Genomic DNA, 144,179 nt, shown 5'->3' with positions numbered 1-144,179 from the left:
CAGCCTGCTCCCAGTGACTTTGTTCAGTTCTAAGTGCACGAGGGTGGGGGCTGAATAATATGATAAAGGCTAATGAATACGAGCCTTCACTGTTGTTCACATTGTTTTCATTACTCTGAGAAGAAACAACCATGACTTCATTTCACATGTATTAAAGACACACAGCAAGTTTGAATATTTTCTTCAAGCTACTAAACAGAGGGGTCTCTGGAGAGTTTTCACTCTGACAAAAATGCATGCTGGGAAGTCTGATAATATGCTAATGGGGTTTCTTCGTTTTTGTCACAACTTGATGGAATGAGTTGAGTGCACTCTCTGCAGCACATTCATTCAACTCATCATTTCCAGTCAAAAGACTTCAGAGGAACTCGCTTATAAGTTTTGAAGTGTTCCGAGAATAAAAAGTCGAAATTTTAAGTTGAATTAACTTGAAATAAATAAAAACGTATTTTATATTATTTTTATGTTAATGAGAGATGATTAGTTAATTCCACTAAATTCCTGTATGATCCTTTACACTGTAAACCGATGTTTCTAGCATGGCTTAAATGTCATTATTAACTCAGCTGCATGGAGTGTAGATATACAGTCCACATTTTGGACAGCTACATACTTTTTGTTCTTCAGGCTCTGAGCTTCAGCACATTTAATCTGAAAAAAAAAATGTAATTGGAAACTTGGCTACTAAATTTTTTTTGTGAGCAGCTGTGTGTTGTTTCAACATTAGTTAATGCACGAAAGAGCTCACACATGGTTCAGAGGATTCACCACAAGATGCAGACCCCTGGTAAACCTCATAAACAGAAAAGCCAGGCTGCAGTTCACAAAAACACACAAAAAGAGACCGGTGGAGTTCTGGAACAAAGTATTATGGACTGATGAAACAAAAATCAACCTCTGTCCAAATGATGGAAAGAGGAAAACGTATAGAAAAAAAAGGAACGGTTCATGACCAAAAGCCAGAAGCTCATCTATTTAACATGGTGCTGGTTTTGTCATGGCTGGTGCATGTATGGCAGCCAATGGAACTGGTACACTGGCATTTATTGGTGATTTCACTGCTGACGGAAACAACAGGATGAATGTAAAAGAGCTCCATGTGGTGACAATACAGGAGCATTCTGTGCTCAGATTCAGTCAAATGCATCAAAACTGTTTATAGGACATTTCATCACTCAGAAGGACAGCGATCCTAAACATACGGCCAAGGCAACCAAAGAGTTTTTCAGGGCAGCATTCTAGCTGCTTCAAAACCAAACTAAATTCAGAGAGACCCCACAACAAGCAAGAGCTGACGGGGGCTGCAGTGAAGCTCCTGGGGAGCATCACCAGGGAAGATACAAAATGTCTGCTGATGTCTGTGGGTCAAAGACTTCAGGCAGTCATTGACTGAAAAGGGTTTACCTCAAAATTTAAATATGATGATTTTGTTTGACTTTTATTGTATCTGTCTAGTTACTTTTGAACCCCTAAAATGTGGTCACTATATCTCCCACAGACCTATTTCTATCCTGATGTAACCCTACTCAAATTGGCTTGGCACTTTAATATGGTATCAGTTATTTTATTTCCAATTGAGTGTGCTAAAGCTCAGAGCCTGAAGAACAAAAATATGCAACTGTGCATATGATGAAACTTAACCTTTTCTCCAGCAATATAAACAAATATATGGATTGTATATGATTATTATAATTTTTGCACATATACTATTATTTTGTTGAATCTCTTATCAATCTGCAAAAGATGAAGGGGTAGTCTCGGATCCCCAAAATTGCTGCTTTAATGTTCCATAGAGCTGAGGTGAACTGCAGTCAGGTGATTTTCACTTGGTTTTTCACTTCGGATGATCCCCTTTACATTACACACAGTCATATGAGCCATTGTTAATATTTCAAATTTTGGTTACCTATGAATAAAAGCCTTGAGGCAAAAAATCATTTGAGTTGACTTGTCTGCTGTATGATTGGCAGGATTTCATAATCTACAACACCAAGAGCCATGTCATTATTGAAGTAAAAATCAGAAACCCCATCAGTCTCTTTATGCTATTTTTATGTTATTGTTCATTTGTCCTCAGGGTAATTACACCCTATGAGCTTCAAGCTGGGGCATGATACAAACCATGTACAGCCATTCTTCTGACTCTAACTGGGCCTGAGCCCAACCATAACATACTGTACGAGGAGGTTTCAACAGAATATGCATTTAGGGCTTATGTAAATAGACAGCCTGATTGTTCTTCAAATCCACATTTTCTGGATAAGATCGATCATGTGCCAGTTGTCTCTCATAGCCTCACCATCTGTCTCCCCAAACATATGCCCTCTCTTGCTATAGCTCTTCCTCTATTTCTTTATTCCTCCCACTCCGGAGCCAACTTGTTTAAGGTTTCTCTGCTCTATACGTTCCAGGGCTGGTTCGTGAAGTCACTGAGTTCATAAATCCAATGGTTCTGTTGATCGCTTGAGTGTGTTTTTCACGATGACTTTGGGTTTTGCACCTTAAGTCCTCAGGGCAGTTTGACGTGGCTACAGCACAACATTGCATACGTATAAGTGCGGGCGCTGTGGGAAACATATACACAGGTTTTGTTCTAGCTTGTCCCTAAACTCTGCTCTGCAGTCAACTGAGTATAGTGGAAACAGCCTGGAAGGTGGGGTTGGTTACACACCTGGAAAATTACAGTAACAGAGAATTTTGTGTCTCCTGTCACTGTGTTTGTAAGTGGCTCGATTTCAACTGTGTGTACGTTTAAGTGTACGAAAATTCACATTAAAGATGACTGCACTGATCAGAGGAAACAGATTCAGTTGCCCATTTTGTCCTTTAGCAGAACCCTGAGTCCTTTCCAGCTCTACAGAGGCTGTTTTCTTGATGATTCCAACTTTACTGACCTCCCTGGAGAGACAGTGATTTCCCAGGAGGATCAATAACACATCGTAATTGTCAGATAGGTAAGTACTCCCTCTTACTCTTTCTTTGCCCCTCTGTTGAGGTCTAAGTGTCAAAATCTAACGCTAAATCAAACTGTGACAGCTCTGTCACCACCTAACAACAATGTTTTTGTTGTAAAGATGAATGTATCAGCTGACAAGGACAACAAGCCACTGCCCTGCTAACAGACACAGAGACAACACATCATCACAGCGTTTTTACAGTAAACTGTTTGGGTTCGAGCTCAGCCGTCCAATATAGGTGTCCATGCAGGTCTGAGCTGAAAATACTGCATTCTCACGTGTGTGTTGCCTGCATGTGTTCCTTTAAGTGTTTACATGTGACTTTGTCTATGCATACAGATCTGTATATAATCTGAGCATAACCATAAACTACAGTCTGCGATAACGAAAGGTATAAAGGTGTAAAAAGCTTGAAAAAAAAAAACCCAGACAAAGAGACGTGCCAAGAAAGAAATATAACTTTCACTGAGTTATAAGTAGGAGTCTAGCCAACGAAATACCCTCCTCTCTACTTCAGAGGAGCCAACACATGAATCTATTCTAAGGTAACACAGGGTAAGGGATGCTTGACTCCCCAGCTCACCTCCATTTCCTGGCACAGAGGGAGAGGAGCAAGGAAAGGGCAACTCTGTAATAAAGTATTTTGCTGCTGCCATGTAAAGACAATAGAAGCGCAGCTTTGGGAGGACTGGGAGTATTATGTTGAAGAAATGCTTGAAATGCATGGTCCTCAGTGCCTACAGTTCATAAAAAGACCCGTGCAACCCTTTCAAAAATGCAAAAATACACCATTATTAACTTAAACAAATGTTTCTTACCTAAGTGATGGAAATACCTTAACAGACAGCAGGAATGCAGTGGGCAATCTGAATGAAAGAAATCTGAGTGTGATCTGACCTGAGTTATAGTTTCCCGAGAGCTATTATACATATAGTATGGTTAAGATAGTAGAGCTTTAGGGGTATATTGCTAGTTTTTAATCTATTGGTAACTGATTTATGGACGAATCAGCGAGAGTGGACATGCACTGCAAGAGACTTGCATGGCACAAACAAGAGCTGCTGTTACCTCTGACTGAATGTGATGACTCACACAAGGCTGTGGTGAAAATATATGTGCTGAATTAGGTAGACAGTCAGTGGATTAACTAGTGAAACAGTCCCCATCTCAATTGATGTATGGCGTCAGTGAAACATTGTCTAATAAAAGCCACTGCAATAACCCCAACTGTTTTTGGTATTATATCGTTCTGTCTGTTCTATCTGTGAAGCAAAATTTGAGCTGCAATCAGCAAGATTTTTATCTAAGATATATGTATCCATGAGTACGCCAAAATAACAAAGTAATGCTTCATTACAAATAACGCTGCATCCCAGTCTGACTGACTGGAATACTGTGGATTCAGCAGTGCAGCACTGGTGTCGGATATGATCACTTCTGACTTTGACCGATGTCACGTTACAGGACTCTGAAGAAGACACATTAGTCTCGAAATGTTTAGTCCGTTTAGCTCTGGTCTTTTCTCTCTAAAGTTGACTGTCCCTAATCTGAAAAGCAACTGATTTAGCTGCATATTGCTGGAAGATGTGTGGAGAGCACCTTTCTACTTTGTCATGGAGCAGGATTTCTGTGTACAAACGTATGTAAATGATCAAACTGTGATTTGTTTTTTGTTTTTTTCCCTTATCAGTACTGGGCAACCTTCAAGTGTTTGAAGTTGCCCAGTAAAGGAAACTGTCAAGATCCAATAAGCCCAATTAAATTTGCTTATTTGCTGTCTTGCTGAGAATTAGATAAGAAGATTGATACCACTCACTTGTCTGTCCAGTAACAATGGAGCCCAGAGCCTGGAGTCAACTAGTTTAGCTTAGCATAAAGATTGGGAACAGGGAAACAGGCAGCCTGACTCCATCCAGATTTCAGAAATCTGCCTATCAGCACCTCTTAATCTCACTAATAAACACATTATATCTCATTTGTTTAATCAGTACAAATACATAGAAGTAAGAACAGCAAATTGCGGTTTTACATGGAGTAAAGCGCTGAAACTATTCCTTGGCAACAAGCACCAGAGCGCAGTGACTTTCTGAAGGCTGGGCAACCACACGGTGAAGGGAAGGCACGAGAGTGGTATTGATCTTCTCACCAAATAAATGTCGAACTATTCCTTTAAGTTCATCAGGCATATAACACGGGCAACCAAAGGGACAAGTGTAGGCTATAAATGCATTTCACACATAATTTAAATGTTAAAAAAATGTGTTTGCCTCAATCCAGCCTAAAAAAGCATAAGTGCTTAATGAGACATTTTCACTTTTTTTCCCAGAACAACTTGATATTACATAATATGCTTGGAAATACTTGGATATACGCCCTGACATAGTGTTTATTATGAAAAAGGCGTCAGATCTGGAGGATTCTGAATGGCTGCAGGTGCAGTGCAGCCTCCTCACAGAGTGTGGTGTTTGCAGGGAGAACCCTGATCCCTCAACTACCTGACTACTACCACCTGAACTAAACCTAATTCTAACATTACCCTTAAACTCAATCCTTACCATAATTAAACCTTAACCACAATGCTTGCCCTAACTAAACCCCACCTATGTCCATGTGTGGAAAGAAACACACATGTACACTCACGCAAGACACTATATGCACCCTTGGGCAATAACTATATCTGGAGAGATGGAATCCATTGACCAACAGGTCAAAAGAAGGCATTTGTACTTTGGATAGAAGAGTTTAAATGACGTTTTTCTTATTTAGATGAACGCAAAGATTAAAGGACAGAAAAACGTAATTACGATAATTTTTAAAAAAAATGTCTTTATGTATCATGGAATAAAAATCAATTCTGGGTGCTATGAGAGCTTCTCTGAAGTGAAAACTTTCAACTTGCTTCTGCATTAATCCAGTTTATCTCTACTGCATGAACGTGTGTATGTGAAGTGGTTGCAGACAGTGAGCAAACAAGTAGAATAACTAACAGGGGACAAAGTCTGACTGCAACTTCAAAAGGCACTCTATCTAATCTGGAACTTTACCATGGTACAAAAACACACAGATAGTGGGACACAGTGCCAACATGGAGGACAGAACAAATTGTAACCATCTTGAATAGACTTGAACGTAACTTCCCTGATGATGGGCCATTCCCTCCCATCCAACAACTATCTAAACCTAGCCTTCTGAAACCTTTTGTTGTACATTTAACACGAATTTCTGCCCCTATAAAACCTTTCTACTGTTCTACTGTAAACCAATATCTTGGCTCTTTTAAACAAAGTGGTCACATCAAAGACTCTGTGAATGAGGTTCAAGACTTTGAACAATTTGCCGTTTCTGTGAAAAGGATGAAAACCTTGCAGCATGTTTCAGCTTCCAGAATGGATTAAAACGAGACAACTGAACAGTTTCATGCTATTGCACATGATAGATTAGTATCTTTACTGGAGTGCCACAGACCGTCCTTATCTAATAAACCCACGATAAAAAGCATGGTTCTTTACACGACAAACTCATGTGCAGTACTCTGTATTTCTCTTCAAAGCATACGCACATCAGGGAAAGTCAGTTATCAACAGCTGTCTTCAAGTGTCTGTATATGTGTCCATGGCAGAAATTGATAACCCTGGTTACTCTCTGTAATCTAAGTAGTGCTGATACGCATATAGAACAGTTCACACTGCAGGTGCAGTAAATAAACTGTAACTGCACTGCACTATAACTGCATCAATCTATCCTTTCAACTCCATCCACTCATCCGTACTTTGATCAGAACTACTTTGCAATGTGTGCAAGTATGGAGGGTGCAAGAATGGTCTGCTAAACAAACAGTGGGGTCCTTTCCCATCTCAGTGTTGCAGCTCTAAGTTTTCTACATCTCTCCAGATAATGACTGATTTCTCCTTGGACTCATTACTTATTTCCATCATTTGATCTAATATAAAGACACTTGGTTCTGCTCACCTCCATCCACAGCCGGGCCATGTGCAGGCGAAGGGCTTCTCCCCTGTGTGCCTCCTCAGATGGGCTTTAAGGTGGCTGCTCTTGGTGTACATCTTATTACAGCCAGGAAAAGAGCACTTGTGCATTTTTATAAGGTCTGCTACTGCACTTTTCTGATACTTCTGACCTCCAGCGAGGATCCCTGTAGCCGAACCTCCACCCAGCCCGCCTTCCCCAAGCCCGGTGGGTTTAGCGGCAATGGGCACTGGTGCAATCCGGACAAATTTAGAAGAAGCAGCGCTTCCTGTTTTACTTGAGCTACTAATGTTTGCTGGGGAAAGCAGCTGAGGCACCAAGGCAAAGGTCTGCCCCTGGATGCTGACCAGAAGCTGGGCAATTTTGATATCCGATGGGGCCTGGGTTTGCTGGGACTGGGTTTTCTGGGGTTGGGTTTGCTGGGAGACAGCATCTGTTATGGCACTGGGGTTTGGTTCTTGTTTGATCTGTATGGGCTGGATTTGTAGGATGACAGGCACACTGGAGGCAGCACTGGTACCTTCTGATGAGGCTGGTGATGATCCACAGTCCTCCTGTTTGATCCCATCAACTTGACTACTAGAAGAACTAGAACTAGTTATACAACTAGCATCTACTGTTGATAGTGAGCTGTCCATGTCAGATGCACATGGAGAATGTTTGGTCTCTGTGTAGGAGGAGAGTGGAGACTGAGCCACAGGAACAGTCTGATCTGAGTTCTGTGACACTGATACAAGTTCTCCTGCTAATATCCTTGAACCTTCCACTTCGGCGTCCTCTGATGTTGGTGACATTGCCTCATCACTCCCCTCCTCTTCCTTCTCCATTGCCACCACCATGTTCTCCTCGAGGAACTCCTCAATCTCTTCCAGGGTCGGCTGAAAGAGGAGCCCCGCAGGATCCTGAAGCTCATCAAGGAAGACGGGGAACTCGTAACAGTCCTCTTTGGCTTGCTGCTGGAGGAGACTCAGCCGTTGCTCCCTCTTGGACTCCCAGGCCAGGCCCATGGGTAAAAGGGGGGCAGTGAGAGACGAGGAGGAAGAGAAGGGTGGGGAGGAGAGGCATAGAGAGGAAGGAAGAGGAGAAGAGAGAGAGCTGCTGCTGGCATGAGAGCTTAATGAGGTGGTAAGTGAGGCCTGTGACAGCAGGAGGTCCAGCAGGCTGTCTTGACTCTCTCCCCCTGATGAGCTGCTCCTGCTGCTCCTGCTTTCGTAGCAGGAGCCAAAAATGGGCCGCGAGGTTGGCGATGAGGACTCAGGGCTGGAGCAGAGGGAGGAACGAGGGCTGGAGGAGTCACTGAGGTCATCTTCAGAGAGGCGAGGTGAGGAAGAGACTGTCACCCCTTGGTATGGGTGGTGGTAGATGCATGCGTCCGTTACCATGATGCCTGGTGGCACGCTACCATTGGCGTGGCGACAGAGGCAGTTGTAGTCAGACCCCGGGGAGCCGATATAATACAGGAAGGTCTCCTCACCAAGCGGCAAGTGATCCACCATTCCTGTGCGGATGGATGGCTGACTCTGGTCTGCTCTGAAGATCAAGCTGTTCTACTGGAGATTGGCTGAATGTTAATGAAAACTTTTATTTCTTCTTCCTGCAAAAGAAAATTGATTGTGTTTATCATTTATTAGAGTAAAACAAATGTATCTTTAAGCTGGACTGCATGTCAGCCAAAACCACACCATTTTTTTAAGAGATAGCAGCCGTCTGGTGGCATCTACTTTGACTGTGCTTAATTTTAATTAAAATGTTAATTAAATGTAACCTTAGAAATAACATGTTTGTGTACTGGGGTGATCTTCAGTTCCACCAATCCTGCATGACAACACGCTAACACTGTCATTCTGACGTAAACTGAGGTTAATGTTTCACAAGACAGTCCCTCAAGTTTCTATGAAAATAAGTCAACCAGCAGACTGACTGAACATTTTTTATGATCTGGTCTCTTTGCACTACCTGCTGCTTTTCCAAAAGATCTGCAGCCGATGGCACTTCAAAAGGAAAGTCAACCACGTGTGAAGGAAGTGGAATTTGAAGGCTGTGTGTGTGTGAGTGTGTGTGCATTGATGCTACAGCTGCTGGTTCAGTCTTCAAGCTGACCATGTGGACTCAGGGGTTCCCATGTCTCACCACTTCTAACATTAAAGCCACATGGTTCTGTTGTCATTTTATGTCGTCTTTCTATTTATTTTCCTCTTGTGGTCCTTATAGCAGCTTAGTCTGAATGATAAAATAATTGCACGGTACATGACTTGTTGATACATTCATGGTCATACACCCTCAGAGATTAAAATAAAGATTCAAGATAAAAACTTCATGCAAAGTACCAAGAGGAACAGAGGAACACAAAGGGTACAGTCAGTCAGTATAAGATTAGCAGATTTCAGTGGGATGATGAGTGAAGGATTTAGTGTCTATTTTTATCCATCCAACCGCCCACAAACAATACACCACGTCTACATTGACATGGATTAAAAATGTTAGACATAATCAAATGGCCTTAAATGCAGTGAGTGGCTTATGGTGATTAAACATGACAATACAATTCCTTTTAAAACCTTAAAAGGCTATATGTGCATTGCATGAACAAAAGAAAGAAAGAAAAAAAAGAAAAAAGAGAGTGAAAACAAAATGATTGTGCGCCCTCTTCTGTAAAGCTGAGCAGCAGCCCTTTTCTAGATGAAGTTCGGGGACCTTCGGAGGTCCTGACAGAGGTTCCATGTGGTCTCGAGAAAGTGAATTGTTTATTTTTAATGTTTTTGATGACGTTTAATTTGGTTGTTAATTTACGGACTTTGAGTCCGGCAATCACAATCAAGACCGTTACAGACGACCGTTCATGAGGTGGCGGACTGCTGTTGTTTTCCCACCTCCAGTGCAGTTATGTAATTACCAATCTAACGCCAAGATTCGACTCAGATATGGTTTCTTATGTGATAACATCACATGACATCGAGGGTCTGGGGTCTGGCGCTGCTGAATGTAGGCGACACCTCGTGGAAAAAAAAAAAAAAAAAAAAAAAAAGTTGGGGAAGAGAGTTTGGGAACACCTCGCCTTGGCCTTGCCAAAGTCTTAAGTCACTTGCCCTAAAGTAACCCTGCCGTCGTGAAACATCAAGAAGACTTTGACAGTATGATGCGCTCCTGGTCCCTACCACGCTGCATGAACAACTAGTTACGGAGCTTAACTCTGGATTTGTGACATGTTTAACACTGCGGGCGGCAACAGCTGGTCAAATCACAGGTACAAAAAATAAATAAATAAATTTAAAAAAAAAAGACAAGTCCCTGTATTAGATTTACATGATCTGGATATGAACTCTACACTACTGCAGAAATGATATGCGCCCCAATGGGGATTTTATACGGATTTCTTAACTGAGAGGGAGGCAGCATCATGCACAAAGCAAAATCATGTCGCTACGGGCTCTCATATGATGTCGATATCAGATGTCTCTCCATTCACTCCACCAAGCCATGCTTCCCAAATTGCTCCACAATGACGGGCAGAAAACACAGTCCGGCTACTATTAAATCACACCAGCGCCCCTACTTCTTCTGCACTTACCTGTGGCTTATATGTGAGGAATCCAGAATCCCGCTCCTCTGCGCTGAGAGTTCCTCTCTTGAAAGTAGCTGTCAGTGCGTAAAAGTGCGTAATGGCAATATAACCCCACGACACGGTCTTTGCATAACTGTAGCCTGTGCCTCCGATCTCTCTCTCTCTCTCTCTCTCTCTCTCTCTCTCACACACACGAACACACACTATCACTCTCTCTCCAGAGGGCTGGTAGTTCGCTTAACCGTCACATGATCGGAGCTGGGTATGTTAAAGCAGTCAAATTAGGGGGACGGCTCATGAAGGCTCGCCCGCTCTACACGCCGCAATTGGCTCTCGGTGAACGGAGGCCGGCCTCGGTGTCTGGCGTCAATGGAAAGAGGGAGTGTGCGTGTGCGTGCACGTCCGCGCGCGTGTGTGTCAGTGCGTGTGTGAGTGAGGGAAGGGGGGTTGGATATGTACTACTGAGACCAGATCATAAATCACTTTCACATAACAACTATAGAGGATTTAGATAGGTCACGCAGTTTTTTTTTTACATTGTGTTGATACTCAATAACATTTTGCAACTTGCATAATATTCCCGTTAGGGCTTCCAGTGAGTGTGTTGTTGTGTTCATTGTAATGCTCTGTGGCATAATGTTTCTATTATATTCTCAATCATGTAATATTGCTCCATAGAAACAAGTAGTTTTTTTTATATATTGCCACGGAAATCTACTGTATTTGAGACTTAAAATGAGTATGTATGTGATTTATGTGGACTCTTCATACATTATGGTATTTAAGCTGTCAAAATGTAACAGGATGATATTCCTGGAGAAAAAAAACAAGATCACAAACGTCAACATTTCGGTTCATAAGAGTCCCCTCTGATACCTAGAAAGCACACTGAGCTTTTTGCCGGTTACAGATCACCATGGCTGAATAAGTGGCTGAGTGACTGAGGGAGCCATTGAGTAGGTAAGTGAGTGTGTTTACATGCTGCCTAATAACATCAGTAATAGAAGTTTTGCTTTCATTCCAGCTGAGCAGACCTCATATAAACACCTCCGCTGGGCTGAAGTAACTTCACTGGCTCCAGCCTAATTTGATTTGCTTGCGTTGGTTAGATTACCTTCCAGTGGGTTTGGATAAATGATCCACTTTCAGCCTGCTTGTAAACATCAGGTGTGTTTCAGTGTGTTACTTGTATACAGCACAGAGTCAGTGGCTATTATGCTGTGGATACACAATGTCACACTGTGGAGGTGGGTTTTGCACGACTCCCGAGGAATAGCCTACTTCTACTGCTACTGTTACTACTGCTACTGATATTATTACAGCCAGTGCTACTGTTGCTACTGCTACTACTTGACTCCTATGGCTATACTTAGGCCTATACTATGTGCCTACTGTACTACTACATACTGCTGCTATATGCTACTTCTACTGCTATCACTACTGCTGCAAATACTTCTACTGCTGTTTCAATACAGTACTTCTACTACACAATCGCTTGTGCTACTAGTGCAGTACGACTGGTCTGCAACAAGTACCACAAATATTAGGGTACTACTGGTATTGGTACTACTACAATTTCAAGTATGACTGATAATTACTGCAATTGCCACTTCTATTACTGCTAATACTGCTAGTACTGTGACAACTACCACAGCTATTAGGCTACTACTGTCCTACTACTATTATTAATACTACCATTACTCCTTAGGCTTTACTGCTATTATTGTTACTGCTAACACTACTAGGCCCACTATACTCGTGATGCTACTATTACAGTCACTTAAACTGCTCTTGCTACTGCCTATGCTGCTACTGCTATCACTGCTACTACTACTACTACTACTACTGCCGTTGTTGCTACCACGACTATTAGGGTACTACCATTACTGCAAATAACGGTAGTACTACAATTCCCGCTAGAGTTGGTGCTACTAGTATTACTGCTGCTAGTGCTATTGCTACTGCTGCTGCTACAGCTCCCACTGCTACTGTTACTGCCGTTGCCACTGCGATTACCACAACTACTACTGGTATGACAACTGTTGCTAATACTACTACTGTTGTTACAAAAACTGCTGATACTTTTGACATGCAAACTTACTAATGCAAACACACTGTTACATGTGATATTGCTAATTTTATTACTGCTACTAACACTGACTACAATTTACAATATTGCTACAGTAAATTGTATGTATGTAGGCCCATTACTCCTTCTCTGAACAGGGATTTTTTTCACTAAAGGAAAAGCACAGGTGTAAATAATAAAATGAATGCTGGCTGAATTCCATTTAGCTGCTTCAGTTTCAGGGTCCTGGTAACGCTGGCTGATGGCTTACTAGGGCACTAGACTAGATTGGAGCCAGTGATTATTGTTTTAGTAGCACCCGTGCTTTTTCTGCTATGACAAGTCAAAGTGTCTGCTGTGGAAAGATCCTATACTTGTTTACTACAGGACATAAATACCTAACATGATTTTGTCAGAGATAACTTTTTGAGCTTAAATGACTGTTTTCTTAATGTTTTTGCTTTCCTCGCAAATGAAATGGACCACTGCTGATTTCTCAGTTGATACTCTCCTGAAACCAGACAGTGGCCGAGTAAGTTTGCTCGTAAGAAAGTTCTTAAAGAGAAGCAGGACAGCTGCTGTTCAATGTACCCAATCAACACTTCTCTGTTTTCATACACAGATTACATCTTTGTTCATATCAATAGTCAGCCTGTCAAAAATATTAGGAAGTCCTGGTGTCTTGTTAGGCTAGGCTTTGCTCGAGTTATCTCTGTGACCACTGATAAGTCCCATGATATATTTTTTTAAGTGTAATTTGATGTTGTATTTGAGGAAATACAGGGCTCCCAGTGATTACTCACCAGCACAGTCTCATGAAGTCCACAGAGGTCTTTTTCTCTGCCCCGCAAACTAATTGGTTTCGGCTGCTCTAGTCAAACTCACAAACACCTACACATATGCATATTACATAAGCCCCAGATGGACTTAATGGATCAAATTGATTTATTTCCTCTGGTAATGCTTGCAACCTGCCAAAAGTGAAATGGGGAAAATATGTGCTTCTTGGGTGTATTATTCAAGGTTGTAACGATCACAGACAATACTAACAAAGCTGATGTTCTCACCAAAGAAGCAGAGGAAGGGAGACATGGGTAAATACTTTCTAAGCAGTATACGTTTCGTATCCATTTCGGGTAAGCTGGTCATCAAGGTTGTCATTTCAACACAAATAAAACAAAAGATATACATATAATTGTAAAATGTGTGTGATTTTGGTGATAGTGGCAGATGGATCTTATTAAAGTGATTTTACTGTTTTTTTTTTTTTTCTACCCCCTCTAAACTGTTTAGTATCTTGGGCAGACTGATTGAGCTGTAACCAGCTTTAGCCTCACCAGCTGACACAGCCCCCTGCAGCTTTAAAACCTGTCTTGTAAACAGGAAGTTGCAGCAGTTCACTGGGTGATTGGGGCAAGTCTGGTTTAATTTACACTGCTATGTAAGAGCTGATTATTTCCCCTCTCCTGACATGCTACTCACCTGACACGATGCGGTATTGTTCATGTTGTGATGACTGGGATTTTGTCGCATCTGTGCCACAAAAGTGGAAAATCCAGACTGCGGACTGTGATGTTTCGGTTTTCTCATCTGAGATGTTAAAGATCCTTTTCCAAGAAAAGTGTTTTTGTGGGGGAATAAATCAACAATTCACCCTTCGCCTAAAGTTCCTGTTTTTTTCAAGTATACACACACACACACACATACACACACGCATTTATTTTCAGACACTCTCCTGAGACGTTCACAGTACCAACAGCAACGGGAGATATTTGTAAAAACCCAGCTTGTTGTTGGGAACAAAGATTCCCTCTGAGAATTACGCAATGAGCTTTCAATAAAGCTGCATAGAACCCCAACCCTATCACCCCCCAACCAATCACTACCACTACCACTGCCACCAACACAAACGCTTGTAAAAACACACTTTCTAATGCGCTTCTTAGACAGCTTAGCTGGCTTTTAGTTACACTGGCAAGTCTCATCCTATTTGACGGATTTAGCGTCTTTGCCTTTTGCCTACATAAAGTTACTGACTCACATTCTAGGGTATAGAATCATTCATTCAGAGCTATAGTGTACAGTGCAGCAAACAACCTTTGTAGAGTCTCTCTTTGTACACTTGTACACGATAATCTTTTTCTTTGTGTTTAAACTTAAATCTGAGCCTGATTCCCAGGCCAATTTTAGTTTATTACAGATATAACTACATTGATATTGAGTATACGTTGGCTGACAAGTGTCCGGACATTACAGTGCAGAAATGCCATGGATATCCATCCATCTATTTCCCCCTTTCTATCCTCGTCTGAGTTGCAGTGGCAGCAGGCTAAGAAAGGTATCCCAGACCTTCACAGCCTCATCCTCCAGCTCCTCCGGGGGGATCTCAAGGTTTTTTCAGGCCACACAGGATTTAAAATCCCAGCAGAGTTTTCTGCCCTCGCGTCTCCACCAAATAAGATGTGCCTATACCTGCAGAGGGATGTATCCAGGGGGCAATTAAATTAGATGCCTGAACTACCTAAACTGACCCTGTCAAGCTTTCCATTCTCACACAGCACATATGAAGCTTAAAATGATAGCAGTGGCAGATTTCCCACCCCAAAAAGTAATTTTTGAAACAGTGGGTCCTTGATTTGAGACAGACGTACAAGAGCAGGCTTCTTATTTCTGGACAGCGACCACCGATCAGTTTCCAGGACGGAGAGACAGATTCAGTTTCAGATCAGCAGGCTAAAATGACAGCTGTCGCCAGCATAGTTTATCAGCTCCAGCTAACTAGCAAATTAATGAGTTGCTTGTCTCTGGCTGTGTCATTTTTTAGTGAGAGTCTAAAAAAATCCTCCATACAAAACAATGTAATTTGCTCAGGATATGCTCCTTGGAATTGGATGTAATGCTAGGTTAATGCTGTGGGTTGTATGCTTGTTAGCCAGGCATGCTAACATATGAAGTTCTCTTCGGTTTTGCTCATGTGGTTTCTGTTTTGGAAAGGTAATTTTAAAACAATGACCCTCCAAACTCATACTTACATTTATTGGTCACAATATATGGATTAAAAACCACATTTAAAATATCCTTGTCAAAAATATTTGATCATGTTTTGTGTTAATGTTAAAAAATGAACCTCTGCCAATAAAACATTATCTGATTTATTAGCCTTAAAAACCCAGTGTCAGTCACACTCTGCTTTTTAATCAGGTTTTTATCTAGTGAAAGTGGCAAATATGTGCTTTATTATGAGTGAATGTTACAGTAAATTGGCAGTGGATGTAGAGTGAAGCAACACATGACACTTTGGACAGGAGTGAGTTTCCAGTTATGTTTCAAGGTTAGAGAGTGAGAGAGAAAGCAAGACAGACAGGTTAATGAACCATGACTTCAGACACAATGACGCACATGATATATAACAGAGTTCACTTTTCCACACCACGTTCATTGAGAAGACTATTTGATATTTTTAACAGTTTTTGTCATTGAAGCTGAATCTGCTCTGTTACCCTATTATTTACAAGAGAAGAAAAGACAGACAGAGAAAGAGAGGAAAGAAGAGAGACTGACCTGAATTAACCACAGTGGATATATCCTGCAATTGTTTGTTCTTCTCCTTTCATTTGTTTAACCTATAAATGACCAGGTCAGAGTTCATCACCTGCCTTTCAAGGTCTTGAGCTAATTTTGTTGTCAACAAACCTGCCTACCTACGTCTACACATACTTGTTTGTGGGAGGGAATTTCCTGACATATTCGATATTTTCATTTTTTTTATACCTTGTCAATTATCATTCATGGTCTAATGCAGAACTCTCTCCCACCGAGGATTTTTTGGGTGAATAATTGACAACATAGAGCCAACAGTGTCTTGGGTAAATTGGTTAGTCACTATTCAACCTGATATCTGAAATCAGATATTCCATTTAAAATGAACTCATGGAGCAGCAGCATCTCTCTCTCTGTCAGTGGGTGTTAGATAAATACCTGATGCTGATGTGAAGTAAAGGCAGTTTACTTAGATCCAAACACATCCAGAATCCAAAATATGCTAAATCCACATAATGCCTGCATTGGGATTAATGCCCCTGCTGTGTATTCTCTACTAATGCATTCTGCTGGCTGGTGGCCAAGTGGATCAGGTGCATAAACGATGTCCTTGTTTTCATTTAATTTGACTACATTTCTCAGTCCAAGGTTTATTACCTGAAGTGGGGTAAAGTGCAAAAGGTAGCAAACAAGTAGTTTAGGCAGCTTGTTAGTTTCGGATAAACAAGTCAAATGTTGCATTCAATAAAATAATATGATTTATAATTTTCTCTTAAAGCTGCTGTAATCAATATTTTTTATATTAACAATGGATCAAAACACTCAGTTCATATTTAGGGGATCACTTACAGTAACAAATGGCAGATAATTATCACCTGACTCTATAGTTTGCTTCAACTCTACAGACCTGTATTGCATTTGTAAAGCAATAGTTTGTAATTTTGGGAATACACTTATTCACTTGCTTGCTGCGAGTTAGATGAGAAAATAGCTTAAAGACTGGAAACGGGGACACAGCTACCCTAGGACTGTCCAAAGGTAAAAATAAAAATAAAAATTCCGCTGAGTCTTCACTGGTTGCCTGCCAACCACAATGAGACAATAAGACTTGAGGAAGACCACTGGGGACAGTAAACAAGCCGAGAGCAGCTAACACAAGTGAAACACAAGACGGGCAACTGGTGTATCTATTTACAGCGTAACCAATCAAACTGTGAGCTCGGGATTCATCACGCAAGTTGTTATAATACCAAAGGTATGACTAGACCTGTATAATGATGACATCTTGATCGAGTCTAAATGCTCAGGACTTCTTATGTATCTCTTCAACTTTTCTCATTGTCTATAGTTGCACTATATCAAATAAATAAATTTTTAAAAAATCTCCTTTACCCCTTTTTCAATTAGTATATCCTGACGGGACTGAATTGTCAAAAATGGGGTTGGATATGATGAAAAATCTTAAGGATTAGCCTATACCTTGACATGCTCCTCCTACTGTCATCTACTATATTGTAAAATTTAATAATGAATCCAGTTAATATCACCATTATTTTCCAAAACTCCTCACGTACCAGTTACTGGTACTCTACTACTTTTTCAAAGGACAGAAGCTGCAGTGTTGAGCACTGCTGTCATGCCTATTGCCATGCTCCACAGAGAATATTATGCCTTCAAGTCCTGGATCTGTTGTCCTAATCCAAACCATTTACAGACACAAAGAACAAAGCTTTGCCTTTATTCAAACTCCGAAATGGGTATTAAATACTCCTTTCCTCCTTTGTCTGTTCTGATCTAAAAAAGGGTTTGCATCAGTATGTACACCAGAGACGCCAACTCATGATTTAATGTCTTTAAGTTATGTCTCTGCCTATTCATAGATTCCAGTGACGGCAACAGCCAGTGATGAGAGAGAGAGGTAAAACAGTTTTGGACTGCACTGCATGCTCACAATGAGACAATCAGTTTTGAGTGGATTTAAATGAACTGACTGAAATGAGGAAAATATAATATGGATGATGCAATGACATCCAAGTATGCTGTTAACATAATTGCTGTTGCACTGGTGGCGGAACATACTGTCCATTTAGTGGATGATACAAAATACCAGCTCACATTACTGTAAGTGAATGTATTTTTAGCAAGAAGGTGCAGTGGGAGCTGAATCTGTCCTCTAGTGTGATACCCCAAACCGTTTTTCGGTCTCAAATAATTCATAAAGTTTGTCTTTAAAATGTAGATGATTAAAATGATCATATTCAGAAAAAAATGCTTTCTTGCTGAAAGTTAGATAAGAAGACTGACACCACTCACAAGCAGTCGATGAGCTCAGTTTAGCGTAAAGACTGGAAGTAGGGGGTAACAGCTAGCCTGGCTCAGCGTGGAGGTAACAAAATCCACCTACCAGCACCTCTAAAGCTCGCTGATTAACATGTCATATCTCGTTTGTTTAGAACGTAGAAAAAACAGATGATGTGTTTAATTTAGAGGTGCTGGTTGGTGGGTCTTTGTTCTTTGGACAGAGCCGGGTGAGCTGTTCCCTCCGTCCTCCAGTCTTTGTGCTAAGCTAAGCTAACCGGCTGCTGACAATAGCTTCATATTCAGGGTACTGGCTTCACAGTGGTATCAATCTTCTCGTCTAATTCTTGGTCAGAAAGTGAATGACTGTTATTTCCCAAAATATCGAACTATTCCTTTAAAAGGCTTCGACAGCCTCTCACATGATGGTGCCAACATGTTTCTCTTTGCTTCATAACTCTGTCCACAGCACCTCTCAGCTGGGACAGCATAACAACAACAAAAAGCAGTTTTATAAAGCAACTTGGTGGTGAGGTAAGTGGAAAAAGAGAAAGGCTGCATTGTTGTTATTGGTAATACTTCTGGCACTTTTATTGAGTCTTTCAAAATTTGACACAATTATGTTTCCTTGATTCCTTGACTCTGCGTTAATTTGCAGTGTGTACAGCAGAATCTGTCACTTTGTATTAAGCACAGTCATTCTGTCCTCTCGTAACTGATCATATAAGCCTTGCTGAGCTACACTTCAGTTAATGTTTGAGGAAACCACTTTGGAACATGCACAAAACCCTCAGTGGTCTTTATTTGAGACCAGTAGTTAAAGCAATTTTCTTGAAAAGTGTTACGCACAGCCTTATAGTAGTCTGTCCAACTCTAGTAGCCCTCAAGCAGCTTGCTGCAAACTTCAAGTGTGCCTCCTTTTTCTTCCTCTTTTTCAAGCTTGAAGGCTTCGTTTATATTTGCCCAAAGTTTCCCTGAGCTAAGCCTCTCTGACCTATTACCCAAAGTCCCACAAAACCGGGTTTGTTCAAGTCCCTTTAAAAAAACACACATTTTTGCCAGATGTTGTTCCTTGTTTCTTTCCACATACTCATAAAAAAATGATGTTTCAAACAAGAGAAAAAAAAGCATGTTGTAATGACATCAGCATCAGCTTGTTGTTGTCCAGAGCTGCAGCAGAGGGAGTTGCTAGTATCTAAATGAAAATGAAATTATCTTTAAGTGAAATGCACAAAAGGCTGTCAGTGTTTGACAGATAACCTGCTGTCACGATCCGCTGTGTTCAAAGTTTCTACAGTGCAGTCCTTCACTTCCTGAGCAGCTTCTCCAGCTCTCTGAATTCACCCTCCCTGTGTCACTCCTTGGCTCCTGGCTACTTTAAAACACCTCCTTTAGCAGCATGTTTACATCCAGGCAGGGCTCCTCCTCTGGCTCTTTAAGTCATTATGTTTAATAGGTCGTCACAGTGTGTCCAGCACCAACTGTCCCTCTGTGCAATTGCAGTGATCTGTTTTGTCACTTTTTCTCCAGTTTGCTAGTGTCTACATAAAGGCATACTTGTACGATGATAAACAACCTGTTCAGTGAATCTCCATGCAGGGACTTGGACTGGGAGAACTGTGTCTGTGCATTTATTCAAGGATCAAGGGGTTGTTGTACACGTTTTCGTCCATCAGCTATATACATTTCTACTTATTACTAACCATTTCAGTTATTAGTTTTTTTTTGTCTCCTCCACTATTGGAGGTGTTGTCATGAAAATTGATGCCTACATCCATGGTCTCCATGGTTGAAATGTAATAACTCCCTTCTTTTAATTGAATGCCATCATCAGGTCGTCATTTTATCTTATGAGTTATACCTGCAAAACTGATTTCTGTCAACCTCAGCTGTACTTTGTGTTTAGCGCTGATTAGCTAATTTTAGCACGATAACATCCTGTTGGCGTTGTCATTGTGAGCACTGTACACAGCCGAAGTTAGCATTCAGCTCAAAGCACCACAGTGCCTAATTACAGTCACACAGAGCTGCCCTCAAGGCTGCCATACGTTTTGTGATATCATTTAGAGTGGCTTGAGAATAAGCTTGCAGAATTGTCAAATTTGGTTGGTAATCCACCACTGCTAAGATTTTGTCATTTGTTATTTACTTACTAGTCAGTATTGTAATTATCATGTCAATATCACAGTAATGTGAGGAGTAGCTGTTTTGAAAACTGACTTGAATTGGGGTGGTGGAGATGTCTCAGATATCTGAAAACGTGGACAAACAAAAACAAAACCATCTTCATCTTTAGGTACCACTGTTTCTAGGTAGGTGTAAGTTTTGTTATATGGTTGAATTGATTGTACTTGCATGGTATTTCCTTTTGTATGTTTGTGTAGTAAGTCCTCTTTTTCCTGGTCTTCATGCTGGAGAGGAGGTTGTGTGGCTCTTATCTTATCTGCACCTTGAAGCTTCTTATTGTCCTCCCAGATCATATCCTTCATTAATGCTACAATCTATCATGTTGTCATCCTGACTGTGTAAAAATCTACTTTGTTGCTCTTTTCTGAACACACTACATCTGTTGCATGTCTCTCCATCCTAGAAGAGGGATATCTCCTCTGTTGCACGTCCTGGGGTTTCTTCTGTTTTTATCCCGTCAAAGGGATTTTTTAGGGGAGTTTTTCTCCGTCCGATTCGAGGGTGTGGTAATGCTGTAGAGATTGTATGTCCCTTGAGGCAAATTTATGATTTGTGATATTGGGCTATATTAATAAAATTTTATTTGACTTGAATTGACTCTTCAAAACCAGTATAATCCATATGCTAGCTAGTGAACATAGTGGATCATTCAGCAGCTAACTAGCCAGATATTTTATTTGGATTCCACTGCCCCAAAATGGCCAAAATATCAGTTAATGCAGGTAAGTACAGAATCTGAATACTTGGTTTTAGCATAACAAATGCTATAGCAACAAGGCATGAACTTTACTCGCGCAGAGTGGGTCTAATATTTCCTGCTAAAGGAAAGAAGTAGATTTTAGCATTACGGCAAGTTAGTCTACCCAGCTGTGATGATCCTGGTCCTCTGTTTATGTGTAAGTACATGGACTCCTGCCCAAATCCTAGTGCTAAAGCATGCAATATTTATTACTATTAATAAAGCTTTTCACAGTAGACATTTTGACTTGTAATAGCAGGAGAAACAAATTTTGTGGCTCAGTTTCATGAAGTGTCTCAGTGAGCCAGCATGAATAATACCAGGACCCTGGAAGTAGCTCATTTAAAAGGAATGCAGTGTTTTAATTTTTGCCACTTTGTGGCAACAGTTTGGGGAAGGCCCTTTCTGGTTTCGACATGACAGTGCCCCAGTGCAATATAAAGACATGTTTTTTTTTCTCAGTTTGGTGTGTTCTTTTGCCTAAGTATGTAATGGGGAATAAATGTATTTCAGGCACTGAGTGTTTTGCGTATCATTCAGGCCACAACAGCGCACGGCATACTACGATATGTTTCTATGGTGAGGAAGTTAAACAATATGCTTCATTATCCTCCCAAAATATGAAGCTGCCAACTACATAAAGCTGATAAATTATGAAATCAAGTGTTTTTGCTAAACTTACTGTGATAATTGTGTTGTGCATTTTTACAGTAAAATTTGTATATATGTTGTCTCATGACAGTAGCAGAAATATAATAGAGAAAAAAAAAATTGAAAAGAAAATAAAACTATTTAATCAAAATGCAAAACAATGATTAACACCAACTGGCACTAAAAGTTGCGTCACTTAACCAAACTGCAGCAGCGAGTCTCCCTTAAGTCAGGAGTAATATCCACAGGGTAACAAGTAATGAGTCTACTGTCTGACTGTGGTAATTGAACGAATCTGGCAAGTCCTCAAACCCCCACGTGGTCTTTTCGGTATCCTTTGGCTGCAGTTCGGCATGTATGGGATGTGTGGAAGGCAGCGAGCATTATTTTTTTTCCCACGAGTTGGGCAAAGACCCGCCCCTATCCTGCCCCTGATTGGCTGTGACCCTGGTATTTTCTGCTAACCCTAACCATGTCACTACTCATCTCACCACTCCTCATGCCTAAACCTAACCAACCAAGTCAATCAGAGGCATAGTAGGGCAGGTCTTTGCCCACCTCGGGTGGGAAAAAAAATAGAGCTACTAGTTGCGAGAGCTGCAGCAGCAGCTGAGATGAGTGTACGAGTTTGTAGTCCTGAACAGCAGTGAATGTACAAAGCTACGCTAAGCCCCAGGAGGAAGACGTGTCAGTCAGTCACCACTTGCACTGCTTAAAACTAAACTTTGTCACACAGTGGTCACTTGAATTTATAACACTATCAAAAGGCTGTAACTCTCTCATTTCATTTATGTGGCTGGCAGTTAGTTTGGAAACACATAAAAGGCGAGTAGGCAGGTGAAAGCTTTTGTCAGTGTTGGATTTTAGAGTGTGGGCAAACTCAGTTCATAGTGAATTTGCTTGTGTACGCCTGGAAACGATTTATTCGTTTATTTTTGGCCAGCACTAGCCCTGACCTCAACCACTTTAGGATGAACTGGAATGTCAACTCCTAGCCAGACCTTACCACCTCCACCTTCCCAGAGCAGTGGCTGTTCACCAGCAGATTAATGCCAATGGTTTTGGAATTAAATTTTCAGCAGTCACATATGGATATAATGTTTGGGTGTCCATATATTGCATTATTGTGTTTTTTTTTTTTTACTCATCTTTAACTCTCTTCTTACGTGACTGACCTCTTACTCATTCAACCATGGAATAATGTCAGTACAGTAAGCAGAATTTGAGCTGGATGACCACTAAGGAGAACATAAGAACATCCACAAACTTGGGATATAGGTAGTGGTGCAGAGTATTGCAAGGATTACATAAATATTTTTATGCTGTAAATTCACAGTAAACATAAGAGGAAGTGGTATGAAGGTGTTGGATGTTACCACTACTTAACTGATCAAATCTTGACTTTCTCAAGAAAACAAATGATATGGAAGCTACACATGTTTTGCAGACTTGGTGTTAACATTTGTATTTGTGTCACACCTCTCTGTCAGGTACTTTAACACAAGATGGAAACAGATACTCGGGATAGCGAAGCATCCACTAGTGCTGCTTCAGGCATGAAGCAAAAATGTCAGAATTATATTTAGCTCTTGGTATTAAAATGCTTTAGACTGTTTACTGAGTTCTAAGCCATTTTGATGGGGGGAAGATCAGCGCTGTGTTGTGCTGTAGAATGAATCATCACCAGAAATACTGTCATAGCATCAGCTTGCCGCCTTAAGTCATCTTTCTGCGAACAAACAACAACATACAATGATGAGATTGTGTCACTTTATGTTTGGTAATATTGTAATGTAGTTCATCAACTTCAGGAGATATGAGTAAACACAAACGTAGTCAAACCTCATATCAAAACACAATAAGATATTTGTCAAAACAGTTAAGGACTAGTTGCTAGTTCAAACTTCTACATTCTTCTTATTTGGACATTCATAAAAATGTCAACATACAACATAGATTTATTATTAGAGACACAAATTTAAAAGGCTCTTATAGCTCTACTGTAAGCAAACGAGTGGGAACTTATTTCATTATGTACTGTGCTATTTATAGAATGTAACCCTATTCATCTTCATTTTTTTAAACACTATGATCAGTATGCTGGATATAGACATGTTCATACAGCCATAAGACAAAGATAAGAGAGACAAAATGGACTGGTACAAAAATCACACGATAGGCTGGTGTGCCCTCGGAATACTTACTGATACGTAGGTGTCTTGCAGAGACCTTACATGTCTGGATTTTATGACCTTGAGAATAGGCCACATCATTGCAAAATATCAAAAATACATTTCTCTCAATGGGGAAATTCACAAGCTTCAGTTACTGAATATACCAGGTTTCTGCAAGACACTGCACACACAAGTTAGCTCTGAAATCAACACATGAAAATGTACAGTGACACAAGAAAAATGCATATTACTTTGAGATATATTTCTATCTCGCTTCTTGTTGTTGTTGTTTTTTTTTTTTGGACAATCAGTTGCAATGACAACACCAACTTGAACACTGTAACACACTTATTCCCCAACATGCAAAATCTTGACGATTAAACTAATTATTGTACAAGTTTATTTAAAAAAAATGAATATACTTACACATCACATTAAACAGCGTAAACAGCCCTCTAAGCCACCACCATCACACTAACGTTAACAAAACGTCTTCAAAGAGTGACACAATTCACACAGACGTTTGTAGTTCCTTACGATCAACATGGTCCTCTCTGTTATTTGAACCATTGGGATGCCTGAATTTACTGTGTTGTATTATGATAGTAATGACAGTTGCACCGGTCATGCGTCCGTACTCTGTGACTTAGTATAGGAATGTACAGTAGTCATGCATAAATAAGATACCCTGCTCTACAAAGCATGAACACTAGGTGGCAGACTTTGCCCAGTTTGTACACAGTTTCAGTCTGCCTGGGAATAAAATGTCAAGTCATGGCAGGGGAGGGGGAGGCACATGCATAGGGCAAACATTACAGTGGAAGTCAGGTATATTGCTTTTTGGAGAATGTGCATTTGAAAAATAATGCACACAAACACTAATCAAACTAAACTTAAGACAGCGCTAGGCTATTGCCTTCCTCTCTGTTCCTGTCTAACACTCTGCCTCTCATCTGCCACCGTCTGTTCCTCTCATTTTTCCTTCCCCTCCTGGCATCAAAAAAATTTCTGAATGCTTTCCTCTTCCCTGCAACCTTCTCCATCTGTGTCTCTTTCCTCTACACTCTTTTAGCCTTGTCTTTAATTTGTTTTCTCCCTCACTCTTTTATACCTTCATCTCTCTTCCATTTACTCCCACCTCTGCCTTCTTCCCTCCTCCATGTCTCTTTTTCCCTTCCTTCCTTCCTTCCTCCTCCTCCTCCACCTCTCTGCAGGGCAGCCAGAGAGACTGGCATTTCTCTAACAGCAGGGGAGGTATCTGCACCCAGCCTCGGCCCACGCTGGGCAAAGAGAGGGTGGATGTAGTATGGCAGACAGAGGTGTATGTGTGTGCGTGTGTGTGACTGGTAATAATGAACATGTGACCGGAACCCCCACACTACACCTGCCAACACTTGTCAGCTACCCTCTGTATGACGTCCACATGAGAAACCCAAAGAGTCTCCCTGAATCCTGGTCTCTATTTCATCTGTTTGGATTAAACAAATTGCTTGGCATCCTCTATTTCAGTTTTGAGAGATTTGTCACAGCCCAATTATAATAACGACAGTAAAGTATCGTAATAATGGTAACCAATTACTCCAATGAAATACAGTCAAACTGTAGCCAAAAATATACCCAAAGCACCTAATCCAAGCTGTTGTATATTGCTCATCAAGAGCTCTGCTTTCATTTAGGGGCCAGCTTCAATTAAATTTTGTGTCTTGCACTTCCTGGGACTCCTGCCAAATGAGAGAAGTGTCAACACTGCTGAGGACAAGGACATATGTAAAAACTTTTTGTGCCCAAAAGTGTCTGGTGAAGGGAATTAAGAGGCAGTTTCAAAAAGTCAAGCTCTGAATGTTATTCAGTTGGGAGGAAAGGTACGATCATGGTTCAGTCTCAATGGTCTTTCAAACTGTAAATGGGAAGTGATGCTACAGTATATAAAAGGGTGAGCGAGAGAGGAAAAGATGAGGAACAACAACAGGTGAGTCAGAGATGAACGCCCGCTGCGTCGGTCTGATGTGCCTGTTTAGCTTCATCAGTGATAAGAGCGGAAGAGGGCAAGTCTCAGGTCGATCCTTCTGCTCCTTTAAAGTGACACATAATCGTATGGCAAATCAGCGTAGATAAGCAGGGTTGGGGCGGGGGGTGTCAGGGTGGTGAGTCAGAGATGAGTGGCCGTGGCTGTTTCGGGGTCAAATATGCCGGTGTAGCCCCGGTAACGGTGAGGAGGAAAGGGCCGGTCGCGGTTCAATTCCTCTGGTTTTCATAAATGACAGCAGCTGGTCGGGGATCTCGGCGAGGACATCTTTAGCCAGACGGGCCATGCTGAGGACTTGGTTGCCAGATCTGTCAATGTAGTCTCTGAACGGAACAAACTGGAAGCAGAAGGAAATAGTTTAGATGCGATCTTGGTTATGATCTTTTATTAGATAATGTCCCACAGAGCACGAGACAGTAAACTGGGACTAAGTTGTGTGTTTAATTCCTATTTTCCCATATGCTGTATGTATATAAATAGTTATGCTGGATATTCACAGTTCCATCCATGCTGTTGGAAATGTAGGGATAGCTACTGCCACGATTATTATCGTCATATGAGGTTATAAAATATATATTTTTTGGATCTTTTGACCCACATCATGATAGGGGGAAAATTTTGTTGTCAATTCAATTCATTTCAATTAATATCCCAGGGCACTTTTCATATGGAACAGGTCTAGACCGTACTCTTTTGTCATACTGATTTGACATGAGAAGAATCTCCTCAACAACTTAACACTGTGGGATCTTGATCATTTTTTCCTATTGTTGCTGCCTTGAATCTCTCACTATAAAAAAGTTATACTATGTAAAAGTATAAAAATTCAGTACTGTAAAGTACAAGCAAATTGTACAGTATATCATTTTTGGCTGGACAGCAACAGCAGGGCCAGCACTATAAACCCGAATATTCATGCCTTACTGAATGAGTGCGTGACAAAGTTACACCATTGGTTAGCCGAGTGCCGTGTGACTGATTGCAGTTTCTACTGCATCATCAGGGGGTGATTACAGGCAGTGGTGCAGACTTAGCGCCTATGTCACTAGATTTAACAACTTTTTGGACAAACCTTAGCTACTTTCCATAGAAGAGAGTCATCAGTATTTAACCGAGAACACGAGCTCAGACTTTCGATTCGCAGGCACACCTCTCTATGCGTCTCATTCAATTGACCGCACAGCAGCTGACACAGATGTGAATGAGATTTTAATTTTCTCTCTGAGTGAACATTTTACAGGGTAACACAGCACAGGCAATGTCGTTAACTTATGTATATGGCGATTTTGTCAGACGACACTGCAGTTTTAAATTCAGGATTTTAGCAGAGCAGAGCAGCAGCTTGGAAATGGCCTGACTGCTGGTTAACATGTAGTATTAATTGGCTGCGTTTCAGTCACTATTTAATACTTGTTCCGTTGTCTAACGACAGAAACAGAAAAACATGTAAATGAGAACAGCTTTATTGGGAATTCAGCTGTATTAAATTACTGTATATGTGAGCACAGACAGTAGGAGATAAGCAAACCGATATTAGGAAGTGTTTCAAGGCTTACTTTTTTAATTTTGTTTGAGAATAACAGATGATAAGTAATAAATTCTGGGGTTGCAACTAACATTTATTTTCTTGATTAATAAATGAATCATTTTGGTCCATAACTTTTTCAGATATATACCATTCCAATACTCTGGGCCCTAGTTGACATATTCAAATTGCTTGTTCTGTATTTAGATATTCAGATATAATACTCAATTTAGCCTTTTAGAAAACTAAGAAAAACCAGGATATAGAGAGAGAGACCACAACCAGTACATTCTTCGCATATTTGCTTAAAAAAATGACTTGAAGAGCACTCCATCGATTTAACGTTGCACTCCTATACCTTTGTTGGATTCACGATGGACAGTTAAAAAATTATGGAAATCGATGTGGCAGAACAAGACATATTGTCTTTTTTATTCCATGCATTCGTCTTCCCTCTCAAAACCTGGCCTGTACTGTACATTACCAACCAAGCAGCTCAACCATCGTTGGTTCATTTGGAGATTCAGTTGTGTTAAGCTAGTGTAGCCTGGAGCTGCTAGCCTAAAGCAGAGGTGAGGAGTGGCTATAGAGTCTGGTGAGCTCACTTCTTTCTAACTCCACACCCCCAGATTTTTTTACTTTTCAAACTTCTAAGTCTTCAGCCCCAACTGATGCTGACTCAGGTGACATCATTTGAGGACATGTGTCCAACTTTGCACAGCTCCCCCTGGAGACACAAAAGGCTCTGTGGAACTTTTTTGCAGTAGTCCTCCCCAACACCTGGAAACAGATTCTCTGTTAATTCTAATTTTAAAATTGGCTCTTTCACTTTGTTTCAAGGTTTATTATGTTTTTTTTTTTCTTCTATGATTAATTGAGGGATAAATTTACTACAGTGCAGTCAAGGAGTCGGAACAAGAAGTGCATTTAATCTCTCTCTATGTGCATTTAACCTTGTGCTACTTTACATTTACTCATTTTGGCAGATGCTTTTATCCAAAGTGACTTACAAGTGAGGCAGTTTAGGGCTCAATGTTTTGCCCAGGGACACTTCAGCACACAGACGGAAGGGGCCGGGTTTCGAACCGCCAACCATGCGATCAATGGACAACCCACTCTAACACCTCAGACACAGTCACCCACAACTAAAGCTAAAGATCTGTTTAATATGTTATCCCCTTACAGAGGACATGTCAGATATTAAACTGATAAAAACAGATACTACACTTGATCTTAGCCAAAAGGCCAAGAAGCCTTTACTTTAATCTGATGACAGTTTTAGATTTGCTGTGTTGGAAGTGTTGTGATAATCTTACTATGTCTGACCTTGTAAGACTGCTGTCATGACTCTTACATAAAATTGACCACGGCACTTTTTTAGACATGAAACCGAAATGCACTTGCCATCACATTTTTGCAATGAGGTACATGTTTGAAATACACTGTATATAAAAATATCCAACAATATGACTTTAATCGACTCAGTAAGAAAATGATCAATGTTGCTGCAGTAAGAGGAGTCATCATATTGAATCAATAACAACAAGAAAGCATGAAAATGCAAAGTAATTGAAATTTTTTTTCTCTGATAAAAATGTAAACATCCTGATTAAATTATTGTCACAATAAGGGAAAAGTCAATCAAAGGATTACCGTGTGCATGCAAATGTGATTACTGCTGTTAGTGAACCAAACTGGAGGCAGGACTGTGTAAACATGATAGCAATATCAATACGGCTTTAGAATGGAAGCATAAATTATCCAGCTATTAACCTGGTGTGGGGTCAGCTACATACCTACTATTTAATGCCTTATTATAAAACATTTCATTTCTGTGTGTTGACTGATAGTAGCGAGACAAAACAATTAGGACAAACTTTTTAGGTATGTAGGGATTGATTGATCATTACCTTTACTTTAAGCCATATAATATATCAATGTTGAAATTAGAAAGACATACTTCATTTTCTAAAAAGCCACTCTCACATGGTTAGAATTCAATTTTTTCAATCCTCTATACTCACATGTCCCCCTTCAACGTCTAGACACTATACATTTATCACTGTAAGCACTCATTTATCATTGTTCCTCATGCTCTGCCAGCTGACTGGTAAGTCTTCTCCATGACAACAGAAAAATTGAATAGTGCATTATTATCAGAGGCCATTGTATTTATTTCCTACAGGTGTTCTCATATCTCTAAAAGGTTCTCTAAAATGACTATTTACTGTTGCCAGATCTGATTTTATCAGTCCCTGATGTGGTTACTGCTCACTTTTTATAAAACTCATTGCTAACAGCTTAAAGAAGAAGTTCTCTCTATGGTTGAATTTAAAAATGGTAATGGAAAAAAATGTCTTGTGGGGAGCAAGAAATGTTTTTTTTTTCTTTATTCAACCACTTTTCAAATAATGGCTAATAAAATTTTTTGAATTTACATGATATACATTTAATTTATAAGAGTTTACTAGCACTTTTTTTTCTAGTGGAAATAATCCCATGACCACAGTTGTTAATGCCCTGGGGTCACCTTGAAGTGAGGATGGAATCAACAAAGATCCACAATGGAATTATTACTTGATATGAAAACAGTTTCTAGTATATACAGTCCTTACATTTACTAGAGCTCAAGGTGACATCTTCTAACATCAGTCTGTCTAACAGTCCAAAACCCAAACATGATCAGTTGACTACCAGAAAACTGAAAGAAGACATTAACATTCAGAAGCTGAACCCAGGGAATACTGGCATTTTTTTTCCTTAAAAATGAATGATAGTTTATCAAAAGATTTGCAGATTAATTTTTTTCGATTAATTTTTACAGCCCTTGTCCTCTTACTCTTTATCTTTGGTTTGACAATTTGGTTTTATGGATCATTCTTCTGAAATGGCAGGGTGGTGTTCTTGTTGGATTTCCCATTTGTGGAGTCAGAGGCTGCTCTCACCAGAAAAACTACCACATAGAGAGTTTGCTAAAATGCTTAAAGTGACCTAATTTTTACTTTTTCTCAACACGGGCCCTCTTGCATGATAATCATAATTTGCATGCCAGAGGATGCTTGCTCTCAGAAACTCTCAAATGTAGCATGATGCCACAAAACCTCTTGGGAAGGAGGTTGGCAAATTTCCCACTTTTAATCCCAATGAGCCTTACTTGGTTTCCCACTTCAACAGTTACCCAAAAAATTAACTAAGGCTTGGAAGGAAACAAACTTATTTTGTTCCTACGTTGGAGGACTTGTTGAAAAGTTAATATTACACAAACGTTGGCACAATGCACATAAACACTACTGAATGTAAAAACCTCTATACAAACTTCACTTTATAAAACACAATGTGGTAATGTGTTGAAAATTTCGGATTACATTGGTTGAAATCAACCCCTTTGACTTGGGTTATTTTGTATTGGACAGAATTATAGAACAGTACTGTACCCTTGACAAAGACACTGCCTGTTCAGTGGCCCCTCATAGATGGGTATTGTACTGTATATTGTATTAGGCAGTTCCCAGTGTGTGTTTGAGTGTGTGTTATGAAAGTAAGCCTCCCTCCTCCGGGGATAACTCCCTCATGTTGTTGCTGTTGACAGAAACGTGCTCACGTCTAACCCGCGAAGTTAAACAGAATTATAATGAGTACCTGAACAATGTCTCTCTCAGCAAGACGTCCTCTGGAGGATACCCTCACCTCATCTCCATCCAGCTCCTCCATAGCTAAAAGGACAGAAAGTGACAGAGAGAGTATAACACAATACTGGAACCACCAAGGGAGATTTTAAAGAGCAGGTACAGGATGTTCTTTCGTATTTTCATAACGTAATTGCTGAAGTGCAACACAGCATGAAAGTAAGAACAGGTATTGAGTGGAGAATGGTTATAATGCTTTCCGCACCAAAAATGTCATTCTTCAAGAAAAAATGATGCACAATTATATTACAGGTCAGAAAGTGAAAATAATTCTGGCAACTCATAGGGAACGCTGAATAGCACAAGAGTGCAGCTACAGGAGCGCTTTCAGACAACCATTTCCACTCTGGCAAAATATAGAAGGAGGTGCTTGCTCCCAAATTGCGCTCTGATGGAAATTTTATTCTGAGAGGTCTTCAAAAATAGCACCTACACAACAGGGTACATCCTGCATCTGCAGTGACTCTGGCAAACACATAAAAACAGCCTGGATGTGTGGCACTGCCATGGAAAGGTGGCTGAGCACAACGTGAGGTCAAAGCAGCAAACAGCCTCGGACAGAAGCACAAAATATTAGAACAAACACTAGGACTGACAGCATAATACTGAAAGTGATATGTTAGTAGCTTTAAAAGATTCAGAGACATGTTCAGAAATGAAGTACACAGCCTCAAGATAGAGCAAATAAAAAATAGGTAATTACGTCTGGCAATATGGTGTAGACATACACGCACACACACACCCAAAGCCTTGACCTTATGACCTCCAAACATGCCTGAGTGCTTTCACTACCAATCCCACAGTTCGATTGCTTAACAAGTAAAAAATGATCGACCATCAAACACATAAATTAGGTGTTACGTCGGCACACCCTGCTGAGCAGTAACAGACTGCGCACACACTCAAACACACAAACAGCCCTAACTGAAAAGTTATTCATTGATCTGTGGGCTGTAACACGCCTGCACACTTGACTCCATTGACTTTCTCCAGCAACTCTCCCGGGAAGGGGAACAGCATACTGGTGTTTATGAAGAACCAATTATGATACAGCTGCTAAAGTGGTTTCCTGTTTGCTCTCTAGCCATTGCTAGTGACTCCCATCAGTCAGCCAGAAGTCAAGGTCAAAGTCGAATACTGCCTTTCATACAAAACATCAAATATTTGTCTTTGCAATGTCAAGTTGTTGAATTTACATTTTAACAGAGTACATTTCAAATTTATTCATTGCACACTTCTTTTCAGCAATCAAATTCTAGTCTGCTACTGCACATGCCTTAGTGAAAGATACACTGTGGAGAATTTGACCACAAGCGGCGCTTTAGAGCAAATATCTTACTGAGTAGGTCCCTATATTGTTACGGGGTAGGATGGCAGTTCAGCAAGTTTGTAAGAATACTTGCAATGTGTTTTGGAATAAGGACAACACATACTGAGGTGTTTAAAGCTTATCAATATGTTCTGATCAAAGGATGTGTAATGTGAAAGGAGCTGCTCATAGTGTTGAACCTTTGGATTTCTCCTCATGTTGAAGTGGTGTGCATGGGGGCAGTAGGTATGCAGTGATACTCAGCATTTAAAGAGCTTGGAGGGCATTGTGTCTTTTTTTAGCCTTTCCAAAACTAAAAAACCCACAGTGCAAAAGTGGAAGGAATTAAACAGTGTGTTTATCTGTTCTAACAGAAGCTGCAATCATTTGCATGTCCAGCTAACTAGCCTGCTACCTACAGTAGTAAACAAACGTTACCTCAACGTCACCATTAACTTTATTTTATGCGTTTGTGGGGGTACATGTGCCAAGCACCATGTAGTATTTTCCCCACTGTGTGGAAGCCAATTCTCGACTTCAGGGTTAACATTAGCAGCTCCGGCCTACCTTTTATTGGATTTGGGGAAGTACCATGCAACACTAGCCGGCCTTATCCAGGTATCTGAGAATCTTACAATGTTAGTTTTATCAAGTTATTGTTTTGAATTGGTCATAATTCTTTTTATAGTTTTACAAAGCTCTTGGGTTTTTTTATGGTGCCAGTTAGGTTGTTTTTAGGATGAATCTTTTACATGGTTGTATTAGACATGTTATTCATGATTTTCTAATTGCACCTCTGTTTAATTCTGATATTGTGGCATATTTTGTGCTATCTGTCTTATGTTGTTTCCATGTAACTCAGTGCTATTGCTTCCTGTCCAGGGCACTTTTGATTTTTAATCCCAGTGAGGCTTACTTAGTTAAATAAATTAAAAACTAACTCCTTACGCCAATGTTAGTTTAATTAGTTACCTGGCTACAGCTGATTAAATCTGCCGCAGACATTTGTTAATTTAGACAGACAGACAGCAGAATCAATGGTCGACAGTTAAAAATTGAAAGCCTGCTTTTGTCTACCTCTGTCTGGAATAAAGGACCCAGTGTTTCAAAAATTACAAAGAATTTTGTTCATAAATCTGCCACAGTGATCATTAGGGCTGCATTTGTGCCATGTGTGAATGGAAAGCATGCCAGCAGTAGCAACAGTACCCAGTGAACAACCGTCTGAAACACTATGTACTGTGTGTCTTCCTGGAGGGACTGTCTGAAAATGTGCACGGTTATTAAAGGGAGTGTTCCATGTATGAATGCAAACTAACGTTTGATATGTAAAGAAATCTGATGTTTTAGTAAGTCTACTGGAAAGAGTGAGAGTTTCCATCTTCTTCCTGGTGCCAATGCGGGATGCTCCTCGGTTGTTTATGCAGCTGATTGCCTGTGCGTTTGTTACTTAAGAGGCACCTACAGCGCATGATTCTGATGATGATGACTGATGAAGGCTGGACAACTGAAAAGTTTATTTCTTCTCTAATTAAAGTGATCTTGTCACTGAGTGCGACCCTCCTCTCCTCTGTCATGTTAACTCACTTTGAAATGAAAAAATTATAGACCTATTACTGAAATGGAACACTCACCATCAAACTCAGCAGGCCCAACGCCGACAATGATTATAGACATAGGGAGTGATGCTGCCTGTACAGGAGATAACAGGAAAGACAATGTATTCATTAGATCCTTAGGATGCATTAAGATTGGGATGAACAACAGAGGTTTTAAGAGAGTAAAATTATTTTGTAGTGACCATTGTCTTGTAAATATAAATCAAGTGTTGACTCAAACTTGTTATAGATTTTTATCTTATTTTAATCTGACAGGTGAGGCTATTATCCTGACACAATATCCAATGCTTACAGCCGACGGTTGATGGGATATCAACATTACCTTTACTTTCCAAACCCTAACTCTCCTTGAGACAAAAACAAAAGTTGTTCACCTGGAGAAAACTCAGCGAAGAAGATTAGTATTATTTAGAGGATTTAAAGCAAATATCTGAGACTTCATCTGAGCTCATTTTACACCGTGCAAGTAAGGTAATTACGGGGGTGCATTATTCTGCACTGTCTGCCATAAGAGAAATCGCTCAGAACCGATCTAACTGGATCAGACCTCTCAAACATTCATTTGAAAGGTTTCTGAAACAGCTATTGACCTCTCCAAAAAGTGATATCAGTCCCTATGGAAGCAAAGATGTCTTTTCCTCCCCTTGATTTGAGTCTTTAGAAGAAAATTTGAGTGTTATTGTGTTATATTTTCTTTTTTCTGAAGTAATATGGATCACAGAATGCTGATTGCCAGGACGAACTAAGCTGTATTTTTTCCAAAAACCAGAGAAAGTGTTATTCTTGAGAAATATAACTCACAAAAGAAAAGAGGATGCAGAGATGCACATCATTAGCAGGAGTAACTGGGAGAAAAGCACTGCTATCCATCAATCCCTGCGTGCATTTGTTTGCATATGCGTGCTTGTGTGCGTGTGTGTGTGTGTGTGTGTGTTTACTCACATTGACCACAGCCTCTTTGGTCTGGACCATGTCAGATATCACTCCATCTGTGATCATCAACAGCACAAAGTACTGAGAGCCATCTGTGATCTCTGCTGCACAGCTGGGGAACGTGCACACACACGCACATGCACATACGTTGGTTAGCACTATGCCTGTACACCTGAGTGGAAGACTACTAAGGAGAAACATTAAGCGCACCTGGCTGTTGGTCTGAAATAATATTCTATTGTCTCCTGTGGCTCAGGACCTAGATACAAGGCTGAAACAAGCTTTGAAAGTACAACATAGTTTCAACCTGAAGTTACATTTGCCTTTAGTTATTCATGCCCTTTTCTGATCTCGTTTCAGCTCTCTAGATGTTAAAATGTAAATGACTCTGGAAAAATATGGTATTACTTACTACTTACTCCTTTATGTAAAATTTGGTAAGGGGATATATATATATATATATATATATATATATATATTAAATATGGCTTCCAGGTGCATTTCCAGTGTTTCCTTTTAATTTCTCTCTGCATTATTGCTCCTCCCCTGAGCAGGGGACCACATGCTGAAGCATTGTGCAAGAGGCCCAAGAAAGAGCAATAATTGGTAAAGCTAAGGAGCACATCAGCAATAACTACATTATTTAGTGGGATTGCAGGTCACATTAATAAAAGCCCCATTACACAGTGCAACATCCACCAAGCCCAAACAGCTATATTGCGGCACCTAACCATAAGCTACAGGCACTAAAGTACTAGCATTACAGGATATTGGGGGTTAACATTGGCCGCTCTGTCCTGCTCTTTATTGTATTTGGGAAGTTTAAGTCGTGCGCCCCAACCAAACAGTGTCACCTGAGATAGTTTCAATTTCCAAAAATGACTCAACTATAATACAGGATTGTTCCTTAAATATTCCTTACAGAATATTGCTGTCCCGCAATACTAGGTTAGCTAGGTACCCCACAATTCACATGTAAAAAAAATCATATGATTTCAGTACACATTGACTACTGCACATGTTGGTTTTATGTAAATCTTGTGGTTCCCCATATGAAAACGATATTTTTTGCTCTGGTGAACCAGGGAATATTTTGGTAGTGGTTTCTTCGATTTAACATAAATGTTCTAAATGTCAATGATGCAATCTATTTACATGTGACATGTTTTTTATTTGTTTTAGTGCCTTTTTAATGAAAGTTTATGTATGCCATTGTAAATCACTGTAAAAAAAGATATATATATATATATATATATATATATATACATATATATAAAATTCAAAATGTCCCTTTTTCTAATTGTAACTCTCTGTAGTCGTGGCTCAGCTAAAAAGCCATCCCTCGTCTCGAGCTGGTTCAGAAGTTGGCTGCCAGACTTTTAATGAATTCTGACACAAGACCATATCACTCCAATACTTGCAGCACCATACTGGCCACCTGTTGGATATAGAATTGATCTACTAAAATGTACTAATTACTTTTAAAGCCCTACATGGGCTTGCTCCTACTTCCGTCACAGATTTGCTTGTACCCTATGAGCCTAGCCGCTCCTTGCGTTCCTCAGGTCGGACCCTCCTTACTGTCCCCACAGCCCGCCTTGTTAGGAAAGGAAACTGTGTGTTGTTTCTACCTTGCTCAATGTTTTTATTTAAGTTATTGTTGTTTAATGTTACAGTGTATTTTATCTTGTTCTGTAAAGGACTTTTTAACTATGTTTTGCAAAGTACTATACAACTAAAGTTATTGTTATTATTATAATTATAAGTGAGAAAGTATGTGAAAGCCCGAAATCAGCACTTTCAACTGGTTTTCTCAGCTTGTAAATATATAAAAAAATGTACGAATGCAAGAAAGTTAAGTACATTTTAAAAATTCAGAAATTTCAATTCAAAACCAAGTGGTTTAAGAGTATCTAGACCACAGAAGAGAAATGTCACCAGCAAGCAGTTGTGGATTTCAGATGTAGTCTGACAGACAATCCTCTGCAACATATACATAGCTTCTAGATTCTAAATTTGAAATTAAATATACAAATAAAACCAATACACATTCAGCCTCTTTTCAATAAAATAATTTATGTTCCTGCTCAAATGTTATTTTCTTGTTGTCACACTTTGAGGCAGAATCAACCTGATTCTTAGCTGATGGCATGCTTAATCCTACACATGCTAATTTTGCCTGAAAACAAAGTCTCCATGTGGTGAAAAAAAAGCTTCTCATGAGTCATGTTACTTATAAGCTTACACTAAAAAAAATGTAAAAGGAGTGTAATTTTACCCTTGATCGAAAGGTAGGTATAATTGTATCCTAACTCCAACATAACCTAACCAATAAACTGGCAAAGACACTTACTTTGCCACTTTGTTGATAACAGGTGCAAAGTTGGTGGGTCCATACAGCTGCACTGTCCTCAGGCTCTGGAAATAGGCTTCCAGAACCCCCTCTATTCCCACACAGTTTGGATTATCATTGTCACCACTCTGCAACAGTCAGCATGCAGTGCACTCATGAAATACACAGGACTCATTCACACATCTAGTGCACAAGCAGTACAATAAACAGGTTAATTATGACCTTAAGTTCTTTAAGTTCTTTACTGAAGATTTAATTTCTCTATTAAATTCTTTTTTTTTTTTTCTTCTATAAATTGGACCAGGAACAGCAACCCATCCAGGGCACATATTTTAAATAGTTCTTCCAATAACAGATAATTAAACATATCTTAAATATGCTACTGTTAGCTGCGATAATAGTCTATTCTCAGGAAACGTAAGGCCTTACTCCCAAAATAATGACCCTCTTTTCTGTCTTACAATGGGAACAATATCTTATGAATTTTTTCTGGGTACATTTTAAATTCACTTCACTTGGTGTCTTCAGAGGGTAATAAATAAATAGCTGTCTCATACTATTGGCAAGTTCAGGCAAACACAGTACATTAGGACATTCATGGGAGTTCAGTAAAGGTTAGGTAGAAGCAGCACTTTAAGGGATTTAAGACTCAAGTAATCTGTTACATAAATAAAGCACAACGTTGATGTACTGACGACATCATCAGGGTCAAAAAAAAAGAAGACAATCCATTGGTTTCAATAACACTGAAAAAAGGGTTTTGCAAATCTTTAATAAAGTAGGAAATGGCCTTCATGTTTGTAATGTTGAAAACTCCACAGGGCATTTTTAACGTCACATTATCACTACTTGCTCCCTATATTTTTCTATCACCACCATTATTTCAGTAATTCCTTAAAATGAGCGTTATTTTAAAAGGTGATCACATTTAACACCTATACAGAATTATCACTATTTTAATAACGGAAGTACAGACTCGGCTTCCACTTAGCCTCAAGTGGTTTCTGACTGGTTGCCCTCATCCCTCAGGGGGATCCAAGGAGCATGTGTAGGGGATGCTGGGAGAGTCCTGCTGGCAGACAGATGAGCCAACTTCTCAACTTACGCAACCAGCTGTTGTCGCAGCGACAACTACTGGTCCAAACCACACCCTGCTATGAGTGAACTGTGCGTTTGTGTCTTGTATGTGTGAATTCATGCGTTATTTCTGTGTGTGTGTCTTACCAGTGGGAATGCATGGGATATTTTGCCATCAGGGGGCAGCTTAGCTCCGAAGCCATAGGCAGGAAAGAGCTTGTCGCTGTCATAGTCCTGGATAATCTCACCCACTGCTTTCAGGGCCATGGCATATGCATTCATCTGGTAGGGACTCATATAGTGGAGCGAGGTGGGCTGGGACGGGTTACCTTAGAAGACACACACACACACACACACACACACACAACACAGTGAAGTAAATGATAATACTGTATGCCTCCCTCCTTCTCTCTGTCTGGTTTTCCCCTGTCAAATACAAAGAACACTATATCACCAGTGGAAAAAGAAAATGACTGATGCCAAGAAAATACCGTATGCTTTATCCCCTTTTTTCTTACAGGTTTCCCAACAGTAGCAGAGCAGTTTACATATTAATTGCAGTAGAGACAGGCTATGGATGTGATGAACTATGTGAAGAATTGTGGCTGTAAAATTTGATAGTCGCAGGAAAGGAAACCAGATACTTTTTTAGAAAAATCAAATAATAATGCAAACAGGATTATTATGGGGAATTTTCAGTTTATGCAATCATGTAAATGCCTTAGACAACTGCTTAGGTATTGTCAGCAGTAGAAATATTGCACACATGAAAACAAAGTTGAGTGTTACTGTCCTCTCCCCCCTGGGATAAGCTCGTCTGGACTCTCTATTCCATTATGAAACGAGTGCCTTGCTTATGGGGATGAAAGGGAGGAGGATGATTCAATTAGCCATGACAGATTCCTGTCCCCAACACACCTACTGGTAATATATTCCCCCAATCCCATCTAGCTTTTTACTGTGCCACAGGTGTACCGCGCCTCTGGCCACAAAAATACCAAACACATTCACCATGCCCTGTGCAACTTGCAAGGTTGACTGCACTTTCCACCTTGTGGAAATAAGAGCTTCAATGTAGCAATCCACTCAAGACAGCAGTGTGCCCACCATTACAAGTGACAAGTGTAGCTGCCATGAAAAATTAAGAAAGGTCATGTTACTTTACTGAGGGGAAGAGGACCAAGTGCCTTTCACACTGAACTGTTATACTCTTTTATGTCTGTAATAACTGAAATCACAGAACTCAAGCTGTTTCATTTTAATAGTTTTAGAGAGAGACTAATTCAGTTATAAGATTACACCAAGGTCCTCCATCTTTTTCAGCAGCAATTATTAGTTGGGTTTCTTAATGTATGACTCAAACCTTGAAAAATATTGAGTAAAATTGTTAACCTCTGTGCTATTGCATAATCTGGCAACTAATGATATCCCCTGCATGAGCCAGACGTATTACGTTGTCAGCCAAGTATTTTGTTGATTTGCTGATTTGCACATTAACCAACAGCTCAAGAGTAGCATTTTTAACAAAATCATCTTTGTCAGATCATAGTGTTTTGTAATAGTACTTCCCGATTTTAGAACTAATTTTCATGACACATTCAGATCACTTAGGAATAAATGATGTACTATTATCTGCATACAGTAACTGCTAGATTGTCTGAGGTACTGGGTCTTTGGAAAACATGAGTAGGCCCAATTAGTTGCCTTGTGGGAACCCACACTGTAGTGATCTCAAAGTGGGACAACTAACACGCTAAAAAATGTTTCTATTAAACAAATAGCTACTGAACCAGGTTAGGACAACAAGTCTGCTACGCTTGGTGATACAAATGAACTAACATCTAACGCAGGTTTTCAGGTATGTTTAAACTTACAAGATAAAAAAGAGCAATTTATTTGGTAAAAAAAAAAAAAAAGTTTGACATTTTGAGAAAAAATATACTTGTCAAAAGTTAAACGAGATGACTAAAACCCCTCTAATGTCTTAACACTAAACAGCTAGTTAGCAGGGAATTCGCGTATCTAAGCATGAAGACTGGAGGCAGGGGAAAACCGCTAATCTGACTGTGTCAAAAGCTCAAAAATACTTCTCAAATTTACTATGAAATCCACTGTATCTTGTTTGTTTAATTTGTAACCAAAACAGAAATGTAACAAGAATAAAAGTCTACAGCCCTGCAGCAAGTGAGATGGTGTGCTGAGCTAAATGCTTATATCAGCATCCTAACATATTGCTCAAAACCACAAAACTAAAATGCTGATGTTAAGTGGATATAATGTTTATACCATATTCACCAACTTAGTTTAGCATGTTAGTGTGTTCCTAATTTGCTAATTAGCACTAAACACAGATGAGAATATCATCAGTTTTATAGGTATTTTGTCATAAACCAAAGTATTAGACACATTGGAATTTTGACTGAATGATGGCACTAGATAAAATGTCAGAGAATCATCAAGTTATTACAATTCATCTTGAGGGGGGCTTGAATGTGTGTAACAAATTTTATGGCAATCCATCCAACAGTTGTTGAGACATGTCAACCAAAACCACAAATGTGAACCTCATGGTGGCGCTAGAAGAATAGGATCAACAAAGTCATTAGGATTCATCATCTGGGGACCATTACAGTCTCTGCCAACCTGTCCAGTAACTATTGAAATATTTTATTAAATAAGTGAAAACTTCTACTCTCTGATGGCACTAGCAGAGAAATCAGGAGATCGCCAGTCAGTAGGATTCATCCTATACGGCTCATGAATGCTTTACAAAATTTCATGGCAATCCATCAAATAGTTGTTGAGACATTTCAGTCTTGGGCAAAGTGGTGGACTGACTGACAGAGAGACCACAATTGCCATCCCAGGCAAATTAAAATTGTATGGTTCTACCGCGGGGTTACCCGCTTAAGGACATACAGGCATGCCTACTTTGAGTAACATATAAACGTCTTTCTCAAACTGTCAACTATTCCTTTACTGTTGTTTATATAAGACAACTGATTCATCACTGACAGTTATAAAGGGTGTTCTGCAAGTTGTGAGGTTTTTGTGAATTTTGGGGGAATCACATCTGGTCTATGGGTGCTTTGATACAATGTCTGGAAGGCAGGGAAGAGTTACAGCCTGATACACACGCACACCACAATAAATGAAAATACTTGCAAGTGAATATGATGTCTCCAAACACGTACCAGTCAGTGACTTACCATTGGATGCTGTGAAGTCTATAGCCACTGTGAAGTTCAGCTGGGTTCTATTGCAAAAAACATGGGAATCAAAGAGGAAAATAACAAAGACCATTAAACACTTCAGTATACTTCATAGCCAATGTATCTCTAACACCAGCCCAATGAACTGCAATACAATCATTTTACTGGTTCCCTGGCTAATTAGTATGGCGGGACAATTTTCCCTTCACCATCTTGAAGGTCGTAATTAGGTAAAACAAATGGAACCAGTAATTAAAAGTGAACAAGTGAGCACAAGTGAGATTTACCAATCCAAATGTCAACCAAAACATTGCCCTTTCAGAGCTAATATGAATTTAGTGTGAAGCTTAGAAAAGAGCTTTTGGGAAATTCAATCTAGTATCTTCAGCTTCCCACACAGACCCACACAGACACACACACACACACGCACACGCACACACACACACACAAAGTCAAACAACCAAAATGGTGGCTATTGACACTCACTGTGAGAGGAGGCTAATTATTATTCCACTCACCCTCCTCATCACAAAAGGTAACTAAAGACTACACGGACTTTTTGAAGACAGCAGGGTTAACACACACACACACACACACACACACACACACACACACACACACACACACACACACACACACACACACACAGACACACATGTACACACACACACACACACACACATGTACACACACACACACACACACACACACACACACACACACACACACACACACACACACACACACACACACACACACACACACACAGTGATAAACAATGAGGGAGGGAAGAAGAGGGACCAGTGCCAGGTAGACAGGAAGGTACACAGGAAGTCATAGATAGATAGATAGATAGATAGATAGATAGATATAGATATATAAATTTAAATACAAATAAAGAGGAAATGACAGGCAGATATGGGATAGGTTTGTGTACTCACAGTTCCAGAATTAATATATTTCTTCTTTTTGCCTTTCTTCTTGGGATTTAAAACCTGCCAGAAACGGAAAAAGTAAGTTAATGATCGAGAGGGTACTTGTAAAACCACTTCACACCCTAGAATGATGTTTAATAATGAACATGAATAATTCAGCAGATTCCTGATAAAAGGTGACAGCCCATGAACTGAATCTGATATTATGTTTAATTGTGTGTATATTGAGAGCAGAAGATAAAAATCAGTTTTGAGAGGTGAAGAGATTTATTCATCATCCATCCATCCATTCATCCATCCATTGTCAATACTAATATGATTAGTAAACTTTCTCCTCTCTTTTAGAAAAGATGATTAAAAGCGACTTGGATGATTTATTTATTTTACTGCATTGTACACAAATATAAAAGCAAAACAATTATCTGTAGTATGGATGTTCAAAAGCAATGTGACTTTTTTGTGGGTGTGATGGTGATATTGTCTTAATGCATGAAGTTTATTGCTGTTACTATATTATGTACTGTATGTAGCCAAAGTCTAAGATTTTTTTTTTTTTATTGGTAACAATAAAGAGAGAATACAGCAGCGTAAAGGCCCCTTTCAAAGACAACCTCTACCCAAAGCATCACAACTGTACTTGGTCCGTACACACACACACACACACACACACACACACACACACACACACATGCACACACACTTATATATCTATATGTGTGTGTGTGTGTTTGTGTGTGTGTGTGTAAGGGTAAGGACCTAGTAAAGGGGGCATGAATTTTTGGTTTAGTCTGACAGTGTCTGTACTGTGATTTGATTTGTGCAATATTTGTGTTGGTGGGAAATAAAAGCACTTAAATAGAGTTGTGAAGTGGGAGGAGCTATTTTGGGTGCCTCTGGTTCTGGAAATAAAAGTCAGATTCATCTTTCAAATGGAAAAAAGTTACATTGCTCATATTTGGATAATTTCTCCAGCTGATGGTTAAATCATCAGAATGAAAGATAAACAACGTTAACTACAACTGCTGAGGTGGAAGTCAAAGACCATGGTTAAACCGAATCATTTTAAAATTCTGAATGAGTTGTGGGTGAATTCAGCAACTATGGTGCAGTGTTTTGTTCTCAAAAATAACATCAAAGGGTTTTGATTTCACTACTGCTCTGATTCATACCTCTGACTGGACTCTTGTCCCTGGCAATGGCGACCAAGGCTCATGGGTAAAGTTGAGATAATTGAAACTGGTGGCCATATCATAAACTTATACGATTAGAAGAAGTGTCCCGTGTTTTTACACAAACACAGAATGGGAAAGACCACTTCCAGAACCAGCAGCCTCTCCCACTTCACAACTCTGTTCCAACACCCACACAGGCAATTAAACAGCTGGGATTGACAATGTTCTTAGCTGTCACTTAGCCCTATCTGTGATTAGAGAACCCCTACTGGACATGATTCAAATGATGGCCTAAGGTACGGGGTACTGAGCTTACAGGATCACCTGTTGCCTTAGCTGTTAGTTTTAACAGTCTGGTTTTGCCGTATCTGGATCACTGAACATTACACAGCTAATGCTAGCTTAAAACCCTTGTCTCTGTAATGCAGGATGAACACAAGTGCTGATTACGCATAGGAAAATTAACATCTAGTGGGAATTAGTGCTAGCGTTGACCAAGTAGTATATCTAGCTTCTGCTGGAAAGTGGAAGCTAGTTAGCCAAGCTTGGTAGCTTTCTTTTTCAGAGTGGAATACAGCCTTAACAACACAATGCATCCTCCAAATGTTAAAATTATTAATGGTTGATAACGTTGTTTTCTGTTTTGTTTGTGAAACAATCCATTCAGCTGAAGGTTGCAAAATTTTGTTGTCAAAGGAAAGAATTAAATCTACAAAATGTCTTCAGCTTTCTTACTTTGAGAGCACCTATAATTATCAGTTATTGTTTGACCTATATTTCAATCCTTAAGGTTAGAAAAGGTTGTATAAGCTTTTGTATAAGTTTTCCCAGCCTTTGGAGAGCCAACCGGCTGAAGTTAAAATGTCAAAATTACCTAAACTGGGGTTATAAGGCCTTCATATGATGAAAGTGGTGAGAAACAACAAACCACCCCCATGTATGTCTCACCTCATAGACATTGAATTGGTTCTGCCCCCGAGACAGCTCTCTGTAGCTGGTGGTGAACTCGCCAATGAAGTCATGGCTGCAGACAAACAACACCCACACACACAGGCGAGCATGAACACAGATTTTATAATCTGAGACAAATTGTCATGTCTTTGAATCTATCCACATCTCTTTCTCCATCTTTGTGCTTGTCAATCTCCCGGTCGACCTGCCTGACCATTCTCCTTACTGCATAAAGAGTTTTGTAGCACACTTCGCCAAAACTCTTCAAACCCACAGAATGTACAGAAGGAATTTAATTTCCTTCTCCGGGGGGAGACATCATTGTGAATCATGAGGTTGAAGTGAGTGGTTATCCACAAATTTACCTTCCATCTCGATCCCAGTCATAGACATCTACCTTCACAGTCCTGAAATAGATAGAAAATATCGTAATTCTGAAGATCTGCTCTTTACCAGATCATCTGCTGCCAATAAAATGACAACTTGAAGTACTATTTAATTAAAAAAAAAAACTCTTTTCACTCCATCACATTAGGAACAGAGTAATTACACATTCACTGATTCATTGGTGTCACACTGAAGAAGACTATTCGTGCAGTAGGTACAGGCCATTGAACTCTGAATTACAGCGCCTATCTATGCTAAAATTAGTTTCCGGCCAGTAAACATCAATTTCACATCTACGAGACAAAGAGGAATAAAAGCTTTTCCTTTTGCATGCAGTACCATAAATGTATAACACCAGCCATATGTGAAGAGCCAGGTATACTATATGTTGGGCTGTTTCATATGAATGAAACTTCATTTGGTTAAAATGTCACAGGTCATTGAAAGTCATTAGAATACTGTATAGTAGGGAAGTTGCAATCATGCTTTTACACAAAACTTGTACTATGAGGACCCAGAAAGCTTGCCCCAGCTTAATGTCTGTGGGACACAGGTGAATTGCTTTGTGAGGCACTGTGGGATTGAAAAAAAAAAAAATAAAAGAAAGAATTACTTAATGTAAATGAGGGCAAAATTGATTTGCCAAAAAACTGAAAGTTTAACCTTTACCTGCTGTGGATACATGCCTGTGGAGAGGCAGATTATTATTTCAATTCCAGTTTCTGGAATTCCTTTTCTGTATGTCCCTTATCTCCAAGATAACAAGCAAATATGAATTCCTGCTTGGCTCAAAGTCACATAAATTGTTGGAGAAAGCTGTAGGCTGTTAATTTACACAGTGTTTGCTAATGAGAAACCTACTCACTAGAGTGCAAGCGACCAGTGAGAAGTGGCAGAGGCAATGACGTATGATTTCACCCCCAGTGGGTCTTCACTGTGAAGGTGGGTTTGGACAGAACATGAAACAACATGAATTTGACAGCTGGACAGTTTGTACACTTGGTGTTTATTTGCCACCATCAGCTGACTGTCCACACATTAGCTGTAAACTAGTTAGCAATGTATTCGCTGACCATGAGTTTGTATGTGTTCAGCTCAGACTGTGACAGATCTAAGAAATCACAAGAACCCCAGTTCTTTCTCTTATTTTCATCCAGTCTCCCATTTTTCCTTTGGTCCTTTATCGGGATAGGTGCAGATTTTTCACTCAAGTTGAAACATTTTCAACTCACACAGTCACGTCCTTGCCTCAGTTCACGCTGTACTGGACGAGTTTCTTAGTAATGATACTTACACTCATGCTAGTACTACTACTCACTATAAACAATATTGCCATTATTTCTTTCCTTGTTGTTTCCTATGACAATGTTTTCTCTCAAGCAAAGGTAAGTTAAAGTACCACTACCTTTAAGAACTGCTGACAATATTTAACATTTTTCTTATTGTTGAAAAAATCCCATGACAAGACCAAAAGCAGCAATGAATGAATACAAACAAGTATTGTGTCTGTATCCAAAGCCTGATAAGCAGTTTCTTAGTCCTCTGTGCCATAGAGTTCCATTGCTGTTCAAAAGCTGTTAAAAACATTGAGCCACATGTTGAACGTACACCAAATATTCACAAGTGTACCAAATGAGCATCTGCAGCTAGAAACTGGTCCCAAACTAATGCACTATTTACTCCTGTTTGAGTAACATTTGTTAAATATTACAGTGCCAAGCTGTTGTAGGAAATTATTTAAAATTGAAATGTGGGATTCATTTTCAAAGATCTACTGTGTGTCTTCAGTGGAAACCTGTGAACTTGGGGCAAGGAGCCGCATACAGGGTAGAAAAGTTGAAAAGTACTGAGATCCAGATGACTGCACTGTTTTGGTCTTTTCATGGGATTTGTTGAAAATAAGTACTTATTTAATTAATGAATAATGAACTCCTCTTTAATGGGAATTGAGGTTGTTCATGTTCCCCAGAGGAGGGTTGATCGAGAAAAGAAGTTACTACAAAGATTTTTTTTTGGGTTCATTATCTGGAACCCAAAAAAAAATGCCATCTGGCTTGAATGCAGACTTAACATTGTCCTGCTTTTTGTAATATCATTTTTGTAGTATGAATTATGTTTAGTGTGGTTTGTTTTTTGTTGCAAGCTACTTCCGGGTATGAGTGCTTTTTGGGATACAAGTTCTCCTATTGCCTACATTTTTGTGCTTGATCATGTTATACAGCTCACCTGTGCTTTGTCGTAAAATGGTTGCCAGTTTGCGCACCGCGGAGGGGCCAACACCCGCAACGTAAAGAAATGTAAGTGGATCTACACCAGAACTACTATAGAATAATACCAGCCTTATCCTTTAAAGGAACAGAACGACATCTTATGAGAAATGCTAATTTGCTTTCTCATGGAGAGTTGCATAAGGAGATTGATAGCGCTTTCATGTCTGTTTGTTAAATATGGAGCTCCAGCCAGGAGATGGTTAGCTTAGCTTAGCATAAAGACTGGGAGCAGTGGTAAACAGCTAGTCTGGCTCTTTCCAAAAGTCAAAAAATCTGCCTACATGCACCTCCAAAGCTCACTAATAAGTTATATCTTGTTTAATCTGTAAAAAAACTGAAGTGTAAAATAGACAAGCTGGTTTATGGAGTTTCATGTGCTGGAGTATTTCTTTGCCGGGCTATGCTTCTTTGCTAGGCTAACCGTCTCCTGGCTGTAGCTTCACATTTAACATAAGAGCAGTATTGATCTTCTCATGTAACTTTCGACGAGAAGGTAAATTACCCTATTGTCTAAAATATCTAAATTAAAAACTATTCCTTTAAGATATGCAACTCTTCTAAAGGTTTAACATTCAGATAAACTAAGTGCAAAGTGACGATAATTCACAAAAACCTATAAAAGAATAAAGTAGGGGGTAATAGTTCCTATTACCGCAAGAGTGGCACTGTATGCAGCGTATTACCTGGCAGCAAGGGGCTATCACAGTCGCTCAGCATAGTCCAGCCTGACTTCGAACATATAAGACAGCTGTGTTAAAACTGAGTCAGTCTCAATAACGCCAGTGCTGGTCCCTGGGACATCATGACCGACTGCTGGCATTATTCTGACTGCCCCAGCAACAGGTGATGTCATTCACATAAAGAGTCTGCCTGTGCCTTATTGGTTCTTAAGATCTCCACAGTGGAATTTACACTGATAAACCACAACATTAGAAGCAGTTACTGGTTTTAATGTTGCGGCTTAATGGTGTGTGTGTGTGTGTGTGTGTGTGTGTGTGTGTGTGTGTGTGTGTGTGTGTGTGTGTGTGTGTGTGTGTGTGTGTGTGTGTGTGTGTGTGTGTGTGTATATCTACATATATATATGTATATAGAAAGATAGATAGATAGATAGATAGATAGATAGATAGATAGATAGATTTCCTCTGTAGGTGTATGTTGTTTATGTGAACAGCACTGAAAATCAGGTGACCTGTCATCATCCATACTGACGTTTCACTTAAAGGTTTCCTCAGTATCTAAATAGAAATGAAATACCTCAGAATGAAATTTTATTCACTCCCCAATTGAATACATAATAGAGTTGTGCAAAATGTTTGCTGACCTGTCATAGTCTCCATTGCAGAGAGCTCTAACAGGGATGGTGAAGGGCTGCCACACCGGATTCAGTGTGTTCTTGATCACCTCTGTCTTATGGCAGATGGTGAACCTGCCAGCAAAATAACAGATGTAAGGCCACAAAAGGGAGAGCACATTCATATTGCTCAGATCGTACCTATGAAGATAATCCCACATCAAATATCTCCAGCTTCCTATGCAACTCTTCAAAAGGCTTTGCAGGTTGTTGTGTCTTTTTATATCTGCTTGATTATATCTAGGGGACATGACAGGATTGCAGTTGGAGTTTTATAGCTACAAACATCTCCCCGAGCAGAGCAGTGGAAGAATTCAATAATCTTAAGAGATTGCGATAAGCCTAAAATGCTGCTTGATCTAAAAAAAAAAAAAAAAAAAGATTTGGATAGGAAACAAGAGAGATGAGGAGATTGTGATAATTGATATTATTTTGGTGGATATATGTAGTTTTATGTAGTAACCTTTCTTTTTCGAATAAAATGTGTACACACTGTTCTTGATTTTCAGCAGTGCCCCATTTTACACTCATAGGAACTGCCAAGTAGGACCAGATCAGCTGTAGCTGTTTTCTATTGCACAGCACTAGTCGATCTACCGAGGGTTCAGTGCTCTGATCAACAACACCTTACAGTAATGGTAGCATTCTGTTGTCAATTAAATTATTTAAGAAGATGAAGCACTACTTGTTTTCAGGAATTTCAAGAAAACTACTTCTGGGGATAAAAAGACATCACACTGTGGCATTGTACTGAGTTTCTATTTTTGTCAGGCTCTTCTTTTTGAAAATGACCACAATGACCTAAAAGACAAGCTTGTAATCTATCGATACATATATTACATGGTCATAATGATAACTTCTCATAGTTAGGGTGCAATGCTAAGATGTTGTGTATTTCTGTCTTTGTATCTGTATTAGGTTTTAATACCAGAAGTTGGTCTATCTAAAGCCTAACTATTATTTGAACCCACCTTTAAAGAACATAAAAGAAAGTTTAAACTGAGTCTGAATAAAAGATGTGTAACTGTTTACGAATATGGAAATAGAACAGGTGGTTTTAACAGTAAGAAATTACAAGTCAGAGTTGCATTTTGCCATATTTCTCTTTTTTTTTTTTTTTTTAAACTGGAGGTTGTGTCAAGATGACAACGTTGGTTCAAAGTTTCTATGAAAAAAGAGAAAAACTATTGTCAAAAATGTGAAAAGATCATTTGGCCATTTTGCATGCACTTTTGAGATGGTCCCTTGCATCAGGCTTCAATATCAGACAAAGAGGTAAAAATAACACCCATGGAACATCAGATCTGTTCGTACCTATTCAAAGCATATTATCTGTTCATATACAAATAATGTACTTATTTACATTCCTGCTAACAGTCCACTGAACGTTCTACATATTGCTATCGTCTCATGGGTTAACATTAAAAACACACTTGAATATCTGATCCCATCGTGAGTGCTCAAACTCACGTTCCATCCTCGTTACTGCGGTAGAAAACCAGGAATGGGTCAGACTTGCCAAAAAAGTCTTTCTTATCCAACTTGTTGGCACATAACTGCATAGTAGCAATATCCTGAGAGAAAGAGCAGAGTTTTGGTTGAACATCAATATACGTATTCTGATGCAATGTTTTTTCTAAGTCAGCAACCTGTTTTCTTCAGGAATTCATTTCTTGGTGACAGAAGCAGCGCGGTTTGGGGGGACTCGGGTGGAAGAATTCTGAAACAAGAGTCCCTCTGAATACAAAGCAACTGGCAGTGTAAAAAACCCATGCATTATGGTGAAGCAAATCTGGATAAGGATCCCAAACACCAGCAGTCAGAACGGCTTAATAACTAATGCCTACATAGATTACAGTGATTGCATTCCCGTATTTCATTTAAATTATACACTTTATTAGTGGGAGAAACTGATTTTATTATGAGATGTCTGTAATGTAGTCAGAGCGACAGAGTGAATAGCTTCATACATATGTATGGATGGTTACAGCAGTTAATGAGGAGCTGTCTTATTCCTGCTTCTGTGTTGAGGTCCTTAAGACAAGAGAGTATGGAGGGGAGATAGATAGATAGATAGATAGATAGATAGATAGATAGATGGCTAGATAATGGGGCCTTTCAGTCACTGCCACCAGTGGGAAGGCATCATGGGAAACCAAAGCTTAAAACTGACAGATAAGGGTTGTCAGCCTGCGTGAACACACACTCACGCATACACAAAACACTAATCAAAATTTCTGAAGAGCATTTGGATCTTGTCAGGAGCAAAACCTCCCAGAGTAACGATGGTAAACATAACCAAGATAAGCCTGTTAACATAATGGTCTCTGGAGCACACACACACACACACACACACACACACACACACACACACACACACACACACACACACACACACACACACACACACACACACACACACACAAAAAATTATGTTAGTATCTGACTGCCTAGTTGAAATTAATACATCATTGTGGCAGGGGAATGGAAAATTGGAAGAGAAAAATCACTTAGTTCATAGCAGGAAACCCTCTTGATTAATTCTAAATATTTGTGAGAACTGTGGAGATGTCTGGGTAACACAACATCAGTGTTAATCAGTGCTGAACACAGAAAAAAATGAAACTTGAGGGTGGGGGTAAAGATGAAGTGATTTACAGGTTAAACTCGTGCATATTTGTTACATTTCATGATCTACTTTTGATAGACGGGCTCATCACTAAATGTTTTCTGTGTATCTGTGTACATGCCTGTGCGTAGGTGTGTTTATGTCGGGGGGAGAGGATTACAAGCTATCACAACAACAGCATCAGGGCAAATAATAAAAGGCAGACAATATGATAATATTCCAGCAACAGTTAGGTTGTTTGCATGTTTGATTGTGTGTGTGTGTGTGTGTGTGTGTGTGTGTGTGTGTGTGTGTGTGTGTGTGTGTGTGTGTGTGTGTGTGTGTGTGTGTGTGTGTGTGTGTGTGTGTGTGTATGTGTTTGTTTGTGTACTGACCCTGCAGTTACTGAGCTCCTCTGCAGTTAAGATAATGACTCCACACTTCTTCCCTGGAATCCCCCTGAGAGTGTAAGGAAAGAGAGCGAGAGACAGAGACAAAGATTGAGAAAGAGGGTAATTGTAAGATGATATAAATTACACAACTGCCAAGCAGATGTCATCATAGCTAAAATCTGTTTGTTATCGGTGACAGCACTTCTTCCCTGGAATCGGTGACAGCACTTCTTCCCTGGAGTCATATCTACAAGAAAAATCTCACACGAAGTCCTGCACTTACTTTCTAGCGTGCAAATTATAACTGAAAATGAAAGCTTTTTGCTGCTAGAATCCTTTTTTTTTTCATCTTTTTAAATATTCAATCAAAAACAAAATCACATCAGTCTGAATCAGGCACTTAAATCACGGGGCTTCTAAGCCCATTTAGGACACCCTATGGCTCATGCAGAGTTTTGAAAGTGGTTTCAGTGTATACTTTTTAAACTGCTACAATATTTAAAAAAAAATTAACATCTTCTTTTCGACAACAACAGCGTGTAAAGCCTTTCTACCAGGATAAATGTTGGCGGCTACCCATTACAATAATCTTATTTGGCCACTGAGGAGTTCAGTGGAGCAAGTGGAAGTTAAGTGACTTGCTCAAGGCCACCTCAGGGTTGGTAACAACAGAGGGACAAGGTCTTTCACCTGCTTGTCCTGATTGATCTTTAAGATCAATCTGGACGGGCTGTCTGTAGAGGACACTCAGACAAAGGGAAAGGAGGAACTGATTGGGAGTGAGAGAAGAAAAATGAGGGGTGACTTAGGCCCCGTTCAGACCTGGTATTAACATGCTTGTGTGTGTCCTTCCTGCCACACACGCTTAGTGCTTTTTCTTCATCATAAGACCTTTACAAAAGACATTTTAACTATTTTCAATCTGTATCGTTAACATCCATATTTGCCAACCACTATATATATAAGCTTTCTTCTTCCTCGCATATCCCTATGTTTCTGGGCGCGTTACAACCACCTACTGTTAATCTGTTGAACAGGCCTTTTTCACAGGAGACATTTTGACTTGTCACAGTGGAAAAAAATAAAATAAAATAAAAAGGCTACTTTCCATCGCTTCAGTTTCAGTTTCCTGGTATTGTGCATGCTGGCTCAGTAACCAAGCTCCCATCCAAATTTACTGCAAATATTAAATAAATTGTCCGAATATCTTCAAAAAGATAATTTGAATTATACAGATTTCCATCCATTACTGGTATGTGAATGTTAGGAGCTTGGCACATCAAGATACACAGCTGGTGGTGCTAATTCTTCAGCTGAGTGCCTTTAAACCACTGCAGAAAAAGAGGACACAGCAAGACACTTTTCTACCACAGCAAAGTGTGGACCAATGAATTTCCAAAATAAACATTTCAGGGTTTTTTTTTTTCATGCGCAAATTGAAAATGCACATGAAAAGAGGTGGATTTGAACGCGCTTACTGTCACACTGTCATGGATCACTGGGATGCTTGATGGAATGGAGTCACCCCTTAATGTTATCAGTAACATGCGCTTTTCCTGCTGTGATGAGTCAAAATGTCTGCTGTGAAAAGAACTTTTGCATTAACCCTGTAGCAGGAATGTGTTTGTGTTGCCTGCATGCTCGCATGCGTGCTTGTCTGCTCTCATGCACAAGATACAAAGATACAAGATACAAGATACACAGTTCTACTGGGGGTGCACCAGTTTTATTTCCCTTGGAGGACAAATGAAAAGGCTTGTTATAATTTAAAAAACAAATGGCTTTGTTGAGCAAAATATATGCACAGGCAATAACATTGGCGATCTAATAAAGAAATGTGTTAGGGTTGGGGCGCATTTAAAAGAACAGTTGCTTTTAATATTAATATTGATATAAACAGTGATGAGTTTTTTTTTGAATAAAATGACATGTTCCAATTCAGAGGAATGACTCACACAAGCACAAAAGTGTCTGCATTCCCTCCAACACATCCTCTGTCTTCTCTTTTCTACTGTTTTCAAGGTTAAAGCTTGTAGAGGTTGTTTTTTTTCCTTTTTATTTGTTTCTCTCCCATTTAAACTCACATTAAATTGGACGTCTTGAAGAAAGAACTGACTGGTGAAAGAATTCTGGTTTGTCACAAAAGAGAGAAGGAGAAATTGAACAAGAAAAAACAGAATGGATGTCTACATAAGAAACTCAGAGAAAGGGAGAGGAGGAACTTATTGGGGGTGAGAGAAGAAAATGAGGGGTGACTTTGTGACTGTCGGGGACAAAAGGGCCAAGCCTGACCGCTGCTTCATTATACTTTCCTGAATCACAAGATGTGGTTAAAAGGGATGAAGGAGGGGGAGAGAGAGAAAGAGGAAATGACAAACGAGGATGAAAAAAGGGTGTTGAAAGAAAGATGAGAGAAGGGAAAGGGAGGAAAGACAGCCATAGACATAAGTAATGTTGGCATCTAGCCAACAGTAAAATTACATTTTAATTAAACTTTTGAAATGTCACAATAATTTAGTAGTGCTGTAGTCAACCAAAGAAAAACAGACTAGAATAAAAAAAGAAACTTCGAACATCACTCCATCAGAAAACAGATATGTAACCACTATGGAGAACCTACATGTCTTGGCCCAAGCTGACTATGCCATGCTCAGAGTTGCATCCGGTCTTGGAAATTGACTGTGATTACTGCCACAGTTGGACAAAAAGAAAAGAATAAAAAAAAAACAAGCAACAAAAGTCCGCTCTGTGCGTGTGACACTTGTTGTGATGTGGTGCTTGGAAATATAACAGGTTCTCTGACATCTGAGATCTAATCACTGTAGGACGAGATGCATCTAAGACTAATGATTGTGACTGACAATTAAGATCAAAGGGCGAGTCACAGCCACCTCCATCAGTTTATCTCAATATAACCAATAATGAAATTCACTTTTAACAGTCCTCTTATATTTCACACACAGTTGTACAATTTGTATGCAGGGCCGGACTTGGGAATAAACATTGTCTCAGGGCTCTGACTCAGACTGGTTTACAAAATCTACCCAGAGACACACCAGCACCCACACAGACCATGCCATGACAAGAATTAAGTAGTAAACAGAGATTCGATTTTGTAAAGTAACTATTTTGTTTGTAGAACGATACATAAAACAGAAACCTCTCTATAATGATAATAATTACGATTAAAATAATATATTCATTCAGTTGTGAATATTACAATTGTTATTTACACTGAGTCAGATCAGATTCTATGGTGATTTTATAGTTTCAATTCAGACAGTACAGCAATAAATATAGCACCAATAACTGTACATAATTGACTAAAGAAATATTACAGTTTTTTCTTCCTTCACTGAGGCCCTCTGCAAGATACGAGCTAATAACACAAACAAAATACATTTTGTACTTAGGTTAGTCAATTTATTAGAATTACTGATAAAAGAATGGCAGAAAATGAAGCTAAAAATGTTATTGTTTGCATTTTGATGCTTTTTTTTGCTATTTTAATTTCTTTTAACTTTTCGTTCATGTAAAAATGTAAAAATGAGTCCACTACAGTCCACTGTTTGCTGGGTTGATGCCAAAACAATGTTAAAAGATGGCAGCTTTGCCTATGTACAGCTGTATGCAAAAGTCTGGGCACCACTTGGCAAATGACATATGCAACCAACAGACATTAAAAAAGAGCTTTTCTTCATCAAGTTAAAAAAGAGAAAAAAAAAAAATTAAACAGTAATTTTGGCATGTGCCGAATGTTGGGCAACCTCAGGACTTCATTAACTCTTTAGGCCTTCATTGACTCATTAGGACTTATAAGGCAGGTCAAGACCTGTCCTTAGGAACTGTGAGCTCATGATAAATTCTCTGACTCTTCGAACCTTGTGGTTAACACTCAACAACCAAGGGCTCCCCTAAGCAACTGACTGAGGATCTAAAATGAAGCTAACTCATGCTACAAAGCAGGGGAGGCTATCAGAAGATATCAAAGTGCTTTAAACTTGAAATTTCCACTGTCCGAAAAATGTCAGTAAGGAATGACACTTAAGTTGAACTTTGGAAGTCAAGAAACGCTCTGGAAGGTCATGAAAACTGCCCCTCTATGACTGCAAAGGAGCCGCGGGAACGTGTAGCTGACACAGTAGTGGTGGTGCACCGCTCCACTGTGATGCACAAAATGGGTCTACGTGGTGGAGTCATCAGAAGGTAACTTCACCTGCAACCTAATGTCAAAAGTCAACGTCTGAAGGGTGGGGGGGTCACTAAGTACTGACTTACTTTAGTAGAGTGTCCACACCTTTGCAAATGCGACAATTACTGTTTCATTTTTTAAATCATTTTTAAGTTCCTTGAAATAAAAAGTAAAAATGAATTCCTCATTTTTCTTGTTCATTACCCAGTAGTAATATTATGGCACTTATTAAATAGATTCTCAGCAATTTTAAAAGACACAGTGTAATTTATTTCTAAGTCTTCTTTAAACACACTTTTTACAACCTAGCCTCTTGTCTTCTTCCCCTGTAATTAAATCTTTCTGGTCACTTAGCCTTTTATTGATATTGAAGTATGTAGTAAATTCACTGTATCCAGAATGTTACCTAATTCCCTAATGACCTCCCTCAATAGTTGAGTAATAAACCAGGTCTGTAGTTTAGTGAGGGCTGTAGCTAGGATACAGTTGTGGACACTTTTATTTCCTTTCAGTAAAGTACTTGCATCCCATACGCTTTGCATCAGCGTTGGTTTCACTGAGCGGGTACGATGTCTGAAGTCAAATTTAAGTCTGAAGCCCAAAGAACCTTGAAAAACTAGAAACCATTTGTGCTTTTGAAAAGTACACTGAGAGACATCCATTGTTTCCACAGCTGACAGCTCCAGTGACAGCTCCGTCACATTGTATGGCAGGGCCGCATTGTATTCGAACCTTGATATCAAGAGTCCTTTTTTAAATCCTCTTACTTCTTAAACACACATACACACACGTGCATACAGCCAGTACACATTTCTGTGGAACATAAATATTTGCTATGAATTTACATCTGCAGCGCTTTTATAGCTGCCCTTTATGTGCTTTTCTTGGGAGCGATTTGGTTGCATTTTCATCAGCCGCCTTGTGCCGAAGTGGGGCCCAAATTCAACTGTTAGGAAACAGGGGGCCTGAGGCGAAGCTGCTGTCCACTGACCCAGGATATTTCAGCTGTGTCCCAGTTCAGTGACATGATGAAGTAGAATGTAGAATAACGGTCCCATCAAAGGACCACTGACACAGATTTATTTAGCTTTGTTAGAAAAAAAGAAGAAGCAGAAGACGGAGCGAGACAACTGACAGAAGATGAGAGAAGATTGAAAACAAAGTGGCCATGTGAGGAAAATTGATTTAAGTAGCAGAGAGGGAAGAAAGAATGATGAAAATATAGCACAATCCAATGAGAGTACCACTCTCACCTCGTCTAATGCATCCACAGCCCTCCATGACGTAGTTTCAAAGTCGATGGATTCTCTCACTCATGCTGCCTGCCAGCTGTAGCAGGCAGCAACAGGGAGAGAATTATTTATGAATTTATCTACACAGTGTGTCCAACTGCACACCCGCTAGCTAGCCCACTGGATAAGAGAACTGCCTGGACTCTGGAGTATCTGCCCGAGCCTTGACGCTCACCGACTGCAGAATATTAATGACATGCTGTTCCTCTGCTGGATATTACAAGTTTTTAGCCTGTTCTATTTCTCATCATAAGATGCATTTGGGACCACAGAGAGCTCTGTTAGAGGTTGGCTTATAAACAAGACATCAGTGTCTTGTTTATAATGATGTGAGCTTGAATTGTATGATCGCAAAGGAAAAGAGTCAATTTTTTATCTACCCAACGAGTTCTGTTGGTTCAGGCCAGCCTCTCTGACTCAGGGATTGTCAAACACGGAAGGCTCAGTGTGCACATTTTTCATTCTGACCAAAAACTACAGGATGTGAGTTCACCTTAGTCAGGGATTAATTTCTCATCTTGTTTGATGCAGCATTAAAAATCTCCTGACCAGTCTCCAAAACATCCTCCTCTATTCAGTGCGTGAGCTGAAAAACACCGGATAGCCTTGTACTGTCCACCTCAACACAACTGTACTTTACAGCAGATAAGTAGCCTTCCTCATTATTCCATTATTGCTGATGTGTATTGTTTGTTTAAATCAGATAAATCAGATGTGCTTATATTATTTTTGTGTTTGTGGTAGTTATATGGTGCGTAATCCCAGTTTTAGTCGTATTATATGTAAATAGTGGATAGGTCACATTTGTCACTGTAATAATAATACATTCTGTTTGAATGGTACTTTTTTCAAAAAAAACAACAACAAAGACTAACAAAGAGTATATCCACACTAAGTCAGTTGAATTTTTAAATTCATCTTTTTCTCTCCTTTTCAGCCCTCTGTCCACACTCAAATGGCATTTTTCTCCCCAAAAACGGAGCCTTTCAGAAATGGTCTCCAGAGTGTGTAAAACTGAAAATGCCAGCTTGGTGTTTCAGTGTCTACTGGGAAAACTGAGCTTTTGTAAAACAATGATGTAGGCTGCACAAAGAAGGGCTGTTTGGCAGTGAAGTTAAGAAGGACTTTTCTTTGCCTCTTTCTTTGCGATCTCTCATGTTAAATGTCACTATAGTGGATCACTGTGAAGCTGTTGCCATAAACCTACACTGATCAGCCAAAACACTAAAGCCAGTTATTGGTTTTAATGTTGTGGCTGATTGGTGTATGTTTATGTTGATCTTAGCAGACTGTAAAATAATGATTTATCAGCTGGGGAATGACTGCTGGTTAACAGGTAGTATTTATGAGCCGCGATTTAATTACACTTTCGTTCCACAACCTGACAACAGAGACACAAAAATATATAAGTGAGAACAACTACTGTACATAGTGAATTCAGCTGCATTAAAACACAGTAGATGGGATCACAGAGAGCAGCAGGATACTGAACGGAAGTGTTTCACAAAATACGAGAGGAGGAAGAAGAAGGGATTTAGCCATTTAGCCATAAGGAAAGAAAAAAAGTAAAGTAAAAAAGCACAGACAAATGTAAATAAAAAAATTGTAAAAACTATCCCAACCATCAAACCCAAAATTTGATTAAAATCTGAAGCCAAGAGGAAAAGAGAAAATAAAATTGCGGGGATGGAAGGGTAACACCCCTAGAAACATTCTAAGTATACTTCAAGCTTATATATTCTTACAGAAGTATATTTTAAGAAAGGACCTGAAATAAGTTAAACATGTAGCCGATCTGCTCTCAACAGGCAGTGTTCCAAAGTCTGTGGACTTTAAAGGCCCAGTCACCAGCAGAGCCCCACCCACGCTCGGTTAGTGATGCACAGTCACATAAGGAGGCAGTAAATCAATGATTCTGTGTATTTTGGAGCATGGCCGTTTAATGCTATAAAATTAATTGGGTGAATCAATTGTGTAAATTGGTTAGCAGAGGGGTAATGTGTTCATATCTCTTGGTGTTTTGGGCAGCAGCACCATTTGGAGCGAAAGCAGGGTCCACTGACTGATAACAGGATGAAGTATATTTAGCCTTTCAACCATCACTACTATCACCATTACTACAAAGAATAATAACACCTTTAAAGCAAACCAATATACTGTATGTCCAACACATGTGAAGTAAATGTAGTCGGGTGTGTCCATAGAGCCTGCCAGTCTGTATCTAAGCAAACCTCACACCAGTCACCACACATACTGTAGATTCAGTTCCTCTGTGTTATGTGCCTGGGCATGACCAAACATATGAGCTGGAACAAGCTGTGACAGAAAAGCCGGGGGGGGGGCAGCACCCTTTGTGACATCCCTGTGTTACCTTCTGCGTGTCACACCAGATATATGGTGAGACCCATGTCATAACTTTATCTGCAGAGTTCATGTCTGAGATTGAATGATTTCCATCCGGACAGAGGTATATTAAAGGGGACTTACTTTGAACATACGAAAGGTCCTGGTCCAGCGACTGGACAGGACTGAGGGGACACTTTGGACTATGAAACCTGTACTAGTTGACATGAGACAAGAGACCATGTGATGGACTGTGTGGTCTCCCTGGCCCACACTCTCCTTTTCAGCATGTGCAGTTGGCATGGATACACACACATACAAACACACAGCTGTGTACGGCACTTTGGGCACAGCTCTCTGAACACATGAAACCCCAAATGCAGGCTAAAAGAGGGATAAAACATGTATATCAGCCTTAACATGGAGTATATGTGACATGCTATTACTGCATTAGACTGAATATATGACAACATTTTTTTCTGGATATTACATTTTAAAAAGCAGGGGTCATATTATATTTGAGGACTAGACATTTAGATTTCCACAACAACAGATATTCTTTTCAATGGAGAGGGAACTGGTGTCATGAGGGAGAAATATCTCTGCAGACCGGAGCCAGCTCCAAATGGGCTGCACTATAAGCTCCAAATAGGCATCGCTTGAATAAAGTAAGGGGATAGAGAAATAATGGTGTCCATGGTAGTTCTAGTCTCAAATCACAGTCGAGCATCCATGTGGACTATTTAGACAACGTTAAGCATTGCTAGCCAAGTGGTAAAAATGCACTCAAGCAGAAAGACTAATGACACAATTGTGTGTATCATGTAAGTTAAGATGTTAACAGTTACCGTCCTGCTCATACAGTGAAATTAAAAATACATTCTACAAGTTCTAATTCTGGATCCCTGTGCTAACTGTTCTTTTATCGCATTAGATGCTAAATATGTGTCCTAAAATTGTTTTTGAGTGTTTAAATCAAAATTCTTAAATTCTACTCACAAATAAACAAACAAACATAACCAACAATCAGACACGGGTGAAGACATAAGCTCCTTGGTGGAGGTAATCCGCACTTGACCATCAGCTAGTGGGTAGCTAGGAGAGCAGTACGAGGTGCTTGTTTGGTTTTCACCTGGTTAAGATCTAATTGTAACCAAGATTCTTCCTCCTCCTCCTGGTCTAACAACGCAGGTGAGGTAGGTGTGTGGAGGCTAACAGCTCCCCACTCCCATATTCCTCTTCAGCTCTGTATCACGTCGCCGTATTCACCAAGTCCAGCCCAATTTTGTAACATCCAGTCACATCCGAAGGATTCTATTTAAATCCCCATAGTAACTAAACTACCATCCTCGTATTCCATTTGACTTGTAAATACATCACATTACTGAAGATAAAGACCTATAACTTGAGCTGTTTCACTGTAACTTTAATGGTCATCCTAGGATGAACTTACATTTGGGGGTACCGCCTACTTCCTGCTACTAACCCGTCCCATTTGGAGCTGCCACATCCACCCACTCAGGGCTGGCTCCGCTCTACAGAAATACATGCTTGGGTGATCCCCCAGCTCCTAAAGAGAGTGTTTCATCATGGGTTTTTGCTAGATTAACAAGTTTTTAAAAGTCGCTTCGAAGTATGTGTCTGTTAGAGTTAGTCAGCATGAAAAGTGGTTAATTATCTGAGTGTAACTTGATGGCTCATGTGTAATAATTTGGAGGAAAAAAATTCCTGATGGGGAACTGAGTCATCTGGGAAGCTAGCAAGAATTACCAGTGTCACAGATGATGAGGACATCAGAAAGATCTGAAAAATGCTCACTGCCCGAGAAAATTATCCTTAACAGAAAATGATTCTTGACAGGAGCATGTGACTATGAGACTAACAGAAAGGTAGTGGTAGTGGTGGGGTAATATGATATATAAGTTATTCTAAAGTACATATTAATCAGTGTCTCCCTGTCTTAGCGCATCAGTGTTGCCAGTCACAGTAATGACAGAGCGGGAGGATTCTAGAGGCCAATGGAATTTCGACTGTAAAGAAAAAAATATTTTAAAAGTAGTTCTTTAGTTCACAATCACTGATGTGATTTTAGCCTACTATTACTGTTTCTACCATTATTTTTGATGTTTATTTTCGATTTTTATTTGACTTTTATTTTTGTTTTATTTGTTTTTTTAAGTGTAGAAAGAGAAAAACAGGACAATATAAAGATACCATTTTGGTATTAGCAAAATGACTGTCACCACAATCATACCTGAACAAAGAATAACATTAAAAAGGAACTGATAGAATAACACATAGTACAAGAGTAGTTCATCATATCTATCACTTGAAAACATAAAATATCCTAATTGAAAAACGATTACATATAATTCTGAATGAAACAGCCAAATCTATGAGATCATAAGCATGTTTTTGTAGCTCTCTCTGTAAAAGCTGTATCATCACTCAGTGATGATCCTATACAAAAACTCTATCTTCCTAGTGCAAATCCTTTGTTGTTTCAACAAATGGTGGTGCTCACAGATTAGAGGTGCTGTCTGTATCCATGACTATAACAGAACAACATTGTCACATTATTTGCCAAAGCGATCAAAGCTGGCAAGCATGAAACTAGCTCAAAGCTAATTTCTGCTTGCTCAAACAGAGCCATTTGCAAACATACTGTATCTTTGTTTTACAAGATAAAGTAACAACTAATTCTTGCCAGTTGGAAGATCTTTGGTTATAAATCTGTGTTGATTCATCTGCTCTGACGCAGATTTTTTCATTGGGAAATTTGGAACTGATAGAAACAAAGAATTTCCTTTTGTTTACATTTTCTTTACATATTTACACACACAGTAAGAATCACTGGTTCAGGGTGGTATCCATTAAGACTGAACTCAAAAAGTTGCAGTGGAAATTTAGTAATTTGACAAAGGCAAGTATAACTATATTTTTTAAATCACATTTGCAACAGACACAAGATTAAATGCTACATATTTGATGAACATGAACCACCACGCCAGATGGCGATGGCAGGTGATGGTTCTGTAGGACGCCACAGGGGAAAGACAATAACGACACTAATGCGTGTGTGTGTGTGTGTGTGTTGTGTGTGTGTGAGGGAAAGATACAGATACAAAGTGAGAGGGAGAAAATACTTATTGAGCATGAGTATTATTGCTCAGATGGGAATTTTAACCTGAAAATCTGTAACACTACTCTGGCATCAAAGAATAGTCATTGGTCAGTCAAATCTCATTGGGTGCAGTCAAAGCTTTTGTGTCTTTCACTTTGTACCTGGAAAACCTAATAGTAACTGACAAACGAACTATCTCCATGTTAATTAGTGATCAGCTCGCCCCGCTCTAGCTTGAACACAGCCCTCCATCCCAAATTCAAAAAATGCATTCGAACCCTAACACACACACTCATACATTTTAAAGCCTAGATATGACATCTGAAGGTCATCCAGAATAAGCTGTAGTTACATATATAAACAGCCAAATGTATCAGTCCAGGCTTTGCATCCACAGTCCTGTCTTGTGTTTAGGTTTAAGTTACAAAAGCACTTTGGTTAAGGTTAGGGAGAGATGGTGGTTTTGGTTAAATGTACATAACCATGTTGTGTCTGAAGTAACTGTGAACCTTTTATTAAACCAGACCACAGTCTTTCCCCAACCTTAACCAAGTGCTGTGAGAGCCGAAACACAACAATAGAAAAGTTTAATAATGCTGTTCTCAGTACAAGCGGATATTGTCCTGCGAGAGCTGATATTTTGGAGGGAACAAGTATTTCATCTGTGAACATTTTCCTGATACTATGCATTCATGATCATCGTATTTGAAACTTGCCAAATATGTAAATAAACAACATATCCTCATTATGTTAATAAAAAACATAATTGGCAGACTATTACGTTTCCTACCAAATAAAATTTAGTTGTATCTATACATAATTTCTAGGTGGGTTGCCAAGATTTCGGTTTTTTGAACTATTCAATCTGCTAGCTTAATGTTAGCTTAGTAGGCCTCAGCACAGGTGGCAGGGGCAGTGGCGAGTGACAATCAATCAATCAATCAAATTTTATTGCCGACTCAGGGTCCAGATAAAAGACAATACATTGCATAGAATAAATTACACACAAAAGCACGACAAAAAAACATGGTTTAAAAAATATAAATTGATATCCTACAAAGGGGACAATTGTACCAGTGTCTCCACAGCTGGGATTGGTAGTATATAGTACTGAAACTTTTGTTTGATAAGGCCAGGATGATTTTATTTTCACATCCATTAGGCCGGTAAATAAATAAATAAATATTTCTTAGAACGGTTAGTAAAGTATTGACTCCTGCAGCCACAAACATTTCATTTGCATTACACCAGTTAGGTATCTGAGGTAATATCCTCATGGCATCAGTATAAGGCACTTGAAGCCTCTGTAAGCTTGCTTTTCTGTAGTTTGACCAAAAGTGTGCAGTGTAAAGTTGTGTACAATATGCTCTGAACAGAGACATCTTCCCTCCATCTGTACACACACTCAACTTGCGTAAGAGAATGTTCGTTTGTGCATACATGATGCGGCATTGCCTATAAATATCTTCATCATCTGTCATTTGTCCGTAATAAAATGTCAAGATACTTTACAGACACTAAGATTATTATCAGACAATTTAAAGCTAGGAAATTTTAGACATATGTCTGCTTAGATTCTACAGATCATGACAAAACCCTTACTGGCACAGTATTTGATATCATGTTCCAAACCATACACAGAACATATAGTAAGGAGCTGCTGGAGACCAGCTCAACATGGAATAAGGACCACAAGATCATCTGCATACATAATATGGTTCACTAGAGTATTACCAATCATGTACACATTATTAAAGGCTTTCAATTGCTTGGGAAGGTCATCAATATAAAGACTAAAAAGAAGTGGGGACAAAATTCCCCTTTGTGTAACAGCACTGTTAACCCCAATCGGGGATGAGACACTATTGCCCACTATTTTAATTGCATAGTCTGGTGGGCATACCAGTAAATCAGAATTCTCACAATGTATTTGAGCACCCCTCTATGTTTCAATTTAACAAACAACCTTCCATGATTACATGATCAAAGGCTTCAGAAGTATCAGTGAAACACATAAGAACTGAGTTTTTACCCCTATATTTGTTTACAATTTCCTTTAAGGTATATATACACATGTGAGTGCCATGTTTAGCTTTAAAACCAAACTGGTTATCTGTAGAGTTAATCCAGCAGAAGTCTTTCTAGGACTGACAGTAGGTTAAAGCTATGGGGCTGTAATTATCTAGGCTGCTTACTTTACAAGATTCATCCGTAATGACTGGCAATAACAGAACAGACAGCATTGAGCCCGGTAACAAGCCAGTAAAAAGAATAGAGATATTTAGCAGTTAAGAACTCTCACTTCTTTCCAAAAATCAATACCTTTGTTACTTAGCAGCTTCTTAGCCATGGAATCAGTCCTCACGGCTTGCTCATTTTGATTAATACGAAGTGAATAGCATACTCATATCTTGCATTAGCGAGTTTGCTGTACTCAAGCGCAGGCCCTTGTCTGGGTCTACCTGCCATAGTCCATAATTTAGTGGCTCCAAAGGCTTCAGCATGAAACTCAGCAACATACTTATTCCAGCCAGGCCTGATGTTATGTTTCTTGTTTTTATGTTTGTAGTAGGGTCTACTGCCTACATACAAAGCACTTACTGTGAAGTATCATTATACATGGAGTATATATATCTCCAATGCTTCACATTCTTAAAATTAGCACCACTACAAGATTGCATCTCTAGGTAGAGGAATATTACACAAGGATTTTTCTGTATGAGCATAGTAGTCTAAGATGTCTTCATTTGTGAGGGTTGACCAGTCCAGTTTTTCAGTGCTGACACTATTTCCATTTCTGGATAGCACAGATATATTTTCAACATTTATTGCCATAGCAACAGGTATATGATCAGTCGTTTCTGCCCCATACAGAATGCTCATACACCCCGATGTTTATGCACATCAGCTGTACTAATACAATCGTCCACGAATGTAAGTTAACTATCTGTAGGCAAAAGCACTTTCCTTGAAGTTATAAAATTATTATATTGACAAAACTGAGCAATATGATTGGCAAATATTGAGTTCCTGTCTGAGATAACATATACACTAGAAGAAGTATTGTTTAAATAAAGGAATTGATGACGGCAAGCCTAATTAGATATTCATCCTCATTCTGATGGCATTCATAGGATGTATACACATTTAGGATAATAAATTCCATGTCAATTTGAGTAAACTGTATTACAATACACCAGTCAGCACCAAGCCTAACCACATTTATTAATGAGTCAAGCTTCTTATTCCACAGAACAGCCACATCCCCTGATATCCTACATCTGACTATTCCCATGCCAAGGTCAGTTGTTGGCCACCACCTAGCCCCATGAAAGTTATCATTGAGAGAGTTTAGATTTTCCTTGCATACATAATATGTCACAGTCCACCAGATGGTTCTCAAATAATAGTGTTGGACTAATAGCTGCCGATTGTACTTTTCACCATTGTATTCAACAGATACTTTAAATGAGCCATATCTCCTGTGTACATTGTCAATCTTTTGAGAAGTAACTGCACAGCCATGTTTTTCTCAAAGATACACAGACAAAGTCTCATGTCTGGTGAAACCTAGGAAGCAAAAACACTCACCGGCTCAGTCTTGACCATTTTGATGTTACCCACACCTCAGCCCGGCAGCCAAGCCTGAGGCTCCCCGAGCGCCATGTCCTCCAAGCCAGTGGCTCCAACCATCACCTCCAGTCAGCTCTGTGGAACGCTCCAATTCACACACTCGGCGAATGATCTCTACAGTGCTAGCATGAAAACCTGGACTTACATCAGCGTGTAGCTGCATTTGTGTGCTTCATCAGAATTAAAATCAGAGAAATTTTAATGATCCCCGAAAGGAAATTGCTTTGTTACAATTGCACAACAGACAGTTAGGAAAGGGGAATTAATAAGTAAAAGAGTAAAAAAAATTACTGTAAATAGTAATAATAATAAATACCAAATAAGTGAATACAAAAATGTAAAAATGCAAATGTGCCAAAATTAATGTGGGACATAGAATCTACGGGGCCTCTTAACACCAGCATACGGCAGTTCCAGGGTCCTATCATATCTAGTAGTGCAATCCACAAACTGAGTGACAGTGGAGAATATCTTGTCCAGTTGAAGTTCCCAGAGATCATGAAGAAAGCACTGGGGTGCAGATTCTGGAGTATGGCAGTAGGAGTGGATGACGTCACAATCGTCATAAGGTAAACTAAGGGGTGGATATAAACAACAACCAAGATAGTGTGAGAACTCCCTGGAAATGTAGTATGGATGTAGCCCCACAGATAGCAGTTCAATGTCTGGGCTCCCCTTCCGTCCAAACCGCCTGAAAGCCATTGATGGTACCGATGGGATCCAGAGTATCTTCTTGTAGTCGTGTCTCTGTGAAGCACATAACACTGTACTCATGGAAGTCCCTCAGATTCCTCACTAGGGCCACTAGATCGTCAGTCTTATTGTCCAGCAATGTCATGTTGCCCATGATGATAGAGGGAAATATGGCTTATATGTCCTCTTCTCCTTCAGTCTCTGTTGTATGGACCCATCTCCCTTCCTTAATCACTTTGTTCCTCCTCTGTATCCCCTGCTTGTCCTCCTCCCGATTTCTGCGGGGATGTCCGTTGTTCCTTTTCACCATACTGGCCAGCGTCAGCGCAGTCCGCTTGTATTATATATACACAAAGTGGGGTCCAAAAGTCTGAGACCACTTTTCCATTCCCTTGCATGGGGGTCTTCTACGGCCCCATCTAAACAGTGGCTTCAGATGCAAGCCACCTTTTGCTCTAATCAGCTCTCATTGCCTCTTCTAGCTCTGCCTGACCTAGTTCGACAGTCTGGAATAGCCCTAGAACCCATTAAGACTCCTCTAACCCTAAACGCCTTAGATGAGAGATTTTTGGCAGAGTTTCTCACCGCACCTCATCCTAGTCCCTGGTTTTGTCTGGTAATCACAGAGTCCATCTAATTCAATGTTATTTCTGCTCCTCAGACACCTCTAGTTCTGGGGCATCCCTTGTTAGAGAAACACAACCCTCACATTGACTGGGCTTCTGGAAAAATTGCCAGTTGGAGTCCCTTCTGTCTCTCTACCTGTTTGTAATCCGTTTTGTTTCCTGCAGAAGAAGCTGCTGTTCCATCAGTGTCCGAGCCTCTGGATTTATCCAAGATCCTGGAGGAATATTACAATTTGGGAGAACTCTTCAGTAAGGAGTTGGACACGTCCCTGCCTCCCTATCATCTCTACAATTGCGCTATTGACCTGCTTCCTGGAGGTCTTCTGCTCACGAGTCGCCTCTACAACCTGTTTCGTCCTGAGTGAGAAGCCATGGAGAAGTATCTTAAGGATTCCCGGGCTGCAATTATCATTACACCCTCTTCTTCTCGTCTTGGTGCTAGGTTTTTCTTTGTCTCCAAGAAGGAACACACTTTGCATAGACTTCCATGACCTTAATCAAATCACTGGTAAAAGTAAGTACCCTGTGCCACTGATCTCATCTCCCTTTAAGCCACTTCAGGAAGCCACGGTCTTCAATAAGCTTGATCTCAGGAGCACATGCCACCTGATTAGGATTAGAGAGGGCAATGATTGGACCTCCAACATTCCACTTGGGCACATTGAGTAACTGGTGAAGCCTTTTGGTTTGACCAATGCCCCTGTGGTGTTCCAAGCTCTTATAAATGATGTGCTGAGAGATATTCTCCCCGTGTGTTTGCATACCTTGATCTCATTCTAATATTCTCCAAAAAAAATGTCTGATCATGTTGTCCATGTTCACAAGTTTCTTCAGAGGCTGTTGGAGAGTACGCTTTAAGTCAAGAAATGTGAGTTCCATACCAGCACAGTCAGTTTCCTAAGATAAATCATCGAGATCAGGCAGGTGAAGACGACCCCTGAAAGGACGAAGGGAGTGGCAGAATGGCCCTAACCTACCTCCAGGAAACTGTTGCAGTGTTCGCGGCTTTTCAATGGGTAACTGACAACAACCCATCCTCCTGGAGCACTCACCTGCTTTGGATTGAGTACACCCACAACTCGCTAACCAGTGCACCCAAAGGTGCATTGAGGCATTTCTGAGTTACCAACTACCTCTATTTTCTTCCCAGGAAAGTGAAATTGGAGCTTCGTCTGTCCAGCATCACCTCTGATACTATCAAAAACTTTGCAAGAAAGCCCTTCTTTGATCAGCTGAAAGCTACAGACATCTGGCTGACCATCATCAGACCCAGGCTCCTAGTTATCAACTAGGTCAGATAGTTTGGTTATCGTGTCTCCTTGCTACATCAGGCCTTTTGTTGTCGAGAATATCATTAACCCCTCTGCTGTTAAATTAAAAGTGTGGAGCTCTACGAAAATACATCCTACTTTACATGTGTCTCAGTTGAAACCAGTCTCTTCTAGTCTTCTTTGCCCTCCCACCGATCATCCCCTATCTATAACCATCCTGCTTTCTCTGCCCGTTGTCTCCTGGATGTGCATCGCCGTGGCAGGGGTCTCCAGTAGCTGGTGGACTGAAAAGGATATAAACCACAGGAGAGATCTAGGGTCCCACAGTCCTTCATTCTCAATCCCATCAGAGCACATCAGAGAGTTTCATCAGGCTCTTTCAGACAAGCCCCGGTGGGTCGCCTGGAGGCTCCCATTGTTTTCTGCTGTGTTTCCCTCACTTGTATTTCTTGTCTTTCCTCAGTTTGTCTCTGTCCTTGTCTTTGTGTGTGTGTGTGTGTGTGTGTGTGTGTGTGTGCGCGTGTGTGCGTCTGCTGGGCATGGCACCTGGTTTCCTCCTGCCACCAATTCACCTGCACACCTGAGACCAGGCCACTAATCACAAGTATAAAGACCCTGGGTCATCTCTCCATTTTTCACCAGATGGTTCAGGTTGCCTAGTGATATTAATGCATGGCCACCTCTAGAGTCCAACTTTGTATTTCTCCTCGTGTTTGATCGGCTCATGCTTAACTATTTGCTTACCTGTGCTCCAGGTCCATCCTCCACTGCTGCTCCTGTCTGTTTGCCTTGGCCAGCTTCTCGTTTGTTTGCCAGTTCCTTCCTGCTCCACCTGCCCTGCGCCATCGTCTGCCCTGGCTCCATTCCTCAAATCCTCACACATCAGTCCTGCCTGCTCTGCTGCACCATTGGTTCTGGCTCCATCCACACAACCCTCACCAACTCCCATTCACAACAAACAAGTCCAGATTTGCACTAAACGTAACATATACAGCAACAAAACTAAGATTCTACAGCCATGCTGACAGCTCAGGAGCATGAACGAAATGGTAACACATCTTAAAATTTGCTAATTAGCAGTATACATGAACTAATCATATGCCGGAATGCGCATACAGCAAACCCCAAACGATAGGCAGACAGAGAGGGCTAGTAAAGAGAGCGACAGGGCTGATAAAAACTTAATGGATTTTTTGATGCTCCACTGGCCCAAATTATTATGTATGAAACTGTCAATCAGATTTATTTAGTTATTATTTGAAGGTACTGAATCGGCGTTCCGGATCGTTCCAGCCCACTGTAACTCCTGCCTAGAGACATGCTGCTAGCATCGCTAAAAATATAATACTATCATTGATTTACAATATTGCCCTCAATAGCCTCATCCACCAAGTGATATTAATCGAATATGGCAAAATTTCCTACAGTTGAAATAGTATATGTCATCATACTGCCCAATCCTAGATAACCTTCCCAAACAATCAGTGTTACTAAGTCATTTGGGCTACAATAAGATAATCTGGGACCTTGGTCATGGCTAAATACAGCAGAAGTCACTTTGACAATGTGTTCTTGCTTGTCTGTCTGTATTATAGTGTGTTGCAGCAGGATAAGACAACATCTGCATGTATCCTCCACCGTCAGCAACTCAGTAACAGTAACATAATACTGCCTGCAATCTGCCACTGTTTGCTACTTCTCACAGAGCAGAAAATATGTTATTTCGCTTGGATGACAATTTTTTTTTTTTTTTTTTTGCCAAAAGTTTGTGGTATTTTATGTATTGATGTTTGTCTGTATGACATCAGCCAAAAAGCAGAAGGTATCCCACTAACTGCCCCCAATTATAGGTCCTGCCCTCTGAGACACTGCATCAACAGACTGACCAATGTCTCGCAGACAGGAGTAATTACAGGCTGGGCTTGCCGTCATAAACCCATGAACATAACCATCCCTGCAGATAGCTTATTTAGTCCACTAGCCACCTCATCAATCTACATGTGGGTGACTAGAAGCGTGGGGGACTGTTAAAAGAAAGGCCTCATTTTTTTCAAATTACATTTACAAATGGGTGATTTGTCTGTTTTGTGCTTGATGTAAAGTTTTGGTTCATTCTCATTACAAATGTGTTCTTATATAAATTAATTCATTATATTTACACTGAATCAGCCACAACATTAAACCCAGTTTTATATATACATTATATATATATATATATATATATATATATATTACAGTGGCAATAAAATATTCTATTACTATGAATAGTGGAAGATGAACTGATCACTGATCTCCAAAAGGTAAAGGTGAAACATTCGTTTCAGGATTTTAAGTAAGATTAGTGTATTATTTTTGTTTTGTAAAAGTGTAGAGTGAAAAAAGAAAAGGATCACCATCCAAAAGCTTCGGCATCCCAAGAGACTTGCGCTCGCAGATAACTGTTACCAATGTCTCAGACCTTAATTAGCTTGTTAGGGGCTACGACTTGTTCACAGTCATCATTAGGAAAGGCCAGGTTATGCAAATTTTAAAGCTTTATAAATCAGTCAAGTTGAGGTCTGGAAGACCAAAGAAATATTTTCGAAAGAACTACATATAGGATTGCTAGTAAGGCAAATCAAAACCCCCGTTTGACTGCAAAAGACCTGCAGGAAAATTTTGCAGACTCTGGTGTGGTGGTGCACTGTTCTGCTGTACAGCGGCTCCTGCACAGATATGACCTTCATGGAAGAGACATCAGAAGAAAACCTTTCCTGCATCATCACCACAAAATTCAGCATCAGAGGTTTGCAAAGAAACATCTAGACAAGCCTGATGCATTTTGGAAACGAGCCCTGTAAACTGATGAAGTTAAAATGGAACATTTTGGCCACAATAAGCAAAAGTATGTTTGATAAAAAAGGGTGCATAACATGAAAAGAACACTTCTCCAACCGTTAAGCACGGGGGTGGATCGATCATGCTTTGGGCTTGTGTTGCAGCCAGTGGCACTGGCTACATTTCATTGGTAGAGGGAGGAATGGATTCAATTAAATACCAGCAAATCTTCTGGGAGGAAACATCACACCATCTGTAAAAAAGCTGAAGATGAAAAGAGGAGGCTTCTACAGCAGGATAATAATCCTAAACACACCTCAAAACCCACAATGGACTACCTCAAGAGGTGCAAGCTGAAGGTTTTGCCGTGGCCCTCACAGTTCCCTGACCTAAACTTCACTTGAAAATCTGTGGTTGGACCTCTGAAGAGCAGGGCAAGACGACCCGAGAATCTCGGTTGTTCTGGTCACCAATGCCGGATGGGTTCAGCGTGATCAGCTGGTATATAAATATATATACACACAGTGAGGTCCAAAACTTTGTAGGCACTTTGCCATTCACTATATATGAATATATAAATATTTATATATATATTTATATATATAAATATATATGAATACTTGAATATATCGGTGTATATTTGATAATGATTATTATTATTATGATCATTATCAAAATCTTTATGATTTTGATAATGATAACATTTTGACTGATTGGTGTGTGATTATGTGTGTGTACATGCATCACAGATTATGTTTCTCTAGACAAACATCAGTTCCAGTTTAAAATACCTCTGTAATGTGGTCGTACTGTATGGGTGTCCATACATCCTCATTTATTTTTAACTCCCATTTATTTTTTCAAAAGGGTGTATTTTGGATCATTGTTATACTTTTACCGCCTTTGCTACTAGCCCCCCTCGGTTACCATAGCAACACACAGGTAAGTGGAAAGGAGTGCTTAGTTCGCCACGCAGCATGGAGCCCGTTTCTAAAACTGTTGACCTATAAAAATGTACACCCACCAACATGACGAGGCTACCAGAACCATATAGGTTCTGGACTCTGTGTGTGAGTGAGTGTTTGTGTTTGTTTGATGACAGCAAATGCAGAAGAAAAATCAATAAACCATGTACACTTAGAAGTTTTTATATACAGGGTCTATGTTGTCCATGATATCTTGAGTGTGTGTGTGTGTGTGTGTGTGTGTGTGTGTGTGTGTGTGTGTGTGTGTGTGTGTGTGTGTGTGTGTGTGTGTGCGTGTGTGCACTGCATAGTCTCTCACAATTTGCTCCACATGTGCAGAGTCTTCTAAATGACAGCACATATATATAGAACTTTGCAGGTTGGAAAGTAAAACACAAATCTGTCTCTCTCTTTCTCGTGTGAAACTTTCCTTCCTTGCATCTGTCTTTCTTTTTCTATCGCACCAAATCCTTTAACCCAGCCCCATCATCTTCTCTTCTCTTCTGTTCTCTTATCTTGTCTTCTCTTCTCTCCTTTGCACCTTTGCACCTTCCTCTCCCTCCTCCCTCACTTACTGGTCTGCTGAATTGTCTGTCAACCTTCACATTTCTCCTTTCATCCTTCCTTGTTTCTCCCCCTGGGTTTTGCTCCAGACAGCTGTCTATTCCCTGCAGGCAGCCATCAGAGACACTGACCATATGGGCGGAATAGTGATTGTGTTCTTCTGGTCTCTTATTGTTTTGTTCTCACCCTTTTTTCCAAAACATTTCCTTTTCGTTCCTTTCATTTTACTTCTTGCTAAATCTTTGCAGCCATCAATAGCCAAATTGCTCAGCTTGTGGTGGAGTGGGGAGGGCGGTGGAGTGGAAGTAGGTATTTTTGTGACAAAGCCACGGACACGAGGGGTATCGAGAGATCATTAGGGAATAATGTGTATCAAAACATTTGTGTTTAAATGGGAATCACCTCGTATTTTTGTAACCGGTATTTTAGGATTTTTTTTTTTTTAAATGCATGGTAGTGAACAACTGAGATAAAAAGTTATTGTTTGGATTATGGGAAATCTTCAAAGCTTCAATTTGATATTTGTCATTGTACATTTCAGCACAATACAACAATGTGCCTTGGTGCATTAAGATTTCTTTCTTTCTCTGCAGGTATACTTTCAAAGCTGCAGAAATACTATTTTTATATTAACAAAGAATCAAGTGACTGTTTTTAATGTGAAAGGCGTCGAGCTGATGAATTCATACATCACCCCTCACATTTCCCTCAGCTCTACAGAGTTTTTTTAACATCTTTCATCTCATTGCTTTCTGGACTTACCTGTTTTGGTTCAGTCTTAGAGCTCTCATCAACTTTGTTTTGAGCAGGAGCGTATTGGAGTACCTAGCAGCTCAGGAGTTGGTGGAGACCAAAACAGAGCTACAATGAGAGCATCACTGGAATTTCACTTGTCAGGTGGGCAGAAGTGGTAAATAGACTGCACTTATATAGCGCTTTTCCTGTCTTATCAACCACTCAAAGCAATTTACACTACATGCCACATTCACCCCTTCACATACACATTCATACATCACATTCACATACACACACACACACACACACACACACACACACACACACACACACACACACACACCCAAACTCATACATACTGATGGCACAGCGATCAGGGGCAATTTGGGGTTCAGTATCTTGCCCAAGGACACTTTGACATGCAGACTGCAGGAGCCGGGGATAGATCCACAGAACTTCCCCCTGGTTAGTTGATGACCCACTCTACTGCCTGAGCCACAACTACGTCACAAAACAGAACTAAAAATTAATGCATGAATGCAATGAAATTCAATATCTGATGGCAAATACTTGCCTTTAATAAAAATACTTTGTCAATAAATGTAAAGAATACTGTAACTTCATAAAGTTGAGTTTTAGCTTATTGGCTCTTTAATTGGTCATAAAATAACTGTAGCAAAGCAACACCAGTTTTTTCTTTCCATGTGGTGTCTATACACCACAGATCTGCAAATCATTTCTGCAACAACCACTAATTATGACTCAAACATGAGAGCAGCAGACTACTTTAGTGGCGTCCAAGACTGAGAGGGTAAAACAGCTGATTTTAGAACCACCTACTTATTGACTGAAAAGAATTTAAAAGCAAATATGAATTCAAACGTTTGAGCATTCATGTTACATATTTTCCAATGTTGACTTGCACATTAACTTGTTTAATTTTACTGAATTTAAATTCCAACATGCTGCAAGTGGTTTTCTATGGTCATACCTCCATTTGATGGATAGATGGGCTATTATCTGTAAAGTGTTAGAGAACCCCCCTTGTCAGTGTCTTTAAGATCCATTGTCTTCCATTAATCACAAAATTGATCATTATAAAAATCCTTCCGACAGGGGTCTTATTGTATGTAACCTTTCACTTATGTCACTTTTCTCATTTCTCTCCTCAAGGTGAATTGCATTGTTGGATACAGTGAAAGAAGATTAATCACATGGAACTTATGGCAGGTTTGTGATGAGTGTGAGTAATCATCCCTGTCTTTTAAAATTCATTTAATTAAAAAAAAGGGGACATGAATCTATTAATCTCATTCATGATGCCAACATTTGTCAGTTATGTTTTCTTTCTAAGCATTTATATCTTCTTTTATCCTTGCAAACTCGGAGATGTGCAGAAATTATGGCTTGGATGTCTCCATCATATTGATACACCTTTAATGGCTATTTTTGTATTAGTGTGTTTTCAGGCATTGGAATCACATTCACACGTTCATAAGGCTGCAACATAACAAAATGTGAACAAAGTGAAGGGGTCTGATTACTTTCTGAATGCACTGTATCTGTCACTATCCAAAGTTATACTGACTTCTTTCACAGCAAAATACTGGTGCAGCCTGCAGTCCCTTTTGTCTAACATAATAAAAATTCAACACTACTTTAGCAACAAGAGTTCAATATGCAGTGGTGCAACAGCCTGATCTGGCCTCTCACACTCTGATCAAACAACATAATTCAGTAGATGAGGATATTTAAACTGGGTGAGTCTATACACACTGCATTAGTGAGATGGCACTTATAGTGTTGTTTCCCACACCAGCCATCAATAAATATGGAACAAGAGACAGAGGATTACTCATTCCATTCTGCCAAGTTAAAGAAATTATTTATGTGCATAATCCCTATTATGAATGTGATTCCAAACCTGAAGAAAAAACTGCAGTAATTTCTCACTGATACAATAGACAGGATGTTAGGATGTTGGCAGACTTACGAGAGGGTCCTCTCCAGCCGTCCTCCTGTGGAGCCGATGATTTCTCCAAGGGTACAGAAGGTCTGGCCTAGAAAGTCCTTAGGGGGAAAAAGATAGAAAAGAGAGAATTAATTGCATGACAGGTCCAAGAGGGAGTCCTGTTCTCAAAACAGGATCTAACAAATGGAAAAGAACTATAAATACAACCCTGCAGATTCAATAATAATGCCCTGCTTGATGCAGGCATGGTGCCATCTTAATTTTACACATCTCCAAGACACCACGGTGTGCTGAGTGCTAACAGTTTCCCATTTATTTGAGGAGCCCTTGAACTTTTTCCACAAGAGTCTATATATTAGCACTGGGAAACCCGTCCATTAAAATATACTGGATGAACATTCAACTAATTACTCTACACATTTCAGGACCTCCTGTGCTTTAATAAACCTGGTTAACACTTAAGATGTTAGGCTCAATAGCAATAATGAGGACTATAAAATCAATAGGGATAGTAGTAGAGAAATTAAAGTTATTTTAATTTCATTTTACTGAAGTGTCATTTTAAATTAATCATTAAATTTAGGGTTTAATTTCACCTTTTATGTTGGCATGCATTAACCCAACTAGGTCACGTCCAGAAAGCCCTAGTGGGCCTCATTACTCAGATGCTTGTTGACCGATTGTTATGCTTAAAAGGGCCAAGTTACGCATAAAGCAAATGTCCTCATAGTAAAAAAAAATGTTTTTTTCCTTCAATCAGCCTTTTCATTGAACAACAGTTTTTGGACCTTACAACCAGCCCACACACTACAGAGAAAAACATATGGTAACATAAAAAAGGAGAGAGATGACACCACACGATAAAACTCCTGCATAGCAACAAGGGCAGAGCACTACGTGCTGATGCTTGTTGTGTGTGGGCGTGTGTAGCAGGTGTAGGTGGGAGTCCCGCAGTATGTGTGTTGCTCCTGTAAATGTCCTGACATGCATAATCTGCTGTAGTGTACTGTCTCAAACAAAAACAGCTGCTTTTGCTTAGAAGTCAAGTGCTGAAAGTTGCTTTACCTGATGAATGATAAAATGCAGAAAGACAAAATGAGGAACAACACTATGGTGGAAGCTTTCGTGGAGGGAGCTGTTGGTGTTTTTCCTTGATAAAATGAGATGAAAATTTTGGAGAAAAAATACAATAAAATTAAACTGAAGGAAAGACAAAGAACCAACAAGTCTCTTCTCGGTACATCGAAATACATCGGAAACTAAAGAGTGAAATGAATGAAGTATAATACCAGGACTCATGAGGAAAACACAATCTGCATATAAACCACTCACCTTCTGCTCTCCAATGTGATTTATTTTGTTAGGAAAGATGAAAAAAGGCATTGTCACAAGACAAATTTACAGAATACTAAATACTTATTCGTGCTGAATTATAATCAGCTGCTGCACTCATTCACTGAAAATTCGCTCTAACAGTATGAGTAATGCTGAATACAATGTGATAGATTTGAGGTCTGATGGAAGTTGTCAGCTCTGAATCAAAACTGTCATTTGAGTTCAACATACTGTACTTACGTGTTTGGAAATGTTACAGCTCCTGGAGTCCACATTGTACCTGTATGAAAAAAACAGGTGATAAGATGGAACAACTTGCAAGACTATATTCTTTTGTTTTGAGAAGATGGAGCAGTTTACTTCTTCTTTTTTTTATACTATTAATCATAAGTATTTGGCAGTAACACTTTACTGAGCAACATATTACAGTATAATGTTTTTCTAGTGAGATGTAGGTTAAGGGATTTGAAATGTACCAGTCCCAGTAATGCTGTTACTTCAACTTTTTGGGCGATTGCATACTTCTTGGCTTGGTTGATAGAAATTTTGTCTTTGTGTGAACATGTTAGCTTGACTCGAGGACTGGAGGAAGGAGGAAGTAACGAATTCTCCTTTTTTTTATTAATATGCTGTTATTTATGTGGCTAGCCACAGGCAAGGCTACACTGTTCAGACGTGGAGGGGCGTGTTCACAAATTCACTGAATTCTCGACTTCTGGAGTGCTATGTGGCACTGTGCAATTACCAGGGCTAAACTAGCTGGTCAGTAAATACCTCCAACCCAAAGGTGAGCTGCTTGTTAAGCCAAAGCATTTTTCTATTCCTATTCCTTTCTTCCATCTTTCTATTTTATTCCTTTCCTACACATACACATACAAGGCAAGTTTGACAACAGAAAGTACTAAGTAACTCAACTAGTGTAATTAGCCTACTCTTGCCATTGAGTGATCAGTAGAATAATTTAAGGAAAACAATGACATGTTGGGGAATATGCTCATTCATTTGTTTATTTCTGGTGCGGAGAGAAATAACTCCAGCAAGCATAGAGAAAACATTTTAATTACTATCTTTAGAGGTGCTGGGTAGACATATTTCTAAATTTTGGCGAGAGCCAGGCTAGCTAGTTTGTCCTCTGTTGACTCTTAATGCTAAGCTAAAATAATCACCCCCTGGTTCAATGCAAGTGATTAAATTTTCCAAGTAACCAATGCTGTCAGTCAATGCCATACTTTTCCCATTTTACTTCATTTTATAGAAACAAACTGACTGAAAACATTGAACATTTAAAGGTGCAGTTTTCTTGATGTTAGTTTAGCATTCTGATAAATGCAGCCTCTCACTACTTTAGTATATGGGTGGCTTCACAAAAACCTCCTTATTTGGGGATTGGACATAGAAAATGACCTTGCAAAGCAGGAGGGATGCTTTGAGGTTGGAAATATGCACAATGGCAACATAATAGCATCATCACCATGTTCCTGTTCCATTTCCATCTTCAAACTAAATGCCCCTGAAACTGCATACAAGCTATTGCCTTACAGACCTCACTCAGCAAGAAAAGCACATTTCTGTGCCTTGATTAAGCCCACAGAGTCATGCAAGTGATCTTTCCTTGCTTTGATTAAGTATAACTGGTAGGTGAACAATACAAAATAGACAAGTGGGTATACAGACGCTAATTTAAACCACTGGGCCTAACAAGTGGCTTTGGTAAGAGACCTTTTTAAAGAAAAATATCCTTCCATGATTGGACATCTAATTTTAGCAAAGACTGGCTTGTTCATTTATTCTAATGGGGAAAAATTAGCTTTTAATCAAAGTAAAGACCTGCACTCAGTGAAATTATTCAAATGTTTTCAAAGGCTACCTTAGGTTTGTTACTCTGAATACATCCTGCTATGTAAGTTTTTACATAGCAGGATGTATCCAAGTTTAGAATTCAATGAATTCAGATTTATTCAGAAAAACTAAATGTGTGAGGCTACTTACACATCAAACCTTAGATTTTGTTTCTCTTCAAAGAAGAAATCCAGGACAAACTTCCTGACGAAATCTGGATTCCGAGTGTTATCGATTACCTCTGTCCTGCCAAACTACAAAAATACGTAAATAAGAAAGTGATAATTGGTGGTAAGAGCAGCATTGATTCAAGAGTCAATATATGTTATTAAGCTCACATTAAGAAAATACACCACAGAAAGAAGTGAATAAAATTAAGCAGCAACCCCTGTTACCATTGAAACATTTCACACAGGAGTGGAATCCATAAATACAGAACTCCTTTGTAAAAACATCACCACACTGTATCACACTGAGCTTCATTGGGCAAGTTGCTAAATCCCATATCCCTAGAGAAATCAGACTCCTACATTAGAGCAACATTAGAGCCACCACTCCACCCTGCAAGCCTTCAAGGTCCCAGTCCCAGCCTCCCTCCCGCACCAGGCTGTCTCTACATCTCCCTGACAATCACACCAGTAATCCCCGCGGTGGACTGCCAGCCTCGCCTCCATGGTCTGGCCCGACAGCATTGTGTAATGAGCTATTGATCTTGGCACTGCCTCACTACAGCCCCAATACCTCGACTCATGTCTTTAGTGCCCAGTGCACATAATCCACGCTATCAGGTGCGTCCCCAGCCTATCCATTACCATGGCCTCGCAGGGGAGTGTATTGGACCTCAGAACCTACCTTCTGTATCGACCCAAAGGGAAATTTCCAAGATATTTTCTTGTAGTGTTTTATATTTTGGGAGATGGAGGCCTTTGGTTTATAGTCTCACTCAGGCATGATTGGTTAATAGGTGCTGGGGCATTGTGGGTCAAGGTTAAGGAATTTCTTTGTAGCTGGGGGAGATGTTATTGGTTGTCCTAGGATAAGACGAGCATTTGGAATGACAATGATTGGTTTTAACATAGGCTATAGGACTATAAAATGTGTCTTTTACAGGTACTGTGTATTTCTTTCAACTATCTCTCAACCTACCCCTATTGTTTATTGTTCTTCAGTAAACCTTTGAGAGGGAACATTTATTCAGGATCAGAAATATACTGGTTCACAGAGGAACTCACTCAAGGCCAAAATAACAATTAAACAATATCAACAGTGGTGCACAAAAGAAGGATTTGTGTTTGAAGTTGTTTCCCATGTAAGTATGTGCACAGTTGTGTGTGTTTTTGTAAGAGATTCCCATTCATTGTGTTTGGGTAAATGACATGGAGTTTATACAGACTACAGCATAAAGGTTGCATCAGTACAAAGTCTTTGGAAGGAAATCTGCAGATTTCATGCTGGCAACTGGGTATATCTTATAGCTTATTTAATAGGTATTTAAGTACAGTAGAGCCCCACCACAATGTTTACTGTCTATGGTAAGAATAGTACTTGTATCATTTGTAATTGGAAAGCATTTCTCTGCAACCTTTTGGTTGTGTCAATTTCAAAACATCTGGCTGGGTCAGCTGTATTTATCCTGAACTGCAGGATAGAGTGATCTGAACACTGTTTTTGTTCTAAAGCATGACCTTGGTAGAGTTTATGCAGACTCAACACCTGGAGAGAACCCAGATTAAGATATATATATCCTCAGGATGATTCAAAAGGCTAATGAGTGATAGAGAGTAATTTTGCTATCCCTTCTATGACACTAAAGCCTATGAAAACAATTTTTCTATTACATTAAATAGTCATGACTAAATAAGCCACAGTCACATTTAAAGGTAGGAAAAATTACGATACTAACACCAGTCAATTACAATAGCTCCTTGAGCGTCTTTCTTTTTTCTCTGTATGGTGCTGTATCCTCACTCTGGCATTTGGGGATTGTAGATGTTTTCATTCAATAAAGAGTTTTATTGAAAAGGGAAAAATCCACAGAGGTCTGATCTGATTATTTCCAAGTCATTTTGTGGGGTAAAATAAAATTTTATGGTCAACGTCACAAATTTGTGTGTCGAAGTCCACCAAAGCTGAACTTTGCGCAGATTAACTTCACCTCCATCAGTGAATGTACTCCATTAATGCCAATTTTATTAAAATAAAAACATTTCACCACAAAAGTTCACAGTTTTAAATGCCGGTGTGACCAGGTGTTTATGCCGGTTTCAGAGAATGTAACCACACAGACAAAGTATCCATCTCTAGTCTTCCATTGGCCACCACAGGTGATTTTTGCTTGTAAGTGGAGGATCATATCCAATGGCTGGGAAAAATGGAACCAAATGTGATCAGAAAACAATTTAATGCACAGGCTGATGGAACAGTAAATGGTCAGAAAAGAAGCACAAGTTGAGAATAACCTTACACAAACCACTAAAAAAAGAGAAAAACTCATCATACCGGACCTTCAGGATGTAATGATATAATAAGAATAAAATGCTGCTTACATAGACTAATTTTTTTTTTGCTAAAAGGGATTCCAATGAACTATTTCTATGAAAGTTTTATTTGACTTTAATAGTTGGAACCCACAGAAGACAATCCACAAATGCGTACCATGATCCACAAATATTTCACTATCCACATGCATTTTTTATTTGATTATTTGATTTTTTTTATTTGCATTTTTGTCCAATTTGTAGCGCATCTGATTGCGTAAAAAATCCACAAATATGAGGTGCAGTTACTAGCTACATCAGCAGCAAGCTGAGCATCTTTATTTAACCAAACGGTTGTGATCCAGGATCTGGTTTCATCATCGTCATCTCCAAGTGAGTGTGCTGTGTGTTAGCTGCACTTTTCTCTGATTTCATCTCGGGCTAAACTTTTCTGTAAAAGTATACAGTTTACTTTTGAAAAGTTTATCAAAATGTACTTGTTTTACATTTATAATTAAATAAGTATGAGCCTACTTTTGAGAATCTTGTTTGTGGTATACATTCTTATATGAACAAAGTATAATTCAAATGATCATTACTTACTACCTGAATTGTACAGAATACATTTATTTAAGTTTAATATATGTTACACCTTCCTGTCAGAGTTGTAAAAGAAAGCTTTTCTAAAAGTACACGAAAAGCATAGGAGTTCTGTATATTACTTAAATTAGAACATGCTTTGATGTGAAATGATTAAAGTGTTCTTAAAACTAATGCACTTTTTGTTCACTCTGTGGTATTAACATACAATACACTTGTAATGAATACATTACATTGCAACTCAAATACCAGCCTACTGCATATTGAATTATTTGAATTACTGTGTCAATATGCGTACGTCTGGCAGCAAGATGTTTACTCTGCTGATTGCAGCACATTTCATGCCGTGTTTTTGATTAAGCCCTGTCAAATGGCATAAAAATGTGTGAGGTGTCTTGAATCGAGGGGATCAGCAGTGGCAAAGCCCTCACTGACACATCAGTGTTGACTTTGAATTTGCAAATGGGTAATTACACCAGCTGAAGACAGGATGTCACAAGCAGGAAGATACAGCAAGATGACGTGTGTGCCGGAGAGACATACTGATAAAAAGAAAAAGGGAAGAAATACAAAGAGACAGTAGTGAATGGAAGGCCACATGACCCTGCCTTAAAAAGGAGTGACAGGGGTGAGGGTGAGACAGGAAGAAGGTTGGGGGAACAGATGGTGCATATTTAACAAAAGCGAAAAGGAATCTCCTTTCTCTTTCTGATAGCCCTGAGTCATGATGTGAATTCCTTTTGTCTAACATCAGAAACCTGATATATTAAGATTCTTTTTATTTTTTCATTCTTTAACCTCTATTGTTAATTCATCAGCTGGGGTCAATGATACGGTTATATTTTTTCTCCTACTTGAGTCAATTTCAGACGTTGGTTACACTTGTGTGGGCAAGTGTAGTTTAAAAAAAAAAAAAGACATACACTGACAGGTAGACAGAAATATTGGATATTGGAGAACAAAAAGTTTCTTAACTCACCTCCCTCCACTCTTTGGTTCCCACAGCCTGCAAATACAGGACGACCACTGGAAGGGAAAGAGATGGGGAAGAAGCCAAAGAGGAAGCAAGAAGAAAAGAAGAAAAAAAGAAGAAGCTATTCAATTTTAGTGATTAGCCTGTTAGTTTTTACATGTTGGCACCTGCAGCACCTTGGTGTAGCTAGAAGCAAAGTCAGTAATTCCTTAATTATAACAATTGCAACACCACTTTTAGAAAGACAATTAGGGTATTTTAGGTATATTTAATAATAATTAACACAATGTCATGCCTGATGGAAGGCAGGGTGGACCCAAACGCAAACGGACAAGATGGGCTGCTGCAGTTAAGTACTTTGACAAAAGAAAAAAAACTGGCTTAAAGGTAGATGGGTGGATAAGCTGGATTGAGTTCAGGATGGCAGGCAAGAAGGAAATTAAACACAGGTATTCCAAACACAGGTGATCCAAACACAGGTAGCAAAAAACACAGGGAAATACTCAGGAAGAGGTAAATAAACAGACAAACTCACAATGAGCTGGGTGTAATAGCAAGTATAAATAGTAGCTAGGGTGATAAGAGAACTGGGTTCAGGTGTCTGAGTAGGCTGGGAAACTCAGGTGATACAAATAGCGCCTCCGGACAGCCAGGTGGAGCCGCTCAGCTGAATGGCCCAGAGGCCAGACAGAAAGGCAGAGCCACTTAGGAGTACGGCCCGGAGGCCAGAAAGACAGACAAAACTGGTTCACTGGGCATCTGTGAAGGCAGGACCACTCTGGTGGGTGGTGGCGAAGGCAGGACCAATCTGGAGGCCGAGCTGGAGGCCAACAACAAAAGCGGGAACCCTCTGCAGTTGGTGCAGGAGGCTGCAGGTGAGCAGAGCAGGAGGCAGTCAGCTGGAGGTCTAGATATGTGCCAGCAGAGACAGCCGACTGCAGCTATGGTTGTGGGTCAGCAGGGGCTGCTGACTGGAGATCTGTCGGGGCGCTGGCAAGGACAGCCAACTGAGGTTCAGGCAGGGCATCAGCAGGGACAGCCAACTGGTGATCAGGAGCAGGTGTCGGCTGGGCTACTGACTGGAGCGGGAGTCAGTCGGGCTGGAGTCAGTCGGGCTGCCTACTGGAGAATAGGAGCACGTGTCACCCTGGTCGCTGACTGGGAACCAGGGGCAGGCTTGACATCGGCCGACTCAGGGACAGGCTTGACATCAGCCGGCTCAGAAATAGACTCTGGAACAGACAAGGATCCTTGGACAAGGTGGAATCCAGGACCCTTGGCGCAGGAACAGACAAGATGTTGGCCAGGACCCCTGATGCAGGAACAGGCAAGACGTCGGCCGAGACCCCTGACTCAGGATCCGACTCGAGTTCCGGCTGGAAGTCAATTGAGGCAGGCAGGCAAGCAGACTGCCTCCGACACTGAACAACTGGAACTTCCCGGGCAGGCTGAGTCTCTGTGGTGTAGCAGCTGCAGGGGGGTGGGGAGTCGTCGCCAATCACGCTTCCTTCTCTAGGGCTCAACCCCTCCAACCCATAGATATTAAAAAAAAAGCCCAAAAAAAAAGAAAGGGACTGCTGAGGTGAGGGAGGGTGAGACAGGAGACAGGAAACTGGGTGGCTCGGGGAATACAAGCAAACAAACAGAAAGGCTCAGGACAGGAAGGATGCAGGTCACAAACCCAAGCCGAATCCGCTGGAGAGTGGACTGAGTGGCAAGCTAGCATGTTGGAAGCTAGCAGGCTGTAAGCTAGCCAACTTGGACGCTGGCTGGAGGCTAGCAGGCTTAGGCTAGCCGAATGGGAGACTGGCTGGTTACTAACAGATTGGGAGAGTATCTGTTGGCTAGCAGGCTGGGAGACTGGCTGGGGGTCAGCAGACTGGAGACTAGCAGGTCGGAGGCAACTGTTGAGTTACTTGCCATGAATTGTCATTAAATGTGGTACAGACGGCCATATTTGTGAGCCCCTAACTTTTCATCTAGTGCCATCAGCAGGTCAAACTTTTCATGTATCCAGTGAAATTTTGGTACAGATATTCACGCTCCCGAGAATATGAATCCAAATAACTTTGGTGATCCTACACACACTAATAAAACCAAGGACTAAACATGGGTATATCTTTATTATTCAAGAGTAGAATTACATTACCTGCACAATCAAAGCATTTGCATTCATTTGCACATTATTAGTGTCTGAACTTTTTTTATTTTTCTGAAACCATCCTCAAATTATTTCATTATCATGCCTGCTTAAGATCAACTTTTATCTATCTAACAGTTTGGTTTTCTTTTCAGTGAGCATTACAACCTCTACAAAGCTGTTAGCATGTCGACAGCGTCAGTATTCTTAAAATTAAAGTAGCCTCAGTGAGTAAGCCTAAGTTACACTATGGGTGCCCTAACTAGTCATAATTCATGGTTTGCTGTTTACAAAGTACTATTGTGTTTTGTTCACCAAACATTACATTTCTCTTCTGAGAAGAAATTTTGCTTTGAGTACGACTGCATAAATATGCAATAGAGCAGAGGCAGCCCAATTATAACCCTCAAAGTTATCATGTTGTCACGTTAGAATCAAACACACATACATTATTTGAATGCATAACCAAACAAAACTCACTAAAAGCTCTTATGGGATGTATTAATAAATGGCCAAGTGTTGCTGTTTGTTTCTAGATGGGTACCATCAGCCCCTGTGTGCCTCTGTGTAGTTTGGACATAAGAGCTAATGAACTTCAGCCTGTCTGGACTGGCAGATGATTAAAACCACATTTTCCCTCCTGATGAGCAATTAACAGAGGAGAGATAACAGAGAAATTGCAGCAGGCAGAGAACCTTTTGGGCATTGCGTCTTTAGAAGAAAACTATCTTTGTTACTTTGTTAGATTGTTAATCATACAGAAAGCATACAATGCTGCTTACACGGGTTTTGTAAATCTGAGTATTACAAGGTAATCACTTTGTGAATAAACATGTTAGCCTCCAATTAGATTACAGAAAAGAAAATGTGGCTAATGCACAACAGGGATTTAATTTATTTATATCAAAGTCATACCCCAGTGGTCCCTCTCTCCCAACAACTGAAATAATGATGTCAAGAAACAGGGTATGTCTCTTTATCTGAGATCAAAGTCATAGGACCTTGTTGTTTCCCCAAGGTTGCAGAGTAACATCGCATCAACCCAACAGTGGCCTCAGACTAATCCGCGTCGAGGTTACATCAGTGTCGGCCATGTCTGATCAACCTGACTGATTGCCTGCTTTATGGAAAGTGACTGGGAAAGGAAAGAGCCCATCTGGTCAGCCATGGAGCCACCGAATCACAAGACAATTCGTTGTTACTCCAAACCCTACTCCCAACCACATCTCCTGACAATAGTCTGGCTGCAGGATGGGTACCCAGGTGACTGTGAACACGAATGAGTCGGAATGGAGCACAAATCACATTAAGGTCTCACGTGGATCAACAACTTAGCAATGTACAGTAAAGACAGTGCTGCATCGGCAGAGATAAAAGACATATTCCCAGGAAACAGGGATTCGTAAAGGCATTTTTAATGTGTAATTAAAAAGAAGGGACCCCTACACCCTTGTATTTGTTCACATGCATCCTCTCGATGTTTGCACACAAAATGTTTCCTCAAACACACAAATACACATATACAAATTCTGTGCAAAAGAATGGAACACTGATTTGATTATATACATATTATACCCACAGAATAACAATGTAAAGTTAAAAATGCACCTTTTGTCCATAAATGCATAACTACTTCCAATTTTAACAAAAGATATTTGAAGTATATAATAACTGGATGTTTGATATTTCAGTAATGATTCACCTCTTGATCTGGCTGCTGCCTTGAATCCTGGTTTCTACTTCTCTTTGCTACCTCCCTCAACTCTTTCTTTTTCTGTCTCTGTCACCTCTTTAAAAGAGGCATTGTCACTGTTATGTGCAACGCTATATAATTTGCAAAACCATCAACTCCACTTACCTATGGGTTAATATCAAATAACATAACTAACCTACACCAGAAAAGTCACAAAGTTCCACATTAGAAGGAAAACAGTATATATATATATATTATTGTTGTTTGATTGTTAGTAGTTGTGATATAAGGCAATAATGTATAAATTCAAACAATGCAACTTTATACATAATGATAGTATTCTAATTTCTCATTTATCACCATCGGGGTTTTCATTATTGATGATGCCACAAGGTGTGGGGAATTATGTGTTGCATTAGTATACCTGGGTCAGGACCTCTAAATATATCAAACTTTTTGAATATTTTGACTTTATAAAAGCCTTTCTAAAAGTCTTTGTGACAAGTGTGTAGGATCAAAAACTCTTGACAACCAAAGGTAATAATCCCACACACTCACCTTATTAATGGACTTTTGCCTTTTTTGCAGGGAACACTAACATGATATGTGGGAACAGAATTTAAGTAAAGCAATTAATGCTTCATTATCCTGTCAGCACTTGGGTGTAGGGTACATATAGCTGATCACTTGTAAGGTAAAGTAAGCCCTGGGGACAAAACATGACTCAGTCAGTCACCACCCACACAGCTTAATGCTACTCATTATTGGCCTTCAGAGTGTGAGCATATGGCACATGCATACTGTATATGCCACATACATATGAAGGATTTATTTCCTGGAGGCAGTGCGTATCAGTGTAGACATGGTAGAAATCAAATTCAAAAAAAAGAAAAAAATCATTCTGTCATTTTTGGCCACTAAAGCAGACCACCACCAGCAACTTTTTGGTTGCCCAGGGTTATTGAAAAGGTTGTGAAGTGTACGGATTTATTTTGTCTGTCAGACACATAAGGAGATACCGCCTCCGTTAATGGTGCAAGTTTCTCTTACTTTGGCTTCAGGAAATCATGGGAGTTTACTGGCAGAGACACAACAGAAAGGAGCTTGTTGATGAACTGCAGCAGAAATTCAGAAAACATACAAAAATGGCAGGTATAGTCACAACATTCTCTATAAAATTTTAGCAACTACATGTCAGCTTGACGAAACTTTTCCACTTCACACACACACAGCAGAGTGCATTCACCAGCAGCCAGAGACAGCAGCACGTAGCAACACAGCTAGGATGCCATATCAACTGATGTTATTTTCTTTACAAAGGTATTTCAGTTGGAGTAATAGCGCTGATTTGGTGTAATAATCATTAGAATATGGGAAGCAGCAGAGGCAACAATTGTATAATAATACACATTATATTCATGAATTTGGTCCAGTTGGGCACTCCAGCAGAAGAGAGCAAAGGGGCAGTGGCTCAAACCAATATGTGTGCATCTCCCTGCCATAAAATATTTCACTGCCATGCATTTCTTCACATCTAATTTATCTTTTTAACAGATTACTACGGGAAAAGAACATGAAAAGCTCCAACATGTATGTACATGCAAGCACCAAAGACATTTAAATCCCTTCAATATTTAAATTTCTGTCCCATCACTGTTGACTGTAATTGAAAATGGCAGAGTGTACTTTTGGACTCATCCAGTTAATGCCAAGTGAGCTGAGAGTCACCTGTGTGAAGGTTTTTTTTATCGACTGGGGATTTCTTGCTACCTGCCTCCTGGATTTGCACTGCAGGAAAATATAATCAGAGAGTAGGCAGACATAGACAGGATGCCACAGGCTTACTTACAGGCTGAGGGCACGAGCTCCTCGCTGTGAGGTGAAACAGAGAGATGGTAAGATGGCGGGAGCATGGGGCATTGGGTGGGTTGAGCTTGAAAGGGAGGACTGAGGGAGGACAAGACAGAACATTAAGGAGGAAGGGGAAGAATAATAGGGACTAGGGAAACAGATGAAGAAAGCGGGGCATAGAAGAAGAGGAGATGAAGGAGATGAGATGGATACACGATCATTTGGAAAATAGGTGCAGAGAGGAAATCTAAGTCTAACACAGTCAGGCAGTGGCAGTTTTCAGCTGGAGAAGAAGGGGTAGGTTTTACTGGCTTGGCTTTCAGAAATCCCCCACAGATACACTTCTCACACAGCAATTTAGTTGAGGCAGGGTGAGCACACATCCCCTCTAATCTACTGATCTGCTGCCAAGAGAGGGATAAGGCAAGAGAGCCCAGAACCTTTGGAGACCAATTCTTGAACCTCAGTGGAGCAGGTACGACAAAGCTGCCCAGCTAGGAGCCAATATAGGGAGATACTCGCTACCAGGCAGGGGTTTTCTGTGATCCAGCCTTCTTATGAGCCTAATTCACAAAGTTTCACTGCAGTAGCAAAAAGCACCCCATCACACTTAACTGAGATGGCATAGATCCCCCCTGATTCTCAAAATCAAGTTCTGGTGTTGGGTGTTTTATTGCTTACAAGAATAATAAACTAAATCTTAAACCTGCATTCATTATTTTTTTTGGTCACGTGGGAGCTGTAAACCAAACACTAACATATTACAATTTTATAAAGTTGATACGGTGCCAATACAGTAGTTGATTCCATAAGTCTCGATTTAATAGTATTTTGGAAGTGTCTGTTGTCTGGCAAACAAAATCACTTCATGTCTAGTAAAAGTAAATCACTGTAGCAGAGCTCTATCTGATTAAAGCAACAAAGAACCCAGGTACCAGAGGAGACTGCCTCTTCCAACAACTTCTGACTGCTTGCAAAAGCAAACAGCCATCAGCTCTTCTCAATCCATGCTGGAGTGAGATCACTAGATCAGCTAAGCAATCCCGCTGACCAACCCTCGTGCCTTGGCAACCGCTGCATCTCGGGGAGCGTCAACTCACCAGGAAAGCTGCCAGTAAGCCGGCACAAACTCAACCACTTTGGGACCAACTGAAACAGGGCTCAGCTCCAAGACAACGCTGCAAAAGTAGGCAAAACTTTACTTCTGCTCTCTATGATAAGAGCTGATGTTGGATAGTGCTCTGAATTATTAATTTTAAGTACTAGAGAAATGATTAATTCCCTTAGTGCGCCGCCATTCTCTGGTAATTCTGAATCCCACGCTTCTTTTCACTATCGCCAAACTAAAGTGAAAAAAAAAACAACTTTTTTTAGGATGATTTATTTATTAAAAGCTGTTGGATGTAGGATGGATGACCAAGAACATCTGAATCAACAGGGGCTACTCACTCTTTCCTCAGATCGCATTAGGAGACCTCGGGGGTAATTAGAGACCAGTGACCTTTATTTAGATTGTATGACTCAGGCCTTGCTTTTATTCATCTCCACAAATGAGCCTATGTTTAATAATATTTGACATGCCTATAGAAGTGGAACTTAAATTCTGCTTTACACCTTCCAACTGTTAAATCAATTTTTACAAAACCTATACTCATTTAGTTACAGCTGCAGCCGCCCACAGAGAAGAAAATTGCCACAGTTCTAGAAAAGTATTTAAAAAAACAAAAATAACTTTATTCTGAATCACACAAAAAAAAGTCTTAATCACGCAGTTTGTATATCAGAGTGAAATCTTCCAGATGAGTCATTTTAAAACCACAGCAGACACGAAAAAAGATCTTTATAACAGGACAAGGAACAACCTTTCAAAACCACACCTACTGTGCCATAACAACTCCCACCTGCTCATGAGTCAGCATCCTCAAGTTGATACGAGAAAATGAATGTACAGGAAGTAACACATAGTGTGTTTGATAAACATGACTCACTAACAATTAGAGACTGCAAAGAACAATCATAATTGAATCAATACACATAATTGTATTTACCTTTAAATACGCCTGGACTGGTGGGAGAGGGGAGGCCGTCTCTCCCACAGATTTTAAACAGAAAGAGTGAAACACCCGTGCATGTGGATGAAAACTGTCAGTACTCCACCGGCAAATGATGTTACATAAGAGAAGTGGGATGTTTCATATGGGAGCCTGATAGCGGTTTAGATGGTGGTGGATAGAAATAAAAGAGCCTGATAAATCTTGCGTTTGGCTTCAGGAGCTGCACAATGAGGCATGAAGCAGCTGAGAGATTACCTCAATTTTTACAGTCTCTTCTCCTAAACTTTCAGTTTTTTAATGATCTAATGTCATCAGTGATTTTCTTAGCCCTTTAGAACTAAAATCATATCAATGTAATTGCAAGTTTGAATAGCAATTGGAGCTGGAAATTACACTTTTTGAAGTGCAAAAGGGTCACTTCAGTGACAGAAAAGCCGTGCCAAAAAACAGAAAGTAGTACGCTCATAGCTATTGGGAATGAGTGGAAAAATATCTCATGAATTCCATTATTTTTATCTTAAGCCAAAAGAATGTATCATACAGATGCATTTGTCTCTCCGACCAAATGACAGAACTTTTTTTTTTTCTTTCTCCCAGACCATAATTTCTTCAGGGATTTCAATTCTTCTTAGTGGCTGCAGTTGAAATAGAGAGGAAATTTTAATCACTGGGGAAACGCATGAGAACCGTTTGCATCTCTCCAAGGGCAACATCACTGTGGCTGAGGTCTTACATGCCTGGAATATGTTAAAGCCCAGTCAAGACTGGACTAAATGAGACTGTGCAAAGGGTCAGCATGAGTATCCTGCTGACTAGTGGCAATGCAGAGAGCTAATGTTTGACAGGATCTTTGTTTCAAAATAAAACGTCCATCATTTAAAAAGTGACACCTACTACAAAACGCTGACTGACAGCATAAATTGGTACACAGCATGCATGAATACTTTCCAAAAGGGCTTACATAACATCAGTCCTTGTGGAACAAAACATCTGCGTAAAATCAACTGATTGATTGATTGATTTGATTATTGTACAACATGTTGATGACACAGCTATTGTTAGTCTAGTGGAGACAAGTTCAAGTCTGAGCGGTCTTAAGATCAAGTCAACACTGAGCAGAAATGGGCTTTGGATCAAGTCAAGTGATTGAATATTGTTAACTGAATATTCTTCTTAATGTTGTCTTACTTTTGTGTATGGATGGAATCAACTGTCATATAACTTCAATCACTCAGTGCAATTGTTTGGATTTAGAAAAGTTTGAAATGTGACAGGAACAGGAAAAAACTGCTTACATGTTGCATTATTTGCTAAAATTGGGATTGCAACTGTAAAATATAACTACAGTGATGTGATATCTTTCCACAAATGTGTGCATAAACCTATGTCTGAAATGAGGATGCTTGGTTGGTACATTGTAAAGACAAACTGGGATTCCTGGCACCTAAAATAGTAAATTGAAAACTACAGGGGATGTGTCCCCCTACCCTCAGTGGAAATGACACCACTCCATCCTGCGACACGAAATGAGGCTGATGAGAAGAGTGAGAGGGAACCACAGCATCAAAGCCATAAAACTAAAAACAATGAACTGAAAGATGCTAAAACTCTCCATAGAGCTGAGGGAAGCTGCAGAGTCAGTGATAAATGTCTGTGGCTTTGTAAATATGAGAAACCCCGTTTCACATTACACACAGTAATTTCAGCTATTGTTGATATAAAAATACTGGTTATTGAAGCTCTGAAAGCATTTATATTCCTATGAAAAACTGACAACAACTAAATCTTCACCACACACTGACTGCGAAGATATACAGGACATCCTCCATGTGTGGGCTGATACAGAGAGGCATCAGGTAATTTGATGGTGAAGTAAGAGAAACTCAAATTGAATTTACACAGTGACAGGGCAACATGACACAACAACCCTAAGGACAAACTCTGAGTCATCAATAAATTAGATAAGGAGAAGTGCATCAGAGTCTTGCTTTGGTATCTTGGCACATTCTTGTACAAAACTTCAACAAACACATGACACACACAGACTTTTTGCTCAGAACTTCAGGCAAAGGTTAATGACTAGAACTCTCAAGAAGGGAACACGGGAGGAAAAAACAAAAGAATTTACCTCATTTTCCCCCATTTTATTCTTGAGGAAAATCAAATAAGGGCCGAGGCTCTGACTACCTCAGGTATAAGAAACAAAACAGTGATTCAATACCGCACTGAAACGAGCGTCAATATCACTAATTGGATATCCAAGTATCATAAAATATCATCTGAGATTAAGTACAGAAGCTTTTGCGTTTTCGCTCTAATTTGCACTTTCTCTCTATTTTTATATGTGTCCCAAATGTGAAGTCATGTGCCTCTATGTTCCGTGGCTGTGCTGTTATCTCTCTTGAGGTCCCTGCACTGTAGATGTGTCATTGATCGCTGGCTTTGATCCCTCACATAGTAATATGTGCTCTCATCATCACAGCCTCAGAGTCTCTCACAGGCTTTTTGACTTGGTCTTTCTTCACTGGCAGTATATATCTCAGCAGCTCGGTTTCTCTCTCAGCCTCCAACTGGCAGATATAGTAATTTTATGGCTTATTTTTTGACCAATTTAAAGATTTGTTTGTTATTGTATTGGTATACTGGCTACTCTTTGCTGGAGAAGTGGGAAAATTTTAAAAAGACATATAAGGAAAAAGCCTTGGATTCATTATAATTCATTCATTGTAGATAGTGAAAGCGTAGATGAATGATCGCAGTTGAAGTTCGATTTGAATATTTTGCTATATACAGTATTCTAAATGATATTGTACAGTACAACTGTTTTAATCTAAATTACAATGTGTGCAGGAGCTCAGGAGGCCACCAGCAGCCACTGGCACTGAATCAGGGGAGCCCGCTGTTGGGACACGGAAGTGGTTCTTGTGGGGTGCCATCTATTCAGCCTCATTTGCTTCATGAGTCTGCCCCAGCCTGCCCTGATTCAGTGCTATCAGAGCTAGAGAGTCAAACTCAAGAGGCAGGGAATGAGTCAGGGCCATAAAGACAACAACAACGTGATGCCATATTAGAGCAGCTGGGTAGGGCGGAGGAGAGGGCCAGGCAAGAGGAAATAATAATTAATAAAACAGTTTTATTAAAACTTATGAAAACTGCTGACAGATGTCAACTAACATCTTTAAAACAAATCTCAATCTAACATATCAGCAGAAACAATCATATAACAACTTTCTAATGGGTTTTACAGATCAAAGAATGAATTGTTAATGATAATACTGATATTAATAGCAATGGCAATTGAAACTTCTTACATTAATGATAAAATACAGCTGTATGAAACTTGAAAATAAGAAGTTGTTTTAATGAGTTTTGACTTTAATGTGTCTCCTTAATAATATTCATGGTCATGAAGAGCTGGAGGAGTGTTGTTTGGTGCTGAAAGAGAAGCAGCGATGCGCCCACACAGCTGCTCCCCACACTGAAAGTCTAGCTGATGCTCACCACCTCCATCATCTGGCCCAAGTGCCTCTTCCATAGGCTCAAGTGTATCTACATCTCTTAGGCAGAAGTTGTGCGAATGGCACAACAAGCAATAACCTTCACTGCAAAACTGGGTGTACTTCTGATGCCCTAAAAAGTATGGACTGCCACCAAAGGCCCTTTCTATCACACAGCGGACGTTGTGGTTCCTGTTGAACCTGGCTGCAACTGCACTTAACACTGGCTCACTGCATGGCTGTGACGGGCATACAGGGATATCCCCAATACTACAGGTCAGTGAACATGCAGAGGGTTACTTTTAAGAACCTTTGGACTGAACCGAAATACCCGACAAATATGTCCAGAAACTGACACTGGTATTCACACAATGCTTGTACTTTAATAGAATAGAACAATTCCCTGTCGAAGTAACACTGAGTATCTGCACTCGGGGGCTATATTTTTATATGACAGCCACCAGTGCTGCCCACAACCCAGGAGAATGCTGCAGATCCAGCTAGATAGTCAAAGACGCTCCTGAGACAGCATGGTAAGAAGTTCCACTTACCAGCCAAAACAAGAACACAGGCGCCTCTGGAACACGACCCCAACCATGGTTGAAGGGGATGTTGGAGAGAAGGGCTACTGTTGGTCTGGGGAGGCGGAAGTCTGGTCACACATCACTTTGTCCAGGTACTTCAGGGTTTAGTACACAATACTGAAATGGGTGTTCACGCCGGAAATAAAGATGAAAAAAATGATAATATGGCGTAATGTAATGACTAGTTATGTGACTATACAATCCCCAGCAGGGAATGTAGTCTGACATCGTATATGAATAAGTAGTTCACCCTGGGAATTCTGAAATGATTGCTGCTAGTGTAGCAGAAGCAGCATGTCTTAGTTGCCTCTGTCTAACAAATATTACATTTCTTTTCCTCCTGATCAAAAATATTTGAACGAAGGTGAGAAGGAACACAGAAAAACCGAGATTGAGAGGCATTTTCACTGAGCTCTACAAGGTGTTTTTATAAAGATACAGGTATTTTGATGAAGAAATTCTTTGTTTTCAAATCCATATGGCATGAAAATAAAGTATTCAATATTAGCAGTGTTAATGCATCACAGCACAAACTGATAAAAGTACTTCTTATTTATTACAGATGTACAGATTCAGTATTATATTTATAACCATATAACACAAAGCTGTAAAAACATGCATGCTGGTGTTTACCATAGATGGTATTGATATTTTCTGCCAATGCTGATCTGTGATGTTTTAATTATGCAACAACAATGACATAATTAACGGCAGCACTCAAAATTACAAGCAGTGTCACACTACGGTATATACACTCACCAAGCACTTTATTAGGAACACCATACTAATACTGGGCAGGGTCTCCCTTTGCTCCCCAAACAGTCTCAGTGCTGCATGGCCTGGATTCCACAAGATGTTAGAAAACATTCCTTTGAGACTCTGGTCCACGTTGACATGACTGCATCACATTATTTTCTGCAGATTTGTCAGCTGCGCATTCATGCTGCCAATCTCCTGTTCTACCACATCCCAAAGGTGTTCTACTGGATTCAGAGGCCACTGAAGTTCACTGAACTCATTGTCATGTTCATGAAACCAGTTTGAGATGACTTTTGCTTTGTGTCATTTTGCATCATCATACTGGAAGTATGCATTCAAACAATGATTGATTGGTATTAAGGGGCCCAAAGTGTTCCAAGAGAACATTCCCCACACCATTACACCACCAGCAGCCTGGACTGTTGACACAAGGCAGGTTGGGTCCATGGATTCTTTCTGTTGACACCAGATTCTGACCCTACCATCTGCGTTCCTCAGCAGAAATCCAGATTCATAAGACCAGTCTTCAGCTGTCCAGTTTTGGTGGCCCTGTGCTCACTGCAGCCTCAGATTTCTGTTGGCTAACAGGTGTGGAACCTGACGTGGTCGTCTGCTGTTGTAGCTGATTCTTCTCAAGGTTTGATATCTTTTTATACGGTGTCGTCGTGGCCTGTTTCTCAGCTCCAAAGAGTCTGGCCATTCTCCTCTGACCTCTCTCATCAACAAGGTGTTTCTGTTCCACCCTGTGTAAACTCACGAGACTGCTGTGTGCGAAAATCCCAGGAGCTCAGCACTTTCAGAAATACTCAAACAAGCCCGATTCAGCCTCAGTCAAAGTCACGGAGATCACATTTTTCCCCATTCTGATGTTGGATGTGAAGATTAACTGAAGCTGCTGACCTGTGACTGCAGGATTTTATGCATTGCACTGCTGCCACATGATTCGCTGATTGGAAATCAGCCAATCAGGAATATCAGGAATAAGCAGGTGAACAGGTGTTCCTAATAAAGCACACAGTGACTGTAGTTCTCTACATATTATAATTCCCTAGATAGTGAGTAGGGGGTAGTGAACAGTGAATGATTTCGGACACAGTGATGGTGATCAAATAATGAAGATCCATCATCCACAATTGCTCAACTAGTAATTTGGGCACTTCAGTTGCTTTGGTTATGTATGTCGATGTGTGCCCTGCTAGAATCAGATTTTTTCAGTTTCTCGTTTCTGTCATAATCCCACCCCCCACTGCAAACTGCTTGTAAAAAACACAATATATTCCTGATGAACCGAGTCACCTCGTTACTCCTCAGCTGCCTCTGTGATATAGCTGACCCACTTACTGATTGCCTCTTATTAGTTCTGAATGGTATTAGAGTGATGAACTAGCCTTCAACTCTCAAGCTAACAAACTTGTTTTGACCTGATTGTACATTGTGTATTTTTGCATTCTGTGTTCTGGAAAGACTTACTATATTTAGTATTTACACAATGAGCATTCCTGCCATACATCTATCTTTGAATAAGTATGTATAATTTGATTAAATCCTTACAGGAGAAGTGGAAAAAGAATGTTTAACTAATTGAGTGGGTCAGTGTCCTCTGTCCTGTATGTCACCCACACTGTTAATTACTCGCTTCCAGTCATAAACCGCAGTCACATTGCTGCCATGGCATTTGGTCCCATGTAAATTTGCTGTCAAATATCCAACAGCTGAGACTCGGCAGTCGTAAAGGCTGTACGCACCCAGCGGGGAGCAGCTGTGAGAGTAAACGTATCAGTTAACTGAAGATTTAAGGGGTTGCGGTGAAACTTATGAAAACACGTGTGGACGAGTATGTTCAGATAACCAAATAACACTCTGATAAGTGGATACAGTATCAGCCCTCAACATTTTTTTATATTGTTATGAACTGAAAGTGATACACTATGATGATGCTGTGTTCAGAAATGTCGGTTCAGGTGTTACGGATAAACGGTCTGTTTCAGCTCACTTACTGTCATTTCCTGGACAGTGGTGAACATGTCACATAAGAGGTTGTTAAGGCTGTCCGTCATTTAAGCTTCCTACGACAATGACTTGTTCCTGGCTGAGTTGATTGGTAGCTTTCTTTTCCTACATGGTTAGATAAATGGCAGTTAGAAATCATTCAGCCCTACAAGGAGTGACGCTGGTGGGGGCATGTTGTTTCAGGTAGGTGAAACTAGACTAGCTTGAATAATACTGTATATTCATGAGTTTGAAGACTCATCAGATGCCAAAATACTGCACGGTGGATTTGTAATACAATGAGGAAGGGTTTCACAACTAACTGATCATGGCGACAATCATTTTATCCTCCCTCTGGACAATTGTGAAGTATTTGTGAAGTACCATACAAAATATCAAAGAAACCATCAGGAAGCCTTGCACTGGCAATAACTAAATTTTAAAAAAGGCATTGTGAGTGACAGGGACTGGGAGAGATGGGTTGTAACCTGACAAAAAAAAATCTCGTAATGATACAAATATAGCCTACCCAAGACACCTGTGGAGACACTCGCTCAGCAGCAGTCCTGGGTGTTTATGTGCCATAGGGGAACTTTACCTTTTATTAAAAACGCATCTTTTTTTTAAAAGGCCTAGTAGTTAATGGATGTGTTATACTTGCAGCAGCCTCAATTAGAACGGTACTATGCCCTTATCAGAGCCAAAAGGTCAGTTGGCAGCAGTTCAGAAGGTGATGCAAAATGACACTTTTTTTATCATTAGAGTGTATAAAACCTCAGAATGATAAAATCCTAAAAGGAGGACTGTCGGGACACCAAGAAAGTTTATTATAGGAATGGACACAGGTTTAAATTGGCCAGACTGATTTATTGGTCTAGCTCTACTTTTAAAATTATATTTCCAGCCAACGGTAGCTACAGCACGTCCAAATGTACTGTTCAAATGTTTGAACTCAAATTCATTTGCAAATTTATATTAGTACTGCACATAAAAGTCTTATTGTGCAATTTTCAGTCATTCATTTCTGAGTCCTACTTTCTTCTGTTTCTATTTTTTTATTGTGGACCAGAGAGGACAGAAACATGAACTTCATTGTAAAGAACAACGTGTGATCGTCAGAAAGCTTTAAATCTTGAATCTCTACCTTTCCTCTTGCCTGTGCTCTCTGTTGTACATAATAGTGTCTCTCCTAATTACATCTTCCAGCTGTGGTGCACATGGAAACAGGCAGCACAGACTACTATTCATCACATCTGTTTACGTTGCCTAGACTGAAGGAAATGCTCATGCACCACTTCTCCCTGTCTTTACTGGTTGGAGCCCAGTAACTTCACAGGATGCCCTTGCATCCATAACCAGTCCCAGACATTATCACCAGGACGTCAAGACCAGCCTGGGTAAGGAGTTAGACAGCTGTGCTCTCCAGCTGTGGTCTGTGTAACTCATTTAAAGCCCGGATGATTTGGTATAATATTTGTCTGAAAAAGTTGCACCTTATAGGCTCTCGAAAGTACCAAAGAGCTTTTCTGTTCAGAAACTACCAGACTTGTTAGTAAAGGTAGAAACGTTTACTTTTAGGAGGGCAAAAGGGATAAAAACCTAAAAACTTGGAACAGAGCAGTTTGGATTGCCAGGTGCAGAGATGATGCACTCCCTGTCATTTTCTTCACACAGCTCTTTGGCTTTTTGTAGTCTTTTCAGAGGGACAAATGCACTCAGTCTTCTTGTCATCACGTTTCCAACTAAAACACTTCCTTGGCATTTTTCTATAGCCTTGTCTGCCAGACTTTTTGTTCTGATGACAGTGTTCAGTGACAGCGCTTTTAGACTTCAGTGAAGCCAAAAATTATTATTATTTATTAAGGATTAATCATAGCCGGACCTGAAGGTTTTCCTCCTTCTAAAGGTCCTTGCCAAATGTGACAGTGTCAGTCCCTTGTAACAGGCAGTTAACTTTGATAAGTAATGTTTTACAATAACATCAAGAAACACTGCGCCAACATCTTCTGTCCCATTTTCCCTTTCTGACTAACAATAGCCTGTGCCATGCTCCTTTTGTGTTTATTTCCTGTCAAGATTTTGTGCTTTGAAAATAAAATGAATATTTAGGACTCCACCATGATGTTTCTTGTGCGTTATTAATGGAGTGACGACCAGACTACCTCCAGGAGAGACATATTTGGCTGTCCAAAGAATCAAGCATTCAAAAATAAATAAATTGATAGTTCTCCAGTTACTAACTTAATTTATAAACATCTTTAACTTCAGAATGCGCACAGAAGGGGGGTAGAAAACAAAACACGTAGTCATAATGTCATGACAGCTTAATTCTGGACATCTAGTGCCTAGAGAGGAAGAACAGTGCTTGGAAACCAGTCCAAATACTGTTAAATGGTGTTTTGCACTTGCATTTTCAAACCTTTTTACCACATTCCTGTCATCGTCCTAGCCTGTTGGCTCCAGCTAGCTAACAAGTCACACTGAAGTCCACTGAGAAATGGCAGCTAGTGGCAATTATAATGCTAACTGAGACTATACGCAAAGTTAGCTCTGCATTATTTATCAATAATGATATTGATATTCTAGTAATAATGTTAGCATGTATCACAAACCTACTTCTATTTCCTCAAAATACAATAGACACTGGATATAGATGTGTTACATTATTGCAAAAATACATTTTCGATTCAGTGTAGACAGGCAAAGCTTCACTCACATCAAACTGTGCTATTACAGGAGTATAAGTATTATTTATCAGCCATATACCCATATGCCCAAAGAAGATGCAGCACACCTGGTTTTATTTTTTCTACTCTAAGAAACTGTAATAACGTGACACATTTTCCATCCAAAGCCATCAGGCTGAAGCTCTAGCAGCTGTCATCAAGCCCAAACGGGAACTCTAAACGCACCACAAACTGATCATATAGGGTATTGATTATATAGAGTCTCACAAGCATTTGCACAATCCATTTAACAGCCATAAACACACTGTAAACGTGTGAGCTGTCTTACTCACCAGCTTCTGCACAGAAATATCCACCACCTTCCACTACATTGCATCATATAAAATCCAAGTTCAGACAAAATCACTGGAGCTAATACTACTTCTGCACTCTCAGCTAACCGGGAGGTATCCTTGTTCAGATGGTGAGTACCCATTACATCTGAGATTTGTGCAGTTTAAAGCACAAAAACAACTTTTCCTGTTAATCTACCCCTCTACCCAAGCTCTCAGTCATTTTGGTATGTTTTCTACCCCAACTGTGCACCTCCATCTTACTGAAGACATTGCTGTAAACCCCATCTACACCATGGCCGCTGAGAATTCTTGACTGTTGTGGATTAACATCTAGTAACCAGACAGTGTGACCAGTAAATAACCAATAAAATCAAATAAAAACCTTTTCAGTACAGACCAAGCAGATTTAACTTCAAACATGTTTAATATTTGCAAGTATCTGAAAGTCCACATCAACTAATGGTAGGCGGAGAGAGACACTTTCAAATTTAGCTCCATTAGCCACAGTGAAACTATGGCCTGTGGGTCTGAGGGAGAGCTACAGGGGAAAGAAGAGAGGAAAATGGAACCAAATCCACACCGAAAATAATGAGATGAGGAGAAATCACACATGACAGTCTGACAGGGGAAGAGAAATGATGTTGGAAGTCATTTTTAATAACATCATGTGGGGGAATGTAGCTCTACTGTATTGTCTGTTATTGTAGGCTGAATATGTTAAAGACCTTAACACAGTCAGAGAAATCTGGTCAGGGTTTTAAAACTCCTGGCTCAGCCTTATGAAACATAGTTTTCCTGTTTTTCCAGCAACACAAGCAGCAGGAATTGTGAGGCTGATGAAGTATATTTCATCGTGTTTAAATCAGGATTTAAATTTGTTATATTAGTACATGAACAACTGGTATTTTTAATTTGACTAAGTATGTGATTTTGTTGGCAAGTGGCTGTGGTATAACAAGATAATACCTTCCTAGATCCCTATCATTGACGTCTTAGTTAAAGGTTCCAAGAAGACATAATCCAGGTCATAATTTCTTTACTGGCTTTTAGGTTGAAGAATGTAAATTTAATTCCCTCCCCTTAAATAACAAAGAAGTTCAACCGGCCTTGTGTCTCCACTGAGGCAGTGTACGAGGGGTGAGTGGCCACAGGATGTTGTGGGATTCATTCTAAAGATAGAGTGGGTCTATACAGGTTCAGAGGCAGGCTTAATTCCCTCCCCGGTCATTTTTCTACTGTCCAACACACTGAAGCCCAGCCAACCTTCTGTCCTGACCTTTCGTCAGCCTTCACTTATACCTCAGTCTTGCCCTTGTTCTTTACTGTCTCTCTCCACTCTTGTATTTTGTCAGCTTGTTGTCACCCCTTCATAGCTCTGACCTTCTTCAGGTCATTTTCCAGCACAAGAGGAGAGCAGAACGCCATTCATTATGTCTTACTGCTTTCCTTGCTGTAAAGAAGCACAGCTAATACTGCTGTACAAAAATGTATGGAACAATAAAAATACAATAACATATATCTCCCAGTTTAAAAAAAAAAAGAAATAAATAAATATTTTTTATCTACGGTTCAATACCAAAGTAGACCAGAAAATTATTTATTCTCTAAAGCAATAATGACAGACAAAACAAACAATTTTCTGTTACCAGCATTTCAGTGCATATCCAGAGACAGTAAAGATTTCATACATACCAGGATCCGATTTGGAGAACGTGTCCACATCCAGAAGACTCCTGTGGACACAGCAAAAGTGCAGGTAAAAACGGATTCTTTCAACCCTTTTTTTATTATTTTGAGATAATTTATTCATTCATTAACATTTTATCTCTTTTGTTCTGTGCTCTCCTGAGTGTTTCTGTAAGTCTCTGTAAGTTAGGTCAGGGGCAGATTTTAATTGCTCCTCAAATTATTGTGTGAAACTAACCATCTGAAAATATTTTGCTGCCAACCTTCTCCCTGAAATGCAAGCCACGATAAGCCAAATGAAATACCCTACACTAGGTTACTTTTCAAAGCCTGATGAAGACCTTCAGGAAGACGAAGATAAGGATGTAATAATAAACAAGTGATTCACTTGATGTTCCTGCATGAACTCCATACTGTAAGCAATGCCTGCCTAACTATGAAAGGGACTGATTTCCCCTGACATATACTGTTTTTACAGCTATAAGAGCCCAAAATGTTAATACCAATATGGGTGTGAACAGATTTCACATTTTCGCATAGTTGCATACATGAGGTTGGTGAGGCACACTGAGTTCAATGCACTGCTTAAGTAATAAACTCTGAAAACCTCATCATGAAATACCATCGATGTGATCAGTAAATAAGCTTTAGCAAAAATGTACATGTTCTGTTACCAGGGAATCTGGGGGTTTGGTAGAATTGGAACATGTCCATGTGAAAAATATAGTGTGACTGACTTCAGCACTGACCATTAGATTGAGTGAAGCGAAGTCTCCGTGTTGTGGAAGATTGAATTTTAGGTGAATCCTGCTCATTTTTGATGATAAGAAGTCTGAGTGGTCATTTGGTTGTAATCGGGTTATGATCGATCACAACCTGATTTCAACTAGTGACATGGGCGTGATTGTAGATCATATAAAGTGTCCAGGTTCGGTTACAATAGCACAGGCTTTATGTATGAGATCATTTATGATAATGTCTATGGTAAGAGGCCACGTAATCAAAACTTAAAATAAGAATACAATTCATCTGGATTAAAATTTCATCTGATACTTTTTTCCCTAAAACTCAGCCATGTTAGGTACTGACTTTGTAAACAACTGGATCAATTTTGAATACAGAGAAATATTTAAAATGGATGGAACTTTGACGGAAAAATGGCCTTTTCTGTGGGACTTTAGGAAAAAAGAATTTTGTATCTGGAACACACAGTTCAACATTATTGACCAAATTGTGAAAGTGGTTGCTGTAGCTCCTCCATGGGATCCATCGAGTTGAACTTTGATGCCAGAGTAGTTAGAGAGACTTTGGACAAACTGTATATCGACCAAGTTCGGCTGCTGCAGGTGTCTCTGAGATCCAGAAACTTTAAATGTGGAAATTCTCCTTCTTGCAAAGAGGTAGATGACAAGATCGGTCATGTGTGTAGGACAAAAATAAAGCTAAAGACAACCGCCAGTTAGCTTAGCTTTAGCATACAGACTGGAAACGGGGGGGGGGGGCTCGCCTGGCTCTGTCAAAAGGTTAAATGAAAACAATACTCTGCCTACCAGCACCTCTAAAGCTCATTACAGAGAGTTATGTATTGGACCATTTAGTCTACTTAGTCCCCTGTTATTAGACGATTTAGTCCCACACATAGTCCCCCCGTAAAAACACAACTTGTCATTTCTACATTTCAGTTTTTACACAGATTAAACAGACGATTTATAACAGGTTTATTAGTGAGCTCTAAAGGTGCTGGTAGGTTGATTTTGTTACTCGCACAGAATCCGGCAAGCTGCTTCCTTCTGCCTCCAGTCTTTATAGTAAGCTAAGATAATCAGCTGCTGGCTGCAACATTTGTTATTATATAACCAACGATCTTACAAAAACCCAATCATTCAAGCCAAAAAGGATGTAAAAATACCATAAATTACAACACACTGTGCAAAACCATGATGTAAACTCGACAAATGCTTAGATGCCTAAATATAATTTTAGCTATTTTGAATATTTTGGGGGGGAAATGAAAACACAAAGAACTTCATCATCTATATCCTCATCTGGGCTCAGTCCCCCTCCCAGGTTTGGGCTGTTTAACTCAGGTGTCTGGCCACTTCAATTCTGGCTGATCCCAGGAGGGACCATACAGGAGCAACAGTCATTCATTATTCAGGAGCAGATCAGAAAGACAGTCAGGACAACGCCAGGAAGGCAGGCAGGCTGACACTGACTGGGTTTTACTGCTCAATCAGCCAGTCAGTCGGTAAGCAGAGCAGCCAACCGTTCAGCTAAGGCGGCCTGCCACCAGACCTCAAACTCAGGTACATCTACGTGCTGTTTTGTTTCAGGGTTATAGATTTAACTCTATTAATGTATTTCGGCGCATTTCTGCTGCATTTACCGTCGGTAGTTCTACATTTTGTGTTAAACATGAAACGCAGTAGGTAAGCTACAGCACAACCTGATGTGCTCCACACACAAACAAAAAAAGACCCCGTCAACATCGACAGTCAGCCATGCATGCCCGTGAGTATCAGTGGTAGTCACCTGGGGGCTGGACAGAAAGCAGGAGAGTAAAGGATTTTTAATCACTTTAATGCATATTGGAGGCAGGTGATGGGATTAACCAGTTACCTGAGAGCAAAGGGCATCAGAAAGGAAGGGTCACACACGGGAGAGAAAGCACTTAAACGCATTGAGGGGTCTGCAAACAAGCACCTGCACCTAGACCACCTGATTGTGAGTGTCTGAGATAGATAGATAGATAGATAGATAGATAGATTTACACGAATGCATTGATCTAAGATGTTAGTGTCCCCAGAAGAAGAAAAAATAACTCTCAATGTTGACATTGACCTGAAATATATCTACATGTATATATATATATGAGAGTTAGACCTTACCTGCACGACACCGTAACTTCTATTTTAGTTGCAGGGACTCTGGTGTTGAGAGGGTCGAATTCCCCTATTGATGCCATCATCTCGACTCAAGAGATCAAGCCTCCGAAAAAGAAAGAGGAGCCAAAGAACTGATCACTCACAATAGGACCGCGATTGCAGTAAATCCATTGTCGAGATCTTCCACTGGTTTTTCCGCCTCTGGAGCAGAGAGCCGCGGAGGAGCGAAGGAGGAAGAGATCGAGGCTGACAGACTGGAGGAGAGAAAGAAAGCGAGGGAGAGAGAGAGAGAGAGAGAGAGAGGAAGGGGGTGGGGGGCGAGGCGGTGAAAGTTGTGAGGCAGATTTAAAGTTCATCCATCCTTCAACGCGTTCACGGCGCGCTCCCCGCGTCTGTCCGGTGCCGAGGAGGAGGAGGAGGAGAGCGCAGCCAACCGGAGGCACCGGCAACAACACGGTGCTCTCTCCCACTCTCTCTCCCGCCCCCCCCGTGTGTGTGTGTGTGTGTGTGTGTGTGTGTCATTTATTCAGTTACATGTTCTCACCTCTAACTTAGGCTATTACCGACACAGTTCATGGAATATTTTTCTAGGCTTAAATGTGCACGTTAGTCACTTCCTTCGACGAAGCAGCTTTCTGTATTTCAGTATTAACCTGAACCTCGGGCCCCTTCTCTCCTCCTTCTGTCTCTGCCATCCCCCTGAGGTGAAATTTCTCCTTCTGTGCCAAAATGCAATGATGGACTGTGAGCATTGTCTTGCTCTGTGGCACCGATAAATAGCTTAATCTGAAGTTGTTGTTTTTTAAATGCATTTTTTTTTTTTTTTTTTTTTTTTGTGATAAATATGCCTCTCAAAGGCAAGCGTAGATTAGCCAAGGGGTCAACTTCCCAGCGGGGCCCAGACACTTGGGGCCCCAGAATTCCCAGGTTTACTTCATATCATTTGGCTCTACATAAGTTGATCAGTAGCAAATTTGTTAGAACTGTGCACCACTGAAGTATCAGCTCTCACTTTTGAGAAGCTGGTGCCAGCGACTATTTGACATTTTTGCTTAGAAATAACCCAAACAATCAAAATTGTTGCCAATTTCTTCTTTTTTTTTTTTTTTTTAACCAACATATGTTTAATCAGCTAATCATTTCAGCTCTAGGGCGCTGGTTGGTTTCTGTTGCCCGGGGAAAAAATGAAACTGACATATATAGTGGGGATCAGTAGTGGCCCGACAACAAATTTTTTACCCCAGGGCCCCTCAACTCCGGGGGCCATGTTTAAATGCTGTGCAACAATAAGATGGTTTATTTGTTACTGGGTCACTGAATATTTGAGGTAATTGTGCTATGTCTCCAAAGTTCACTTAAAATGAAATGAAAAGCAGATGCAGTGACACTTTATAATAAGGGCAGAAAACATTAAGCGATGGCCCAGTAATGCTCGAGTCACTGATTTAATGCATGAATAAATGAAGGATGTATACATCCTCTTTCTTATGGTAATGTTTAGGTGCTCACAGCTCTTTGTTAAGATTATGGAAAGATTGTGGTCTTGGACAAACGCTGATTGAGTATTGTTGAAGTCAACAGTGACTTGAAGCACAAGACAGGACATGTTTACTTTATGAATATTAAAAAGAATCCTCAGTCTTTGCCTGACCAACAAAACCTGGTCAGAACGTAATTTCTGCGGGACTGCAGGGCCGCAGGATTATGTAATAACGCCGGACATTCCTTAGTTAATACTGTACAGTCGCATCCCATTCGTGGGAAAGTGGTCTCAGACTTTTGGATGCCAATGTAAAAAGAAATTACAAATACAAAAGAACTGACTTGCTCCAAGGAAAGTTAGGTAAGGCATACAGTGAAGCTGCCATGTACAGTATAATCTACAGTCTGCAATGTACTTATTTGTGAATTGGAAGTGGAAAAAATAGTCGAGAATAAATAAGGAGTGGCGGGTGGTGTTGGGGGGGGGTGTCAATAGGGGCCCAACAACAATCTGACTTATTGCATATGTAGGAAACAAAAGTACTAAAAGCCTGTCGAGGACTAATTCAGCTTTGGAATCCCTGAACAGGAAACACCATCCCATCCTAATTTATGCTTCCCCTCTCTAACACTCAGGCTGCGACTGTACGTATTGCTCACCTTGCAACATCAAAAGGGACGATTACATCATATACTGCACATATTCACTAGAGCAGGTAATCAAACAGCCAGGCTGGCATACCCATGATCAATTAGCTCAACAGAAGAAACAAGCTGTCATCTTCTAATGAGATGTCTGCGCTTCTAAATCTGGAAGGACTACTGAGTAATTCTCTATAAATCAGCTCTCCTGGGAGCATCATGACACACTCTTTAAAGCCTCCCACTGAGACCTCGTCACCCAAATTACATTTCTAAGCTTCTGTGAAAAATAGCTGTGTTTTGAAATATTGTATTTTTGGAAAACGAGCTAAAAAGGGTCTTTGAGAGCCAGAAAAAAGGAACGACGAGCGGGCGAAATATCTCGCAAGGACAAGAGGAAAAGTGTTAAACCAAAAGGCATGTTAATGTTTAGTCAGAGATTAAAAGGTGATGGAAGAGGTCCAACGAAAAAGCTTTGAGAGGAATACACCAAAGAGACCATGGCAGCTCAATCTCCTGTAAAACATACAGGTCGAATCATTATGTGTCCAAAATAGACCCTTCTATGGATTGGTTCAGAGGTAATGGAAAGTGAGCGTGACTGTATCAGTTCTCCTTTAGCCTTGTCACACACAAGAAATGACAAATAGACATTACTACTAGCTACGTCTCCCCCTTTCTCTCCCTCGCACGCTCTCATTCTCTGTCTCGCTCTGTCTGTAAGTGTGTTCGTGTGTGTGTGTGTGTGTGTGTGTGTGTGGGCAGATCCACTCAATTTTGCAGCTGATCACGCAGAAATTGAAATTTTTCATGGACAGCAGGAGAAATGGGGAGTGAGGCAGAAATGGGGGGAAAGGAAGATGGAAGGAGAATTGGAGCCAGATGAAGAAAATGTGAGACCAAAGGAAAAAAGGGGAGTAAATGAAAGACCAGAGTGAGAGACAGAAGAGAAAGTCTAGTTATTTACCCAATTTCCACCCTCCTGTCCTTGGATGATCTATAGGAGGATGTGTGATTGGATGAAAAATTGGACAGAGGCTTGGAGCGTGTGTGTCTTTGTGTGTGTGCGGAGTGGCGGGTAATTATCCAAAGAGGAGAAATCCTTTTTAGTTTCCATTTCACTGCAGAGCAAAGCAGGTGTCTGACAAATACTAAAAGCCTCCAGCATTAATGTCAACAGAAAAAAAAAACGACATATCCCTCATTTGTTGATTCTCCTCAGGTATTTTTACCTTCTCCTTGTTCCATTCCTTATTGCACTGGCTCTCCCATTTGAGGTCACTGTGCTCCTCAGAGAGAAGCGGTGATAAATAATGGGTCGGGGATCTAATCTTATTTATTGCTTTAGTACAAATAAATTAGTCTTACATTTCTGTATATTTGTGGTTCTTAAATTAGAGAATCTATTCCAAGTTTGCTTGAGCTTTTTTGTTTCCTCCCACATCCAAAGGCCCAAAATATAGATGTTGATTTATTCAAATGAAGATAATATATTTATGAAGATAAGATATATATTTTGTGTTCTGCCCGCAGATTTGCAATGCGAGCGCACAGTTTACTGTTAACTTTGTGTTGTTTTTGCTGATTAGCAAATGTTGTCGTGCTAACATGCTAAACTACTACACTCAGTATCAACGTATTTGGGACTTGCCAAATACGTCGACCTGACGTAGGTCAACCACATATCATCATTATATATAATACATTATACATAATCATTTTCTATTAACATAAAATGTTTCCTACAAACCGATTTGCTGTTGCAGTTTAGTTTAATGTAACTGGGTTACATTTAAAATGACTAATTTGACTAACATGACTCTACCTTGGTCTTATGTAATCCATGACAATTTACAATTTACAATTTAATACATTTTGAAATTCACGCTGATTCCAGTACTTCGTTACAGACTGTATAGACCTGCACATAGGACTCCTGTAAACAACAGCTTGTCTCATTTCTGTTGCGCTCACAATTCTCTCCGATTACGATACGACGACGAGTCTGAGTGTGCTCAGTGATACGCTCCCATGCTGTAGAACTGTGTGACTCAGTGTAGAAAAGAGCTGTGGAAGTAATGGAGGTAGCTGTAAAACATGAAGAGCAATGAAATTAAAAAGAAGTTAATTTAAAGGAATTATAAAAGAAACCCATAAAATGGACCATGCAGTGCTCCTTATTTCAAAAATGTTTTTTTCTGAAAGAGTAGATGAATAAACCGGCCTCAGCTTAAGTGGTGTGTCTCTGTGTGTATCTGGCCTCGCAAAATATGACCATTTCCAATTTCCGGTTCAAATCGCACTTTGAAATGCCTTTGATGATGTGACAGCATATTTGATTTGCAAGGCCTGTGTCCGAATGCCCCGAACACAGCACAAGCACTGCCAACATGCAGCCTGTGATCAGCTGGACCAGCACTCTGGAGAAGAGACAACTGGAACAACAGATCAGCACACTGCATGTTCAATAAAGAGAGAAAGAGAAAGAGAGTTATTGAAGCTTTGAGACAACCATCGCATTCTCAGCCACAAAGGAGGTAATATACTGGTGGCGGATTCTCAGTTATTGTTTCTCAGTTAGAGTTTCAGGGTCGCGTTCAGAGTGGGGCCTGAATTCTGATGATCTTACCACACGTTTTACTCTACATGTCCCTGTTCCTCAATGGAAACAAGAAGCAGAAGTCCAAAACCCCCACACAGCGAGTCACTCTCGCAGAGTTATTTCATGCTTATTGGAAAATGTACTTTGAAGCTGAATTTCCAAACGCCGAGCTGTAAGAATGACAGTGAAATAATTAAAAAGAGCAGAATGCCCATAGCAGAAGAAAGTAGTTGTAACTGTAGTAGGAAAACAAGTCCATTGAAATAGAGCAGTCCGTACTGTAACTGTACCAGGTTTGACAGAATGCTCCCCTCTAGTGTTCAATCTATAACATTGCAACTCAACTATTTTGCATAGAAATTGGACTGACCTCAAATATTGGCTTTTAAAATATTCTATTAACATATTCATGTGCATCCTCTCATGTTGGAGGATACCCATTGATATTTCAATTAATTCCTACGATCATGTCTTATATATAAATATACAATAACCTGTAGATGCATTTACAGTATTTATTTGTTACATGTGTCTAGTTTTGTTAACTCTCAAAAATCTAAAATGTAAATACTCTTCCTAAAACATGCATGTTTTATTCAGATTCTAAATGCAAATCAACTGTTCCATAAGCATGTCAGAGCTCCAAGCTGTTCCTGAAAAGCACTGGGTTACTCGTACAGTCATAAGAGCTTGCCTTATTCCTACTCACAGAAGCTCAATAGCATCATATATTATCAGCAGGAATTAATGAACAGCCTTTTCCTCTTTGGTCTACTAACTAATCTTCGACTCTACCTTTATCATGTCCACTCCATGAATGATGATATGTAAATGCAACACATAAACATCCCTGCATAGAATAAGATGAGAAAATTGGAAACTACATAAGCGACAATAACTTTCACTTCAAGGAAATCCAATTGTTGGTCTGTACAACATGGATACACACATTTACACTTAATGTTTACTGACATCGTCCTGTTTCCATCACTGGCTCAGCCATGCCCGTCTGCCATCGCTCAGACGGCAGCGATTGGAGCCACGCATTTTATTTTTCTACCGGTTTAATTTTGGAGCAGTGGATGACAACAAGGCCGCAAAGTAGCCCATAAATCTGCTGCGTGCACTGGACTCAAAGGGAAACTGGAGGGTAACGGGGTACAGAAGTGGGGGGGGGGGTCAATAGGGGCCCAACAGCCAATTTTTGCCCCATGACTGAATGGCATCACATAAAATTGCTGCTGATGCACTCACTCAGGAAGCCAATAGAAACCATCACTATTTGATTTACTTCAAGCAGCAACTAAATCAATCAAAGTACACCGCGCTGATTTTCTCAAACATAAACAACAGAATGGGGATTCTTTATTGTTCTGTTTGTTTCATTTTTGCTTCGTATTGACGGGATTTCAACACACAACATGGTTCTCAGACAATCAGATTTGTCAAGTTTCTGAAAAATGTATTCATCATCCTTTTCAGCACCATTGGGGATATTTTAATTTTTTCTTATTGTCAACGAATTGAATGAAAAACCAAAACCAACAATGACCTGATCTTACTAACAAGTATTGCATGTGTATCCAAAGCCTGATACATCTTATTTCTTGGTGCCATAGAGTTCTATTGTTGTCTACTAATCTTAAAAAAACACACCAGAGAGCCGCACTGTTGCACCAGGCTGACATGTTCCTTCATTACAATGAACAGAGGCATTGTTGTTTATTCTGACCCAATTCCACATACACCATTGTGGTGCTGTAAATACTCACTAGTATCTATTAATGCTCAGCTGAAAATAGTCCCCAACAAATGCACTATTTATTCTTGTTTGAGTCATATTTAAGTGAATATGAATACAATGAGCCTTTTCCTTGACTGTTATGAGCTGTTTTTAGAAATGTGTACCGTAAAAATTTCAGAGCTTGTCGACTCTTAATTTCTAAGATGGAGCATTACTGGGAAACCAGGAATTTTACATTCCACACTTGCATTTCACTCATATTCCAACAGATGGCCACCTTAGACTGGAAGTACTCTGAGCTGAGACGGAAACAAGGGTGGAAATACTGTGTGTTAACCACACATGCAGCAAAATCTAAAAATGTGTAATGTAGAATTCAAATAATATGGTAATAAGGGACAAATAAATATCACACATGAACACATACACAGCCTTGTGGTACTATATTCGTGAGGGACCGGTCTTTGACTTTATGCATTCCCTAGCCCCTTCCTCTAACCTTAACCATCACCACTAAATGCCTAACGCCCTCAAACAGCCATCTAAACTTGTGGGATCCGGCATTTTGGTCCCCACAGAGCTGCCGGACCCCACAAATACAGTGGGCTCCCAATTTTCTCTGACCCAACAAATGTAGTTGTTGGGTTGTGTTGTGTAGTTGTAGATGTAAAAAAAAAAAAAAAAAAAAAAAAAGCCCACACAAACACCTCTAACTCTCGTGAGATGGTTTCCAGCTGCGTGACGCTGACATGGTGTTGCCCTCAAATCGGCTCGCACCGCCTGACTATTTTAAAACACACACACACACACACACACACACACACACACACACACATGCGTGCAGTCATGCAGACATTACACAAAATTCACAACTCCTCTCTCTCCCTCTCTCTCTCTCTCTCTCTCTGAAAACACCTCTCCTTCCTCAAAAGGTGTACCCTCTCTGAGCACGAGTCTATTTTCTCCCACTGACACGTCCTCACTTCAGCAGCCACACTGCCCCTTCCGCTCTCCCCCTGCCAATTTCAGCACACGCACGTACGCACATGCTCACACATGACACCGGCACGCACACCGCATGCGGGGGGGTGCGCGCGCACGCATGCCCAGCTTGTCAACACCCCTGCTGCTGCTAACAGATGACAGGAGGCCTCGGGATGAAGAAAGATAGTCCGAGTGCAGTGGAAGCAGAGGGCAAAAAAAATACGTGTTTGTTTAGACAGCAGCCAGATGTGCCACGTGTGTTCTGAGCGTTCAGTGCAGCCAGAAGTTATGACAGAAGAGACCGAACCGAGTGCATTATTAATCAGATTACTGTGTGTATTGTCAAGCACGTGGAAACATTCATGTGCTTTTGACCTCCGCTGCCTGCTTATTTTGTCAAAATGCAAATATAACCTGCTTGAAAACCGAATTTGGCTCCTGTAGTGATCATCAGATGCAACAGTCTTTGTCCGTTCCCCCTCTCAAACATACACTCTCTCACGGACCACGGACTTGACCTAGTTTTCCATGAATATGCTAGCTTGAGGGCAGATGTGTTGCTCCCCAGAGTGAGTAACAGAGCTTTTAATGGATAGAAAATGAAGGCTTCAATAGTTAAGGTAACATCTGGCCCCGAAGGAAGCAGACCTCGTGAATAGAGAACACAGGGAGGTGGGTGCTGTAAAGCACTCTGCTGCCGAGCAGTACTTTTTTGTGTTTGCGTGTTTACATGCTGTAGTGTGAAGCTAAAAGGAAACGGGAGCCCATGTGAATGGCTCGAATTTTACCACGCCAGGAGCGCAGGTCATTTTGGTGTCTCAGTTGGTCCGCCACTTTGGTCCAGACGGAAAAAAATCCCGGCAACTGTTTGATGCATCTCTCTGAAATTTGGCGGAGACAGTCATGCTCCCCAGAGGATGAATCCAAACGACTTTGGTGATTCCCAGACTTTACCTCTGGCACCACCAGCAGACTGGAAAGGACATGAAGACTGAAAATTGAACTGCTTTTCATGTTTATCACATGTAGAACAATATATATATATATATATATATATATATATATATATACATTGCTTTGATTTTTTTTTACGTGTGATAATTTAAAAAGGAAAAAGCTGTACCCACACTGAAATTTCAAAGCTCCCAAGATTTTATTTATGCAGATTTTATATTTTATTTTTTTGTCCCGGAACCTGGATATTCACCCTATTCCTTTTTTTTGCAAGGGAACAAATTTGACCTTCTCTGAGTGCCACACTTTTCTGCTAATTTAGAATTCTACTCCACATCACTTCAGAGGCAAATATTGCGCCCTTTTTTTTTTCTTCTTTTTTTTTTTTATACCGAAATACGTTCACGTGACGGGAACTGGATGGGCCGCCTACCAGTTCATTCGCAAGCGATGGTTTTGCACGTGAAACATACGAACCGTTTATAAAATATGACATTTCGGGGGATTACTCGAATTTTCATCATCGCACTTACGGTTAATTAGGGGGGGATATGAAAGGACTGGAGCGTCCTGATTTCTGTCCACGCCCGACTCTGCTCTTTCCACTCGGCGGGTCCTTCGCTCATTCATCATCCACACGTGAGGGACTATTTTCTGGTCTAATCTCAGATTCAAGGTGAGCAGAAGTCCCCCCCCCACCCCCGCCCTCTTCCCGCGCGCTGCCGCCGCTGCTGCTGCTGCGCCCGCGTACGTGAACGCGTTCCTCCGCTGTCATCAGCAGCCTACAACATCAGCATCTTCCGGGGGGGGCGCGCAGAGGAACGGGAGGAGGAGGACGGAGAAAGAGGGCGAGAGAACGAGTGAGAGAGAGAGAGAGAGAGAGAGGAGACATACCGGATAAAGGCTACGAGAAAAACCATGATGATAATGGAGTCGAGGCGGTGGAGGATGTCGGATTTACGAGAAAGGACTGTTGAAATTTGACAGAGGGCTCGCGTTGAAAACCTCTTCTCGATTCCTTTTTTTTTTTTTTTTTTTCTTTCCCCCCATTTGATCGTGTTCGATTCCTACACGCTGCGTGGACACTGAAGGCGGGCGGAGGAAGGGGAGCACCCCACGGATGCCTCGGAAGGTACAAACGGGGTCCACCGCTGGCGCTACAGGCGACAAAACGCATCTCGTCTCACGGATGGTAATAAAGGACATCCCGAAGAAAGCTCCATGCTGATGGATGAGGCTGAAAAACGGCTTTAGCCCCCCTCCGACTATGAAATAAAGAAATCCTATTTTGATGGGTTTTTTTTTTTTTTTTTTTTAATCATTCATGGTGTAGCCCCGAGGAAACGAGCCTTAGACAGCAATGTTGAATCACTGGTCTCGGTAAATTATTCATTAGTGGTATAGGTAGGCTATGATTTTGTATTGCTTCCATGTAGCATTTCCCTCCACTCGTCTTTCGAATGTCTAGCCCTGTCAGATCCCATACATGTTAGCAGCTGACATTTTTATCGTGTGGTTATGTAGGCCCTTTTAATAGCCTTTAACAGCCACCTGAGCAACAGCCAAAGCGGGGAGAATATTGGCGCAGGAAAGCTTTGACATACAGAAGGGACCAAAAAAAAAAAAAAAAAAAAAAGAAAGAAAGATAGGCTACAAGTTCTGGATGGTGAGGGGTGTCGAGCTGTCTGGGAATTTAGAAGATTTAGATTTTTTTTTTTTTTTTTTCTTGTGAGAGTCTAAAGAGGAGGAGGACGGGGGTGGGAAGAGAGCTCTAAGGGGGGGAAAGAGAAAAAAAAAACAACCAAACATGTTGCCTTCCCAAGAAGCCTCCAAGATCTACCACGACAATTATATGCGCAACTCCCGGGCCATCGGGGTGCTGTGGGCCATCTTCACCATCTGCTTCGCCATCGTCAACGTGGTGGTGTTCATCCAGCCCTACTGGATCGGCGACAGCGTCAACACGCCGCAGGCCGGCTACTTCGGCCTCTTCCACTACTGCGTGGGCACCGGGCCGTCGCCCAGCCGGGAGCTCACCTGCGTGGGCAGCTTCGCCGACTTCAGCTCCATCCCGTCCGGAGCCTTCAAGGCGGCCTCGGTGTTCGTGCTGCTGTCCATGGTGCTGATCCTCAGCTGCATCGCCTGCATGGCGCTCTTCTTCTTCTGCAACACCTCCACCGTTTACAAGACCTGCGCCTGGATGCAGCTGCTGTGTGGTAGGCACTCTTAAAAAATGACGGCCATGCATAGCTTAGGATAACCCCCCCCGTTTCAGTCACATAGATGCAAATAACAAGGAACGACAAAGAATCGGGGTCCAAACCACCCGTATCTCAACTGAGCCTTCTGTTTGGGTCGCACGAATTGCCCCCTAGCAGCGCCAAAGGAGGCTAGGATAGAATCATTTAAACTCACACAAACCACATTTTAATGAATGCATGCTGGTCCACCATCAGTCATAAAGTTTTGCATTCAACTGCATTGCCACATTTGGGCATTATTTCAGAGGCATTTCTCGTTCGCCTCCCAAAATGGTCTCTTTTAGGCACATCGAAGGTTTCGTGAGAAACGGCAATAAAACCATGTGTATATGACATTTCCAAGTGCTCCAAAGATGCCATGCTCTTCATGTGAAACTGGAAACTAGTACATTTCCCACGTGCATTGTATTGTTGTCACACCGTCAAACATCATCTCGGACTTCCGAGGTCAGTAAATTAGGTACCCACGGGCTCACGCGCCTACAGAAATATCCATGTGGCTTCTGGCATGGGTAGAGAAGGGGTGGAAAGTGTGTGTGTGTGTGTGTGTGTGTGTGTGTGTGTGTGTGTGTGTGTGTGCGCGCGCGCGGCAGGATCGTTGCCTATTGGTCCACTGAAATCGATATGCTGTAGTCTAAAGGGTGTGTAGGCCATGTCCTGTTCGGAGTTTTGCTGCGAGGTTACACCGCCGCGTCTGCAAAGAAAGCAGTGGCGGGATCACAGCGTTATGCCGATGCCATGCAAATGTCATCCATTCATCCATTTCAGCTCAGCGTGCACGATGCGGTGTGGTGTGGTGTGGAGTACGGGCTCCCGCGACTCAGGGCTCACGCGGGGCCGTATTGCTGTTTTGAGGGAGGATTCCAGGTCGATTGGATTACTGTTTTTCAGGGAAGGTGAAGTTTCGCCCCCTGCGCTCGTGGGTAGATTACAGTTTGTAGAAGTGACTGGGGATGAACGGTGGTTTCCCAACGCACGCAGGGCACGACGTGCTACCTCCACGGACAACTGAATGGCTTCAGTGCTTGGGGAAAGGGGGTCTGTAACATTTACCAGTGGGAACATGCTTCGATGGCTGAGGTTAGATTTTCTGCACCTGCCAAAGATAAGCTCCTTTTGGAGACGGTGTTTGTATTAGAAATAGTGAGCACTTTAATGGCACCAAGTTTGACATTATAGGGATGGTTTGTAACCAATAGCACCAGAAATTAAACATGTATCAAATTCCGGCTTCCTTTCTTTACTGAAAGTCCATCTAAAAATGTTATGCTCTCCTGTAGTAGGGTGAAACTAACATTAATTTTCATTATCCATTAATCTGCACATTATTTTTTGGAATAGCCAATAAATTGTTTGGGATATAGACGATGTGAGCAAACAGCAAAAAAAAAACAAAAGAAAAAAACATGAATAGCTCCCGGAGCTCACACAGACATCTTAGGATGTTTTGTCCGACCAACATTCCCAAACTCAGAGATATTCCATTCACAATCACAGAAGACATAGAAAACCAGCAAATATTCACATCTGAAGAGCTGGAATCAAAACAAAAAAAACTTAAAAAACTACTATGATGAATCGGTTCTGTAAATTGTTGCAGAATATTGTCTGTCACCACCTTATTCATAAGTAGCCAAATAATTTCAGCTCCACGTTCCTGACTTTTTAAGTTTTATTCTACTCCTTCAGGATAAAGACAATGATTCTCACATTGAATGATTATTCCAGATATCCCACACAGGAAGATCATGAATTTTATTCAGATTTATTGCCACTGTCTTTTTTTAATTTTCTGCTGATTTCCAGTCGTGGCAGTCGTGTTGTTTGCAAAAAGAAAAAAAAAGTAACATTGTTGTGAGAGATAAAGGCTCAAATAAGTTTTTAATCTATGGTGTTTAGATGTCATAAGGCCAAGTGAGTAAAATGACCATGTCAGCAAGATTTAACCTTTGAGTAGCGAGAGCACCATGTAGTGTATCACAGAAGGTGCAAAAATCATGATCTCTCTCATGCGCAGATTTCTAGCAAGTCTCCTGTGTATATCCGACTCCTTTATAAGCTGATCAATGTGATAAATAGGCCAGGCAGAATAGCGTGGGAGTCAGTTTTCTGTACAGAAACAGTCAGCATACTGAATGAGAGGGAGGGAGAAAGGAAGATAGAGACAGAAAGGGAAAGAGAGAGAGAGAGAGAGAGATCAGCACTTTTTTTCTTCTGTATTGTTCTTTCCTCATCCTCATCTGCCCACTCTGTCCTCTGTTCTGCCGAGCGTGTTGAAAGGGTTTGGTGCTCCACAATCAGCACGAATCAGACAGAATAGCAGAGGTACAGATTTTACTCTCTTTATCTACATCTTCATGACTTAACAGGAATTGAACTCGGGTCTACAAACCATTAATCAAGTGAAACACTGGTAAAAAGAAGAAAAAAAAGCGGTGGTGGAGGGAGTATTAGCAAAAGTCACAATACCGCAATGTAAATATTCTCAGTTACAAGTAAAAGTCCTGCATTTAAAGCCTATTTAGGTAAGAGGGTCTGTAACATTTATAAATGGTCCCTTTGATGGTTCACATTAGATTTGTGCAGGTGCTAAAGATAAGACCTTTTTGTAGCTGGCATTGTAGTAGCAATATTGGATTTTGTTAGCACTTTGAAAGCACCCAGGATGACGCTGTAGGGGATGATTTTTGTAATTGGTGGGGCCAAAAATTGAATCTATCAAATTCAGGCTTCATTTGATTATTAAATATCCACCTTCAAATGTTATGCTCTCTTGTAAGGGTGAAACTAACTATTTTCATCCCCAGGTATTTTACAGGTTATTTTCCAACTTGGTCTATAAAAAGTAAAAAAAAATAGCAATAAGGTAAATTCTTAAGCTCCCGTGCCTTGTCAGCAGGACCAACAGTCCAGTACCCAGAGATATTTAGGTTCCAATCATAGAGGACAAAGGAAACCAAAAATATATTCACCTCCATGCTATTTTAATATGTAATTACCAAAGAATTATCAGTGAAATAAAGTATGGAAAGTAATCGTCCACATTCTGCAGAAATGTGACCCCTGTGACTTAAATATGATCACACAGGACATTAATAAATTGTTAATAGGGATTTGTCAAAGTGCATGTAGCGCTTTACTGTTGTAGCTGCTCATGGTGGAGCTAGTTATAACTATTTTATATACAGTTAGGTAGTTCAGTCCAGAGGTTTCCAACCCTCAGGTCAGGCCCTTCCAAAAGGCCACAAGGTAAATCTGAGGGTTAATTAGTTCTTTTCCAACACGGAGCATAAACCTGGAACAAGTCACTGTCTTAAACCTCAGTAGCGCGGCATTGCCACTCTCACTGATAAATATGAGTATAAAAATATACAGGATGATAATAAGGATGAAGAAAACGTGATGAGGAATGTTGCACCGATCCATAAAATCACTGAATGTGATGACTCTGTTAAATCACACCAGGCCCCTTTTAGCCATCAACACCCCACCATTTTCACCATCCATCACCATCTGGCTTGAAAGGTTGGAGGTCAATCTCTGCACGGCACAAAGTCAAAAGCCTGCACGACAGATATTTTCGCTGTGGTTAATTTTCTCTGTGGTTCATATGTATATTTGATTTATGTTTTATTATTTTAAAACACAGACAGGAGAGCACACTCTGATTTCCATAAATTTGTAGATGCTTGAGTTGGCTTTTGATGACATACATTTTAGTCTTATTGTAAGGGTGTTCAACAAAATCTCTGTAAGTCATAAAAAAACATCTTGCATTGCAAACATCCCAGCGAAAGTAGATCGTAACAATACCATTGTTTTTTCTTCATGATTAAATTTCAGGAAAGTATCAGCATATATTCTTGAGTTATTTATTTTTGGCTTGCCACATACGCTCAGTGCTGACTTTAATAAAAATCCATCACTAAATTTTATTTTTAATCTAAATACACAGCTGTGTTCCCCCTAATTTGCAAGTACATGTCAGCCTTTGTGAAACTTCAGAAGGTCTTACTGTCCTTCCCGTGGATGCGTATGATGTGTGGTGGAGGTAAGTTTTCTAATAGGCTTGGCAGACAGCCTAATGGTGTTCACCACCTTGGAGATGATCGTTTAATCATCCACTCTGCCCCGTTGGGTGTAGCAGCAGGTCTTCTGGCACTGCACAGTGACAGAGTGTACCACAGCAAATACAGTAAGGGCCAATTTGAACCATTGGTGGCCTAGATTTAGGCCAAATGAACCAAAAGTGTCAATTGGGGAGCAGTTTGATCCCTGATCGTGATGGTCGACTAGTATGCGCTACAGAAACAGGAAGGTAAAACAGAAATGTGCACCCAATGAAGATTTTGTCATTATCTACTCACCTTCATGTCAGCTGAATCTCTAGTGAAGTTTGAACATCCACAAAGGACAGCAGTTTATAAGGCATAGCTTCATGTTACGTTCTGGGTAAGTGGTTCTTCCAATTGGGGAGACATTGCAATGATCACACCAAAAAATAATTACTGATGTGAACTAATGCTACTTCTTGCTTTAGTAAAGATTAAATAAAAGATGAGAGGAAAATGGTAACTAGGCCAAAACAGTGGGATGCAGGTCTCTTGGCAGAGCAGAGTGACACAGTGCATCTTGGCATCTATAAACTGTAAATGGGCCAAAGTTGGCCTCTTTGTATACTGAACTGACCAAATGTGAACAAGGTTAATACACTTTAAAAAGAACTGTAAGATGCCACTCATAACTCTTGGCATAAAGAGTGACTGTATTTAGCCAAATGCCCAAATGTAGCAATATTGACCTGGATAAAGGTTTACCACTGATTGTAGAACTACTGGCAATGCTGTGGGACAACAAGGAAGAAAACCCACGCCAAGAAACAGTTTGCAAAAGATACGAAATCGCCAGCAAAAATACCTCACGTTTTTACATGCGTGTTTCACTGCTCCGGCATTGCTGTTTGAAATCCAAGAGGATTTGATTACAAAACCCTGCAGTGCTAAAGCAGGGCTTGTATCCATGAAGCAAGATGACAGGTTATCCAGCTATCTTTGGGCTTAACTCACATTTTCCAGTATCACAAATATGGCTCACTTTTAATTGGGGTGGATCACCATGGTAGGGTTAGGCAGGTTAAAGGATAGGTTCACCTTTTTTCAAGTCTGTCTTAAAACAACACTCATATTTTGTATGTTGAAAGAGTTATTAGTGAAGTTATTGAATCCATGAAAACGATTCCAATCTCAGATATCATCATTCCTGCAGGATGCTGACATGGACAAAAGAACTGAGTTTACAATGAAGTGACAAGTGATAAAGAGCAATAAATCAATAGAAATGATTTGATTTCTATAATAATTATGTTTGGACACAACAATGTGTCCGCTCTGGGATTAAAATGGAACAGTGCATCGGGATCATGCTAACCGACTAAGGAATGCCAATTACAGATGCATATTAATTGCTTTCATTATCAACAGGATTTATGAAAGTGTAGATGCTTTTAAACTCCAGACAATGATAACTGGAAATAAAAAGATTATCCACTGTCACCTTTTATTAAAAAAAAACAAAAAACAAAGTCCACACACTGTTGAGGGGCTTGCATGCTGCAACAGAGGTGCTTGTCTGATGGTTGAACGCCATTTGAAACCCCCCCCCCCCCACACACTCTTCTCTGTCATTGGAAATGGGGGCTGTTGGTTGTGTTTGACAATTTCTGTAATTTTCCAAAACCAACAATCTGACGGTCCCACCCACTTCAAGCAGATCGGTCAGGTATGTGAACTTGACGTCATTCTTATTTCAGTCACTTTTTCCATGTACAGTACATCCAAGTGCAACACTATGAACACCTTCCAGGAGAGACTGAAAAACTGCGCTGATTATCACGTCTCATCCCTCTCTATGATGATGGACTTTTCAACACACTGTCAGGTGTGGCCATTCGGCTCGAAACACTTCAACAAATTATATCAACTACTTCTTTTCTAGCATAATTCTTTCTTAGTTCAGTAAGTTATAAAGGCAAATGTTTGGTCAGATAGACCTTGTTAGGTGATTGTTTCTTCCTTTATGCTTTTTTCTTTGTTGCAGAAATCTATAGTTTTCCTCTCTGTTTTGGCAACACAAACAGATTTACATTAATTTTAACCGTTTTTAATCAAAAATCCATAAATAAACAGATTATCTAGGAATAATCTGTTTATTTCCCATACTCAATCTAGACTACTGAACATGTTTAAAATGTCAGTGCTTTATAATGAAACATACCGTATGTAATAATTCCCACAATTATTTATTCATAGTTTTAGTCTTACTTTTAATATTCGGATATTATTCCTATACTGTTTATATATCACTTCTTATTAAGTTGTAGTTGTGTGTTTGTAAACTGTATATTTCACTATACAGTTTCCCTGCAGCTATCATTGTTTCATTTCATATAATACTAAGTACTCCTTCAATGGTTTGGATAATGTTTCTTGTAATTTAAACTTTCCGACCCAGATGATAACCAACTTGATGATACCAGCTATCCAGGATCTCCTGGCCCAGTGAAGCCAGATAACCCAAAAAGAGCCAGAGTAGGCTGAACTTGCTTTGTGATCCAGGCCCCATGGACCACTGAGCATGGATAAAGCAGCAACAGTTTACCAAGTGTTTTTTTTTAAGCAGCAAGTGTTTTTAAAAGTGGATGAATGAATGTTAAATCATTATTTGGGAAACTTACAATAATGAGGTCAGGAGGGTAAGGTACAAACCAAAAACAGCTAAAAGTGGGTTAGGTTAGGGGTATTAGTGAATCAACAGCTGCCTCCTAATGGGTGAATCTGCTCCTTTTGTCCCCCAGTTATGTCACACCTCAATGGGAAAATGAATAACGGGGACATTTAACACTTAGAATCTAGACTAAGCAGCATTTTTCCTCACGTGAAAAGAACAAGAGGAGGGCTAGATTTCTCAAAAGCACCCAAGGTCTGTGAAGATTTTCGCTGTTTGCGCTTTTGCTTTTGGATTTAGATTAATTCAGGGGAAAATGCTCCAGGGAAAACTGTTGGAGAATTAGTTTTAATTCACCTTTTGTGAACAAAGATGAATTAAGTGCAAGGAGTTCTGAGGAATATCAGGCAAGGTTTGAATTTTTACCTTGCTAGAGACTGAGAGGTCTGTTTTCTTTTTATTTTGCTCCCTTTTTCATATCCCACATACCTGTAGCTAATACTAGCTTGAAGCGTCTGTGTGAGAACAGTAATCGACCAGAAGCTCATTCATGTATTGAATGACAGCCTTGAGCTCCCACCCCCTGACTTTGGCCTTCTCTGATTGGTTAGAAGGCTGAGGCCTCCCTCAAAAACTTTAGAGGGGAATATCTCTGCACTGCCGCCAGGCTGTTCAATGATTCTGGGTCACAGAATGCCTGTGACAGCACCTCTCCACATTAAGATATGTTTTGGAGCATATTTCAACTAAAAAATATTGGAAAAAAGTTAAATGCTGTAGCTTTAAGCGGATCAACTTATAGAGGCAAAAAGCAGAACTGCTTTTAGGCTGAGTGACACTAAGCTAATCTTAATGGGTGGAGCCAATGGACAGGTAACATTACACATTACATTTTTCTCTTTGCTAAACCTGCGCTCAAAGGATGACACTATGCTTAACAGTATTAAGGCTGCACTAGTTGATTTTCCCATCACTATATGAAGTTATTTTGGCAAATAAGTTAGCAAACAGTTTCCTATTGACACATCCATCATGTAAAGTGAAACATTAGTTTTCATTTGGAGTCGTATCTCTGGCCACCAGATGAACACAAGTCTAACACTGACAATTCTTTTGGCTCTGTTTTGGTCTTCACCAACTCCTGAGGGAAATCGGCTTTTTAGATGCTCTTTAAATGCTCTTTAGATACTAAATACTCCAGTATGTTCACCAGCTGGTTGCTAATTTTGTGTTTTGGTGCTGGGCAGATAGTGTACAGTGGTTCTATATGAGCCTTTTTCTACTGCTGCTAGAACGAGGGTTAATTAAAGTGGACTTGCAGGCCAGAAATACAAAACAATGGGCTAAAGAAAGCTTAAGGGTTCTGTAGAGCTTAGGTGAACTGTGGGTAACAATTTTGTGTGGGTTTGTCACTACAAACGACACTGTTCATATTATACATAGTAATTTGAGAACTGTTAAGAGAAAAAGATTGATAAGTTCAGCTCTAAGGCAGTATTAATGACAATAATATGCAGCTTGGTTAGCTGTCACTAAGTGATCAACTCTAATGTTCAGCTACATTGATAAAGAAATCATAAATGTACAATTTTCTTGTGTCTTATAGCTAATTGTAAAACATGGAACTTCTATATATTTTATGCAGCGGAACATTTCCTATTATGTACACGGTAGTCACTATTTTTATGTTCCCTCAAGTGGTGCACTTACCACATTACTTACCATTACTCACCATTTGGTTTCACCTCAACTAGATCATCCTCCTGCCCAACTGAAGAGTAGCTGCAGTTTTAACTGGGAATCCACAATTAGTTTATGAATGACACAAGGTAAAGACAGCTGAAAAAGTGCAATTATTATATTCAGGGCATATTTACATTAACACAGCCACTCTACAAGCTAAAACATTAAAACATTTAAATCTGACATTGCACCCTGGACCATTGCCTTTTTAGGAGGTAAAACTTACAATGTTAAGGTTTGGATTCAAAAGGAATAACAGGGTGCCGCCAATGCTGTAAATGCATATACCAAATGACATGCTATTTCTGACTTAATATAGTCTTGGAATGCAAGCCCCAAGTTTCACTTCACTCATTGCTTACAGTATTGGCAATGGGAAACAACAACAGGAGTTTGTGGCAATTTCATCTTTATTGAGCAGCATGTTCTGTACTTCACTGAGAAAGCAACATCCTGCACTTGATTAGACTGTCATTTTCTGGCTTGACATCAGACTTTGATTTCAATTTTTATATTAGAAAAAAAGCCAACGTTTTAGTAATTCTCATTTTCTACAACAGTGATTCTCAACCTGGGGGCCCAAACCCCCAAGAAGGTTGCGAGATCATTTCAGGGGTGACCAAATGGTTGTGGAGAAAATAATAAAATAACATATTTTCAACTGAGGAATGGTTTTCACATTAGAATGCCTGTACCGGCAATATAATTTGCCTTAGAATAGATTTTATTGCGTGTGTCTGTAAGAGTCAAAGTGTTCCTGTACATGAGTTTCTGATTGGACACAGAAAAAACTCTTTCACTTCGGCACTTTTGTGCTTCTAGTATTGTGCTCAATCAGGCAGCTATAGCCAGTTTTGCGAGCTATCATATGGAACGACTATGGAGTGATGGCTTCTCAGAAAAAGTAATCTAGCTCAAGACTCGAGGCAACAGGAGGCGTCTCAAGGTGGGTCACCTGAAAGTCCGACAGCACTAATTAAAGCTAAAATCGAATTAGTTGTTGTATTAGTTGTTGGATTAGTTGGGCAAAGCAATGGTCTTCCTGTGCAGGCTTTAATGTGTTACATTCAGTGCTTAATTTGTAAATCAGAAGGTCCTGGAACACAGAGAAGGTGCTGGCCCAGTGGGTCAGTAGAGAGAAAAAGTCACAGAACGTATCAAAAATCCACAGTGCCTGGAGCACATTGGACAACAGTTGTTCAATATTAATAGCTGTTAAAACCAAGCAAAATTGTCATCACAAAGAAAGCATTATTTATTATTTATTTAAGTTTAATAAGCAGAGCATTCACGATAACCACTCAAAATCAGCAGGGGGAGGCGCATAGAAACAGCTGTTTATGGTTTGCAGCTCTCTCTCGTTGACTTTGCTTCCCTGTCGTTTCCCTTCTGTCTGTGGATTTCTGCAGTGGGGGGAAAATGGAATCAGGGCCCAAAGTTCTATTTACAACAATGAAAAGCAAGCAGGCTAAGAAACTGAACTAAGTGATGTGTCGATTTCCTCCGCTCCATTCCAGTACTATGGACAGCGCCGCACCTACACACCCAACCCCTAATTTAGCCATACACAACTCACCATTTCACAAAACAAACAGCCACTTGCTTAGCTGTGGGGGTTAGAGTAATCATCTGCCAAAATATTTAGACACCAAAAGCATTAAACCACTTGCCAGCATGCAGTGCATCTACCGGTATATGTGTCAGAGGAGATGCAGACAGTTTATAAGCGATCAAAGTGTTTGCATCGGGGTGTTGTGAGTTGGGGGGTGGGGTCGCAAACATTACCTGACTATTCTGGGGGGTTGTGACTTGAAAAGGTTAAGAACCAGTGTTCTACAATATTTGCGGATGGAAACAATGGCAACTATTAAGGTTAGGGAAATATTGAGGTTATGACAAACAAATTCTGGTTAAAGGTGCTATATGAAAGTTTTTGCTATCCCTACATAGCAAAATGTCAGCATTAACAGCTGTTTACTTACCAAGAGCTTCAGCCATCATTGCTTTTACAAGACAAGAGGTTAGAATAAGCCCTCTTTCCTGCTGAAATGAGGTCAGACTGGACGCTATAGTCACTCACTATCAGAAAGTGACAAGAGCTGGGGCTGGCTGCTTAACATGCTAACTTCAGTAGAAGAAAAGAAATGATAGAAGCAAAACAAGAGTTAACATTGGCGTCGCTTTCCATCATTGGAGACAGCTCTTGGTGTTTAGGAATGAAGTTTGATGCCGAACTCAAAACGTTTCTTCTGGACTGGTAAGTAAACAGCTGTTAATGCTAACGTTGGCTATATAGTGATAATCACAACTTATATATAATGTTGCACCTTTAAGGTATGGTTGGGGATAGGTAAATAAAACACTTATGTTAAGGTTAGACAAAGATTGTGGTTATGATTAAGAAATCTGTATATGTTAATCGAAAATCTGTGACAGAAAACCGAACTCTAGTCTCCTGCCTGAAAGTCAAATGTGCTACATGCCCATCTCCCACCCCGAACTCTTATGTTTTACCTCGCTCCATATAAGAAAATACTTACTGTACTGCCAATGAATGTTAGCATTCGATGGAAATCGAGAAGTGTGGATTTATCCAATATAAACATAATTTCAAGGGATACTGGGCTAGGGGTTGCTAATAATGTCACCCTTTGTCTGTTACATGAATGACCAATGCGGTTGTTTTCTGGTGAGGCCATTCCATTTTTTTTTTCCTTGCTCTGTGTTTTGTAGCATTCTTACTCTTACCCATATGCAGCTGTGGCTAAGGAGGTAGGGCTGGTCTTCCACAAACCGGTGGTTAGACCTCAGTTCCTCCAGTCCACATGTCAAAGTGTCCTTGGGCAAGATACTGAACTCCAAACTGCCCCTGAGGGCTGTACCATCAGTATGTGTGAGTGTGAATGCGATGTAGGAATTTGTGTGAAGGGCTGAATGTGGCATGTAGTGTAAAGCCCTTTGAGTGGTCCATTTAACATTGACATGCAGACAGAGACAGACGAGATGTTTTTCCTTCTTCCTTGTTGTCCATTTTTGTTCTTCCAGATCGTGTGAAGTATATGTCGTAATGCAGCGATAGGAAGCATGAGGGGAACAGAAAGAGTGTGTAACAGTGTGTGTGTGTGTGTGTGTGTGTGTGTGTGTGTGTGTGTGTGTGTGTGTGTGTGTGTGTGTGTGTCTGTGTGAAGAAGGGAGAAACAGAATGAGAGTGAGTGAAACACAGAAAGTGAATGATTTTGTATGTGCGTATATGAGCATGTGTGTATCTATATGTGTGTCTGTGGGGCCACACACGCTTCTGTTCACGTGAGCATGTAAGACAGCGGATTTATGTGTATACATGTTGGTGTGAGAGTTGCATTATTAATGACGTTTTCTTCCTCTTCTCTGGAGCCAGTGTGGTCTGTTTTTTATTTTTTATTTTTTATTTGCCTCACTAGTAAATGTGTAAAGACCGTGTGCATGTGTTTGTGTGTGCATGTGTATAGCTTCATTTGTGTGGTAGTGCCAGCGTACGTATGTAGATAAACGCACCCACGTGCATGTGTTTCCTGCAGGAGCTAAATAAATGCTGCAGTGGTTGAGTTAAATATAGAAGTACAGAGGAAGAGAGGGAGAGAAGAGTTTCCCTGGGGGATATCCCTGCCTCTCTCTCTCTTGTCTTCTCTCTCTCTGAGATTTCTGGCCGGCTTTCCCCAACCCAATGTACATGTTTTAATTATTAGGTGCGTAATAAATAATTCCAAAGTCACCGGGGTGTTTCTAAAAATATCCTGACAGCTGAATAATGGATTCTTTTGACCCTTCTCAGCATTGTCACTCTGTATGTGTGTGAGAGAGAGAGAAAGCGGCAGAGAGACAGAGAAAGCCCCTAAAGCTTGATGATAAGATGTGTAAGTATGATTAAAAAATGAAAATTTCTCTTCTACACATCATCCATGCTTCTGATTAATGTGTAAAATGAATTACGTATTCCTCCATTTCAAAAGGATATACTCTTCATTCTCTCTCAGTACATCAGACTTTATATTAGGCTTTAAACAAGCTATATTTTTTGAAGATGATGATTTGCAGCCTAGGGCTTCATCATGATCACATTATGATCAGGGGTGTTTTCACTCATGCATCGGACACTTCCCTGATGGTATTGCATGATGAGTAAGAATCTAAAACGTTTGCCTAAAACTTTTTATGCATTTTATATAGGCACAATGTATGTACAGTTAGGATAGAATTAATAAAAGAGGCTATAATCAATGCTGCGTAGACCATCTCAATGATGCACAACTCATCAAGCATTAAAAACAAACAATCTTGGCGTATTTTTAGGGTTATTGTAGATTTGTCATTAATGCTGTAAATTTTCACATAACTTTCCCTAACCTCTAATGAAAAACCATTTTACCTCATTTTACTCAGGAAAAAAAACTCTGTACTACCAAATCACAAATAAGACTGTACACAATGTAATGTATATCTGACAGTGATAAAAAAGTTGAGACACAAAACTAAAATCCAGTGTGGTAAGGTTTAGTAAAGTGTAGTTCAGTATCAGCGCCTGGCTCAGTGAGATACTCTTCCTCTAATTATGAATTAGATGGATTGCCAAAGGGGAATGATCCCTCAGTATGTATTACAATACTGCTTTGAGTTGTTCAATGAAAAACGATGCTTGGACTTTTGCAATGACACATTATATGGCTATGTGCAAGCCTTTGTATGCCTGCCAATCCTCTTTCAAGTTTTAGGACTCGTGCCAGCAACTTCCTCCTCAGCCGGTGAAGGACACCGTGAGGAAAAGATAAAGGAAGAGAAAAAGAAAGAGAGGGGGGTGAATAGGAGGTTGGGCTTTAACTCCCCAGAAAAGAAGTTTGATAAAGGTATCACATTTAACATTTTAAGCAAGGTCAAAAATTTGGTAAAACGTGTAAATTTATGAAAAGCAACATGTTACAAGGAGAGAGTATGACGCTCAGCTTACATTTCCCAAATATAATTAGTAAAAGACAACTATATGAACCCAAAAAAAGCACACAAAGAATTTACAGTAGGTTGTCAGAGTGAAAGAGTATAAAGACAGAATGAAAGAGGGAAGAAAAGAGTGAAAGCTCCATGCCAATTGGGCCAGTGAACCCGGGCGGCAGCAACATCTTGTAAAGTGCCCCCTCAGCAATACACTCACTCACACGCACGTACACGCAACTTGATCTCAACTCCAATAAAAGCTCTGTATATCAGCGAGGTGGCCGTCCATTAGATAGATGGAGGACTGCAGGCCAAGGTCTAGACACAGAAACAGAGGAAAGGGCAGACCTTAGACAGCTTTATTACATTATAGACTGGGCAGGGTGATTTCTTAATGCAGTCATGTTCACCTCTTTCCCCTCCGCTGCTCTGTGCTGGACTTCAAGCTGCGGGAACTCGCTTTCACACGGAGGCCAATGGTTTGAACTATCTGCAGGGGGTTACAGTTTGATTATAAATACAGCCTTGTAGTTGGATGACTACAAGGCTGGATGACTCCACAATTTGTTAGGTTTTAACTTTCAAAAACCATGTGATTCTCTACTGGAAGTTATATCATGGCCACAGCTGATATTAATTTCTAATTGACTATTAAAATCATGCAACAGGACATTGCTCGACAGTTTCATCAGTGTTCTAAATCACTTGATAAGAATTATGAAACTGCAGGTATCCATAGCAACAATACTTCACCTAGATGCTATATTATCAGGTACAGTAAATTATTGGTGAAACCTACCTTGGTTTAAAGCAATGCTATTTAACTTGTGTAATAAGAAGTAACACTATCTTCCTTTTACAGATGAGTAGTTGAAATATTAAGCAACACAACCAACCATTGTTCATTTCAATACTCTCAGGGGTTTTGCTGCTACAGCCCAACCCAGTGCAGCATGACTAGTAGTTGATTATGGCTAAGGTTAGCTAATGTTAGCAAACTTAGCAGTCCTTCAAACATAATGATAAAATGCAGTTTGTTTGTTTGTTTTTTTCTTGCCCTCCAGAACATCACATGCAAAGATCTTCAGACCTCACGCCACAATCAGCAGGACAAAATAATTTGTCTGCGCCTTTGAAACCCATTACAAACCACTGTTGAAAAGTAAATCACCTTTGTAATGTGTCAGTGCCGTGGTTAAGGTTTGGTTGGGTTTAGAGAAATATCAAGGTTTGGGTTAAAATTACTGCTGCTATGAGGTTTGTGGACTTCATCATGGGTACAATAACAAATGCAAGTCATGGCTTGGGGAATGACTGCTGTTATGGTTAAAAGAAATGAACGTTGACCGTCAGGAGGAGACAGGAAACAAACAGCAGTCTCACTTGAGAAAGTTCAATGCTGGACTTTCTCCTTTCCTCCCGATGAACAAGTCATAATTACTATGGCCACTAAAAGACTTCGTCACTTGAACGAAAACACATGTTCTGTTGGGGCATTTGCTGGAATAACTGATGTTGTAATTTTTCTTAGGAAGACAGTCATAGCCTACTTACTTAACTGACTCTGACTCTTCTCTGCATGTGCTACTACAATTTAGCATTCAAAATAAAAGTCCAACAGTCTATGGCTATGTCCAAAACCAGTCCCTCATCCACTTATTCAATATTCCCAACACAATAATCACTCAATAGTCTAATATATAGGGAGTAATAAATTGAGATTTCAGACAGTTATGGGTCATTATCGTTTTATTTAATCACACTGACAGGGGTGGTGTCACATCATTAGTTTTCACATCTCGCATTCGCAATAGAATGGCAGAAAGAAAACAGCAAATAGGGTTTGTGGACACAGCTTATGACTCTGTACCAAAAATAAAAAAAGCAATGGTGATGTCACCACTTTATTTTAGCCTCAGCCTTACATTAGTTTTTCACACTGGCATGAACAAAGGATGTGCTGTTGGCTCCCCGCTTTTGCTTTGCAGCGGCAGCAATATGGATGTTTGTTTATCGTGACTGGAGTAGGTCACTCAAGTCTACGCTGTGTATTTGCATCAATCTGCCTTTGAGAGGAAGTGGTGTTTCTATGCATTCATTTGCATGAACACTTATTAGAATATCTCAAGCACGGACTGTACACTATCACAAATAACTCAAGCAGAGCACATGACACTGTGTTGGATGGCGTCATGTCCATGTACACAGACAACACAGTTACAAGCTTCTCAGGAGGAATACTGAGGAGCCTGGAGCTGCTCCCATCAAAAATACTTCACACACACACTTATATATAGAACACTGATGGTATTTTTAGAGCTCTTATATAATCATTTTTGGCTGTTTGTCTAGAATGAAGAAAGGATCTATGTGGAATTGTAGATAAGAACGTCTGACAAAATTGTTATGCAATAAGCCTATAAATATCTTTAGGGCACCATAAATAAATTGCTTCACAGTAAATTTAACTAGTTTGATCACAAATGTGTCTTGGCAACATATTTCCAAATTTTTTCATTAGTTTGATGTGCTTTGATGCCTTGCTTCCAACAGCTGACGGGCTGTGAATGCTGCGATGAAAAGAAATGACAAGAAGTGATGAACTGAGATGAGAGAAACGACAATATGGAGGGGAGCAGCAGTAGCCATTCTGCTCTCTTTCTCCCTCCTCTTACGATTCGTTTTTTCCCTTTCATTCCTCAGCTCTCTCTGTCTCTCTTCACGCCCTCCCATCCTCCCTCGCTGTTCGATTTCTCTGCTTGCCGCCTTTGAAGTTCCTCCCCTCCAAGTTCAGAATGCAGTGTCTTGAGACAGAGGAGGGGAGGAAGGAAGAGGAAAAACCCCAACAACTTCAAAGGGCTTTTCTTGGGTTGTGGGAAGGTGGGGGTTATTTTTAGTCCGCTGGTGAACACTTAAACAGTTGAGTTTAAGATGAAGGAGAAAGGCAAATAGCGGAGAGATCATGTCACATGTCCATTACTGTCAGACTGCCATGCAATACACAAGGAAATGGTTTTTCCCCAATATGCTACATATCCTTTTGTGAATAAATGTATTTTTGAATCACTTTTTTTCTTAATTTCAGAAATAGAGACTTTAGACCTTGAAAAATGACTCATAAGGCAGAAAATTATGGTTCCGTGAAGACAGACTACATCTGGGTATGTACGCAGAGAAAGGTGTTATGGGTAATCACAGGGCTCGCATAGAAGTCAACTGGAGGAATTCAGTACATGCACAAAGCTATCTTTAAGGCTGAAGCTTCAAACTGAAGCAACTATACTATGAATCAGTTGCTTTTAGCAGTGGAGCTCCTTTCACTGAAGACCGAGAGCATCGTTGTCAGCTCAGCTGTGATGAAAAAACCACCACAAAAATCATGATGTGATAACTCAAATAGTTTTCTGCTGAGCTATTAACCTAATAAAGTGTGCTTGTATAGGCCTTGTTTTGTAATGTACTGAACTAAACATAACAGCTTGAGCTAAAAACCAGTTGAACCTACAACTGAAGACAGTCTGAATCCATTGATAAGGTCACAGCGTTTTTAATGTTGATGCATTCACTTAACGGTATACGTACTGCATTGCATCTGACTCTGGAATTCTAGTGCTACGAAGACACTACGCAGGGACCGATGTTATGGGTAACTGTAGGGCTTGCATAGGAGCCAACTCACACACCTCCCAAAAATCAGCAATGCATTGCGTGGCCCTGTGTGGCAAACAAGCTGACTGGTTGATCCAACCTCCTGTTATGTGGCGAGTTCGTAATGGAAGAAATACAAACGTGTTCTGAAGAGGTATGAAAGACAGTGACACAAAACATCTCTGGATGACACCCGTGCACATTCACATACAGATGGGAAAAGCATTTATTTTCATTGGTCCTGCCATTATTTCTCTATGTCATGATAACTTTGAATTCATCAAAGTAATGGCCGAGACCCCCGAATGCAGCGAAACTGCTAAAAATGGTCCAATAGGGGAATCTGAATGAGCCGTCAGACAATCTTTAGCAGTGACTTTGGTGAGTTTAGCAACCAAACCAATGGGTGGAGCTACGAAAATGAAACCTGCATTGTAATTAACCGTAGTTTTCCTTCATGTAAAATAATACCACATAGTAGGATCAGTAATAACTCATAGATTTAATTTCATGCCAAAACATAGTTTAATTCATAAAATGTGACTCTATTTGATCACAGTACAAACACACTGTAATTGTACCTTATGTGTTTTGGGCAGGTGAACAAAATTTGTGTTTGCTCCAACACATATACTGTACGGTTTAAAAAACAAAAACAAAAAACAAATAATAGTTAATAACATTCACTACAAAGGAAAATGACTGGTTAATGAGCAGCCATGAGGCATAAGTATTTTGCCCATCAGGATTCTTCGAATGGCTCCGCATCCACATTTTCAAAAAGCCCACACTCAATAACTGTGGATGAGTTTCATGCCAGCTGAGGAAACATTCATCAAAAATCCATAAAACATGTTACCTGACACTCATTAGTCAGTTATCATCTCTCTTCTATGTTAATATTTTGTATAAAGGTCATAAAAGAAGCTAATAACATGATGATTTCCCACGATGATTACTTCCTTTGCTCCTCTATTCTCTCATTACTTACTGTATTATCATCATTATATTCTTTCTCATTAGATTCTCCCATTATGCCAGCAATTATTTTGTCAGAGGAGCGGTCACATTTTCAGATGGTGTACATCTCAGCTTGAAATAAGACTACTAATATTTGCATGGTTTTCTGCTTTACACAGAGAGGTGGTGACTAATCTCATATCCTCCCTCATCTGTTGCCATGAGTTCACAACCCACCATTTTCTCATGATGGATGGCTAGTAGGTGAAACACAGGGTCTTCAGAGGGAATCACTAATGTGACAAGGTTCAACCATATAACTAATGGACTTCACTTTAATACACTCAGATGCATCACTTTCAGACCTTACAAGCACAGCATTCTCTTGCAGTTCTGCACTTTCTTCAAATCCATTCATGTTTTAAAGCTCAGCTAAAATTAAACTTCATGTGTATTTTTTGCTACACCATAGAGATCTGCTCTGTAAAGTCCTGTAATCTCTTTTGAGAAAACCAAAGAAAAAGACTGGAGTGTCCAGTGACTTAATGGTTATCCCCTCTCTGATCTAGCCTGGGACCTTTGTCATACACCTTCTCAGCCCCTGTATTTCCTGACCATTTTTATACTTTAAAAGCACAGATTTCAAAAAATTCCAAATTCCATCAGATCATTTCACTCGAATTTGCGTAGTCACCTTTCAATCATTGGTTGGTCGTGAAACTAACACACTGCAGCTAGCTACACAACACAAATCGAGTCATACGTTGGACCCACATTAGCTCTCTTAGCTAATGTCCCCTTCTTTTGTCGACAACATGGACACGTCTTTGCTTCCAATGCTGGTAAAAGATTGAATAGAGCAAATCTTTCCACTTTTTCATGTTTAGTAGTAAAAGATCTGCACTGGTATATACTGCTCCCAGGCAGTACTCAGCTTCACAGTGCAACACTTACAAAGGTTCTCACCTTCTGCCACCCACTCAGCTTTTATATGTTTGAAAACTAACTGCCAGCAATCAAAATTGAAGCATCACAATCTTAAACAGCGTGCCAAACTAACTTGAGTAGTGTGTAACAAAGTTTAGCTTTAAGCAACGCAGGTGGTGACTGACTATTGCATGTTTTCCCCCGGGGCTTACTGTAGCTATATGTGCGGCATGATGAGACCGTTGAGCCCTCCAAACCCCCATGCTTGAGTTGACACAAGGCTCAAAACCTGAAAAACTTTAAAGTTCAAAATATTTGAACTTCCCTATACTGTTTATCTGAAGCTTGACCTGCTGAACGAGCTACAAAACAACCATCCATGGTCAGAACAGCGTGCTGCTTACATCAGTTTGCAGGCTAGAAAGCTATTTAGCTGATTAGCACACCAAGGCACTTAAAAACGTGTCTGTTAATGTCGAACAGAATGTTGTTTGTCCTCAGGTTGTTAGCTCCAGTTACCAGCGTGAGTTTGTTTATATTGTGTTTTGCTGGGCCTGAAGGCTCAGCTGTCATTCCAAAACAGACACAGGCCCACAAACTCAGATGCTCAGAGGCAGAAAGAGCATTTCTGATGTACCTCCCAAGATCCTTTGTCATTTCAGTTGAACTTTAATGAATGCATCACCTAATGAAAATCTTTTTTAAAATTCTATGTACGGACAGCACCCGATGACTCAGGACTGACGTACTGTATATATCGGTAGTGTGTCTAAACTCGTTGTTGACCTTTGAGGCTTTAATTCTAACAAAGAGGATTCAGCTTGATGCGTTCAGGAGAAGATCAGCAGAACTTACTGAAAGCCCAATGCTATTATCCTCCTTGTAACTGTACACCTCATTCAACACAGCAGCTACTGTGTTTGAATGCTGCCCAGGATCTTTCATCACACACACAGGACACACAGCACATCAAATATTCACAATTGCACACCAATTGAGTGCCAGACGTTGAATCTTGTGAACATTTATTGGACTGAAGCGTAATAATCACTGACTTAGCCAAATCTATCTGACTTTTCATGTGTATCACAAGTGATGTTGCCTGTGGAAAAGACATGTCTGGTCTGGAATGGAGATTCAGTGTGATGCCTGCCATGTATGTTCCCCATCTCCCAGTGGAGCCCACTGCTTTACTTACAAGCCCCTCAGGCACTGGCTCCCTGCTATTTAAACAGTGCTGGTGAGCAAGGAATATGGCACAATCAGCTCCCCATGGATGCTCACTTTGATAAATGAGCAGAGGTGTAAAGTATGGATTACCACTTTTGATGTAATGTCAAAATTGCATGTATGGATTTCCCCAGAGGGCTTTGTACTGTGTGTATGTTGTATGCTCTCACTTTTGTTTGCAAGTGTGAGTGAAAGCAGGTTTGTGTGTGATGTATAATGTTATGTTTTTCTTTCCCTCTCTGAATTGTCTCAAGGTGAGCAATGTATACAGTGAGTGCACGATAGTCCATCTTTCTACTGTCCCACTATTAACCCCTGTCTACACTCAACTGTCTAAACTCTGCTTACATCAGCAGTGTTTATTTCTGCAGGAGACTGAGGAGAATGATATTATCAGAATTTACCGCAAAGTGGGGCTAAATGAGAGTCTATAGAGCCACGTTATTTACTTAAATTTGAGTGTTGAGTGCGGATAATGCTCTGCACATAGACAGTGATGGTAAATACTGAAATACAAAGCTGGACGATACTTCAAAGATTCGTAGCCCCTCTCGTTTTCCTCCCACAAAAGCATTCTCCAGTGTGCTGACGCCACCTCACTATCACGTTGTGTTGAGTCAAGCAGAAATTTTTCAGAATCATTAATTTCCCAATACCAGTTGAACATGCCAAGCGAGGAATATTAGAGTAGCCAGTGGCTAGTTAGCCTGATAATCAGCCTGATTGTGGTTCACTTCATTGGGGGGGGGTTGGCCTGTGGCCAATAAGCAGACAGTGACGAATCCGTCCCACTGTTGTCAGTTGACACAGAAGTTGCGATGGTGGTTGCTAGGAGCAGTTCACTTGAATTCTAAAGATATAATTAAATAAAGAAATATGTATGTTTTTCTGTATTTTGGCCTCCAACAACTTGTACAGCTGTTGACCTCATCCAGACTTGTCGCCATTTTTCTGTCGCTGTTTTCATGAGATTTGGCTCGGGTGCTGGCTTCCCGTTGTTGCCAGTATTTTCAATGGAAAGCAGCTTAAGCCTGCGTGAAAAGTCACTAGATGCTGCTAGATAATGTTACACGTCATAATTCTAACTATTTTCATAATAAATATAAAAGTTTTTTAAAAAAGTCAAACTAAACTTAACTTACTCTAACTAGCTATATAACTAGATATAATAATTTTCAAGGTATCTACCTGCAATTTCTAATTCTTTTTTTGAATTGTGTTGCATTGACTATGAAACTTAAGATTCACGAATAGAGAGGATCAAGACACTGGAATAAATTCATGTGTGTGAAAAAAAATGATATAGTCAAGTTAAATAATTTAGAACAGAAATAAAGGAGGAGTACCCTGGACAAATGACAGGGATCAGTGTTTAGGTACGCACATTCACAGCGTATTCACATTTCTTTCTGGCTGTGGATTGGTGGACTGAACATGCTGCACTATTTCTACTGAGAAATATTGGCAACTCTTCAGATTAATCACTAGGCTTTTCTTTGAAAAAAAAAGTTGCTAAAGGGTTTGTAAAAGTCGCCAAATCTAACGAGAAAGTTGTTAAGTTGGCAACACTGTAGCCAGCTATGGAAGATAACGTCTCCATTTCTTAATCCCACCTACTAAACTCCGATTGGTCAATGAGCACAATACCAGACCTAACTGAATCACTGAACGAATCAAGGATGGAGGTGGTGATTATCATGAATTGATTAAATAATATAAAGTGTAGCAAAATACTATTTCTAAATTTGATTGGTATTGACAGTACACAGTTAAAATGAAGGGTTAGAATCAGCGTAGAGACAACCATTGTCTTTTTTACCTTTAAAATGCACCCAGTCACCTTAATGGATGCCCCATTTGGTGTTACAGTGTGGTGTCTTGGAGTAGCATGTCTCTATGGCTGAGAGTAGTGAAGGAGAGGGTCACACATGAACACACACTAAGATATATACAAAAAGTATGCAGGCACTCACAGAAGTGCACAACACGACCAACTGAGCAACAAACACACATACACCACCAAAAAATTACAGATGCAAAGAAACAGTACTAAAGGTAAAATTAACCTTCAGTGCTTTGGAACTGTTAAAAAGAAGTAGATGTACCTTGTATTTCTGGATCCAGTTTATTGTTTTCTGGTCTAGCAGAGATGACTTTTCTTTAAATCCATTCTGGAAGGGCCACTAATTTTTTTTCAATAACAGGGCAGTGCAGCCCAGAAACATGGGGTGTTTTAGTAAAGGACTCAGACCCCACTTATATGCACTGGATAAATAACTGCGTTATCACTATCAAAGGACATCAAGAAAAAGCTGAACTCAGCATGAGATCTTAAGCCTCTCTGCTTGGTTTTGGTATCCTTTGGTACAAAGCAGACCGACCAACTTTGTAAACATTCACTTCGTCTGTGCAGATTACTTTAGCCATCTTACAGGACTTCTGGGTGTTGAAGTTAAAATTCTTTAAAGAGTTTTCCTTTTGCTGCAGTTGAAGACCATCAGTATGCTATATGCAAGCTAAAGTTTATTGCTGTTAGTTCATGAAAATCCAGCAACACATTTATCTCTTCCCTGTTACTTCTTTCTTTTTCTCACCTGACTTCTTTGGAATCTCCCACTTGTACCCTCTTACCCTTCTCCCGTGCACTCTCTCCTCGTTTCCTTCCACCTCCAATCTCTGTCTTTTTACCCCTCTTATACCACTGCCCAATCCCCCACTTCTCACCTTCATCCTGCTTCTTCCCTCTGCTTTGTCCGCCTGCAGGAGTGTGCCTGGTGCTGGGTTGCATGATCTTCCCCGACGGATGGGATGCCGAGGTGATCCGGGACATGTGCGGGGAGCAGACAGGGAAATACTCCCTGGGCGACTGCTCTGTCCGCTGGGCCTATATGCTGGCCATCATGGGCATCCTGGACGCCCTCATCCTCTCCTTCCTGGCCTTTGTCCTCGGCAACCGGCAGACAGACTTCTATCTTGATGATCTGCAGACAGACAACAAAGGTAAGTAAAGGGATAATGAAACACGATGCTTAAAAATTAGTAATGGCACTAATGAAAGGCTGCTTGCTTTTGGGACTAATGTTAGTTTTCTTGTGCCGGCTATGCTAATTGTTTTAAGCTTGTGGTGGAGCATACAAAAACACTGTTTAATCAACCTTACAATTTGGCTCTTGTGTTTTTGGTTTAAAGGCAAAAAGAACCACCCTCCGCAGATGTGGCGTGTCTTGAGACAAAGAGTATTAAGGTGCTCAGGTCCTACCAGCCTGTACAGCACGGGCTGCTGCGATCCACTGTCCACCTGGTCTAATCCCATCATGCAGTTTAACAGAGTTACGAGTTATCTTAAAATAGGGGAAATTGGTTAGGAATATTACTTCATTAATATAGCACATTTTGCCAACTACTATTGTAAACATTATTTATTGTCTCGGACTGGATAATCAAACTTTGAAGTTAATGTTGCGCCAATAACATTTCTCCTCACTGATCTGTCTACTCTCTGCTGATGAAGGTGAGAGGATATTCCAGTGAACTCCAGACCTTTCTCAACCAGCTCCTCTCCCATCTACCTGTAATTGCTGTAGTTTCCGTGGTTGCCATGGCCACACAGCGAGCCACGCAGCCCAAAAAAAAAAAAGAACACCCCACTCTAACTGCAGCAGCAGCGCAGCAGCCTGCGCGATCGATCACAAGGCAGCCGCCTCTTTTGAAGTTAATGTTGCGCCAATAACATTTCTCCTCACTGATCTGTCTACTCTCTGCTGATGAAGAGGTGTATCATTCAGTGAACTCAGATACCTTCTCTCTACTCTCCCCTCCTCCTCCCTGTCCTGCCTGTTGTTTTAGCTGGTGTGGTGGGCTATGGCCAGCGAGCAGCCACAGCCAGTGAAAAAGTTGAAACACCCATAAAGCAGCTGCAGCAGAGCACGCGGCGCGCCCATATCACAAGGGAGCAGCAGCCTCCCTCTTCTTGCCACTGCCGCTGCGTTTACATTCAAAACAATGGAGACAGCAGCAGCAGCAGCAGCAGCCGCTCCCTCTGAAAGCTCCTTTACTCTTACTACCGCCACATGCTCACTGCTTGGCAGACCTGCCCTGCCTAGTTACACTCGAAAAAGCTATGATTAGGCATCGTTGTTCAGAGGAGGTGTTTAATTAACCTGGATTTTGCTTTTTTTTCATTTGGTTTTTTTTAATGATTGAAAGCATAGAACAAATCTGATCAATTCAAACGATAGTGACGTTTATCACCAGTATACAACTTCTAACTTCTAAATGAACATGTTAAGCCTTTTATACCACATTAACATAAACCTGAATAATAAAACAAACAAAAGAAAAACAGAGTGTATAATACAGTAATGAAATGCCTCTGAGGTGGGTTAGCCAGTCAGTCTTCCTCCAGCTCTCATTTTGTCGGCCTTAGCCGTGAGGACATTAACATGAACAAGATTATCCCAGTTGAAAAATGACTACACTCCAACCTGACCTCAGTAACTCTAGCCAAATTGCTTTCAGTGCTGTATTCAAGAGTGGGAGAGTGTCCTCCAGAGGGTTTTCTGACAGTTTGCATGATGTTGCATCAGGACAGTTGAATCACATTGTTTCAGCTGTATGAAAAGAGAGGAAGAGGAGGAAGAGGAGGAAAGCAATGGCAGAAAAAAGGCGGTGGAGAGGCCAAAGTAAAAGATAAAATGCAAAACAATAAAAAGTCTCCTTACATAAGGATTATGTGTTTGGTTCGACACCATAAAACCCAATGTACAACAACACAGAAAGAAAGAGAGAGCGAGGGTGAAAGAGAGGCAGAAAGAAAAAGAGAAAGATGGAGATCTATGACATAAGACATAGTAGACAGAGTGTGAGAGGTATACAGACAGATAGAGAGCAAGATAGAGTAAAGGAGAGAGGAGGAGACCAAGCGAGAAAAAGAGAGAGAATACTGACATAAGATGTCTCGGTTCTCCGACAGTCTATCTCTGTGATGGTTTCCATGGTAACTGGAGATATTCCAGAGTGTGGGCGTGTCTTTCTGTTCTTATCTGATTAACCTCCCTGACAGTCTCAGTGATTTTACACATTTAAATGCATCCAATGCTTCATCAGCTGTGTGAAGTTTCTTTTTTTTCGCTCAGATGTTTGTTGTAGATGTAAATGTCCCTTTAGCTTCCTCACATCAACCGATAGAGCACAACTGTGCGACAACCTATGGACAGGGCATGAAAGCAGCTCTGGTCCCTGCAAGTGACAAAGGTGAAAAAGTAAACTTTCAATGGGAAGGAATAAAGCAGTATTAGGCTGATAGTAAGTCTGACCAATGGTACTGCACTAGAACATTTCAACTGGAATTATATAAACAAAAACAAAAAAGACATAAGCTGGACAAGGGTTTAAATAAACATTTTTTTTTCCCAGTAGGAGATAACCTAAATGCTTCACTTATACTTACATAAGCATATTCATGTTTTGCACTGATGTACTTTTTTGGTCTTGACTTACTGTGTCTAACACTTTTGTTCTTTTCTGTCCTTGCAGATTTTGCTGTGTCAAGGGTAAGTCGACTTTTGCTTTATACATTTCACATGCATTATGTTTGAGGAATACATAACCCATGCCCCCGTAAAGCCGGGTAAGCGTTCGAGCATTGTACAGTAAAAAGCTCAGTAATTAGCTTAGTGGCTGACAGTGGTATTGATCAACAGTCTGATCAAACCCCAACAGAATGTATGGTGACTGTAATACCCGTACCTTAAAAGTGTGCTCTGGTGCAGTGGGTCTCAAATGTTTTAAAATGATGGCACGTTGTCATGCTGATTTTTTAACAGCAAATTTACAATCAAAATTGAAAATAAACAGAATAGCTTACGTTTTAGGTATTAAGGGACAGAAAACACCCACAGATGCCATCGTGCAATTATTCTGTTTCTCATGTGCCTCCTGTGTTCGCCTGAAATATTCAGCGTCTTTGTTTGCCAAAAATGCATGTTTTGTCTTCCTTTCCACATTGTGCAGTCGTCCCTGGTGCGCCCCAGCTAGCTTCCCCTATCCACAAAAACAAACATTAGCAGTAGTTGTTTTCAGTGTACTGCCTGATTTTAGTTCTTTTGACTGGCTCTACGTCGGTCATCACAGAACGTCTTGAGGGCAGAGATGTATGATCATTTCTTTGAGCCCTATTTACACTGACAGATCTTTCCATCTCTTTCTCTGCATTCTACTTCCCATGATGCAGCTCTATAAAAGCGCTTCATTAGACCTTCCCTGCCTTCCCAACCACATTTTTATACTCCGCCGCTCCGGTTTTTAACGCAGGCTTTGAAAAAAATATTTCATCTCTGACGACATCAATATGAGATCACTCTGGTTATTTTCTTAAACTTGACAAAATCCCTCCACAGCCCCCCCCATGACTGATAGTAGTGTTTAACATTGGTGGATTTCTAATTTAAATCTTACTGATAACCTCTTAAGTGCTCATTCATTAAGTTTAATGTCTATGACCCAAGTCTCTAAATAAGTACAGTAAGAATCCTCTGACTTGTTTTCTTCAGATTGAGGTTCGGGACAGAAGAGAGCCACGGTATGGAGTGCAGCGTCTTCACTGAGGGCATTGACGGCACTGGACAACTTCTCTTCTCTTCTCTTCTTTCCTCTTCTCTCTTCTTCTCCTCTTTTCTCTTGTCTTCTCTTCCCTCATCCATCTATTTCTTTTCCTCTCCCCTCTCCACTCCTACTCTCTTCTTTTTTCTCCAATGATCAGGATATCACCCAATCTCAATGCAGACACCAAGTGTACAGGATTCTGTAAGATAAAAAAAAAAAAAAAAACAACAAAACACACTGGGATAAACTATATTTTGAAAAAAAAAATTATACAAGGTTGTACAGTGCATTTAACACTCGACTTTCTCAATGAATACCTTTATGATGAAAAAAAAAAAGATTTACTCTATTTAAAGTCTTGATTTATGTGAGAAATTCAATCCTTGAGATGAAGAACCATAATGTCCATCTATGATTTTACAATGATTTATTTAAAATCTTGCTATTTAATAACTTTCAGTTTGTGTGTTGTGTACATTCATAGCTTCAGAGAGCAGATTATTGATACTCCACGTACAGTGCTAGAGTCAAGACGCGCAATACAGCAGCAAGACCATTATTAACCATTCAAAACACTTCAACCGGGACTTGTATGGCTCTTCATCTAAGGACTTTCAAATACGTGGAATTTAAAGGAGTACCCCATTGCAGCTTTACAGAACCTAACATCTCTGGGAGATTCTCTACTGTACATACTGAACAATGTAAATAACATTACTGCTGACAAAAACAGCCGACAACAAAACCTCATCTGACTCTAATGCATTCGAGTACTAGTATTTCTACCCTTGGTTTCAGTGTTCCCTGTGCTGAAAGAGCATCGGAGTATGTGCAAATCCATTGTGTTTATATGACTCCTCACTACTGATTTGGTGGGATTAGATAGATATCTTCGCTGGATATTCCACAGACAAGCAGAGCACCATAAATCAAAGTGATTGTGTGTGATCGCAGTTTTTTGACACAGAAAAGAAGGTGTTTCCCCTGCATCGGCAAGGCCTCAAAACAAGCCCCTTGCTGTAGTATCTCACCCTGCAGTATATAGTGAAAATTTAAATTGCTGAACTGAATTGCAGCTGTCCAAGTCAGACTTAGAAGTCTGAGTTCTCTACTTTGTAATACCCTTTCTCCAGT

The 144,179-nt window shown here is 40.2% G+C and overlaps 3 protein-coding genes and 1 pseudogene across 4 annotated transcripts in view; 1 reads left to right on the top strand and 3 right to left on the bottom strand.

Annotated features, from left to right (window-relative positions):
• Window positions 1–10,671, bottom strand: part of LOC120804047 (Krueppel-like factor 15) — a 15,104-nt gene extending 4,433 nt beyond the window's left edge. For both annotated transcript variants that reach the window (XM_040153204.1, XM_040153205.1), the window contains exons 1-2: window positions 10,510–10,671; window positions 6,927–8,535 (exon numbers count right to left, since the gene is read on the bottom strand). In XM_040153204.1, the coding sequence (XP_040009138.1) occupies window positions 6,927–8,437 (1,511 nt within the window). In that variant the 5' untranslated portion in view covers window positions 8,438–8,535; window positions 10,510–10,671. The remainder of the gene's footprint in view (window positions 1–6,926; window positions 8,536–10,509) is intronic.
• Window positions 10,672–26,340: 15,669 nt separating this feature from the next.
• LOC120803919 (copine-9-like) lies at window positions 26,341–105,657 on the bottom strand. Its single transcript, XM_040152956.1, has 20 exons — window positions 105,581–105,657; window positions 102,699–102,739; window positions 83,424–83,470; window positions 79,518–79,621; window positions 77,769–77,808; window positions 76,215–76,291; window positions 51,970–52,033; window positions 50,437–50,540; window positions 48,937–49,041; window positions 45,324–45,365; window positions 44,956–45,031; window positions 42,811–42,895; window positions 42,415–42,439; window positions 41,898–41,944; window positions 38,836–39,017; window positions 37,612–37,739; window positions 35,268–35,370; window positions 34,341–34,398; window positions 31,351–31,424; window positions 26,341–26,523 (listed from the first exon to the last, which is right to left on the bottom strand). Exons 1-20 carry the CDS (start codon window positions 105,655–105,657, stop codon window positions 26,341–26,343), a joined length of 1,662 nt encoding a protein of 553 aa, XP_040008890.1.
• LOC120804576 lies at window positions 28,841–28,968 on the bottom strand (annotated as a pseudogene).
• Window positions 105,658–115,792: 10,135 nt separating the features above from the next.
• Window positions 115,793–143,047, top strand: lhfpl4a (LHFPL tetraspan subfamily member 4a). The gene is made up of 4 exons (XM_040153449.1): window positions 115,793–116,201; window positions 139,206–139,442; window positions 141,978–141,994; window positions 142,994–143,047. Exons 1-4 carry the CDS (start codon window positions 115,793–115,795, stop codon window positions 143,045–143,047), a joined length of 717 nt encoding a protein of 238 aa, XP_040009383.1.
• Window positions 143,048–144,179: the final 1,132 nt, after the last annotated feature.

The sequence above is a fragment of the Xiphias gladius genome, chromosome 18, assembly GCF_016859285.1.
Source record: "Xiphias gladius isolate SHS-SW01 ecotype Sanya breed wild chromosome 18, ASM1685928v1, whole genome shotgun sequence".
In the NCBI taxonomy this organism is placed as follows: Eukaryota; Metazoa; Chordata; class Actinopteri; order Istiophoriformes; family Xiphiidae; genus Xiphias; species Xiphias gladius.
This window is presented reverse-complemented; position numbering and strand designations above follow the sequence as displayed.

What these genes read in the sequence shown, in the direction of transcription:
- LOC120803919 (XM_040152956.1), bottom strand. Translation starts at nt 105,657, where the DNA reads ATGGCATCAATAGGGGAATTCGACCCTCTCAACACCAGAGTCCCTGCA. An exon ending in CAAAATCTAAGGTTTGATGT is followed by an intron (nt 77,809 to 79,517) that starts GTAAGTAGCCTC and finishes TTTTTCATACAG; the next exon opens with GTACAATGTGGACTCCAGGA. An exon ending in GCTGTAACATTTCCAAACAC is followed by an intron (nt 76,292 to 77,768) that starts GTAAGTACAGTA and finishes TTTCCCCCTAAG; the next exon opens with GACTTTCTAGGCCAGACCTT.
- lhfpl4a (XM_040153449.1), top strand. Translation starts at nt 115,793, where the DNA reads ATGTTGCCTTCCCAAGAAGCCTCCAAGATCTACCACGACAATTATATG. An exon ending in CTGGATGCAGCTGCTGTGTG is followed by an intron (nt 116,202 to 139,205) that starts GTAGGCACTCTT and finishes GTCCGCCTGCAG; the next exon opens with GAGTGTGCCTGGTGCTGGGT.